Source organism: Scardinius erythrophthalmus (assembly GCF_964197995.2).
Source record: "Scardinius erythrophthalmus genome assembly, chromosome: 11".
Lineage (NCBI taxonomy): Eukaryota > Metazoa > Chordata > Actinopteri > Cypriniformes > Leuciscidae > Scardinius > Scardinius erythrophthalmus.
The window spans coordinates 33,206,404-33,350,582 of record NC_138231.1 but is presented as its reverse complement, the minus strand read 5'-3'; the positions used below and the strand labels follow the sequence as shown (position 1 = coordinate 33,350,582).

The 144,179-nt window shown below is 37.8% G+C and overlaps 6 protein-coding genes across 14 annotated transcripts; 3 read left to right on the top strand and 3 right to left on the bottom strand.

Annotated features, from left to right (window-relative positions):
• Nucleotides 1-65,454: 65,454 nt before the first annotated feature.
• On the top strand, nt 65,455-68,626 carry baalcb (BAALC binder of MAP3K1 and KLF4 b). Its single transcript, XM_081378646.1, has 3 exons — nt 65,455-65,877; nt 66,868-67,058; nt 67,667-68,626. Exons 1-3 carry the CDS (start codon nt 65,694-65,696, stop codon nt 67,832-67,834), a joined length of 543 nt encoding a protein of 180 aa, XP_081234772.1. The 5' UTR covers nt 65,455-65,693; the 3' UTR covers nt 67,835-68,626.
• Nucleotides 68,431-79,350, bottom strand: nme6 (NME/NM23 nucleoside diphosphate kinase 6). The gene is made up of 5 exons (XM_081378647.1): nt 78,880-79,350; nt 76,895-76,994; nt 76,427-76,466; nt 71,134-71,294; nt 68,431-69,155 (listed from the first exon to the last, which is right to left on the bottom strand). The coding sequence occupies exons 1-5, from the start codon at nt 78,955-78,957 to the stop codon at nt 69,007-69,009; spliced, it is 528 nt and encodes a 175-aa protein (XP_081234773.1). The 5' UTR covers nt 78,958-79,350; the 3' UTR covers nt 68,431-69,006.
• A 5,872-nt stretch (nt 79,351-85,222) lies between these two features.
• Nucleotides 85,223-100,574, top strand: eif2b4 (eukaryotic translation initiation factor 2B, subunit 4 delta). 5 transcript variants are annotated; one of them, XM_081379272.1, is made up of 14 exons: nt 85,223-85,256; nt 90,041-90,121; nt 90,610-90,647; nt 90,900-91,059; nt 92,130-92,327; nt 93,292-93,374; nt 93,997-94,088; nt 94,253-94,367; nt 94,446-94,522; nt 94,645-94,747; nt 95,810-95,937; nt 96,017-96,194; nt 99,539-99,719; nt 99,821-100,574. In XM_081379272.1, exons 2-14 carry the CDS (start codon nt 90,073-90,075, stop codon nt 100,018-100,020), a joined length of 1,602 nt encoding a protein of 533 aa, XP_081235398.1. In that variant the 5' UTR covers nt 85,223-85,256; nt 90,041-90,072; the 3' UTR covers nt 100,021-100,574. The 5 variants fall into 5 exon arrangements, with proteins under 5 accessions (XP_081235398.1, XP_081235399.1, XP_081235397.1 ...); XM_081379273.1 differs by having other exon boundaries at nt 92,127-92,327; nt 93,295-93,374; XM_081379271.1 differs by having other exon boundaries at nt 85,231-85,256; nt 92,127-92,327.
• Nucleotides 100,575-100,583: 9 nt separating this feature from the next.
• atraid (all-trans retinoic acid-induced differentiation factor) lies at nt 100,584-103,207 on the bottom strand. The gene is made up of 7 exons (XM_081379274.1): nt 103,057-103,207; nt 102,749-102,876; nt 102,521-102,589; nt 102,355-102,426; nt 101,787-101,908; nt 101,608-101,708; nt 100,584-101,525 (listed from the first exon to the last, which is right to left on the bottom strand). The coding sequence occupies exons 1-7, from the start codon at nt 103,180-103,182 to the stop codon at nt 101,421-101,423; spliced, it is 723 nt and encodes a 240-aa protein (XP_081235400.1). The 5' UTR covers nt 103,183-103,207; the 3' UTR covers nt 100,584-101,420.
• Nucleotides 103,208-104,334: 1,127 nt separating this feature from the next.
• snx17 (sorting nexin 17) lies at nt 104,335-135,394 on the top strand. 2 transcript variants are annotated; one of them, XM_081377921.1, is made up of 15 exons: nt 104,335-105,109; nt 111,743-111,817; nt 112,975-113,092; nt 115,752-115,816; nt 118,700-118,810; nt 121,552-121,642; nt 124,862-124,949; nt 128,089-128,158; nt 128,391-128,483; nt 128,661-128,864; nt 130,410-130,538; nt 130,680-130,757; nt 131,209-131,283; nt 131,381-131,422; nt 133,183-135,394. In XM_081377921.1, exons 1-15 carry the CDS (start codon nt 105,050-105,052, stop codon nt 133,300-133,302), a joined length of 1,419 nt encoding a protein of 472 aa, XP_081234047.1. In that variant the 5' UTR covers nt 104,335-105,049; the 3' UTR covers nt 133,303-135,394. The 2 variants fall into 2 exon arrangements, with proteins under 2 accessions (XP_081234047.1, XP_081234046.1); XM_081377920.1 differs by having other exon boundaries at nt 104,339-105,109; nt 131,206-131,283.
• A 462-nt stretch (nt 135,395-135,856) lies between these two features.
• On the bottom strand, nt 135,857-143,409 carry znf513a (zinc finger protein 513a). 4 transcript variants are annotated; one of them, XR_014031027.1, is made up of 6 exons: nt 143,190-143,407; nt 142,766-142,879; nt 139,771-139,905; nt 137,735-138,418; nt 136,732-137,651; nt 135,857-136,552 (listed from the first exon to the last, which is right to left on the bottom strand). XR_014031027.1 is itself a non-coding variant. In XM_081377919.1 (5 exons), exons 2-5 carry the CDS (start codon nt 142,803-142,805, stop codon nt 136,873-136,875), a joined length of 1,638 nt encoding a protein of 545 aa, XP_081234045.1. In that variant the 5' UTR covers nt 142,806-142,879; nt 143,190-143,409; the 3' UTR covers nt 135,857-136,872. The 4 variants fall into 4 exon arrangements, 1 of the variants encoding a protein (XP_081234045.1); XR_014031028.1 differs by having other exon boundaries at nt 135,858-136,552; nt 136,713-137,651; XR_014031029.1 differs by having other exon boundaries at nt 135,867-136,552; nt 136,761-137,651.
• Nucleotides 143,410-144,179: the final 770 nt, after the last annotated feature.

Sequence of the window (144,179 nt, the reverse complement as noted above, 5' to 3'; positions counted from 1 at the left end):
CTTCTGTTTGGCCAAAAACACTTTCATGGTCAAAAAATTAAAATGTTGACTACAAACACAAAGGTTTTTCAGATTATCCATCTCAGCGTTATCTCCATATTTGCCATTCTTTGCAGCATTATGCCACTACCTACAACGCTAAACTGAATCCTTCCCTGGAAACCGAAAGTAACTCACTCCTGCTAAACGTTTACTCTTTGAATTCTTGTGCCAGGGAACAATACAAGTTGACAGTTGACTAAAAGTTTGCTAAGAAGTATTTGCTAGTAAAGCAAGGCGATATTTGACTCTAGTAAGCATATCCATAGCAGACTGGTGGGAGTGGCCTTGGCCAACAACATGTCCAGTGCATTATGGGTATTGAAGTTTTTCTACCTTTTGGCAAAAGGCCAAGGTTGACAACAGCCTTTTTTGTATGTTCCCTTTCAAGGGAACTTGCACTGTCTTGAGAATGGTGCTGTGGGAATGATCTGCATGACCAGAAAACTATAAAGTATGCCCAAACAAAGCAACGCTAAGATCTGTGTCTTCAGTAAGCATGTATATATACAATGGCGAGCAAGCAGGAATTTAAGTTGTGTGTGTTCCTCCCTGCCCATGCTACATTATGTGGGTAAACACATGACTTATGTGTTGTTTGTTTGGGAGCGGAGCACACACAGTCAGCAGCTCTTGCGAGAGCTGACTGAGAGAGCATTGTGATTTGCTTCCATTACGGACCCGTTCTGGTCCCGCTACTTCCAAGGCACAGCAGCGATTCAGATTGTGGGGATTGCAAATGGATCTAGCAGAGGGGTTAGAGATGGGCCTGGCCTTTTCTCTGCCCTCACCTGCTGGATCCAGTGCCTTGTCTCAAGGTTTTGAAGTTTCCTGGTTAGGGTTAAAGTTAGGGTTTCCTTGTCATGACGTCAATCACGCAGAGCGTTCCCACAGCGTCATTCTTGCAGTGTCTCATTCCCTTTTCAGGGAACCAAGGTTACTGTCGTAACCGAGAAATTTTCTCCAGTCAGGTAGCACCAATTTCAAATTTGGTTTGCTTTTCTACTGTATACAGCCATGTTTTATTGAAAGTTTATCTTTTTACAAGTAGACATGTAACCCTTTTTTGATGCTACGGGTCAATTTTAACTTAACAAGAGCTTGGGTTTCCAAGCAGTTGAATAGTGAATTCGGCAGAGTTTTTTTTTTTTTTGTTACCAAAAATAACTATGATAACTATTACAGTTTTTTACAATCACTTTGCTACTATTTTCAGAACCTTGATGTCATTTTTCAAAACTCTAGACACAAAACTCAAAACGGTTATCACTTGTAACACAGGCTGTCTAATGTTCAAAACATTGCATTGTGCATTCACATCTTTAAAGAAATCTTGCACTTGCACAATAATTGGTTTTACAATGAAATACCATTGAAACATAACTATAGATCACCCACACACAAGCAACCGATAGTTTCACTGTGTCATTGTTCGTACAATCATTAAATATTGTAGAACAAAATAGGTGATACAGGTTTCATTATGGAACTACATGTACAGTAAATACATCTCTGTAAAAGCACTGCAGTAATAGAGAGAATACTACAGACACAGTGGAATCATTGAACAAAGTTTGTAATATATTGATGCAAAACACTACAGTACAATCACAACATAGGTTTATTTGAATCAAAGCAAAAATAATTCGCTATGAAATAGAAAAGACAGTACTGTAAAACATCAAATGCAGTGTTCCTCAACTTGCTTGCTTGTACTGTAAGAAACAAAACAGGAGTGATTAATATTATAGGAGTGACCCTTCGAAATATTATAATAGTTAAAAGACATGGCTACAAGTGAGACTGTGTACAGCTGAAATACAGCGCTGGTTGTTCTCTCGAACGATAACGACGTAATCCAAAGACGTGAGCTTTGTAACGTTACCCAAGTATTAAAATTGTATGAAATGATAATCCCGAAAAAAAGCACAAACACTGCAGAGATGGCAAGTTCAGCAGCTAACATTTGCTGAGGTGAAGTGACGGCTAGTAACAGCAGACAAACGGCTAGCACTGACAGCGGCAATCCATCTGTCACTCAAGTGGCTTGGCCACACCCTTAAATTTAAATATTAATCAACTAAACGGACGAGTTATAAAATAATTCACCCCCCTCACAGTTGTTATGAAGGGCAAAATTAGCTGTATAGACCAAATCCACATACAGACACCAGGCTTTAAACACGTTTTTTTCTGCTGTAAAGTTGGTCATTTTAACATGGGGGAGATACAGATTTGACTCACTTCTGACAACAGCCTCAAGCGGCCAGTCAACGAATTACAGTTTAACTCACTTCCGTGTTGGTTTCAAGGGAGAGACGGGGAGGTTGCCGCTTGGTTAGATCATTGTAAGGAAATGAATAGACACTCATTTGAAATGTAATGTGTGAATTGCCTTTTGAAATAGTAGTACTTTGATGTTAAGTTGTGTCATATTGAACAGGTGATTTTTGTTGAATGAACAAATGATCTAAGTTTTATGTGTATTGTAAGCAATTGAGAAAAGGGTTAGAGTTTTGAAAAATGACATTTTGATCATTGGTTGTGAGTTTTGTGTCTAGAGTTGTGAAAAATGTCAAACATCAAGGTTCTGAAAATAGTAACAAAGTTATTGTAAAAAACTGTAATAAGTGCACAGTGCCTCCACCAGGAATAATTAAGCAAAACAGTTAAGCCTTCTCACACACAAATTTGGATAATCAATACTGCAATACCACTTTTGTGTGTTTAAATCTTTTTATTTGGTATTTTAACAGACGATCATTTGTAATTACACTTTTTTTAAATGCAAACAAATAAAACAAATATTAATGAAAAAAAAAAAAACCTCAACCTTAAAGTGCTATCAAGTGGTAAAAGCAAGTAATGAAGGCATGATAAACATATTGATCACAAGCTTGCAGAAAATAAATAAAAGGGGACCAAACGTTTTCAAATAACAAAATCTTGTATTTTAGGGTGTACCTAATTTTTTCTAAATATAGTGTACCAGTCGACTCTGTCAGCCATATTGGAAGAAAGAAGTTGGAACTTCTTTCTTCCAAAATAAAAGAATACGTTTTTTGGCAGAGATAACCCATTTGAAACAAAATGTTGTTGTACCAATGTCTCAAAAATTCTTCAGAAACTCCAAATATAATTCATATAGGATCTAGTCCAAATGTCCAAATTTATCTGAAAAAAGAATATGAATAGAAAATTTTGTTCCAAAAACTTTGTAATTTTGGACACTTAACATAGCAATGAGACAGGCTGGCATCTAAAAATTGGCATGTGTCACATAATGGAGACACTTCTATAACACAACAAAATATTTTATTCAATTTACACTTGGAATAATGAAGCCTATGAAGCACTTTAGACTGAATGAGACAATGTCTTGCATTAATGGAACACCTGTGGACAAGTTCAAGACTGCGTTCCCATATTTCAGTAGGAATTTCCACCACAAGCTCCTCTTCCCAGACAGATTTAATTTTCTCCATAGAAGGAATTTTTACCTGTTCTAAAGCCTTGTATAAGGAGATGGTACTACCATCTCTATGACGTCTTTCCAAAAATGCATCCAGATAGGAGTAGCAGCAACATAATTAGAAACGTAAGACTTCACAAAGTCTCTGATTGAAGGTACCTCAAGAAATTATTAGAAGAGATATCATATTTCTCACACAGATGCTGAAAGGAAGCAAATTTTCCATTCACATATAAATCCCCTATATTTCGTAACCCTAAATTTTTCTAAATCTCAAATGCACTGTCTAACATTGAAGAGCAAAAGGAGGGGTTAGCTGAGATAGAGAGCAAAAATGACATTTGAGTGAATTTAAAATGTGTTTTAACTGTTTCCAAATACAAATAGAGTTCTGAATAACAGGGTTGTGATTATAAAGTGAGCGAGCTATACCTGTGGGTGATAACAGTATTGCGTTAATGGAATATGAGAGACATTCCTCCTGTTTCTACACTAGCCAACTCTCCCCTATCATAGTCAAATCTATCCATAAAGTCAGAGCCCTCAGGTTCGTAGCCTAATAGTAATAAAAAAAATTAGGTAAGGCGAGCCCACCATGTATTTTAGGTTTACATATACAGTAGGTGCTGTTTAGAAACCCTATGTGCTTTATAATCCCAAACAAAAGGACAGTATAGAATCCAATTTTTTGAAAAAGGATTTGGGCAGGAACACTTGAATGTGGTACAGAAATTGTGGGAGAAATATCATCTTAATTGCATTTACCCTGCCCAGAAGAGAAATATAAAGCGTTCTCCAGAAATTAAACATTGATTTAAGTTTAAACAACAGGGGTAGAAAATTAAACTTAACTAAATTGGAAAACTTTTTTGTCACCTCAATTCCTAGGTATGTGAATTGTTCTGAAGCAAACTTAAAAGGCAAGCGATGAAGCCAAGAAGTATCTTTGACAGTGACTGGCATCAACACACTCTTTTTAATTTTATATCCTGCAAATGTACCATAGGAATTTATCAAATTAAGGATATTTGGAATGCTGCTATTGGGCTCAGAAATAAATAAAATTATATCATGTGCATATAATGATAATTTATTATCAGTATTTCTGGTTTTATAGCCTTTAATACCATGCAGCATGGGCTCTATAAGAGCATGGGCTCTATAGGCTCTATACGAGCAACTCTGTCTTGTACCTCTATGTAAATCAAAACGAGAGGAAATTGTTGAATTGATGAGAATTGCACACGGACTAGAATACAACCATTTAATCCATGAAATGAAATTTTCTCCAACATTAAACTTCTTCAATACCGCAAACAGGTAAGGCCACTCAATTTGATCGAATGCCTTCTCTGCATCCAATAAACAGTCTTTGAATGAAAGTAGAAAGAATTATTCACATCATGGATGTGAAAGGCGGCGCACAGCATCAAATTAAAACTGTGACTGAATCTCCAGCCTTCAATGGGCACATGTGTCACAAGCTGGGGTCAAAACCTCCATCTTGTTTTGAAGATGATTGCAGACAAGATATAAAGCTTCTTTATGTCCTGCAGCTATTTTGGTATTTGAGACCATTATCTAACAGCTTACGTCCATCTGCCTGGTTTTGTTACAAGGCCGTATTGATAGGAAAGTGAGATATGCTGAAAAATGTTCCTGTGTATATTGAACAAAGGATTAGAGAGACACACTGCTGTGGGATACACAGCTAACCATGACTAAAACCAATTTCATTAACATTCCGATGCATCATTTATAGTATCTATTTTACACAAACATCAATACAAAGTCATCGCCCACACACCTCAGGTTAGAGACTCTCCAGCTGGCTTTATTGCTACTCGGATGAAATGTGCATATGCAATGCAGACCTCCCAGGCACATATAATTCACAAATTGAGAAATTAAATTGATGAATGACCAGAACGCAACTTCTAGAGAATGACCATACTGACACTAAAAAAACCATTTGTAACAATGGAGTTCATGCTAGATGCACTAAAATTGATGAAAGCTATAATACCATGCATTCCATGTGGTTTAATTATTCAGTGCAAAAATGTATTCAAGTTGATAAAAAAGTAATTATTTAACAGAAATGGAGAGCGAATATAAATAATAGAATAAAAAAGGGTCTGTGCTGGTGACAGAATATAACCAAATGAGAGCAAAGCCGCGCCTTGAGCAAAGTAAATGGAGAAATGCACGTTTTGTATTAGTTTGCACGCTTGCGCAATGTTGACTGAATGAAAATAAGAAAAGAAAAACAGATTCAATTTAATTATAAATAAGATAACCTTGCGCCTGCAACTGTCCTTCATATTAGTTTCATATCTCATATTTGCAGCCGTGACTTACTCTGCTGTTTCAATTGTGAACTTGCAATCAATCATAACTTTGCAATTATTTTATTCAACACTGTTTAGAATTTATTTATTTCAGTATACTGAAATTAGCATCTACATACAGTACAATCAGATTGGTTTATGAGAAGGATGCATAAATTGCTTTACTTTGGATTGAGAATAAATGTACACATGATATGAGCAAAACTGATTGTTTTTGAATATTTTACATACTCTACAAACATCTATTTTTGAATATCCACACTTTAAATTTTGTGTCACAGTAAATTCCAACGTATAAATGTGTTCTGTGTTCTGATCTTAAATCAGCCTAATCTGGTTTAATCTGGTTTAAGCAGTCTGTGATGACCAGGGTGATCGGTTAAAACCAGCAAACCATCTTATGGTTTAATCTGTTTTTCACTCACATTTACATTCACTTAACATGCCTTAATTTTGACTGCATGACTAATTATCGTTTAATCTAATCTCCATCAGGTTTTCGAATATACTTTGAGGATCCTCAGAAGCATTTATTAACCTTGACACTTATCTGTGCTCTGTGCACCCATAGTCCTTTTAGTGCCATGCAGGGTCAATAAACTGTAAGATCCGCTTTGAAGAGATTTATTAAGGGCTTTCTAAAGGTGGTCATGTTATCATCGGAAATAAGAAAGAACTTCATAAATGACCCACCATGCAAGGTCACCAATCTATTGCAATAGAGAACTGTGGTGAATGCAATAAAGTGGTTTAGAAGCGAGCTTCTTTCATGGCAGTGCAGTTTCTCCTTAGTTTTGAACTATATTCAATGGTGGAGCAAAAATAGTTAAAGTGCAATATTCTGTCGATCATGTAAGTTATTTAAAATTAACTTCTTGTTTATTGACCTGTTGTATAACACCACACTCACGTTCGTTCTGTTGGTCTGAATATGTTTTATGTGATATTAAGACTTAACATGGCCTTGGTCTGACTGTTTGGTTTCCATCCAAGTTTTATTTACTTAAGTTAATGAAACATTCATTCCTCAAGAGATCCAAATATAAAGTGTGACTGAAGACACGCATGCCGCAGAATTTTAACTGGCACCTAAGTCTATATTATTGACATTAAAAAGCTTGTCTTGGATTGATATTTAAAAAATGACCACTCAGTCTCTACTCAGATCAAGCTATTTATTGCAAATGGTGGTCACTAAGACTTTTGGTGGAATTGGTTGTCAGCGGAGGAAGGAATCATCCGCTAAAAGAGTAAAGGTGAGATTGAGTGGTTGTAAATCATCTCATAAATCTTTTTTAAAAGAAAATAAGATGAGCTGCAAGGGCTGTTTATCAGGCCAAGGTCACATGACACAGCTTTAAGGTGCTGTTCCCAATTTATGGCTACTCAATGTCAGTATCACTGCAATGTCTTTAACTGGTCTTGTGTATAAAAGTAAACAGGAACGGTCAGCAATACGTGCGTTTTAAAACTCTCGTCTGTCGGTTGCCTCGCATAATTAATTGTCTTTTCTGGCGGGGCACATGATTAGAAGCACTCCAATGGAAGCAGTTTCTTGTCAGCTGCCTTGACTTGAGTCCGCTCGTGTGTCCTCTGTTTTGACAGGGTCCTGACATCGAAACTGCTGTGATTACAATTAGACGTAATTGAGATTTTTAAGTAGATGCAGGGTGCAGCAGTATTGATTAACATGTGTTTCATCTCAAGGCACATCACAGCAGTCCGCGAGACAGATGGTGGCGTGGATTGAATCCACACTGTGCAGTGAAGGATGTTTGAAACATTTCCCTGCTGAGGACACTTTGGCAAAGGTGAAATGTGAGCTGTCAGATGCGCAGATGACAGGAGGAAATGGAGTTCATGTAGGTACATTCAGAGAAAGTAATCTTTACATTTTTGTTCTTTTCCTCTCTGCTACTTAACATACTTTTTCAGATAAACATTTGTAAGATATTTATTTTCATTTGTGTCTAGAATTTCATTTTGCAAAGTATTTCATGGTGAATTTCTTAGTGATTATTGTCATGGCACATAGAAGGAATATATATAAGCTTTTTTCTTTTTTCGCGATGAGCAATCTTCACACCAGTCACACAGTTATAAATCAATTTCAAGTTCTATAAAAGGCTTTGGATGTGCTGGAGTTTGTTAACTCAAAGCATTTAAACATTCTCGGCACGACTCTCACAAGTACTGTAGTGGCCAAAATTGATGTCCAGCCTAAGACAGCTGTATCTTCGCTGGTTATTAAAATATTATTAAAAATTTGTTAAAGATTTTGTAAGCATATTTCATAGATGTGCTTGGAGTCAATTGTTTTATTTGCAATAAAAACGCAATGAAAAATGACAAATTGTGCCCATAATTTTTGGCCAGGCTGTCATACAAAGAAATTATGAACACATGCAAAAACAAGACACAACCAACAACATATTAATAATAATCAGTATGTATAATACTGTAATAAAGTAGTCAAAAGTCAATGTAGGCCTATGATTTTTCCTGTCAGCTATTTGTTTTTCTATGCATTTTTTTTTTTTTTGCTAAAGCTGTAGTTTGCCATTTTTGGCAAATTATTTTATCAGATAAATACCTTAACCAAGTTTAGTGTTTTGTTTTTCTTTCAGATTTAAAATATTTAAAAATTACAAATATTTTCCTCATATTTTGATTGTTTAATCAAACTTGTAAGTCAAACAAATATCCCCTCCGTACATCACTTTTGACCACTACTATTTTATTAGATGGTGAGTTAGAATGAAGTAAGCCAATCATATGAATTCCTACAAATTAGCCACCAGTTCGCTGAAGCATATTACAAATTGCCATGAGATTGTGTTGTAATATGACATTTTGTCTTTAAAGGTGCCATCCTTCAAAAAAAATAAATTCATACACCACATTCCATACCAGACGGGGGCAGTATACCTGGTCTACTCTAGAGTATGAATATGACATCTTCAAGCTACTCCCCTTCACCTTTACCAGTGAATATGTTCATATTCGTTTTGTTCATATTACATTTTTATTGTTAGTTTAAATTACATTAATTTGACAGACAGCATTCGCTGATGTTGACCAAGCTAGCGCCAACGTAACTTAACAGAGCTGCCGAGTGCCAACTCTCACGCATTCACCGTAAAACACACACAATTGACACTTTTCACATGCTCTCACATCACACATCAATTTTCTCACGCACAGAAAAATCGCGAAGCAAAGAGGACACGGATACCGACAGAATAGACAGAGCAGGTTAGTTATGATATTAAAAAAATCTCAGCTCTCAGATTCTGTCAATTTTATTACTGAATTCAAACAATAAATACCGTTTTGGCGCTTGTAATTGTTACACGACAGATCCCTAGCGCATGCACGTGAACCGATCTCAACTCTACTAACGTTAGCTAATAGTAAAAAAAACACGAACTCTGTTGAAAGATACAGTAGGCTACAACTTACCAAAATGTATTCCTCATACATAATATTGACCAATCAGTGTTTTTTATCAGCGTGAAGAGGTCAATAGCAGCTGGAGAACAATTATGTCAGATTTACCTCAGGAAAGCCATTTAATAAACATAATATAGGTCACGTAGTTGGCAAGAAAAAAGAGCTATAGAGATTGTGCTATGTGAACTATTACAATACTATATTTATGTGCGTTATATCGAAAAGCCTTATAACTTCCCGAAAAAACTACACAAACATATAAAACAAACTTCTAACGAAACACTAACAGCATCTTACTTACCAATCCAAAAGAAATGTTGCAAGTTCGGAGTCGAACCTCATTTCTTTCATGTCCATTAGTTGTCTCCAGCGATGGAAAGCAGTGCCAATGTTTACTCTTGTTCTGTTCCTTTTTTTTTTAATCAGATTTTATTTGAATGTAGTAGTGGGCAGTAGGCTACTTTCCACACGATTGACATCAGGTTCAAGTACGCCCACAAGCCGTGCGAGTTATTCGTGTATTGCATGTTTGACTGACTGGTGGTTATGTTGCCCGCATACCGCCTCCCATGGCCGAAACTGGTATTACGACACCTGTCGGGCCGTGGCTAGTAATGCTAATGCTAATTAAGGTTGATATCTCTGCAGCACTATAACTTGACATTTTTTTAATGACATCATCGCCCTTATTTCTTCTCATTCTTTTGATGCGTGTAGGTCATTTTTTGGATATTTTTACCTCAATTTTTACATATGGCACCTTTAACTGGGACATACACTGTTTATGTTATGCAACAAGCATTTTTATATTTTATAGATTTTCTTTTAAAATACACACACAAAAAAATTGAATTAACCATTCAAACATGCACAAAACCACTAATGTGAATTGAGGGTGATAAAATTCAGAAATATCCCATTTGAACTGGAAATAAATGTAATATAGGCAATTTTTTGGCTTTCTTTCCTGTAACCCCTTACAAAAATGTTTCCTGGTTACCACAGATATTTAAAAAAATCCAGAAAGATTCTGAATGCGTCCGACATGGTTTGAATTGAAGGGTTTTATGGTAGGCTTAATAACAATAATTGCAGTAGTTTGCCAGAAACTATATGGTTACTATAGTAAAACAGAGCCTATAGAAATAAAACCCCTATATTGGCCTTCTAAATCAAATCTGCATTATCCATTAGGTAATGTGTGGCTAGCTCTAGCAGAAACACTGATGACCTTTTTATCAAGTGAAAGTCATTTGTGACAGTGTGCAATTAGCACAACGATGAACTTGATTAGTGTTTCTGCTAGACAATCAATGATAAGAAGAAAGACGACATCTGTTCTGGGACAGGTTTTATATTGCATACACGCCCACTCTTTGGCGTCCAGAGTAATGTATGACCCAGATCATTTTCCAGGCCAGTAATGTCATCATTGTAAAGCAGTTAAACTTTTCCTCCTCTGACCATCTGCTGGAGTTTGTGTTCCCTTTCGAGAACGTTCACTTCGTATTGCATAGCTATACGCAGAGGGAAAACTCCTTTTCTCGAGAATATTGAAGCCATTATTTTAAACGCAGTGCAGCTGCACAGCGAGCACAGAGCAGAGCTTGCTCATTGGCTGTGCTGTGGCAACTGCGCAAACCTATGGCGAGGCACCTGAGACGCACGAACCAATCGGGGCGCGTCAGAGCCCCCCAGAATGGGTGTGGCTTATGCCTATATAAGCGGACCATTTCGCCATAGAATCAGATTTAATCTCCTTCAGCGAACACCTTCTTCGCTGACCTTCAAGCTTTCCGGCGAAAGAAGCCTCATATCCTTTCTGCTTACTTCTGTGTGTTCGCTGCTGCGATACTCTAGAAGCTAAAAGAGACATTTCTAACACGGCGTTGATTCAAATGCCGCGCTCCGCCTGTACTTCATGCACCCTATGCCTGGGATTCTCCCACACTGAAACTGCACTCAACAAGGGAGGCTGCCCGTACTGCGAGAGCATGCCTATATCCATCCTGCGCTCGTGGCTAGCTCTCCTTTCGGACTGCTCCCCCACCCCTCGCGCTCCCCTGCTTCCTGCCCTGGAGCCACGATGGAAGAAGCGACGGGGCCAAAGGATGCCAGAACGAGCCGACTTGAGCGAGCCCACGCCAGCCCAGTCCCCGCGTGCCTCACTCTCTCCTCGTGAGACCCCCTCACCGGTGCGGTTTTCACAGACAGATCTTTGCCCCTCATCTCAAGGGGCAGGACTCGTCTCGTTCGGCGCATCGGAGGAAGAGGGCTCTGACAGGCCACTTAGAGTGTTTCAGAGGGTTCTGGGCCTTATGGCCTCTGCATCATCAGTACTCCAACTAGGCCTACTGCACATGCATCCCCTACAGCGCTGGTTGAAACGCAGAGTGCCGGCTCATGTGTGGCGCTCCGGCCACTTACAGTACGTATCAAGGTGGACCACGGCTGTATCAAAGCCCTGGCCCCTTGAAAGCACACTGACTGGTAACAGTCCGGTGTAAACATGAGGGTGGTCTTGAGAAGGAAAGTGGTTTCAACACTGTGCAAGAGCAGGCCAATATTCGGCCTCTGCTCGAGCCAGGAGAAACGCCTACATATCAACTGCCTCGAAATGAGAGCGGTTAATTTAGCCCTGAAAACCTTCCTCCCAGAACTGGCGGGACACCACGTCCTGGTCCGCACGGACAACATGTCTGTGGTGTCCTATATAAATCGCCAGGGCGACTGTAAGAGCCATAAGTCATTTCTTTATGTAGATGTGGAATAAATAATTGTGTGTATCAAGCAATCAGTAAATAATTAAGAGTAAATAATTTTATATGTGTAATATAATATTTCGTATTGACGATGATGTCATTTCCGGCAATGACGGTTAGTTTTTCTTGTGATGCAATGTTGGAGCGATACAGTTTTTTGACCGTGTAACATTTTCCAGTTAATTTTGTTATTAAACTTTGCTGAAAGGAAGTTGCTGGACTACGGTATGTTATTCGAGTTCAAATCACGCTCACCCAAAGATGAAGAAGCAACAAAGATGGAAATTTAGACGGATTGCTATCACAGGGAAAGTAAAAAAACTCGCTCGGTGGATATGGAAAGTGAAACTGAAGGTGCGCGGACGGCGCACATTTGAATCCATGACAAGGACGTTAAAAAGGGCTCGTCTGTGAATGAACACTTTAACGTTTCATGATCGTGGATTATGAATAGTGGTCCATTGGTGCTTAAATGCTACAGTGGATCTAAACAGCGTCACAGAGAAAAGCGTTGTCACTCAGCGAAGTTCCATTATTTGAGGTAACGGTCTTTAAACAGCTGAGCTATTAAATTTACTAATGCATGTTTGAAGAAGCTGAAATGCACACGTTTCATACAGAAAGGTATTTGACGTGCTTTTAATCGTGTGTAAGCAGTTTGTGCATTAGTGGAATTAAGATGGCTGAAGGAGAAGAGGATAACGTTGCAGTTTTTGAACACAAGAGGGTGCCTAAACCAACTGAAAGAGCATTAGAGGAGCAACTACACAGACGCATTGGACAGAGAAGAGCGAAATTATCAGCTCTTACCAGTAAAATCAACACCATTGAAAAGTTGATGATTGATGAGGGTAATCTGCAGAATGTACAAGATTTGATGCAATTTGACTTTGTACAATTGCTAACCGAGTTTAAGGATTTAAATGTACAAGTTCAAGATATTTTGCCTCAAGATGAAAGGATTGCAGATCAACAAAATTGGTTTCAGCCTAAAATGGATTCCATGAGACTTTTTGAAAATAAAACAAAAAACTGGATTGCTGTTGTTGGTGATAAAAAAGGCCAAGATGACAATGTTGATATGGAGGATGATGTTTCTCCTCATGACAGTGCCTCACAAGTATCTGTGTACAAGAGTAAATCTAAAAAGCAGTGTGATTCAGATATAGAAAGTCGATCTGTTTCCTCCTCCGTATCATCTGCATATACACGTGAAGAATCAAAACGTGCAGCCCTGCTAGCAAGGGCAGCTTCCCTAAAGAAAAAACAACAACATGAAATCGAAAAAATGCAGCTCTTAGCCAAAATGGAGGAACTTGAAATAGAAACAGCGCTTGCAGAAAGCAATGTTAAATTAAAGGTACTGAAAGAACATGAAATCTCAGAAGATGGCAGCCACAGCATGCAATCTAAGTCAAGAAGGGGAATCCACCAGACGCCAAAAGAACTGAAAACAGAGCAGACTGATGATTCACCAGGTCATTTATCTGAGAAGAAAAGTAAAATGAAGGCCATTCCAAGTCCAGTGTTTCTTGCACCACTACAATTAGACACATCAAGAGTCACAGACTACGGTAGTAATCGTCAAGCAGACGACAGCATTATTCAAATTATGCAGAAGCAAAATGAATTAACAGAATTGCTTGTGAAACAGCAGACACAAATTCAGCTTCCAAGTAAAGACATCCAAGTGTTTACTGGTGATCCACTGACGTTCAAATCCTTCATCAGGTCCTTTGAGCATACCATAGAACATAAGACAGACAATGAAAAAGACAAGCTATATTATCTCAAACAATACACCGTTGGAGAGCCACAAGAGATAGTTAGAAGCTGTGAATATATGTCATCAAGCAAAGGTTTTAAAGAAGCAAAACGATTGCTACAAAGGCATTATGGAGACGAGCTAATCATAGCAAGTGCTTATATTGATAAAGCTTTAAAGTGGCCTCAGATTAAGCCTGATGATGGAAAAGCCTTGAGTGCATATGCTCTGTTCCTGATTGGTTGTCGGAATACATTGGAAGATGGAGAGTTCATGGAGGAAATGGACAATCCTACTAATATGAGAGTTATACTTTCAAAGCTACCATACAAGACGAAAGAAAGGTGGCGATCAGAGGCTTACGACATCAGAGAGCGACAAGGAGTAAGAGCAAGATTTACTCATTTGGTTGACTACATAGATCGTCAAGCTAAAGTGGTCATGGACCCTCTCTTTGGTGACATAATAGACCATCGCAATGTTGTGGCAGCAAAAGTGAATCAGAAAGAGAAATATCCTACTAAAAAAGGAATAACAAGGAGTAGCTTTGCTACCAACATTTGCTTGGAGGAAAGAAAACCTCAATATGTGTCAAGGAATCAGGTCAGTCCACCCAAAATGCTCAATGCCTTTGAGAAACCATGTATGTATTGCACAAAAGATCATGCTCTTGAGTCATGTAGTGAAATAAAGGAGCAGCCACATATGGTGCGTGTGGAATTTCTGAAGTCTAAAGGCTTATGCTTTGGATGCTTAACCCAAGGCCATATTAGTAAAACTTGCAAAAAGAGAATGGAATGTAAAGAATGTTCCCAAAAACATCCAGACATTCTACACATTAAGGAGAACCAAAAAGGAACAAAAGATGTTGAAATACCAGACAGGAAGATCTCATGTGCCCAAGTCTCGCTTAACCACCAATCAAGTGATTACACAGAATCTGGAGGAGATAACTGTGCTGTCAATTGTGCCAGTAAAGGTTAAGTCAAACAGGAGTGACAGATATGTAGAAACTTATGCTTTCTTGGATGCAGGAAGTACAGCTACATTTTGTACTGAGGAATTGCAAAGGAAACTGAACCTGAAAGGGAAGCCAAAGCAGATTCTACTGAGCACTATGTGTCAAGATAAGCCAGGAGAGCAGAAATTGGTAAACAGTTTCATCCTTACAGACTTGGAAGTGTGTGCATTGAAAGACACAAAGTACTTTGAGTTACCTACAGTAAAGTCTTCACACACAGCAGTATCCCTGTTCAAAATGAGAACATTCCTAAACAAGAAGACATCAGAAAATGGCCATACTTAAGCAAAGTAAGCATACCTAATATCGATGCAAATGTAGATCTTCTAATTGGAGCCAACAATTCAAAGGCAATGGAACCGTGGAACATCATATACAGTCAACAAGATGGACCGTATGCTGTAAAAACTGCACTGGGATGGGTAGTGAACGGACCCATCAAAAAAGAAAGCAACACTTCAGAAAAGTCCAAACTGCCATCATTCAGTTAATCGGCTCTCAGTGGTGGAAATAGAGCAATTGTTGATTCAGCAGTACAATTCTGATTTTTCAGAGCACCACTATGAAGAGAAAGAGGAAATGTCCTTAGAGGACAAACAGTTCATGCAAGCGGTCAGGAAAAGACTACGTTTGAGAATGGACATTACTGTGTGAAACTACCATTGAAAAATGAAGCAGTCAAGATGCCAAACAATCGAAGTGTGGCTGAACTGCGTGCAGCTAACTTGAAGAGAAAGCTTCAAAGGAACTCAAGTTTGCTTGAAGACTACAGTAGCTTTATGAGGAGCATAATAGAGAAAGGATACGCAGTTAAAGTTCCCACAGAACAGCTTGGTCGCAGTGACTGCAGAATGTGGTATATACCACACCACGGGGTGTACCACCCAAAGAAAAACAAAATTCGAGTGGTTTTTGATTGTACTACTTCGTTTCAAGGCATGTCTCTGAACAGTCAATTGCTTCAAGGTCCAAACCAAACAAACACGCTTATTGGTGTCCTTACCAGATTTAGAGAAGAACCAATAGCCATGATGGCAGATGTGGAATCGATGTTCTATCAGGTGAGGGTTCCTGAGGAGGACGCAGATCTGCTTCGCTTTCTTTGGTGGCCAGAGGGCAATCTAGACGCACCTATAGAAGAATTTAGGATGATGGTGCATTTATTCGGAGCCACTTTGTCACCTAGCTGTGCCTCTTATGCATTGAAAAGGACAGCAGAGGACAGAAAGGATGTAGCATCTCCAAAGGCTGTTGAAACAGTTTTGCACAATTTTTATGTGGACGACTGCTTGAAATCTGTATCTACAGAACAAGAAGCAATTGACTTAGCAAAGGATGTTAGAAATTTGTGTGCTGAAGGAGGTTTCTGCTTAGCAAAGTGGGTAAGCAATAGTAGGAAAGTATTATTGTCCATCCCAGAAGAACAAAGGGCCAGTGGAGTAAAGGATCTGTGTGAGGGACCACGCCGTCAAGGAAGGAGGATCATAGAAATATGTTCCAAAAATATATTTTACTGAATTAAAAAAAAATCATATACAAAAGTTTCAAAAAGGAAACAAAGTCCAAATCATCAAAACAAATGTTTAAGCCTATAAAGAGATCAACATAACAAACTAAACTCAAACAACTGAGTGCGTGTAAAGACAAACTGAAATGATCTACCAGTTAAACAATCAGGGACACATTTATACAAATGGACTAGTCCACATTAACACATAAGGGAAGACAAAAACAACAACTTCACTAATCCAACAACAAAATCAATACCAAGGTCAGTTAAATAATTACACTATAATTAAGTGCATAATTTTAACACAAATAATAAATCTAAGGAAAGAACAAGCAATTAGAAAAGAAAATACAAACACAAACATTTGAGAACCCCCCCATAGTTAATCTGCTGGTTGGTAGCGGCAAGCGGAACAAAAATAGCGGTTGAGGCGGCAGGCCGGTCCTTAATTCACGCGGACCACAACCGGAACTAGCCGAACCATCCGAAGCTCCAATCATCCACTCCTCAGCAACACAACGGTAACTTAAACTCAAAGAAAGTAATATTAATAGATGCGTGTACTGCACAACACCAACTAAATTGTGTGCACTTCAATCAGTCAGTGATGTACTACAACGCAAATAAATATCTTAATGAGAAATAAACCGTGTTTGAGTCTTATTGCTAAATAAATATACAAACAGAAACTATTGAGAGAATTAAACAAAATACTAAAGAATGTGCAGGATAAATTACATGAACATATGAATAAGTGTTTGTGTGCTTGCACAACATTACCGCTCACTGATGTGTGGCTGCATCGGGGCCATCACAATCTGGACTTGGATCAGGATTCTCTGCCCATCGAGAGAGCACTTGGCATGCAGTGGTGTACAGAAAAAGACACCTTCACATACGACATCAAGGTACAGGAGAAGCCGTTGAGTAGAAGAGGTATCCTATCTATGATCCTCTTGGGTTTCTGGTGCCACTCATCCTACCAGTCAAGCTCCTTCTAAGGGATATGTGCAAACAAGGATATGGATGGGATAAACAGATTGAGGGCAAGCGTGCTGATCAGTGGTTCAGATGGTTGGAAGATCTAAATTACCTCTCAGATTTCCAGATCAAAAGGTGTGTAAAACCAGAGAAGTTTGGTAATACATCAGAAGCGCAGCTGCATCATTTCTCTGATGCCAGCGAGAATGCTTACGGCACAGCAACTTATCTGGTACTTACCAATGAACAAAATCAAAAACATTGTTCGTTGTTGATGGGTAAGTCAAGAGTTAGCCCACTCAAGCAAATCACAATCCCTAGACTTGAATTGACAGCAGCAACCATAGCCATCAAGGTAGACAAAATACTAAGACAAGAGCTTCAAATCCCACTACAGCAATCTGTTTTCTGGACAGACAGCACTACAGTGCTCAGTTACATTGACAATGAGAGTGCACGCTTCAAAACATTCGTAGCAAACAGGATCTCACTGATAAGAGATGCTACTACTCCGTTACAGTGGAGGTATGTCAGGACAATGCAAAACCCTGCAGATCAAGCTACCAGAGGTCTTAAAGTGAAGGACTTTATACAAGAGGAAACGTGGGTTAAAGGGCCCAACTTTTTGTTGAAACCAGAAGAAGAATGGCCACAAAGACCGGATCAAATGAGTCAAGGTGCACAACAAGACCCTGAAATCAAAGGTGAATTTAAGGTCAACGTTCTCAACATTAGAGAAAACAATGATATTCTGAGTAAGTTAACTCATTACTACTCAAGCTGGTTTAGTCTGAAAAAGGCAGTGGCATGGATGTTAAGACTCAAGGAAACACTGTTACAATTATGTAAAGCAAGAAGACAGTTTCAAGAATCCATTGCACAATCAGAGAAAGATCCAGAAAAACAATCATCCCTTTTACAGGAGCAGATGCAACAATACAGATCAACAATGGAGAAAAAGTCACTGAGACTGAAGGACTTGAATCAAGCTGAAATTCAGCTCATTCAATACAGTCAAAAACAACAATTTCAGAATGAAATTGAGGCCTTGAGAAAAAATATTCCTGTTAAGAGGAAAAGTCAGCTGTACAAGCTTGATCCTGAGCTTCAAGATGGGATACTATAAGAGTGGGTGGTAGACTCAACAGAGCAGCCATGCCAGAGGAATCTAAACATCCTGCAATCCTCTCAAAAGGTTCCAGGGTTTCAACTCTCATTTTAAATGACATTCACCAAAGATGTGGTCACTGTGGTAGAAACTACATGTTATCCACTCTCCGACAAAAATTCTGGATCCCACAAGCCAACTCAGCAATTCGGAAGCTTATACATAAATGCTCAGTTTGTCGCAGATTCAATGGAAGAATTGGAGAGCAAAAAATGGCGAGTTTGCCAGAAGACCACTTGATACCTGATAAACCCCCTTTCACGAACGTGGGCGTGGATTACTTTGGACCCTTCGAGGTAAAACGGGGCCAGAGTGCTGTAAAAAGGTACGGAGTGTTGTTCACTTGCCTAACAATCAGAGCAGTACACATTGAGATAGCTGATAGTTTGGACACTGATTCATGCATAAACGCTTTAAGGCGTTTTATAAGTAGAAGAGGACAAGTGTCAGTTATGCGCTCAGACAATGGCACAAATTTTGTCGCCACAGAAAGAGAGTTGCGAGAAGCACTGAGCAACCTGAACCATAACAAAATCGAAAATGCACTGTTACAAAAAGGGATCGAATGGATATTCAACAGTCCAACTGCTTCTCATCAAGGTGGTGTTTGGGAGCGGCAAATCTGTACCGTAAGAAAGATTCTCAACGCTCTCTTAAAGGAACAGACTATCAATGATGACAGTCTACATACAATCATGTGTAAAGTGGAAAGCATCATCAACAACAGACCAATAACTAGTACATCAGAAGATCCAAATGACCTTGAGGCTCTGACGCCTAACCATTTATTGTTGTTGAAAACTCAACCAAGCTTACCACCAGGTGTCTTTAACAAGGAGGACCAATATGTGAGAAAGCGTTGGAGGCAAGTCCAGTATCTAGCAGACTTGTTCTGGATAAGATGGACTCGTGAGTACCTGCCCATTCTGCAGGAACGCAGCAAATGGTCAAGATTTAAAAGGAACTTTGAACCTGGTGATGTGGTGTTAGTTGTGGACAGTTCCTCACCTCGCAATTCATGGATAATGGGAAGAGTAATTCAAACTTTACCAGACTCCAGTGGAACGGTACGTCGTGTAAAGTTAAAGACCAAGACAAATACACTGGAGAGACCTGTAAATAAATTGTGCTTAATTCAAGAGGCAATTTAAGATTGCAGATCAACAGAACTATCAAGAGTAAGATAATCAAAGAAAAGGTGAAGAACTAAGCTATTTCTTATGCATAAATGTTCAAGTATAATGGCTCTTTAGTATTAGAATGTTTATAGTATCAGTATTTTATATCAGGGAGAGCAAATGCTCAGTCCTCATAGCCCCCCTCTGAAGATCCAAAGCTTGGTTCCCAGACCTGGCAAAGCTGCTGAAGGCAGCTCCCTCGCCCATACCGCTGAGGAAGGACCTTCTCTCACAGGCGAACGGGACAATCTGGCACAAACTCGGTTACTAATGTAACCTCGGTTCCCTGAGAGTAGGGAATGAGTATTGTGTAGCCTGCCGTGCTGTCACTTCAGTCGATTTAACCTGATTCTATGGCGAAATGGTCCGCTTATATAGACATAAGCCATGCCCATTCTGGCGGGCTCTGACACACCCTGGGCGCGAAGCGACCCGACTGGTTTGCGCGTCTCAGCCACCTCGCTATAGGTTTGTGCAGTTGCCGCAGCACAGCACAGCTGCACTGCGTTTTGAAATATGTAGAGAAAATGAGTTTTCCTACTGCATATAGCTAAGCAATACTCGTTCCCTACTCTCAGGGAACCGAGGTTATGTTAGTAACCGAGATTTTGGCTACTGTGACTGGATTGCTTTATTGTTCCATCCATATTCTCAACTGGCTTTTCACTTGATTCACACCAGATCTAATTGAAATTATAGAGAGCTAAGCAGCTGTAACCTTGCCAAAGGCAAAATACTTATTAACCTAAGAAGCTGTTTCTTTAGATCGGTCTAATACAATCCGAGGAAGAATGAGGCTTTTATTTTCATGCACTTAAAAGTTAAATAGAAGGAAGATTTCAAGCATTTGTTTTTCTCCATAAAGAATTTTTATATATATTTGGGTCAGTGGCAATCATTTTTGCCCATCTATTAAGTTTAAAAAATATGTTAAATATGAAATTATGTACCACGTGTCGTGTACTATGTACTATGACTTTAATACAGCTCTTTTATGAACATATTTTTCACAGTATTTATTTTCAAATTCATGTGGAGCAACCAACATGCAGAAATCATAAAACAGGAAATGACAACATATAGGACTCCTGGAGATCCCATGACCATGACTCCACAAAAACTTGATATTTTATAATAATTAATAATCCGTTACATTTATATAGCGCTTCACATATAGAAGGGGGTAAAAAAAAGTGCATGACATTTTTGAATATGCAATACACTACCATTTAAAAGTGTGTGGTTTCTTTAGAAAATGATAATGACATATTGTTGTAATAGTAAACCGTAAACAGTAATTGATCTCCAAAGGGATTTTCAACCATTCTTTTATATTGCTTCATAGTCTAAACTTGTCAAAATGAAGAGGAGAAGAGGCATGGAAATGTGCAGTTTTGTATTTGCTAGCGTGAATAGTGAACGTGTCTGATTTCATCCCTTGACATTGTGTTTACACTTGAGAACAAATATGTAGCTCACAATGAACTGAGTAAGTGATACTGTTGATTTATTTGCGATATGAATAATATTATTGTGACAACAGCGTAATATCCAGTCCATAGTGATTTGCTCTTTTCTCTATCAATATTGGAGCATGACATGAAAAATGCCTGCATTTATTTCCATAATGACAAAGATTTGATGCTGGCAAAGTAAAGCAAAGCACATCTATCATGGAAGTTCTGCATTCTTACAAACAATCTTATCAGCAGCTGCCAACCACATAGCAGGGATAATGTGTGAAATGTGATTAGATGGAGCTGCTAGTGACTACCTGACACTGATAATAATAGAGAACCTTTGAATATGATTTACATGTTATTGAATAATACCATCAAGCTCATCGTTTTCTCTTCTTTCCCAGGAAATGTAGCACATACTGTATTAAGGTATTTACTCATTTATTTAACTTTATGTACTGAGTTTCAGACATCTTTAAGTCATGATGTTTGCTTTGACATATTTTAAGACATTAGCCCCTAAATTTGTAATGTGTGAGCAGGGATGGGGAGAGGTGAGAATCCAAATGCAAGCACAGGTTATTAAAAAATAAATAAATAAATAAATAAATAAATAAATAAATAAAGAAGAAGAAAGATAACCTAGTCCTGGAACAGGAATATAATCCAAACAGAGAAACCAGGAGTTCAACAACTTGGAACACAAAAACAGGAACAACGACCAAAAAACACAACTGAAACACAGGGATATAAATACACTGGAAATACAAGGGCTAACCAGGCACAGGTGAAGGATATTTGTAACTATGGTAACAAATGAGGGTAACTACTAACTAGGGAGACAAACAATGAAACAACAGAAACAGGAACTAAACAGGAAACACAGGAACAATGAATTTGAAATCACTTCAAAATAAAAGTCCAGAAACACAAGAGAGTAATTGTGACACCACTCCCTCTTATGGTACATGGATGGATGGAAATTGTATGAGATATAACATCTGAAATATAATATGTAATGACTTAAACACTGAATCGACCAGTAACTATTGGCAGTTATTCATTGATTATGAGAGTTATCACTGCATTCACCTCTGTAAAGAAACATAGGAACAAAGTGTTCATATATTGAACACAACAAAAACATCTGCTGAGTGGGTTTGGAATGACCCTTCAACATGGCTTCCATGATTGTTCTCTCTTCTGTCCCCTTAGCTGTCATTATTTGTGCCATCTGAAACACTGTAAATTGAAAACGCCTGCTTAGCTCTGCTCATTCCATGCCATATGGTTAATGTGTTCAAGACAGATCACGCTTCTGTAAAGCCAGGCAAAATGTTAAATGTTTGGCTCACCAAGCAATCACATCTCTTATTCTAAAATTGATTCATATTTTCATAGGTCAAAGAAATTGCACCTTAAAATTATCCCATTACAGATCTCTTTCATTATGAGATTGCCTCTGGCACATTCACTGAAATAAGCCATTATGCACAGAAAGCAGGGAGTCCGTTTTTCATCAGAACTTCCATTGATTCTCCACCACCCTAATTTTAAAAGTTCATTGTGTTAATTAGTCTGTAAACCCAGCAAAGAATGAGTGCTAAATTATTTTACACAGTTGATGGCTCAATGTAACTTTTATTATCTAATAAATTAAATGTGTATTTGGACTGTGCAAAGCTTAGTCAACACCTGTAGATGGCTTGTCTTGATGTGTCTGAATCCATTTCTAATTAAGTGGACTTCTAATGCTGATTGGAAAGGAACCTATAGTATGACACAGATACAGTACATTGATTGATTGTTTTTTTCCATCTTATTTGATATGCAATTTACTGGCTAATAGTTCACTGGCATTAACTGTGCTTATTAACACAAAGTACTTTTTAAAATCTAAAATATACACGACAAAGTAACATGACAAACAAACATGGGCTTAAATACAGGACTATAGGGATCCCCTGACAAAAACAACCAATGAGAACATGACACATGAAACAGGGAAAGCACAATATATGCAAGGGGGTAATCCAACACCCGGAAAGCGTACCTTCCCTGGGGGCCGCCATTGGTTAGCAAGCCATCACCTGCTGTTAGCATTCCATTGACTCCCATTCATTTTGGCGTCACTTTGACAGCTAATAACTTTACATCTGAGGTGTTTAAAGACTCTATTTATCCATTGTTTATTTCTAAAGAAACACAACAATGTATAAAATATTCCATTACCTTGTATCTTACGTTATGGCCCCGTAGAAGCAGTTTTTGTAAAAATAGGCTAACGATTGCTTCATATTCACGTGACTCTACCGTAATTACCGTATAGACAGGAGGAGAAGCTCGCAGGCAATCGGGGGGACGTGGAGGCATAAAGTCTGATAAAGTCAAGGGAGAAGCCCATAGGGAGTCATAAAGTTTCTCCTGCTCCTAGCTCATGGATTGCTCCTACTTACGCTCTCCGTCTCTGCAAGATTCGGAAGGGAATGATTCAGATTTCTCTTGGCACAGCTACTAGAAGACTTACAACTGTCAGACAGGTTGCTCACGTCACATCTACGTCGTCAAGCTCAGTTTGAGGCTGCGTAGTACGCTCAGCTATCAGGAAGTGAGTGCTTCTAATTGACTTCACTTGTCTCCGTTGAAGTCTATGGGGACGCTGTGTCCATTGCTTATACTGTCTATGAATATATGAGGACAAGGAGGTCACATGACAAGAAACCAGGAAACATGACCATGACTAAACTTCAAAATAAAAGACATGAACACAAACAAGACCCAAAACCAACCTTGACACTTGCACCACAGTTAAAGTCATGTCTGAATTTTCCTTTACTTTCTTTTAAATGCAAGTGCTTGACTCTGATGAGCAATTTATGAAATTTAACTCTGAAATGTCATCTGAAAACAAGTTTTCTCTGTCATTAGTTGGAAATTAGAGGCCAGAAAGCTAATATTGAACTCTTTCTGTTTGAGATTGTGCATGCACATTGTAATCATTGTATTTAGAGCATTGCAAGGTCAAGCTGCTGTATATTAAGGAGTTGTACATAGCAACCTTATAACTCCAGCAGGAATCTGAGATCCTCCATAGAGATCTTGTTAGCTGTCCCTCGCTCTAGATTAAAGACTAAAGGTGACTGTGCTTCCATTTGGATCTAAGATCGGTGGACTCTGTTGACATTTTTAAAAAGCAGCTAAAACTCACTTGTTTAAACTGCTTTTGTCTAAATTGTGACCTTTTTTATTGATTGTTTTTTAATGTCTGTTATTCTTATTTGTGATTTCTCTTTTGTATTTTGGATGAACAGAACCTTGTGACACTTGCTCTGGAAAGGTGCTATAGTGTTTTTGCTAAATAATGCAAGCTGAGATTTTAAATGTTTTTAAGTTGAAAAATATCAATTAATGTAAGTGTTGCCACACAAATAATCTTTAGAGTAACATTTTTTTTCTACAAATATAAATTCAATTAATTTTATTGTTTTTTAATTTTTGCATTTTAAAGAATCAGAATTCGTTCTGAAGCCACAATAAATGGACTGAGAATCTGTTTCATATTGATCTTAATCAAATTTGAAACAAACTAACAACAACAAAAAAGGTGTACATTCTACACAAACAACATCCAGCAAAATGTTTGTATTTCTGCCCTGGCTAGAATGCTGAGGTTTAATTTGAGTCATCATTGCATGAGCTGAGGAAAACAGGAATAAATAAACATATTCAAGGTGACAACCAGTTGTCATCTCACTGAGTGCAGGGAGCGTGCATGGAATGAATTGTTGAGGGGAACAAATGAGATTGGTGGTGGAGAAAAAGCAGAGCCTGTGATTGGATGACAGATAAGGATGGTTCAGTGGTTTCCTGTCTGGCTTTTGGACTATGATGGATGGTAAAACCAGGTGTCACCTGGGATTGCCTTTTCCTTACCTCCACTCACACCCTTCTGCAAATTTGCTCTGTCTCGCTCTCTTAATCTCACACAAACAACCTCCCCAACCCCCCACCTCACTATCCGTCTCTTCTTTCTCACAATCTCTTTTCCAACTTGTTTGTACTGCAATACAAGGAAAAGCAAAAAAAAATAAAAATAAAAAAATATCGCACCAAATAAGAGAAAAGATATGGAGTCTGTCCAACAATTCCCTGATATGAATGTATTTCTATTCAAAGCATGAATCCTATTCTCCTGTGCTATAAAAACAAGTCGTTAGAAATACGGTGATGCTGACATTCACATGTGGCCATGTTAACATGACAAAAATAATATGCACTAATTGTATTAGTTCATCGCTCTGTTTATATGTATAAGCAATGATGGGCATAGATGTATTTTTTCTTTACCAGTTATTCTAGGAACTATCGTATTTTCTTAGAAGAAAATCACACACAACGAGTCTACTGTATCACTTGCAGGAACTTAAACTTTGTTAGCATCTTGAGCCAGCAAGCGCTATCAAAACAAAACATTCTCCCCCTAGTCCGGTACTCCTCCTGTCATGACGCAATCCTCCACACATTACCGTATTATTGCACATCAGACCACTTTTAGCTCTCTTTCTAGAGTTTAGGAGTAATAGTATCTACTTTTTTTGTAGCTAAGTATCAATAAATTATCTTTTTAGACTGGTGGATAGTTTTTTTATTATTGTTATTTTTTTTATACATATTTTAACAGTAAAAAAAAGTATTACTAAATGAAAAACTAAATAAAAATATTAACTCTTTCCCCGCCATTGACAGAATTTTCCATAATTTATGAGAAAACCTTTCCCCGCCATTGATGGAATTTTCCGGCTTTCCATGTTTTCACTGTTATACAGTAGGGGGTGCTATGACACATCTTCTGAAAGAGTATTGCATTTCCTGATCAAAACACAGGCGAGGAAGAAGCAGAAAAAAGCAATGGCTGCATCCAAAATGGCATAGGTCCTTACTAAATAGTAGGCGAAAAACAGTATGTGACAAAAGAAGTATGTCCGAATTCACAGTACTAAAAAAGTAGGCAAAAAGTACCTGGGTGACATCTGGCGAGATTCTAAAGTGTGCTGGACACTTTACTATCCTTTGAGGCCACAGGAGAGGATTTGTGAATGACAGTGAAGCAATGCAACTGACACTGGTAGGTCACATGATAATGACAACATGCTGAATGTAGTACGTCCAGATTACATTCAAACTATCTAGAATGTACTTTTTTAGCGGCCGTGAAGTAATACCTTATTCAGAATTAGTACCTACACAAGAGAGTATGCCATTTCGGACATAGCCCATAGCATATGTAAGCAGATACACATGTAAAATAACGTGATCATCAACATTAAGGGCCCTATTTTAACGATCCAAGCGCACAGTCTAAAGCGCAAGGCGTAAGTTCACTTAGTCCAAACCCACTTTTTTCTAGTTTAACAACCGAAAAAATGGCCGGCACGCCCAGCGCATTGTCTAAAAGGGTTGTCCCTATTCTTTATGAGTAATGGGTGTGTTTTGGGCATAACGTGAAATAAACCAACCAGATTCTCATCTCCCATTCCCTTTAAAAGCCAGTTGCGCTCACGCCATGGCGGTTTACTATTTACATGGCGGAATTTGCAAGCGGAAAAACTGAACGCTTCTCCAGAGCGCAAACGGATCTGCTCGTTGCGCAAGGTTAAAGTGCACCATCTACCGGACAAGACCGATTCCACCATATCTTTATGTAAACAATATTAATCTTTTACATTTTAATCCTTTTATTTTTAATATTTGGCATGTTTTTGTGCTGCTGCGCGTCCCTGTGTGTTTAATAAGCAGAGTGGACGCGCATTGTGGACCCGCCTATAGGCGCATATTAATAACGCACTCTTAATATTATGAGTGCATATAATAGTGCATAATGAGTACATAATATTATTAAAATATTATGGCGCAGTCTATTTCAGTTGCCTCAAAATAGCAACGCGCCAACAATGCGCCTGAACACACCTCATTTTCAGACCAGCACGCCCATGGGCGCACTAATGGGTGCAAATGCATTTGCTATTTAAACAACGTGGCGCAGGACGTGAAAATGATAACTGCGTCAGGCTGAAACTAGCAAAAAACACTTGCGCCGTGCTTGGCGCTGCATTGCGCCGAGTGTATGATAGGACCCTATACAGCATTAAATCAAAACGGCATAATGTTACCGAATGAAATATCAACCCAGGACGAGCTACAGGACTGTGCAAGCTTTGGGGGTGTTGATGGGCTCGATCTACTTAACCTATGTTTTGATCATCGTTCTGAATCCAGACGTAGTCTTTGACAAAAACATGATTTTCTCAGCTTTTTGCTCAAAAATTTTGCTCAAACAAAGCATCTCACTGATACTAAAATAACACGGGGCCAAGACACAATAAGAGGGCCTAACTACTCTAGCCCATCATCAATGCTATAAAGTAATGCAGTTTAATTGGTTTGGTTAAAAACATATGCACACAGATGTGAATTATTTAGATGCTAAATATAACATTGCATTGAAAACAAAGTCATTGGCACAAATTTGTTATTCCATTGGCAACAGTATTAGTCCACATGCTGCCACCACATTCCATTTCAAAATGGATAAATATTTCAGCATGATTTTAGGGTTCCATGACTGATATGGCTTTGAGAAAAGCCCATTGTTTGCCTTATTGTTTTCCAGGTCTGTGGTTGAATGGAATAATAATTGTTTGCCTAAGCCTCTGATTGCTGGGACAGCAGATATGTCTTTCTAATGATTCAATATGATGTGATTGAGCTTTATTTTCCTGGAAATTCTTGGTGGACTAATGCTGATCTACGCTGTGATGAAAAATGAATATTGTCAGATTGATAATGACATCAATGCTTTTGGTTCTTAGTTAATGTAATCGCAATTTGTTTAATAGCTGGTTAGAGTAATTATTGTTTTCATTTATCAAGCATATCCAAGAATGGAAATAAATCCTATCTTAATTTTCTACAGGCCACTAACTATTAAAATTTCACACGTGAGCTGTCTGCGACTGCAACCTTTATATATCAAAGACCTCATTAGAATGATATCTCAAAGCATTCTGAGGGAAAACAGGTCAAAAAATGTTTGTGAATATGTTACAATCATCATGAATAGAATCCCTCCTCATTGCTGTTCCTTTCAGAATATTTCCTTTTTATCTTCTGATAACCTTTCTTGTTCTTCTGGTGTGCCTTTAACCCTCAGAAATGATGGCATTAGAAGAGAGATTTTGTTTGGTGTCTCTCTCAGATCATTTGTCTCGTATGTCAGCTTCAGTTGGAGTGTGTGGAGAGAGTGATATTCAGCCCAAACACGAGGCACTGGGCTTGTCACACTTGGTTAGGGCTGGCTGATGTGTTAAATGCCAGGTGATGTGCGCAGACTGGCAGCTTCTCACACTCCCTCAACAGTGATGACACTCTGACATCTGTTACGCTCAAAGTCATCTCACTTCTTTCATCTCACTCTCCCTCTCATCTCCACCTCTCCTCTTCTCTTTTTCTACTACATTTGGCATTCAAATCCAGAAAATAGTCAATTGCACAATGGCATATTGCACAAAATTACTTGATTGAATTTAATAATTTTTTTTATTATTGTTATAGTGACAGACACTGAAATTGCTAGAAATGAAAGAAAAAAACAAAAAAACAAAAACAAATTTGGGGGTCCCCAAATAGCTGTGAAAATGATAATGATAAAAATCAGTTTGCTTTAAGCAAGACAAGCAATTGCATATTATATATTACATATGTAATAATTGCAATCTTTATATTGTGCAATTGTGACTTTATTTCTTACAATGTGACTTTATATAAAAGGATAGGCAGGTTGCAGCTGAACCCATGTGCAGTTGATTAGCATAAATCTGAAAGCAATACAAAATAAAGAAACTTGACTAGAAACATTAACATAAACTTGAAATGAACTATTCACTATTCCCTACATCACTCCGCTAATATAGGTCCAGTTAAAGGATTGAATGAAAACGGGTGATTTAATTCATTTGACAAGCGACACTCACAGTGCATTATGGGTATTCTCTAGCCGTTGAGCGTACATTGGTTGTACACTCCTTATTGCGGTGCATTATGGGATTGAATGAGCGCACTATTACGTCCAATGTGGTTTCGGACACCACTATAAATGGCTGTTCCCTCAAACAGTGCTCTATTTAAGGGTATTGGGGGTGATATCGGACACAGCCCATGACTATGAAAACAACAAAATAATGAAAACATTAACGTGAACCAAAATCAAAACTTGACATTATATATCAGAATTGCTACTTAATTTCTCATAATTGTGACTTCATGTCACACAGTTGCGACTTTGTCACAATGTGACTATTTTTGTATTATATGCCTAATTTTTTACTTTTGTAATTAATAAAATTTGATACTTTTAATTTTGTTTTATCTAAACATTAATTTGAAGAAGGTCATCTGAAATCTGACTTGATTTAAATTAATCCATTTATTCTTTACTTGTGCTACTTATTGGTAGACCCCTCATAAGACCTGAGTCAATTCAAGCATTGATACCAGGTATAGTTTTTGTTTGTTTTGTGATTACTTCAGTTGAATTCTGTCGTAGTATAGTTTTGAATGGTAGTTTATCTGTGACTAGAGTCTGTACACAACTGTGATGGGGCCAGATGCTCCTTTAGCAAGCATCATTTGCCTCAGAAGCAGAGAGAGCTGAAGATAGGGAGGTAATTGCCATCTGGTGCAAATCATTCAACAGAATCATTTTTAAGACAGCAGCATACGCTTTTACCACTGCAACTGTTTATGTGTCCAGTTGCGTGTTTGCTGTTTTACATGGAAGAAGTTTAGTCACTGCTTTCATTCAGTCAGATTTCAGTCATTGGTCATTATACACTTCCTGTTTATTTGCTTTGAATGTGAATTGACTCTTTGGGACTCGAATAATTTAGGGAAAACTACAGGAATTAGTCAGGGAGAGTTTCCAGATTGATTTGGCTTATGGAGCTGTCCGGAAACCATTTTGTCTCAGTTTGTAATCCATTTAGACTCAGCATTCAGCTGTTCTGTTGCATTGTGCTGTCTCTAACTTTTAATGTGATTCAAACTTTTGTTATATGAAGGGCTGAATGAGATATGACTCATAACGCATTGGGAATTATGAATGATGACATTTGCATGACTTTGACAAAGGATTCTTAGCATATTACCCACTATAGCTGTGCCATTATAAAATACATTTAGTTATTAGATTTCAGAACATGTACCATCACATATCGAGCATATCTTTAACATAATTCTGTATTTAGTGTTGCTTTTAGGAATAATCCCTTTTGATTTGTCATTCATTTGATGATATTATATTCTACGGCTAGCAATTAATCTAGCAAAGAACATGTTATTTGATGTTTCAATGTGTCATTAACACATTCATTGTGCAGTTCAAACACACGGTTACATGACAAAGACAGAATCTTAAAGGAAGATTAGCATCATGTACTCACCCTCATGACGTTACAAAGCTGTATGACTGTGTTTCTTCTGTAAAACACAAAAGGTCATCTTCGGAGCACAAATTAAGATATTTCTGATGAAATCTGAGGCCGCATCCACACTACTGCGTTTTAGTTTAGAAACGGAGAATTAAAACGAATACGATCTCCGTCCACACCAGCGTTTTAGCTGCGTATTAGAATTAATAATATAAAATGTAATATAAAAATATATGAAATAATCTCTGTCCACATTAAAACGACTGAAAACGCGGATCACGTGACCATTCACCAACACTGGGCATGCGCGTGCCGGTGTAAACCTAGAGACTTTCAAACATAGACTGTAAAAAAATGCTTTCAAACATCAAAATGTCTTTTATTAATATGTATTTGTGTCAAAATGACATATAAACATCTTTTCCTATTCTATTTTGCCTGGAAACACTTCCAACACACTTGCGTGTCCGTGTCGCATGAAAAATAGGCGTTGGTTCTATTTCTAGCATGCACGCGTTTACCGCTCGAGCCGAGGCAGATTTTGTTACTGTAGAAACTGTTCCAGCGGGTGAAGTTTACTGTACTGAATATTACCTGTGTATACTCCATGACTGATGACACCCAATCATAGAGCCGAGCGTGAGCCTCTGCGTCATCGTTTCTAAAGTCCTCCGTTTTGACCTGTCTTCACTAAAACGCCCTCTCCGGAGATTCAAAACGCAAAACGGGGTCGGCAGCGTTTCTAAACTTCTCCGTTTTAGGTCTTCGTTTTTGCTGTTTTAGTCTGGACGGGAGGTGCAAACGTAGCAAAAGGTCTCCGTTTCTAAATGAAAACGCAGTAGTGTGGATGGGGCCTGAGACCTGGATCACTCCTCCATAGGTTTCTATGGGATCGAAACTTGCAAACCAAGAAAGTTAGTAAAGACATTGTGAAACTAGTCCAAGTGGCTCAACCATCAAGCCACGAGAATACTTTTTGTGTGCAAAAAACAACAAAAATAACGACTTCATTCAACTATTAATTTTTGTCTGTGTGGGCCTGAATGAATTCACGTAGCTTCTGTGTTGTATATCAATAGTGAGCCTACGTGGTGATGTACAACCCAGGCGCGCTGCGCTGTTACACTACGTGAACTCACTCAGGCCCACACAGACAAAAATGAATAGTTGAATAAAGTCGTTATTTTTGTTGTTTTTTTGTGCGCAAAAAGTATTCTCTTCGCTTGATAAACTTGTGGTTGAGCCACTGTAGTCACTTGGACTATATTAACAATGTCTTTAATAATTTTTCTGGGCCGGCACAGCAAGTTTCGATCCCATAGAAGCCTATGAAGCAGTGAGCCAGCTCTCAGATTTCATCAGAAATATCTGAATTTGTGTTCTGGAGATGAACGAAAGCCTTACGGGGTGGGAACAACCAACATAAGGGTGAGTGATTACTGACATAATTTTCTTTTTTGGGTGAACTATCCCTGGACTGTTAAAAGGATTTTTTATTAGGAATATAGGACTGACCTGAGGGAAGATGCTACATCTACTGTAAATGCAGGTACACTCGCTTACTTGCTCTCTAAAAATACTACTCTATAAGCTTCAATGAACAATATCAATGAGAACAAACCACTGATCTATCCACCTTATTTTCGAACGCGGAAGTAAACATGGGTCCAATATCCGGTTTTTGTGCGGCACTTCCGTTTCCTCGCTTCCCTGGGCTAAATAACATATCGATCGCGAAGGATTATGCAGAGTTGATAGAAAAATGTTACACATGCCGTAGCAGATGAATACTACAAAGAACTAAAGCCCCGCCTCACTCAGTTAGGGTACCGGACCTGGTTGAAAACACTCATGCATCTAGCTGGCAGAGTGACAAAACTTCACCGGCGCCTTCAGCCCCGCCCTAAACATAGTCGAGCCAACGCTGGACTAATATGGAGGTATTTTGTCATGTCAAATGTATTAATAATGCCATAAGAATGCAACCAAAGCATAGGATGGATAGCAATAAGTAGATGGCTATAAATAGTTGTAAATCATACAAAATAAATGCCATGATCATGCCATTATGCCATGATCACTAGATTTTATACAGGGGTTACTATAATGATTTTGTTTCTCCTTGGAGTTTTTATCATGGTTTTTATTGAGACTTCATAGCCCAGCCACTTTTCTGGTATCGGGTGGTCTTCTATAGGTGCTCACGAAATGAAAAGAACAAACATACGGTCGTTTCGATGGTTTCTTCAAATGTAAAGCTTTTAACCACAGGCGAAGGGATTCCTCAGGCCGGCGACACACTGCGTGTCCGTTTTTATTTCGGCTCCCATGTTAACAGGTTAGAACGTGCACACTGCCTGCGTGACATGCGCGTCTCACAGGCGCGGAAAACGCGTGCATGCTATAAATAGAATCGACGCCTATTTTTCACGCGACACGCAAGCGTTTTGGAAGCGTTTCCAGACAAAATAGAATAGGAAAAGATCTTTGTATTTAATTTTACATGAATACATATTAATAAATTACATTTTGATGTTTGAAATTTTAGGTTTTGACAAATGCTGATATAAATGCAATGAAAAAAAATCGATTTTCTAATATTGCACCTGTCAATACAGAACGAAATATTCTGTAGCCTGTTTTGCCGTCAATACTGCCGACGTTGTCTTTGCTGCTATATATATGTTTAACATTAAAGGCCTTCCACAACTCTCTCCCCATTATGTCGAATATAATCACCAATGAATGAGGATCATATGTCACCTAGCAGTGCCGCGTCAGACACGTTTCTGGTGTGCAAAGACATGTAAAACGCCACGCAACAGAAACGCCACGCAGCCAGTGTGTCTCTGGTCGTAGGGCGCCTGATTAAAATGTCAATGATTTCGATGATTAAAACACTCCTGCTCCAAGTAAACCTTTCTTTTGTATCAGTTTATGACAACCTCTAACTGCACAAACAATCCCGGTCTTCCCCGAAGCCATGACGATGAGTTAGTTGTTAGGAACACTTGTTTAATTAACCGATATGGTGAAAAGTGATCAGCGCGCCAGTTACCGGAAGTGCCTGACCGGAAGTCTCGCACAAAATACCGTCAACTGGCTGCGTCCGTATTTCCGTTAAAAATAAGGTGAATATAATGTCATTATATAGATCAGTGGAACATACATATGTTTACGTTGCTAAGAGTGGTTGCTAGCCGTGTTGTGTACATAGAACCTTAGGGTGAAGTGGTCATAGCCGTGTTTTATCGTGAATAAAACACAGCTATTGACCAATCAGAATCAAGGACCGGAACTAACCGTTTTATAAAAATCAAATAGAGCCTAAGCAAAAAAGTTATTCTTGATGCATTGCCAACTTCTACTGAAAGTTTACCTTGATGTTAATGGATCTAGTGCATTTCTTTGTAAACAATGCCTTAACATTGGATTTTTAAAAAGCTTAACTCTTCCGAATCAAAAAGTGCTAGGCCAGTGCTGGATCAATGATCAGAGGAGGTGTTCACAAATTTGTCTTAGCTGACAGAAAGTCAATAGTTGTACACAGAGGAGACTGACAAGACACACGGTGGCCCCAGGCCGACCCTACTGCCAGTCGCTGGGTCAGTATGCTGCAGGCCGCGCACTGTCAGGAGCTACATGAGTAATGGGCTGTGAGGGGCTTTGGTGGGACTGTTTAATTAACCGTAAATTATTGCTGTAGCAACTCCAGCGACCAGCTCGGGAGGTCTCGGCCTGGTCCAAATAAATGAGGTGGCAGGAGCTGTCATAATGGAGGGCTTGTAAATCTAACACTTGGGTGACATGTCCATTCTGGTTACTTTGGGGTCTGATGGGACTAAATTAGGACATATAGGGGAAGATGCTCCCTTTAGAGCAAGGTGTAATTACTTGTAAGTCTGCTGACAGACAAAGCAGAATCCCAATAAAACAGATTCCTCTGAAAGGTAAAATTTATACAGACTTTAAATATTTACATATTTAATTGCCCATATTTTAATTGAAGATATGTTATAATATCAACACTATGAATTTACTTAATAGGTTTTAATTAATAGTGAATAGCCTATGTCTGAAATGTACATCTATCTCATGGAATTATTGAATAATAACCCCATGAATTATATTAAGTATAAAATGAATGTTCAGTTCATTATATTCAGGTGTCTCTCTTTTTTTTATTTACTATATCTCTAAAACTAGTTGTTTTCCAGCTGTTGAAGGATAAATACATTGACAGCCAATCAGAATCCACCCGACTTCAAAGAACTCAAGCATTTAAAGTGGTAGATGATGTAACTGCAATGCATGTTCATAAAGAGAACATTATCATGCTTTGGTGTGGATGGTAGTATAGTTATTGTTATAGTTATCTTTATAGTTATCATACTTGATGTGAACGGCCCTTAACTGTCTTCAAGTTTAGCAACTTTATCCAACATTCATTTCATTCTATTGTCTTTTATTTTGACATTCTGTTCTGGTGTCTTTTGTTCCTGTTTCCCAGCTCTGTTTAGTTTCAGTTTCTTTGGTTACTGATTATGTCCATGTTGGTTTCTATAGTTACACATTGCTGTCACCTGTGTCTCGTTTAGTTCCCTTGTTTGCTTTGTATTGACCCCAGTTTAGTTCAGTCCCTTGTCGGTTATTGTTAGTACTTTGTGCTGTTTATGATAGATATATTACTCCTGTGATCTCCTTCTTGGTTGGATTATTAATAAAGAGTTTTTGATTTTGGATACTCCTGCGTCTAGTTTGTGTGTGTTGACAACACACTGACAGAAACAAACTGATACACTCTCATATGCAGTGTTGGAAAGTCAGATTCATTGGTTAGTTTGAATGGTTTATGTAAATGAATCAATTCTAGGAACAATTCACTGATTTGATTCCATCCATGAGTGATTCCCTGCATAGAAGTGTATGTACTGCATTTTAGATGTTTTTTACAGAAAAATATTTGGTTACCTGCTGTTTTGATTTAAACAAATTAGTACGTGTTGTGTTCTAGTATTGTTGTTGTTGTTGCATTTGTATTCAATGCTGTAAGTGATTAATTATTGATTAATTATACATTTTTATATTCTAAAAGATAATGACCCCTTATGTAACTTTGCAGCTTCAAATGCAGCTTCAAAGGGCTCTACACGATCCCAGCCAAGGAATAAGGGTCTTATCTAGCGAAACGTGAAGCTATCACAGAGCTAGTGCAAGATGAGCATTTGTGGTTAAAAAGTATATATATATATTTTTTTTTTGAAAATTACTGATCGTTTAGTTAGACAAGACCCTTATTCCTCAGCTGGGATTTTGTAGAGCCCTTTGAAGCTAGTCTGGCTATCACCAGATCAAGCTCAATCTTTTAAGATTGAACATTGGTCTGGGGAGTCTGCTATGTATTTTCTACTGCACAAGAGGCGTGATCAACGGGCAGAGTTCAAATGTCTCTGTACGCAATTGGATAGTCCTTCAACCAATCAGACCAAAGATCCGGGTGACGTACTTTGCAGAGCGAGGCGAAAACTCCAGGCAGGAAATGTGTAACCAAACGTGTTGATCAGCGGTTTGCAGAAGCAGCAATGGAATTTAGGAGGAGGTGAAAAAAATTATCCAACTACAAATGATTGAACCGTCCAATAGCCCCTGGTCCAGCCCGATCGTCATGGTCCCTAAGCCTGGCGGTATTTTTGTAACGATTTCAGGAAGCTAAACAAAGTCTCACAGTTCGACAGCTACCTCATGCCCAGAGTGGATGAGCTCATCGAGAGGCTAGGAAGGGCCCGTTACATCTCCACACTGGATCTCACCAAGGGCTATTGGCAAGTACTACTGAGCCCCTAGGACAAGCAGAAAACAGCCTTCAGTACGCCCTCAGGCCACTGGCAAAACGGCTCCTTCCTTTTGACCTGCATGGGGCTCCAGCTACCTTGCAACGGCTCATGGTAATTGTCCTGCGGCCCCACCTATCTTGATGTCGTGGTCCACTCTGAGAGGTGGGAGGACCATTTAACCAGGTTACAGGAAGTGCTGTCTGCGTTACGTCGGGCTGGACTAACCGCTAATCCCCGCAAGTGCCACCTGGGACTCGATGAAGCACACTACCTGGGCTACCACATAGGTTGATGCCTTATCCTTCCCCAAAAGGAGAAAGTGGCAGCTATACGGGACTGTCCCCGGCCAACCACAAAAAACATGGTACGGACTTTCCTGGGCTTAGCAGGCTACTATCGATGTTTCATCCTGTCCTTCACCTCATTGGCTTGTGCCCTTACAGACCAGACCAAGAAGGGCAAACCAGACAAAATACAGTGTAGCCCTGCAGCCAAAGAGGCGTTCCGACGCCTGAAGACTGCCCTCTCTTCGTCCCTGGTTCTACACACCCCTGACTTTTCCTGGCCCTTCACCCTGCAGACAGATCTCTCAGACACCGGCCTTGGAGCAGTCCTGTCACAAACCATCAGGGGGGAAGAACATCCGTTGACATACATTAGTAGGAAGCTCACCCCACCAGAAACCTGGTATGCCGCGATTGAGAAGGAAGCCCTCCCCATGAAGTGGGCAATCCTGGAGCAGCGCTGCTACCTTTTAGGGAGATCCTTCACGCTGGCCCCTTCAGTGGATGACCAAGGCAAAGGACACCAATGGCAGAGTCACCAGGTGGTTCCTAGCCCTTCAGGTTTTCCATTTTGTGGTGAAACATCTGGCTGGGGTCTCCAATGCAGATGGTTTGTCCCGGATGTACTCTGGCTGGTCGGGTCTGGTAAGGGTCATTCCCATCCCCTGCCCCGATAACAGTTCTCACTTCTATCAACAGGACCCGCAAAGGAAAAAAACAAAAGGGGGAGGGGGTGTGACGAGTTGCCAGCAGTCGCCCCTGGCAACACACACAAACCAGCTGGAGAGCAATCACCAAGCCCAGCTGATGGCATTCGGTCAATCATCTAGACAAGGATATAAATTCCGGTGGAGACAGAAGAAGTAGAGATTCTTCTCTCAACTGAAACTAATGCTTGTGATTTTGTTGTTTTGCCAGAGAGGGATTAACAGAAGGATGGTGTTACGGACTCTTCAACTCCACACACACTGAACACTGCCTGCTCAGCGGACTTTCACCATTACTCGCCCAGACCATGAAGGCTCTTTCACTGGAAACACTAAAAGAAGCACTGTTTCACGGAGACCCGGACTTGAGATTACATTTAAGCATCCACTGGTCTACTTTCCTTGCATTTGCTCACTTGTAAATAAATAGACCCTCCGGGTTGAACTCACTTCCTCGTGCGCGTTCTCCTTTTTTCCCTCAGGAACCCACTACTAGTGATGTAGTACTCGAGTCCGGTCTCGAGACCGATTTCTGCTTTCTCGGACTCGACTCGGACTCGTTCTTATAAAGACTCGGTCTTGACTCGGACTCGACCCTTCAAAGACTCGGTCTTGACTCGGACTCGACCCTTCAAAGACTCGGTCTTGACTCGGACTCGGCATAGGCGGTCTCGTCCCATCACTAGAAAATTTTAATTGACTGTTCGCAAAAGACCCGCCCCCCTTAGTTACTGTCGCCATGTCCGACAAGCTACGCCGTTCTCACGCCACACCATGTTCTCACGCAGTGAAAAATACATTGCGGAGCAGAGAGGAGACTGACAACACGCTGACAGACAGGACAGACGAGGTTACTTTTTGGTTACTTTTGATATTAAACATATTAAACAAAGTCTCACCTTTCAAATTTGGTCATTTTTTTAAAGAAATTTAAACAATAAATACCGTTTTGTTGCTCTTTAATGTGCCGTGAGAGATCGCTGTAGAGCATCAGTTAAAGCTGCTCGTGAACCGATCATCTCTTCCTTCTAGTTAATTTATAGCCTCAAATAAACATGAACAAACATAAGAAGCAATGTTGTTTTAACCACGGAAAGGCGTCAGTAAACTCCGTGTTTCAAGTTCAAATCCTCCCATGTTAATCTACTAACTCTCCTGACTGCTTTGTCGGACAAAATGGCGGATGGCGAAGTATGATTGGTCAGATCACCTGTCAATCAAGCTCCCTGCGAAGGGTCAAATTGCTCTGCATGTCCTAACTATGATTTAAAAAAGTCAGGGTGGGCTTAACATGTTGATGACAGAGCAGCACTGTTGAAGCAGTTTAGAAAAATAGGCAGAAGATGATGCATGTGGTAGGGATTTTTTTAATGATAGTAAAAGCATAGTCCATATTAAGACGTTAAGACTGCTCCTCTAAACAATTCCCAATCTAGCTTAGTCTGTAGGCCTAACTGTTGATTATTAACTGGGGTGATATTAAATCATGAATATGAAAACTGACATGTTTTTATGGTCTTGGTCTCGACTCCTAAAGACTCGGTCTCGACTCGGACTTGCTTCCTCAAAGACTCGGTCTTGACTCGGACTCGACTGAATTTGAAAACCAGCGGACTCGGTCTCGACTCGGACTCGACCCTTCAAAGACTCGGTCTTGACTCGGACTCGACTGAATTTGAAAACCAACGGACTCGGTCTCGACTCGGACTCGACCCTTCAAAGACTCGGTCTTGACTCGGACTCGGCATAGGCGGTCTCGTCCCCATCACTATATATATATATATATATATATAATATATATATATACATATATGTAGGGTACAACAGGGCTAAAGGTGCCGCGGGGGAAAAGGCTTCTTTGGTTTTATTTTCCTCTAAACCACTAGATGGCACAAAAACTTGCTGCAGTACTTTCCAAAACTTCCGCTTTTCAAGATGCACGTAGAAAATTGGCTGATCCTTGATGTGATTGCGGACAGCAGCTCAAAGTTGATTTAGCTAAATTTGATGTAATATTTGATGGTTTTTTAAAATGTTGTCGATTTAAGTAACAAATGAGAATATATACCTTAAGTGTGGAGTAAAAGGCCCCTATTGCCACCTCGTACATTTATAGTTTTAAACCAAATGAGCCACTTTTATGATTTATTTTTACACAAAATGTGTTGCTCCATCAATGTTCAATACAAACATTTTTCTTTCAGCAATCATGCACTTTGGGAGGAGTGAAAAGTATTTTCTTTCATTATATATATAATAAAGAAGATATTACATTGCATGAGTTGGCAAAACGCTGGAGATTTATTCACTACTTATGTGCATTGTGGCATAATGACCGCAGCTGACTTGCCAAATTGTTCTCAGCAACATTTCTTACTATGGAATGGATGGCACCAAATAAACAATGGATTCTTATTTGACAGTTTAGAATCAAAGACATTCCCTTAAAATTCACTGATAGTACAGTTTTCATTCCTCTAATGGAGACTCTGGGTTGTTGGACTTACTCATGTGATTTTTCTTTAATGCCTAAAAGTCCTCAAATTTGTGTCATCAACCATCTCCGTTCACATATCCGTGACTGTCATTTTTATTTCAGTAAAGGATACTAGTTAATGACTGTATTTCAAAGGCTCACAGAGAGTAATAGTCAAGGAAGGTTCACTTTGAGTCATAGTGAGACCTGGATAATTAATTAAATAAAATTATGTGAATAGTGGGGACATGCCCTTTGTAAGTGCACATTAACAAGGTTCTCCAATGAGGCAGATGTGAAAGTGCAGTCTTTGTATCAGAGCTGGAACACTACTCTTCAGTTCTGTAGCCTATCCCACACCTCATTAGATATCAGCTTGAGCAATTTATTATGCCAGGCAAGGCAAAAATGTGTCAAAAGAAGAAAAATGAATACAGTACAGCACAGGCAATCTTGCAACTCATTTATCTATTGTTAAAGAGAGCCTGAATAGAGCTGATATGTCTGCGTTCACATACATACACATATATCATACAAATACATGACAAGAAGCTCCCGTCCATACATTAGTTTTGCAGGAACACAGCTGCTGCATGGAATGAACAATTTAGCTTAGGTTATTAAATATAAAAGGGTCATTATTTGTGCATTTCATAGTGCTGAGAGTCGATAATATTCTCTATTAGCAATACTTCAACAATACACTCTATTAACGCACCTCAATTAAAATGTTAATGCATCCTGTTATCACTGTTATCATATACGTATATAAAATTAATTCAGTTACTTAAAGGGTTAGTTCACCCAAAAATGTGCAACACAGACGCGCTGCGCAAAAACACTACGTGAACTCACTCGAGGCCCACAGAGAAGGAAATGAATAGTGGAATAAAGTCGTCATTTATTTTATTTTTTTGCGCACAAAAAGTATTCTCCTCGCTTTATAAACTTAACATTGAGCCACTGTAGTCACTTGGACTACTTTGATGATGTCTTTAATAACTTTTCTGGACATGGACAGTATACCGTCCATACATTTTCAATGGAGGGACAGAGAGCTCTCGGACTAAATCTAAAATATCTTAAACTGTGTTCCGAAGATGAACGGAGGACTTATGGGCTTGGAACGACATGAGGGTGAGTCATTAATGACATCATTTTCATTTTTGGGTGGCACTAACCCTTTAACTGTAAGAAACAGTTTATGATACCATTTTATTTTCCGATTTGTATTGCTGATTTGAAATATGTTATTGAAATAACATTCAAATAATAATAAGAGTCTGGCAAGTATTTTGAGATTTTTGGTGTTTCTCAATTCAGTTATATAGGATCTTTTTTCATTTGCGACTTTGTTTCTCAATAATTCTGCCAATATATTTCCCCAGTGTGACTTTAAATATTTGAATTGCTAAATTGTACTGTATGTCTCACAATTAACAATCTCATTGAGTGACGCTATTTCTTATTTTAAACTTTATATCACAGTTGTCTTTTATAATTATTAGCCTGGGGTGGAAATAGGCTTCCATAAATGTCATCAGGTAAATTTAAAAATACTCATTGCAAAAAGATACTCTGTTACTAACGTAACCTCGGTTTCCTGAGATAACGGGAACGAGTACTGCCTATGTGATGACGTACGACACAGAAGCGCTGCGCTGGTACACTACATGAATTCACTCAGGCCCACACAGAAGAAAATGAATAGTTGAATAAAGTTGTTATTTTTGGGGGGTTTTGCGCACAAAAAGTATTCTTGTCGCTTGATAAACTTATGGTTGAGCCACTGTAGTCACTTGGACTATTTTAACGATGTCTTTACTAAATTTTCTGGGCCGTCAAGTTTCGATCCCATAGAAGCCCTATGGAGGAGTGATCCAGCTCTCAGATTTAATCAAAAATATCTTAATTTGTGTTCCAAAGATGAACGAAAGTCTTACGGGGTTGGAACAACTTGTGCAATACATATGTCACAACTAGTGTTGTATAAAGTGCATGAAGAAAAAGGTTCAGAGCTCAAATAGGGTTTAATAGTATCCACAGGTAAATCAACGAAGAAGAAGCAACACAGAATAACATTGACAATACCGGACACTGAACTGAAACCGAACATACAGGTGATAATGATGGTGATAGATGAGACCACAGCTGAACATAATTAGTGTCTGTGACAACAAATGAATGCTTAAGACAGAAGATGACGAAACACAAATGTGATTGTGACAACATAAAATAACCAATGCAATACAATGTTAACAGATTCATATTTATTTTCCATAAGTGTCGCCACATGCATTTTTTTCCATTGAGCCTGGGTTGGATTTACCTGACGATGTATATGGAAGCCTGTTTCCCCCTTTAAAGAGTATATTTATTGGGGAAACTAATGATATAACTAATAAATTACTAATTTGGTGGAAAAGTTGATACAGAAATCTCATTTTACCTCAAAATATCCCGTCCTTGCAAATGAATATGCTTGAGTTGTCAAAGGTCAAGAGAAACCATCCCTCACAAATTGAAGATTGCCAATCCCGTCCTCATAAATATATCATTTTTCCCCCCAGATGGCTATGAAAGAAAGCTTGCATAAATCGATATGCACTGTAAATCCAGTGTAGCAAAATGTTTAGCATTTGCCGTGAAGCAGTAAAATGTATTTAAATGTGTCCATGCATGAAATACTTGAAGGCCAATGTACTGTAAAACTTGAGAGAAAAAAATAGATACATTTCCACACAGCTTCATGTAGTTCTTCAAGTGTCTTATGAAAAAAAAAATCTTTTTAATTGTTAATCATGCATTTGAAAAAGAATGCTTTATAGGCCACACTTTTCCCATTATTATTGCCTGTATAAGCCTGAAATCCTATTACTGGCACAGCACATATTTCTGAGGCTCAGTGTTTGGAATCTGGTCCTGCCATACTTACCATATATCTCAAGGGCAGAATCTGAAACAGCTCGTGCCCAGCAGATAAAGTGGAGAAAAAATGGTCTACTGGCTTTTGATCAAGAGCACTAGTGGAATCTGAGGAGTTTGGGTCAGCTTTAAAATACTCTTCTGTTGACACAGAGGAATTAGTTGTTATTTTGTCCAGTTTTAAACCCATTTTGAGGGTCAGAGCTCTGATTTTGAAGCATTTAGCAGCTATGGCTTTGAATTGGAGGTCCCTTCTTCTCAGTGGGGATTATGTCACTACAAAGCTTTAACTAAACACTGAATGCTGAACTGAACACTGAAATTAATTTATTACCATTAACCCAAATTCACTATTAAGCCTCTGCAACGCCAAAGGGGTTGTCAAATAGAAATTAAATTGTATCTATTATTTGGAATAATAGTTTTGGTATTTCAGTATGTTTTCGATTGACATGCGTTATACTAAATTATGTTTCATTAACAAAGTTCGGAAAGACATAGTGTATCCAATTAACTCGCCATCAGAAACTATCACGTCTAATCCTATCAGCCTGAGAGGAAGCCTATTATATATACACAGTTGACTCACCTACATTCCTCAACAGTTTTCAGCATTTGGCCCACCTATTTGTTACAATGTCTGAGATTGAATTGTTCAATCTGATGACAAATCCCCCGTTGCCCAGGATCCTTCACCACATCTCACCAATCTTTTTCTACTCTGTCTTTTTTTTAAAGCCCAAGCACATCTCTTGTCTATGCAAATTAGTTTTATTATAGATTGCACACAGTTCACAAAACTCAGCACTTTTTGTCTGGCACAATTTGTTGTGCTATTACTGCTTGTGGAAAGCAGGTAGTAAACATAATTCTTTTTTTTTTCTTTTTTTTTATTGATCATGGCAGCGGTAATTCATTGACTGATGATGAATTGATGGAGAAGAGCATTTAACCCAATCTCTTGCATTTAACATCTCGGATTCAAATTCAATTTAAAGGGGAACAAGGCAACTCTAGCCATTCCTTTGCTGATTTTCACTTTTGTTGTTGCGTGTTTTCTCAACGAGCTCCCCCTACAGCTGTGGGCTGTATATTTCACAACACTGTAGTAAAAAAATCTCGCTTGCGGCACCCTCCTCCCCCTTTCTACCGCTGCTCATGTGCATTTGTTATTATGGGAGCCGGCCAACTTTATCATGTGGAGCTATGTCTACCGAGGTGGGTAATACATCATACACAGTATCATATGGCGTGTGTGTTTATGTTGAATTGCCGTAAAGCAGTTTGTGTTTCTCGCTCGTTCTCCCTTCTCACCAGGGGGGCAATATTTCAGAAAACACTGAAGCTTCCCCGGGCGCCGCCATTGATTAGCAGACCCCCACCTGCTGTTAGCATTCCATTGACTCCCATTCATTTTAGCGTCACTTTGACAGCAAATAACTTTACATCTGAGGCGTTTAAAGGCTCCATTTGTTCATTATTTATTTCTAAAGAAACACAAAAATGTATAAAAGGCTCCATTACCTTGTATCTTACATTATGGCCCCGTAGAAGCAGTTTTTGTAAAAAAGAGGCTAACGTTTGCGTCATAACCACGCGACTCTCTGTCGCACTGTAGAGAAATTACCGTATGGACAGGAGGAGAAGCTCGCGGGCAATCGGGGGGACGTGGAGGCAAAATGACAAAATAATTAATCAGAATACTTAGCAAAAGTTTCTCCTGCTCCTAGCTCATGGACACCTCCTACTCACACTCTCCGTCTCTGCAAGTCTCGGAAGGGAATGATTCAGATTTCTCTTGGCACAGCTACTAGAAGACAGACGGGTTGCTCACGTCACATCTACATCGTCAAGCTCAGTTTGAGTCTGCGCAGTACGGTCAGCCATCAGGAAGTGAGTGCTTCTAATTGACTTCACTTTTCTCCGTTGAATCCAATGGGGTTGCTGTGTCCATTTCTTTTACTGTCTATGCTTTTCACAAGACTTCCTATTTCCAACTTACCAGGACGTTAGTCCCCATGTTGCAAGGTTAGTTTTCCGCCGGGAAACGCTGGGGAAAGTCACCATTCTCACCAGAACAGATTATTTAACCATCCATATGATTTCTAAACGGATTTATTAAGTTGAAATAGTTGCCAAGTTCCCCTTTAAACATTCAATAGAAATAAACAAAAAGATTTTGAACTGTGAAACAAAGAAACATTATAATAAAATTAATCTGCACTAATTATAGGCCTCTGATTAAAGCACATTTGTGACAATGATCAAGTGACTTGTACAGATAAGGTGTTCTTGCTTCCATTAAACTCTATGCTCTTTGGATTTTCTTAAATGATGCTTAAGAACATGATCATCAGATTTTTACACAAATTTGTGGAGGTCATGCAGATGGAGTGCCACGGTCATTAAAGCAAAAGAGGGACAAATCGAAGACATTCTGAAAATTTAGGACAATGCAAAGGTAATTTTTTTTCTTTTGCTGGGATAGGCTTCTGTATCCCTACAACACACAATGGACACTACAGTTTGGAAAATGGATGGAGTGCCATAGAGACCAATACCTTTTTCTGTTTCAGTCACAATCCAACTCACCTCAGCAGCGCTGTCAGGGTATAAATAAATAACTAAAGAATCAGACAGATCTGTGTGGCATGACTTTGTCAGGCTCCTAGCCAGCTTCTGGATCAGGGTTATGCATGGTTGTTTCCATGATGAAGGTGGTCATGGACCTATTCACCAGCTGTTGCCAATTGCAGAGCCTGTAGCAGCTGTCTGGAGGGAGAGGAGAGGAAGGACATGAAAGGACTAACCTTGCTTCGGGCTCTTTGTATGCTCATTCTAAACTTCTTAAGAAGCCTCATGCAGAGTCTCCCCAAAAGAACACATAAAGACAGTAGATTGAGCTTATCTATGTATTTACTGAAAATACACAAGAAAACACCAAATCGAAATAAAATGGTGCTGTTAATATAATAATAAAAAAAAGATTATTTAGGATTTTTTAGAAAAATAGTTAGGTCTGTAATCATTTTGTTTCTGCCTATCCAGAAATATATTTACTTGCATATAGTTGCCGCCTCTGGTTTTGCCATCTGTCATCTTTAATTTCCGTCTCATGTTTCAATATGTAAAATAGTCAGTTGGCGAATCGAATGTACATGCGAAATCAGAGTGCACTGTATGTAAAAAAATACACCCAATATAGTGCACTATTTAGGAAATAGGACACAGCATATGAATGAGAGAAAGTTCACCGTGCAATATGGCAGAATATCAGTGGCGGCTGCTGGTCTTTCAAAGAGGGGAAGCTCATTTTCGGTCTACATCATAAAAATTGTCCATTTATTTATACGTAAATTCTGCCCTACGTTCCTTTTCAAGAAAATGCTCTGTGTCCCTGTTGTACCAACTAGGCGTCTTTTCCAGTGACTTGACCGGTGTCCTCTCAATGGACAGCAGAGCTAGGCTGCTTGGCTTTGGCCCATTGTGTTACGGGTGTAGGACTTAAGACGCTTTAAATAGGAGAAGCTCCTTTCTACACCTGCAAATGTAGCTCCAATTGTTGCCACTAATGAGAACAGTTTGTAAAGCTGAGGCATTAATGAATGAACAAATGAACAAATAATCTAAAAAAAAGATATTAAGCTCGACAGGAAATGTGGGAATTAGGTTAAACTGAAACAAGGAATGTGGTGTATAGTTATGTGAAATGTATGATGAAAATTGGCTAGCAATTTTGCCAAGCAAATACCAAGAAATAATTTGCAGCAGTTTGTCTTTCGACTACACTTGCAAAATCCGCGATGAGACTGAGCTTGAATAGCTTCAGCGTCAGTGACTTTTTATAGCACAAAATCACTGTCAATCAAAAGGAGATGCAGTCTTTCGACAGACCCTCCAGTCATCACGCAGAAGCCCGGAGTCCAGGCCAGCCCACTCCTCCATTCACCCCCAGAGACGCTGAGCGTCCGTGGGCGGGACATAATCGCAGCGTTTATCTAATGACTGTCTAGTTTTGAAGCACTGAAAAAAACTGTTCAAAGCAGCCCCATTCAATGGACACTAGGCTTCAACAGGGAAATGCACTGTGACGCTACGGGAATGTATGAGAAGGAAATCGAGTCAGCCGACCTGCTATATGTGTTCTGAACGAACTCGTCTTCGAGATGAACGTGTTCTAACGCATTTTTACAAAGCTGAGCTTCCCTTGCAGTCTTAAAGAAATCCCCAATGCAGAATATGTACCGCCTTCTAAATAAAAAAGTCAGTCACCATTTGCTAAAGTCATTGCACATTTTTTGAGATTTCAGGATTCCCCAAATTTAGGACTTCGTCTTGGATGCCTGAAATAGCTGCCTGGAGGCATTGCAAAAATGGCCTCCGAGTGAACATACTAATTAATTTCTACGTTACATAAATTAGAGAACATCTCTTTGAATCAGACATAATTTTGCATGAATCTGAGTTGCTGTTTTGAATTAGAAGTCCATGTTCGAATCAACTACTGGCCTGCTCCTGAGCATCACACAGCTCAGTGTGACTTATTTTGTTTTCCTTCTGAATGGAGGTTCATTGCATGTGTTACACAGGGGACATGTTGAAAGGCACCCGTCCAAACTATCACCCCGCATTACTCTCGCCATCGATTGCATTGATCCGCAGGACTGTTAAAATAGGTAGAGTGTTGTCATTTATCAGTCATGGTCTAACTCAACCTGATTAACCTCTGTAAGTGTATGTTAAGATGAATTACACTCCACAGCACAGCAGTCCACAGCCACCATCAATGCACAGCCTTCTAGATACAAGAGTTAAGCGGCAGTCAACACATCTCTCCAGATTTCTCATGCATGTCAGCCATTTACAAGAGTCAGCTGTATGCAGAATTATAGCCAGTGTCTAAAAGCTACATTTTTTGGCTGCTTTGTTTATATATATATTTATATATATCTCTGCTGCTGTCTACTTGCTATATTAATTAATTGTACTGTATATGTGGATCCAACAGAGAGGATTTAAGGATTTAATTTGATACTGTCAGCTTTAAAACCTTTTTCTTCTGGGTTCCTGGTCTTCACACTGACCTCCCGGAGAAGCAGAAAATGAGCTTGCTTTAGGTGATTAATGGCTAGAGGAAAAGCCTTCGTTTTGATCTCTGGATCAGTGTGAGGAAAACTTTGTGTTGCTTTGATTTACTCTTGATCAAGCTCAATATTTTGTGATGCATATCATATTGCTGGTTTCAAGATTTCACACTGTACATTAGTGGGTTAGCATTCATTTTTGCATATTTATGAGGTCAATATTATTGATTCGGCAAATACTTCTTGTGACGGACACACAATCTGTTTTAATAACTGCTTGGACATCTGTAAACATGGCAGAACATGAGTCTACTCTGGCTGAAATGTTCAAAAAAACCAATATAGTCTCTTTTCATTGCATTAACATGCTTGCAGTGTCGTACAAATTCTGTGCCTGACTAGAAATGATAGAAAACCATTGGACAATATGTGAAAGTTTCTATGGCTACTGCTCAAACGAAAGGCTGCATCCTAGTGAGGCTGTGTCCTTCCTAGTCCAGTCCTTTGGAGGCTTAAATCCTCCTCAGCATTAAACTCTAGAATGAGACGGTATAGGAAATGTGCATTGCTACACCATAAATGTTTCCGCCCTGCGGTCACCACACGAAAATACTATTTAAACTTAATTTTGGAAAAATACTTTACAAATCTTTATAGTAACCGGCTTTCTATTAATACAGTACAGTAAATGACAACCGTATGTGGTATCCCAGTGGCTTACATTTATTGCCATTTTAGTATTAAGGTATTAATTTACAGCAAAACAAAAGATAATAACTATAATCTATGCTTTCATGTCTGAAAACATTATTTTTGTCTTACATTTCATAATAAACTCAGACGAGCTCAATACCGACTCATTTTCGGTCAGTATTATTTTCTTGAATTTGAAAATGTGCAAAGGATTGTGGGTGATTTAAGGCTGCGAAGGATACATCCGATGCCTCCCTCAAAACAGGCCGAATGAAGGACACGAAACGAATGATCCTTCAAACTGAGATGGCCTTCAGCAACGTTTGATGACGTGGCAGCCGAGATTTGCAGCCTTCTGAGTGTATAAAGACCATGAATATGTAATGTGGAAAGCAATGACAAATCTCATGATTTGTTGACTGTTAAAAACTCACTGTAAGATTCCACTTACCCTTCCCCCTTTTTTTAAATTATTATCTTTTTCATAGTGATCTATTTTTATGACCTTATCTCAGGGTTTAAATAACCCAGGGTGAAAAGCTTGTGGCCTGGATGGCTTTTGCCTTTTTATTTAGACCTTTACAGCACTGCACTGGTCATTATTGTGGCCATTTTACAACCACTCGTGCATGAATTGTGATTTCTCATCACAGTAGATTTTATTCAGCTCAAGCCATTAAAACTGAATGTTGACTCAGAAGGCCTGAGCCCTTCGGTTAATGACCATCCTATTGGATTATTTCTGACTAGTACCATAATGATTTTTTGTAACTAGATTTTTAATAAACAAATTAAGTCTGGATATAGGGTATGCTAGACTTCTCAGCATGACTCATGGCAGCAGGGTAACTCATCCTGAGGTATAATTACACTTGCTGAGCCTTAGTGAGCTTTGATTTGATAACCATTACTTCAACAGCAGGACGCAGACCCATGACGCATGGCTGTGTTTTTTCCAGAGGCTCATCAACGAAAAATCGATTATTTTAACCACATACTGGTCGGTTAAAAGTGCAGTTAGTAACAAATCTGTTTTTCGGTTGGTGTTTTAAGTTTTTGCTAAATCTCTTAGTTTTTTATGTGTGAATTATGAAAGTCTATGGAATGTCATAGAAAAGATAAAACGTGGAGGATCAAATTATAGCGAGAGAGACAGAGATGATGGAACAGCTAGTAACAAGCACATAAATTAATAACAGACTTTTTCTTTTCACTTAGAATGTGGATTGCAGGCGTTTGCTATTAGTGTGTCTGAAATGTTCATTCAATTAACTTGAGGCATAATTTATAACTTCAAAAGTAATTTCAAGTAAGAATCTAAAAGAGACTGCTCAAATGTTAATGTCTGTGCGAGAGAGCAAAATGTGATGAGACTACTAATATTGTACAAGTGTATCAGCAATATCACAGGCTCATTTCATGTAAACTTATTGTGCAGGTATTCTAATGGCCTCTTTTTATAAAAAGATACAGAACAAATATTGTTCATCTATGGGCGTTTTTCTTCCAAACAATGGAAACCTCAGAAACGTGGTTGTCTCACTCATTTCCACACGATTTTTGTTTAGAATTATAAGTATGCTTACTTTTTTTGGTCAGTCCAACAGGTAGCCATGATTTATGTGCACTCTGGATCTGTGCTTTTTAGGCGCTAGAACTCAGTGCTGCTCCCTGTCCATTGGCAGACTCTTCGAGCTCCATTAATCTAAAGCCATTTAGATGGAAGCATTCCACTGCCTGATAACGGATAGTGGTTTGGACGGATTTCCTCACTGGACTATAAACACCAAGTGCAGTGTGCGTCAGCAGAAAAAGGTTTTGTGATAATGTAACCAGTAAGATATTTTATCACTATAAAGTCCCAAGATGCATTTCGGAGGTCCAGTCTTACAGTTCTTCAGTTACGTTTGTTGTCTTTAGCTTTTACATTTATGTTCTATCCGACATATTTTTGCTACATTTTCTTTCTTTCTCCTCTGGCCAACGAACGTAGTGTTTATGATCATGATTAAGGCAGTATTACAGGTCAGAAGTCAGATTGGTTCAGAACATTCAGAATAGTTATCCAGTTATCCATACATTAGCATGTTACCATAAACTATTAGCACCGCATTAGCATTAGCTCATACTTGAAATTATGTGCTAGTTGCCAGGCATGTCTAATTACTGAAATTTAAAATGTGTTACAGTGATAATTGGCTGCTTTGTGTAGTTAAGTATTTCAACTTAATTAACTGTGGAATTAAAACTCACCCTTTTGCATAACAGCATTACGAATGAAAGATCACAATGATCATGTTCATTTAATTAATACTTTAATTCAGACACAGACACACAAAAGTGAAATGCTTACACACAAACTATGGTTACACACATAGCAACCTCATAAATAAATATGTATATATATATATATGTATGTGTGTGTGTAGTATAGCTAGATAACTTTCCAAAACTAGCTTTGGATGATTTATCTTTGACCCATTTACTTTCCACACATGGAAGCAGAATAAGAGTATTGAGTTCAGTGGAAGCGCTACGCCTGGCACTTTAGAGGCTCTAAATCTACAGATGATAAATAATGTCCATTTAGAATCTGCCTTTAAAAACACATAAATCAGTCTGAACAATCTTGCCACCAGACACATCTATTCACATACGGCACATTGATGCCTCAATTTCTATTTTACAGTCCTTATGACCTTAATCAGGTTAGATGCCATATTGAATTTAACTTGGATGAAAATGAGGCTGTGAGCGACAGACATTCTTTACACACACTGTATAAACATTGTGGATCATGTCATTTTCACAACACAACTTTCAAAACAAATTTTTAAACAGTTTTTGCCTACTGAAAGTTTTTCGGAAATGTTTATTCAGCTGAACAATTGGTGTGTTGTTAAACAACAGTACCATCCATTGAACTGTAAATTCATCCCTCATGTAATTTCATTCCTGTTAAAAATGAAACATGGCGCTACCCCGACTAAGGTCTATGACTTAATGAGAGGGTGAGGGTGGGTTTCCATTGCTTCAGGGCTGTCCTGTGCCTGCACTGCTCTGCCTTTCATGCTGGCTGCTGGAGTTCACAAGACAGACTGTCTTTTCAAGATTTATCCACCAGATCGACCAGAGGTGGACAAATCTTTGTTCTGAGTCTTGGCTTTTCTCAAGGTTTCTGAATTCCTTAACAATTTCACCTCAAGCTTGTTAACTTTACAACCAGCCACTTTATAAAGTTATGTTAAAACATGCACTTTGTTACCAATTCATACTCAATATGTGAGTAAAGACAGGTTCTTGATTATCAACTTGTGCTTACTGTTGCTAATTAACACTTGAAAAAAATTGTGGAAAATGTGTGTAGGCTTGTTTGTTCCTTTTTATTAAAAAAATAAATACAGACTTTTTCATGAGCATGAATCTAATGTTTTATAGGTAATATTTTGTCATACTTACACTACTAATTGAGTTCTATGTTCAACTAGCCTGGGAAAACCCAGACAACTTCTGGCAAATTTAGATTTGCTCTGCAAGTAGTCTGGCAAAGAGCTCATTCAAGCCCATTTCTAATCCGTCGAAATCGCGGCACCAATCAGAAACGTTGGGGCGGCCTTTACACAATGACGATCGCTCTGATTGGTTTTAGGTCTATCCAATTGCGCCAAGAGGCATTTGAGCGACGTCCGTTGGTGAAGCGCACCAACTTTTAAATGCATTATTATATTCAAATTACACATGAGGACAGTATCCATGAAAGACCCACTGGCAGATGAACGTGCTACTACATTTCTCTCCGAAACGGTAGGAAATTAAATTAGATTTAATAGAGGATTTTAACTGTGACAAGATGATTGACAGGGCAGTTTACGTGACAGGATGCACGCGACAGATCCGTCCGATAAAGATGATGAAGTAGTATGTCCCCAAGTTTGCCTACTTTTTTGCTACACATTCAAAAGTAAATACATTTTCTTCACAAACCCTAACGCTCAAAATAATTAATTGGTTTGAGTAGGACAAACTTAAATTGAACTAATTAGTTCAGTCAAATACATTTTTATGAGTATTTAGCACTTTCTTTTTCTTTCAAGTTCACAGAACTGATATATTTTAAGTAAACTAAACTGTTTCATTGTTTTGAGTTTTATGAAATGATTTATTTTAATTTAAACAAACTTAAGTTTAACTGAAACGGCTGGGATGTCGATTTCCCAGCATGCTTTGCTGATGGCACTTGAATGGGAGAATAAATGCTAAAATTAAGTGTAATATAATGTTTTTTTTGTGCAAGATTAATGTTAAGTGGGAGATTTAGTAGTGATTAATGTTTTATTATGCTAATTTAGAAGAATTTCTGTTAATGTTGGTTTTAGGGTAGTTACCATCATGGTGACAAGTGGTGCATGCGGCTTCATTTGAGAGCAAATAAAATCTTTATATTGTACTCATACAGCAAGTGCTGTATAACATACTATTGTTAGCATGATAACTTAATAGTAGCATACTAGCTTGTTTAAACTATAAGTTAATACTAATGAAAGTGTTCACATTGAGATTGCATGAAGGTTTTAAGTTAAATGTATGAAATAGTGTACTCTGATTTTAATTGTTCTTAACTTGAAATTTTTAAGTACAAACTTAAAATCTTAAGTTCTGCTTACTTAAAACTTTGAATTTCAATATTTCAATACAATCGATTGCCTTAAATTTTTTGAGTTCTGCTAACTTATTCGGGTTTACAGTGATACTTTTATGGCATAGTGTAACTTAGGCGAATTGGGACACAGCATATGGCTTTACACAATGACGATCACTCTGATTGGTTTTAGGTCTATCCAATTGCGCCCAGAGGCATTTGAGCGACGTCCCTTTGGAAATGAGTTATTAATGAAGTTTTGCCAGACCATAACTCAGTTACTACTGAGAATGGTCTGGTTTTAACCAGGCTAATGTTCAACAAGTCACAAACATCTTTTTACCCCCTTGAAACTAATGTCACTTCTACTTTTGGTGTTCAGTCGCATTCATTACCATCTCTATTTGTCTGAATCTAAATATTCAGCCCATTTAGATGACAAATTAGATTTATGTTTCTTTCCCTCTATTTAGTTGCCACGGTACATTTGCTGGAAGCATTTGCAAACAAAGTGTAAATATGTTTTGCATGAACTTGTCACATTTCAGTCACAGCAATCATATTTGGAAATATGCTATACACTATATATATTTACATATATATATATATATATATATATATATATATATATATATATATATATATATATATATATATATACCCATGCATATTTACTATTTGCGCTTGGAACATGACACACATATCTTAGGCTGTTTATACTTGCTGTCAAGGCACTAGCCTTACATATTACCTCATTTGCATTCCTCTTTTCACACCTCTCATTTTCTCTGTCCATTTAACAAATTTTGGCGCTGGCAGTCATTAGGGGACCATAACACATTATTTTCAAAGAAGCAGTGAACATAAAGACAAATCCGTCCTCAAGAGCACTCTTGAAACGCTTCAGCATAGGGTATAGCAGTTTAAATGTTGTTTATATAACTAACATTTAGAAAACTGATTACTTTAATCACTGTGAGCCCATAAGTGAGCAGAGATGCTCTTTCACTCAACCTTGCATAAATGAAGGTCGTTTGTACATGTGGCCTTGCTGTAATCAAGGCCAAAGTTCTGCAAGATGGTTTCAGAAGCCATGACTGCATAATATCCATGACATTAATATTACATATTTATTGAACCTTAATCATTTGCGGTTGGTGTTCATAAGCAGCACAAACAAGACAGAACCTTGCATCATGCTGAGCTTAATAAATAAACTATATTTATCCCATTAGATGTATTAGAGGAAAATATTTGATACATTTTGCAAATAATGGCACCTTTTTATGCAAATGAGAGTGTGTGGGAGAGAAATGTCAAAAGTCAGATTCTCATTAACAGCATATTAAACTGAGCTTACGTTGTGATTGTAAATCTGAGGTTGATTAAATTTGTGAAAATCTATAACTAGAGATTATGTTACGTTATTAATTTCTGCCTGAAAAGTGAAGAGCTATTATACATTCTGGTCAAAATGTCTGAAACGACTATAGTGAAAAAAAATCTTATTTAATGCTTTTTTAATTATAAATTGCATTATCAGTATAATAATTTGAATAAAATGTTCTGAGTCTATTTGGAAAATTAACATGAATTTGAGAATGTCGTAGTATTTGGTTTTTCCCTATTTTGCCTTTATGACAAGATCACTCAAACTTAATTAACTGCATGTAGAGTCGCATGATCATTGTCACAAATGTGTTCTCTTTTTTATTATGGAAATTGTACAGGATCTAAAATGCTTTTCCTAATTTAATTTCATTCCTAGTATATCTCACAAGTACATGGGTAAAATGCCTTTGAAACAATTCTCATCAATTTCACAAATGATTACAAAAAAAATGGCAAGTAACACACTGAATTAAATGTGAAATTTTGAAACAGAAACACTGCCATAGTATTTTCCTGTAAAACATACTCCAATGATCTTTTTTGTTTACTTTACAAAATGTATTATATGAACGTAGAATGAACTACAAAATGTATGATCTGGACAGCAAGAGAATTGCATTGCTCATTAAAGCAAGAAGATATTTTATATAGTCGTCGTCGTCGTCGTCGTAATGAAATTAATGTTCTATATAAGACTGTTTATGCATTATGCAGTAAGTAGAACTGATTAAACTGAGGGGTCAAACACTGTTCACTGTCTACAAAATGTGTTACTGTTGCCACCAAGTGGCATGCATTTGAAAAAGAGCTAACTTCATTTGATATAGTTATTCTGTGCGAACGTACAAACTTATTTTTCAGTCAGCTTTCTTGAGGGCTGTGTGAATCATAATGAATTATTATTACATGTTTCCCTAGAAGTCTTGATTCTAATTGGTTAATCAGTTTCTCTCTACAAAAACATATTTGTTTGTACCCCAATTAGCATTTATTTATTTAACAGCCATTTAATTATGAATGATAATATGCACTAAATGAACAGTCTCCGTAGTATAAAAATGTTTCCATCTAGGCATATCCTCTACCTTCAAAAATGTGTTCTAGCATTATAATAATAATAATAATACATTATCTGTTCTGTCTCTTCCTCTGAGGAAGCTCTTTGTGCTAATCAGATCTGATGCCTTTTGACATGAAATCTCCCTAATCCCAATCCCAAATGTTCCTGTTTCCTTTATTTTATTTTCCCTAGAGAAACTGAAAACATCTTGTCCAGACCTGCTGTCGTAAGTCTCAACAAATCTCCTCCAGAAGTAGAAATTCCCACAAGGCCTGCAAAGCTTCAGCTGGAAAGTAATTACCGTTTTGGAAGGTTCTTCCCAAGGACATGCACAATGTCAGCTAAACTAGAAACATTTGTACCTCAAGCGGTGAGAATACAAACAACAAGAATTTAAGGCTGCAAAGAAAACTAGGAGAGAATATAGAAGGTATATAGGCTATTCCACATTTTCATTTAGTAAAAACCGCCTTAAAGACTCATTGTTTTAAATATTGCTTTGCAATGGCAGTGGTGCTGCTGAATTGGAGGGCATCCAATCATCTTTGTCTCACTGAGTTACTTTCAGGCTGTGTATTGGCAGCGCTGCACTGCAGGATGTCTAAATTGACTGTTGCGCTCTGTTTTATACCTCGTCATCATTGGCTGACTAAGAGTGACGTTTCCTGGAAATCAACTTTGTGAGCTGAGCTCTCGCACATTCAGTTATTTATGCGCGATGTTGGAATAAATACAATGCTGACAAAGTATGGACTACTTGCATAAGCACACCATCCGTTCTCTTGAACATAGACAAAGGAAAAATTGATAAAGAAGCAGGACATAGTGTTTTGTATTGTTTTTCGTGCTATCCTGCCACGTCCAGTATTGTTTTATGACTAGAATCATTTTCAGATTCGAATGTTTTCCAATGCCAACATCTGCATTTCTATTTGGAGAGACAAATCAAGGTTAAAATCATTTGAGCAGGATATTTTTGTGCATCATTTCCAAATCAAATGATGCAAAAAGTGTGCAAATATTGACAAAATTTTTATATTTATGTATGTATTTGGGATACATAAAATGCTAGCTATGAAATTAGCCTTAACGAGGTGGTCATTTTTAAGCAAATAAAAAAGTAAAAAATGTCATTTCCGCCACTGTCATTTCCATCACAATGAGTGACACTATATGATGACACACTTCTCCTGTATATTCTGTCATTTGTAGATAAATGAAACAAGTGAGAGTGTGAAAAGTGTGTTTTAAGAGATTTTATTTCAAGTGATTTTGTCACCATAGGCTTTAGATTTATTATCTTCCTATATCTATAGGCGCAGAGAACTGTAGATTCCAACTGATCCATAAATCAGCACCGACTTGAACTAAACTTGTAGTAAACTCTCAGGCTGAGATGATAAAGGGCAAATGGAAGACGAGTTCCACCAATGTCCTCAAGAGCATTAAATCATCTCTGTCTGTCAGATCTCACTGATGACCCTGCATATCAAGTTTAGTGAGGATCATTCACCCGTCAGCCATGGCCGACTCATCAGAGAATGGACTTGCCTTTCTTTACTGGATCATCACACTCGTTCTCTTTTCTTTCATTTTCAGTCTCTCCCTCTATCACTATCTGTCCCTATTCACAGTTTTTATTGTACGCAAAACGTCATCCATGGATGCAAATCCAATAACGTACAACATTTTCTAAAGTTTGCAGCCAAAACAGGATGAAAAAAAAGCTTGTGCTAAAGCTATTGTGGAGGAGGAGGTTAGTTAACTGGAGTGCTGCTGTCGTCAGCTTGCCTGTCTGTTCTAGTTTGGTCAAGCATTTATCAGCAAAATAGTCACCATGTTGGCAAAACACCTGAAGAGCTCAGTGAAACAAACAATACTCTCTCTCTTATTGCAAATACTTTTGCTTGACTTTTGTCCTTTGAAAAATGTGGATTTAAAAGAATAGTTTATCTAAAAATGCAAATACTGTCATCATTTACTTAATCTCATCAAAATATATGATTTTCGTTCTTCTGTTGAAAAAAACATTATATATATAGGGTTTTTTTTAAGAAGAAGAATGTTTCAGGTCCATGAAAGTCATTGGGGTCCAAATTAGTTGAGCTCTTTATATATAAGTTGATCAATGATTTGATTTGATCTGAAAGTGAATATTTCACTTAAGATGTATAGATTACCTTTACTGAATTGTTATGTCCATTTTTTTTAACCTTGACATTTTTGGACCCCATTGACATTCATTTTATGGATGAAAATACTTTTCTTCAATATATATGAATAAAAAATTTTTTTTTCCCACAGATGAAAGAACCACATGATTACATAATGTTCTGGTAAAAGTTAAAGAAACCACTAACATCATGTCCAAACTCTTTAAGAAAGTTTGAGAGCTAAACTTTAGCACCCAAGCAATTTAGCAATTTTAGCACCCAAGACAATGCAATGCTTTGTTTTGTTTTTACTTGCATAGTTTCATTAAGTGCACATTTTTATCACCAGAGGATACACATAATTATAGCGTGAAAAACCTTTGGGTAAAATAGAGCTCCAACACCACTAAAACATAATAATGAAATTGAAATAATAAACATGTATCAATTTCACTTTGGCTCTCGGGACTACAACTTTTTCCACGACCTTGTAATTAAAATTACAGGAACAGTTTTGCAGCTTATCCCAAAACCTGCCTTTCTAAATTCAGGTAGGCTACAACATCGGGTTGAATAGGATCCCCTGCAGGAAAAAAAAAATATCGAAGAACATTTTAAATAGTCTAAAGAACATGATGAATGAGTTGTCATTCAGGATGCTGTGCTGTCCATTAAGGACTCAAATGTGTTAGCTGCTACTCTTCTCCATTTATCCAGCATGATGTGAATGCCCTGCAGCAGACTAGGCATGCATTTTACTCTTTTTAATTCACACATGCTAGATTCAATGTAATGCAATACATTCAGTGCACCTGACATGCTTTAGAAAGACTGATTTCAGGCTGTAGGACATTATACTGTCATTTATTCTAGGTTAATTTATCATACAAAGGAAAAAAATTATCTGCTCATCACACTGGATGAACACATTTGTCACTGCTGATTCCAGGTTTCATCTCCCAGTACTACAGTCTAATTCTATACAACAAAATAGGCCCAAAAACATACTGAAAGAATGTGCTTTATTATATTCTTTACCGAACAACTCTTACATGCTATAGACACATCATGCTATTGCAGACTGTGCATCTAAGCATTATGTGCTTCTCGTACCATGTCGCTAAAGCACAAAGAGAGCTAAACCAATACTGTCATTGACAAGGACCTCATGCCATGACAGACCTGCACGCACATTTATTCAGTGAACTACTGTGCATCGCTTTCATGAAATGAAAGGCTTTGTCTGGCCTTTTGTTTATAAGTTTTGTTTTCTCAAATGAAGCTAATGGAAACAGACTTTCCTTTCATCGTTGCCTAACAAGCTAATGATAATGCTCAATCTGGAACACTCCTGGACTCTGAACCGTTCACTATCTCGGCTGTTACAGAGTGAAGCGGCAAAAAGCAGAGAATCCAAAAGCAAAAAAACGTTATGCCTGTCGAACAAAAAATCTGAATGTTCCAGAAATATCAGGAAGGGCCAGCTGGCTAGTTGACATCCACAGGCTGCTTCCTTCTGTCAACATGTGAGCTCTTATTATGCTAATATGCTTGAGCTCTTTAAGTTAAACATTACTTTTTATGCCAAGTCCTTTTATTCTGCTCAAATCCTTAGTCAGCGCAGGGGTCAGCATTTTTAAATAAGCTGCCACATTTCATTTACTGTAGTAAAATGAAACAGACGAAAGGTCCATCAACAAGAGGCCATCAAGGTTTAATGAATTCCATTGATTCGTCTTCCCTAGTTAAAGACTCTGACTGGAATATAACCACATACTGAAGCTTCAGAGGACTGTTGATTTGCATGTGCTGAAAGGTTCAAAGCACATATATTCATTTGTCATGTTGTGCCCAAATGAATAGTGAAATGTTAGGGAGGCAATTCTGGCCGATATCGATAAGCCAATAATTATTGATATCCGACAAATCAACTGATGAATAGATTTAAACATTCTATGCTAAATAAAATAAAAATAATACACTTAAAAAAAATTTATCAATAAAATAAATTATTTAAATGCTACATTTAAACATTTATTTAAACATTTAAAAGTTAATTTAGCATCAAAACACTGATTAATATTAATGTACATTATTAGTGTTTTAAAATATTGACTTTAGATGATGGTCAAAATAATCTAAAATGAAATAAGCGAAAATGAGTGTTCACAATTAAATATTCAATATCTACCAATACTAATACATAAAAAAAAAAAAAAATCAGTCAAGGACCGATATTGTACATAGCTAATGATTGTTCACATCTAATCCTGTTTAGTTTGGTTCCTCCTCATATCCTATATGTATGTGTGTGTGTGTGTGTGTGTGTGCCGACTGCATCAGGTCTGGCTGTGATGGATGAGGTGGATTTAACTCCCAGCGTTGTGTGGACTGAGCTTGGCTCGACTGAGCGAAAAATTGTGGGATCAGAAGAGTGGAGTATATTCTGCCAGGAGACGTTAGTCTTGATGGGAATCTTAGTTGACACGGGGACCTTGACGAAGCAAAATATAGAGTGGGCAACTAAAGTTACTCTCACTGCATATAAAGTGGACTACTGTTATTGTGAGAACAGTAACAGTTCTGGCCAGATGAAAAAAAAAAGAGAGAGCTTGTTTAAAAATGCCATGGTTTTCTCTTTAGTTTAGCTAGAAGTTTCCTTTTATTCATTTCAAAGTCAACTGCACCACTGCACTGAGTACAATGAAAGTGCTTTGAAAAGAGGGGGCTGCATTTGGAGGGATAACAACAAGCATAAAACAAGTCAGAAAAAAATACAATACAAGAAGTCTGTGGTAGTAGATATGAGCTTGAGTAATGATTTTCTGCTATTAAAGACCCCATTACACCAAAATGAGAGTTTAGTGGCTTGTATGTGTGTTAGCATTGAGCTCATCTATTGCATATGCTAGTGCACTTCTAAACTAAAAAAAAAAAAAAAGTAGATATGGAGAGTTAAAATTCAGTCTTTTTCTTCTGGGTAATCAATCCTAAAATATTGATGACTTACTGCACTACACAGAGTTTTGTCCAATCAAATGCTTTCTAGAATTAGAATACCCCTCCCCCCACATCAACTAACAAGTATAGCAAATCGTGTTCATGGCTTGTGACATGAGTCAGTACGTTTTTGTTTTTTAAGAATTCATACTTTTAATCAAGGAGCATTAAATTGGTCAAGAATCAGTAGACATTGCTACCAAAAATATGTCTATTTCTAATTCTGTTCTCTTAAATTTTCTATTCAAAGAATCTTGAAAACAATGCATCACAATTGTAACAAAAATAAGAAGCACCACTGTTTTCAACATAATATATAAGAAATGTTACTTGAGCAAAAAAGAAAAGAAAAAAAAACTATAGAGAACTTTATATTTGGATCTTATAACAATGTCTGCACTGCCCCCATCTGGTGAAAAAAGCCTAATATAACCAGGACTCGTATAACTGCTATGCTCACTTAGCCTTTTACTGGCTGTGTGGTGAATTTTAAAACCCAATTAAATTGCTTCACATAAGCATTTTATGGCATCTTTTAGTGTTGCAGGTTACAGTGATTAATAAATGGTTTACCACATTTTGCCCTTTACTATTCACAGATGTCTAGGTCAGTGTTCAAGCACATTCAATTATTATTATTATTAATTTTTTTTTTTCAGAACAGAACAAACTCATAAAAGAGCTGAGATATGCATGTAATGTACTTTCAGGCAGATGTTTGATGACTATAACACTGTAGCTAACTTTTATCCTTTAGTTTTCTACTTTACAATCATTTTGAAAGTTTCATAAATGGGATATCATTTTTATAAATTATTTTTATATAGGTTACAAAGTGCTTTCAAACATAGATATTCTTACATAGCCATACATAGTCTCACTTCATGTAGATATATGGGCAACCAGAAATGACTGATAGTTTGTAATGGTTGTTGCTATTATAATTAAACTGGACACATATCAGCTTTTTTGTCTTTGTTTTCTCTTTGGCTACTGAAAACACTGTGAATTGCCAAATTTCTAATGCAGCATTAAACTATTCTGTCTTATTTTCTTCCCCTCATTTTTGTCAAGTGCGGGCGAAGGACGATGAAGGAGCTGGGAGAAATGGATCTTGATATCAGCCATTTTATTATTAGTCTCATAAAAGGAGGCGAAAGAAAAAAGGTCCATTGGAGGAGGGACAGGAGGAAGAGTCTATGGAGGATTGGGAAAAAGAGTCCTTGGGGGAACAGGAGAAAGAGCCCATGGGGGAGTCGGCAGAGGGAGGGACCACAGAGCAACCCAGATAAGAACCTGGAGGAAGACCCACAGCGGAAATGGAGGGAAGAGCCAGGGAGCAACCCACATCTGAGCCATGGGGCAGAAAGTCCACGGTGGAACCAATGGAGGGAGGAGCCTCTGGTGTGTGTCTGGGTGGGGACTTCCAACAGAGGTGGAGCCGTGAGAGCCGGAGATCTGGGCTGAGCCGAGGGGCCGAAGACACAGGGTGACACGCAGGTCTGGAGGGCCAAGGCAGAGCTGTCGGCTCATGGGACCGAGGCAGAGACGGGGGCTCGGAAGACCGTGGTGGAGCTGAGCGGCCGAGGACAATGGTGGAGCCAGAGGGAAATTGGAACCCGATTGCACCAATGGGGTGGAGGGCTGAGGCGTAGCCAGAGACCAGGAACGGATGAGGGAGGAGCCAGAGGGATGAGGGAGCCCGGCGTAGCCAGTGGGATGACTGTCCACGGTGGAAACAAGGGACCATGGAGCCAAGGTGGATCCAATGGATCAAAAGGCTGAAGTCCCAGACAGCAACAGTGTCGGCCAAGATCCGGCCGTGTGGAATCCATGTATACCAGATGTGGGCCGGATCTGGGCCGACATTATGTTGCTGTCTGGGGTGGAGTCATGTGTTCGGAGGCCTGAGGTGGAGCCAGGGGGTCCTTACACCAACGTGGGGCTAAAGACCGGGAAGCCAGTTGCCAGATTTCTACTGCAGCATTCAATTATCATTTTCTCTCCCTGTTTTTTTTCACATGTAGGCGAAGGAAGATGGAGCAGGGAGAGGTAGATCTTAATATCAGTCGTTTTAACAAACGAGTGACATGAAACATAGGAAACAAGGAAAAGCAAACTAAAAGTCCATGGATACAAACATACCTTACAATTTTGTTCCAATATTGTCATGGAACACAAGAATGCAGACACCGGTAACTTCTGAAAAGAGTTTATTGAATAACACACATGAAGTTAGCAGGCGACTCTCTGGATAGCAGATTGTTATGGTGATACTGGCATGTGAGTGACAGGTCTTATCTGTTGCAGGATGAGATGAGAAATGACAGGAAGTCAGGACTGAAGGAAAAAGTCAGGCAGACGACGATACACAGAAAATGAAGGATGGGACAGTTCGATGCACGGGAAGGTAACCCAAAGGTAAGTAGTCAGGTGGAAGTTCAGTGTTGAACGACGAGACAAGACAACTGTGATGAGGAGCATGACTGATTATGTAGGGAGATAATGAGCCAGTGCATGGGTGATGAGTGATTATCTGTGGCAGGTGTGATGATGACTGGCTGAGTGCAGGTGGGGACCAGAAAGGATGCTGTGCAAGTGTAATTCTGGTGACTGGGCTGGTGAATTATGATTGTGACACCTATATGACTCCTTTGTTTTATCGAGCACAAAAGAAGATATTCTAAACCAAACAGTTTTGGTTACCATTGACTCTTATTGTCTGAATAAAACAAAAAACAAAAAAAAAACAGAAGAAAGAAAGTCATACAGACTGAGGAACATGAGGAACATGAGACAGTTTTTCATTTTGGGTGAACTATCATGCTAATGTGCTGGTTTAATCCAATAAACTAAATGAATAATTCCTATTATTATTTAATTATAGATGTATATAATTGAATATTTCAAATATTTAATGGCCAAAAATGTTGATATTTTCATGATGGGTATTGTCATATTTTTATCACTTTATTTAAATAGGTGAAAGCAAAAGAGATAGGGCATGCATTAGTGCAAGTAGCCTTAATGTACTTTTTTCATTACTTTTCTTTACAAACTAAATAGCGAAGCAATGAACAAATGGTTATGAATAGCTGAAACCTCCAGTGTTGCACATTACAGTCATACCAATTATTCATCTAAATAACATTAGGAATGCATTTGCCATTATCAAAAAGGCAGATCCTTTATAAATAGAATCAAATGCTGATTCACCAATAGTGCAATTTCCTGTAAATGTCATTAATTCATGTGGAATGGACCTCATGCTGCACAGTATAGCAGCAAATAACAAACAGCTGCTTACAAAGGAGAGCAGGAAACCCATGGCGCAAATGTGCAATTTTCTTCTCGATTTTAGAAGTGTAAACTGTAGAAGTGCTCGACTATTTTGTCTTCAATATACATACCTGTCTTCAGTCTGAAAAGAGGAAGGAATATCACAAGTGTAACATTAAAGCTGCACGGGTCAACAGGGGTGGATTTTTAAGTGGTATGAAAAATGGTCAAAATCACTTTGTACCACACATAGACTACCTCGTTAATCTTAGCCAAAAGATAGGAGGATCAGCATCATTCACATCGAGAGAGAGAGAGAGAGAGAGAGAGAGAGAGAGAGAGATGGGGGAGTGTCATCATCATTCAGTGTTTGGGGTTTTTTCCCCTCGCGGTAGAGCTCCTCTACGAATTTAGGAAATTATGTTTTGAAAAGAGTAATAAATACTGTGAACGGACACCGGAGAAAACTATTCGACTCTTGACTCTGATTCCTCTGTCGACCTAAGGTAATATCAAAAATCTTTGTCGCGTGAAAGACCACAAGCAAGGCATTCAGCACATTTGAAGGACTGATTACACCGCATACTATGAAAATGCATGTTTCTGCACATTATTATGTTCTCCGTATGAGAGGAGCGCGTCGTCACCACAGTAAATACGACACAATGATGTAGGCTACTCGTATAATAAATTATCAATCGATTAATGATTGCATGACAGTGGAAACGAACTGTACATCGCTTAAATTAAATTAGGAATCTATTCTGAATAGTTTATTGGTTTCTTTATTTTTTGGACCAGAGGGAATGTTAAACTCGTCTTTGTTTACATCATGTGCGTAGGCTATTGCGAGGGCTGAACTACTCAATTAGGATACGGGTTAATACATCTTATTTCCTATTCAAAAATCACTCATTAAGGTTATAGCCTATGACGTGTTATGCGTAATTTCTGAAGCTGATTATATAAATACAAGAAAAAGGAAAAAGATTACCATTTATTTTAAGGTGTCATTGTTACAGAGTAATTAAGTGCTGAGTTGGCTAATATTAACTAACAACATGTAGACTAATTGGCCCACTACAGGGTTAGGGTGGGATTAGGGTTTGGTTGAGGGTTAGTTACATGCAATTATGCATAATTTACTGTTATTATGTAGCCTACATGTAACATATGTAACAAAGACACTGTAAACTATTCCTTAATTCTATTACTTTAACTTTGAAATGTTACTTTAAAGGATTAGGATCACAACAAATAGGCTATTCGTTTTTCTTCCACAGAATTAGTCCCAGATCTCCATGTTTGCGTGACCTGACACCTGACCAGCGCAAGACTACTGATTTTTGCAACAAAATGATGGTGAAATGGGTTCTTGATGCTAAATGATGTAACATTTATGGCTTGAAAGAAGATGCCAATGACTTGTGCAATGAACACCATTTTTCCATTTGCCATTCGGGAGGTATTCTAATGGACCTAGAATCCAAGGCTGTGTAGGTGTGGATTTGTCTTTCACATAATGGGTTGTGGAGGCTCCAGGACAGATGTGTTGGAGCCAAGATATATGGAGAGCTGGACCAAAGAGACAGAGTCCACTTGGCTGGCAAGCACAGACACAGACATCCCCCTGTCATCCATCCAGAGCATCCCCTCAGAAAACTCTTCAGAGGCGGGCTTCCCATCAGAGAAAACTGCCAACCTTGGTGAGAATGGACTGAGATCAGACTTCGCGGCGTTTTAAAAAGGTTTTGAAAATACACAAATCTGCATTAGGCCTATGTCTTCATATTTAAGTTAAATATCTCTTTTCACCTTAGACACCGTTTAACGCGTCAAACCCTTCATATGATATTTCCTTCCCAAAAGGACAGGAAAGTGTTGCGAGTCAGCTGATGGTGTGCAGTTCATTTATGTAGGCCTCTTGTTGCCATGGCAATGGTTGAATCCCTTCAGTACTTTAGTACAACAGTATATGAGCACGTATGAACACAATAAGCACTCCATATCTCTTTGTGCAGAATTGTTACACTTGGGGCAGCTACAGTAATTCAATTATAATATTAAAATAAACTGATGGCAGATTATTAAAATAGACAACATGGCATTGACTACGACCATTGACTATGACTAGAGTAATTAATCTAGGTCTTCTTTTGTTTCAAGATTTTTAGCCCTGTAAGCAAGACGTCAGTATATATATAGTTTATATATATATATAAACTTATTTGAAAGAAAAAAATCTTATTTTATGTCTTAACTATTGTTTTTGGTCAAATTAATGCATTCTTGCGGAATAAAAGTATTCATTTACTTTCTTTACAAAATAAAATAAAAAATCACTTACCAAACTATTGAATGGTAGTGAATCACTCTTTCCACAAAAATATTATTCAGCTTCAGCAACAGTTTCAATATTGATAATAATAGTAAATGTTTCTTGAGCATTAAATCATCATATTAGAATGATTTCTGAAGGATCATGTGATCCTTGTGAAGACTGGAGTAATGATGCTGAAAATTCAGGAATAAATTACATTTTAAAATATATATACTTTTAAAAAAAAACTGTTTTAAGGATGGATGGATAGATAGATCCATCTGATTGTGAAATATTTATGATATGATGATCACCACTACAGTGATTTTGTTAACAACAGAATTAACAACTTCCATATTTGTATCTGTTTCATTAGATCTCTTTGATGACGGTCTGCCTGCTCCGGGTCAGGCATATCTGAAAGTGTGTTCTGCCATGTCTGAGGTGGGACTGAGTGACATGAAAACTGACACCACCCCTGTAATACTCTCTTCTCAAGAGCAGGAAGTGCTGTCTTCTTCTGCGACCACAGTGCAGAAGAGAAGTGTGTTGCGAACTGAGGAAATTGTAAGTATTTCTATCCAAAGTAATGGTTTAGTGCAATCTTCTGCACCTAGCATGTGTGAACAAGACACTGTAATATAAATCAGTGTTTCCAACTTTTTCAGTTTTATGTACCCTTTCATTTACACCACACCTGAAATGATTGTTCATTTGATTTAAGCAGCCTTTATTACAGCGTTTCACTTTTAAACTACAAACACTTTATTAGCACATTCAAAATAGACTTGTAGCTTCCTTTCACATTAATGAGACATTTAAGCTTGTTTGGCTTTGACAGTTCAGGGGGACATTTTAGAGAAACCATCTCTGAAATAAAATATGTTTAAATGACATTGCGTTTATATCTGAGAAATGACTGGTTCTTTATTGGCTTCTATGATTCTATAGCTCCATCAATTGAACCTTTCCTTGGCACAAAAGGTTCTTTAAAGTCGAAATATTCTTCACACCTAGAAAAAGGTGGTTCTTTTAAGGACTGTTCACTGAAAGGTTCTTTGGGGAGAGTGTAGGTTTCAGGAATTGTGTAAGCAACTGAGGGAAAACTGTAGTAAAATGTTAAAAAGATTTGGTAACTGTCATGTCTGATAATCTTTCTATGTCATCTTCATTAGACAAAATGGCAGGACAACAGGATGTCCACCAAGCAAGTGACCATCACTGTGACTCAAAGTATACGGCAAGTGGACAAGAGCGGGAAGATCAAGGAGACATCGCAAACCACCTATGAGGTCATGAAACCGGTGGATTGTCTGATGTCAGTTGACTCAGTGCCTCAATGAAGTGGATACGCAAGACCTCGTGAAGATTGTATCTTGGATTTCTTGAAAGCTTTGGTGAAGATGTCATGGACCAAAGAAGTAAAAAGCAGGGATGACCTAAATGAACAAGTTCATCTGGGCTTAATCAGTGATTACCAATTTTCATTCAAGGGTCATTTGATTGTTTGTTTCATCATAATTCAGTTACATTCTTCTTTAATAATGTTTATTTTTATGTACATTTTTCCTCTGTAATGTCATAATGTTGTCTTTTTTTCATTTTCTAATGCCAACAAAAAGAATATTAGTAAAAGCATTTGCTGTACATTCACTGAAAGCACAGGATAGATCAGGAAGGGTAACCAAGGGGTGGACACTTGACTCGGCTTACTGAATGATTTTGTGAAAAGTGTAACAAATATATATTTACATTGTTTAAAACATAAATACAACAAAAGTGTATATATAAGTAGTTTTTTTTTTGTGAGGTTGTTGCATTGCTTCAATGTTGATTTTAGATTTGAAAATCAGGGCTTTTTTGTATATCCCGTACACTTACTACCACACAATTGTTGCCTTCAAACAGTTATGCTTTTCTTTTTTTTCTTCTTTTTTTTACAAGAGCAAACATTTGTTCAAAACCTAATTACAGTTTCTGTAGCAAGCTAGCACTATACTGTAAAAAGGGTAGTGTGCAAGAATAAGAACATCTGTTCCATTGTTCCAATACTGTCTGATGCATCGCTGCTTTACTGACTGGAAGATGCTGTTTATTGAGTCATTAAATATTTATTGCGGTACTTTGAAAACCTTTCTCTTGGTCCAGTCTCAGAATTAATTGGTAACACTTTACAATACAAAGGCTCTATATATTAACATTAATGCATTAGGTAATATGAACTTACAATGAATACAATACTATTACAGCATTTATTATTATAGGTTAATGTTAATTTCTAAATATACTAATATATTTTTAACATTTCAAGTTGTAAATAATAACATTAGGTGCCCTTTTAACATAGTTTATTATTAAGTATTCAAATCTATTTGTTTTTATTTAATCATATCAGAGTTGAAGGTAGTCACAAAAGAGTAACATCAAAATACATAATAAAATGCAGCAGAAGGGAAACATTAGGTGAAAGTCATATTCATGTAGCACTGCAGAAGTATCATCAGCCTAGAGATCATCACGTGTTCTGGAGAGTATGAATTTGTCTCTCCTCATTATATTCAGTAAGTCCCACCCTAAAACGTGGTTCCTCCATAACCATCCATTCATCTGCATTGAATTCTGGAAAGAAAAATGAAATCTCTCTCTTGGCTGATTCAATAGAATCTGAAAGAAAGAATATAAGGCAATGATGGATTATTAGTATTTAGAACTGTTAAGAAATGAGACTTTATTATATAAAACTGGAGATATAATTTAGGACAGGGACATTGCACAGTAATCCTGCTTTTAGTTGATCTAGTCTAGGGGTGCTCAATCGTGTTCCTGGAGTTCTACCTACCTGCTGAGTTCAGATCAAACCCTGATCCGACACACCTGTCTGTAATTAAAGGAGAACTCCGGTCAATTTTAACACTGAGCTCATTTTTGTGTAAATTTGGAGTGCTGTCAATACAGAGAACAACGGCAAAAATCGGTGTTGCCTACACCGTGTTATCCTCTTTTTAAAATTTGCACCCTGTTGACTTCAATGGGGCAAGTTTTAAACCAGCATTTAGCCTCTTAAAGGGGGGGTGAAATGCTCATTTTCACCCAATCTCCTGTTAATCTTGAGTACCTATAGAGTAGTATTGCATCCTTCATATCTCCGAAAAGTCTTTAGGTTTATTAAATTTATAAAAGAAAGATAGGCTGTACCGAGTCTTTCTGGAAAAAAAACGTGTGGGCGGAGCTAAAGCTGTGCTAACGCGCCGATAGCTAACAACACACAGAGACATTTGTTCAACAGTTTTACTCACCGTCCAGTTCCAACGCACGACCGCGAACCTTTATCATTGCGACTGCTCGATCCTTAAGCATTAGACGATCTGCAAATCCCTCGATCTGGGCTTTGTTTATAAAACAATCATCGTCGAAATGCAGGGAACAAACAGTCTTACACAACTCCGTTTATGCTCAGGAAAACAAACTCCATCCACGGGTTCCTTAACGCCGGGTTCTTTGGGAATCTGTGCAGGGTTGTCTTGCCCTGGCAACCAAAAACACACTTCTTTGGCTACATTGACTTCCAAAAGCCAAGCAGGGCGCTTTGATGGCGAACTGCTTTCACTCTCTTGCTCTGGTCTACGAGTGCGCGCGCGCCCGCGATCTTACCGGAGAAGTGCCCTTAGAACCCATATAAGGAAATTCCGCCCTATCTTACGTAAGACAGAGCCATACTCGAAAAAAACTTTCCGAAACTTGTGACAAACTGGAAGGAGTATTTTTGGAACAAAAATACTCCTTTAAACGTACAACTTAACTTTTGAAACTTTGTCCATGTTTAGCATGGGAATCCAACTCTTTAACAGTGTAAAAAACTCAGTATGCATGAAACAGCAATTCACCCCCCCTTTAACATCCTTGATGTGTCATTACAAGTGCATCAGCCATGTGAGTGATTCCTTCAGAGTGATCACAGGTGAATCTGACTGCAGTAGATGTGAAAGATATGAATAAAAATGATGTTATGTCAGCCAGCGCACATACCTGTATTTTCTTCCTGTTTTCGGTCGAAGTCCATAGTAATCGATTGTCGAGTTCACGCGCGTGATCATAGGTAACTAAACCTATGCGTGTGAACTCGACAATCGATTACTATGGACTTCGACCGAAAACAGGATGTAAATACAGTGTACAATACAATATGTGCGCTGGCTGAAATAACATCATTTTTATTAATATCTTTCACATCTACTGCAGTCAGATTCAACCGTGATCACTCTGAAGGAATCACTCACATTAGCTGTGCACTTGTAATGACACATCAAGGATGTTAAGAGGCTAAAAGCAGGTTTAAAACTTGCCCCATTGAAGTCAACAGGGTGCAAATTTTAAAAAGAGGATAACATGGTGTAGGCAACACCGATTTTTGTCGTTGTTCTCTGTATTGACAGCACTTCAAATTTACAAAAAAATGATCTCAATGTTAAAATTGAGTTCTCCTTTAAAGTGTTCCCAAAGATCTTAGTAAGCTGGTTCAGTTGTGTTTGCTCAGCATTGGAGCTGAACTTTGCAGGAAGGTAGATCTCCAGGAACAGGACTGGGCACCCCTGATCTGTTCAGTCTTGAAAATCTTCATCAAAACAGGTCCATGTTACTCTACCTGAACCATGAGTGGTGTTTCTGGTGTCAGTCAGCCCGTACTGGCCTCGAAGGGTGTCTGGTGAAGTGAAACGAGCTCTAAACACTTTTGTAGGACCCATCATCCCCCTCCAGTGAGTGATAGCGTCTTCCCTGGCTAGGACGTACGCTCTCATTGGGCCACTATTGTGGGAATAAGAGTGAATAGAAGGATTACACAGAGAGTTGTGATAACCTTGTCTTTGCCTAGATGGATAAATAGAATTGAATTCAAACAGAAAAGTGTGATAATTTCTTCTATGACGTCAATAGTACATACAGGCCTAGTCAATAAAGAGTAGTACTGACTTAGTGGCACTGTCGGCACACAAATGGAACAAAAAAAAATTAGGAGTAATCAGTGGCTTATTTTTAAATTACTCTGACGTAGACTAAAATATGTCTGCGGCACTAATGTTTTATCTTCCACAGACAAAGATGTACAGAGGACAGGGTGCCATGGTAACATCGGTCTCGTCTCACAGTCCAAACTAGATTAACAACGAGCATTGATGTCCTTCTCCACAGATCATATATCTGCATTAATTTTTCCCTTCAAAAGAAAGAGGGGTAGTACAGAATACAGCATCAGTAGTATGGGGTTGGTAAGAATTTTTTTTGAAAGAATGTTTTGGAGAGAATATCTGTAATATTGTGATATATTATTACAATTTAAAATAACTGTACTCCATTTTAATATATTTTAAAAATGTAATATATTTCTGTGATGGCAAAGCTGAAATTTCAGCATCATTCTGAAGGGGGTGGATTCTGGAATCCAATGTTGCTTCAATGTATATCTAATGAGTGATTATAATCAAGGTATTAATCTAAATATCACATGAGTTGAATGACTTCTCTAGGCTTGTGAGATTTTACTCTGTTATAGAAGTTACCAGTGTGATTACTGAAATGTTCTTTTCATGTATTCTCTAATGTCTGTATTTGATATCTGAATGCAGTAACAGTGCTTGCTCATTTATTCCGGCTTCCCGAAATGAAATATGGAAAGATGTTTTGTTTGAGAAAGGTCTTCAACCTGTGTTAAAACATATATCTGTTCTTCTAGCTCACTATGACGACTATAGGTCACAAGGGTCATTGGAACCAATAGTTTAAGTGACAATTTCTTAGCTAAAGTCTTTACTGCGTTAGACTAAAGTGTCCTCTCCTTAAGAGAAAGAACATTTTATCTTGATGTTTTGAGACGACTCTCCTGTTTATAGTTAGAGCTTGGCCAAATCCAACCTTGGAAAAGCTATGTGTAGGTGTGTGTGTTAGTCTTCTTGTTTACAGGTTAGGGAACAACTCCATTATTGGAGATTGACTGAGTTGTTGTTCTGGACATGATGGTGCCCAGCAACCCAAATCTGCAACCTGGAAGGTCACGACGTGCCTAACTTCAGGGTCTGAGTGTCAGCTGCATAATCGATGGAGATATGCTTCAGTCTATGTGTATATGTGTGGAAAATTACTATGTTTATCTATTTCTTAGCCAATGAGAATCTTTCAACCTGAAGCAAGGACGTAGCTTAAACCTTGGTGAAGGGTATAACTGCTGTGATCTTTGTAACTGTAAGCGGGGTGGCCTACAAACTCCATGCGAGTCTTGAAGCTGACTTCTGCTGATGAAACTGCAAACTATCTTCAGTAAAACTTTAATTTATTATAATTCTGACTCCTGTCTTAATTAATAATTTCTGGTTCTAGGTCTTTGACTGTAAATTCCCTAACAATTACTCCAGTCTTCAGTGTCACATAATCCTTTAGAAATCATTCTAATATGCTGATTTGCTGCTCAAGAAATGTTTATTATTATTATCAATATTGAAATATAAGTTTTGCTGCTTAAATTTGTTAGGAGTTCAAACAAACAGTATTTATTTGAATTTGAAATTCAAGTATTTTCTTACATTATAAATGTGTTTAGTGTCATTTGTCACTTGAAGGTCAGGAAGAACAAAAAGCTATATAAAGATCTATTTCTTTCCATTCTTTCTAGTGATTTAAATGTCAATGTCTTTGATGAAAAATGGCTGTGAACCTGTAGGATAATCCACTCAAAGGCTGATTTGATGAAATTGATTTCTGAAGGTTCGAGACTTGTGGAGCTAGTTGGTTAATAGATTAACCTTTGACCTCCATAAATCATGTTCAGTCAAATAACATACAATTCGAAGAATTTCTACATCAGTTGTTCCTCTTCCCAGTATTGTAAACAGGTTTAACCATGAACTTATTTACGAAATAGCTTAAATGTTAACAATTTATACACATAAAGTCTTGGTTACTGATGTATCCCTTGTTCCCTGATGGAGGGAACGACGACGTTATGTTGCCATTATGTCGAAGACAAATGAGGTCTAACTTGGGAGCCCCAATCACCTCTGAGTTGTAGAAAAACGACTAACGGAATTGGTGAGTGGAATTTGCATTATATACAGGTATAAGATGGCGGCACGCATCCACTCTACAGATGAGGGTCTCGGCCATTCAGCGGGGTGGTTCAGGGTTGTGGCAGGAGGGACATAACGTCTCCGTTCCCTCCATCAGGGAACGAGGGTTACATCAGACCAGGACGTTTACCCTTAACCAAGTTAACCAAGACGTTAACCAAGACGTTCCCTATCTGTCAGTCATGTTTAACGTTATGTCGAAGATTGACAAATGGGGTCCCTATGGAAAGTGCCACAGCCACTGAACTGTTACGAGTGTTGGAGACGCAAATGCTGGCAAGTTGTAGCATGCCCTTTTGGCAACTGCTCTCATTTAACTTACCCAGCGGCCCATGTAAGCCCAAAGAATAATAAACCTCCATGCCAATGAGATGGAGATGGTAGTAGCTGCTGTTCCTTTAGTATGTTTACTCCATGGGAAGGGTGCTTTGGTTCTTTATTCCCATTTTTGTTTTCAGCCATGACCAGTGTTGTTAAAGCTGGGGAAGCGTACCTAGTCCAATGGAGAGAGATGATATGGAGGTCACATCCCATAGGGTCCTCCCTTTGTGGAAATACACATATGGACTGCCCTGAGGGGCAGTGCTACATATGGAAAGATCACTGTGGTAGGTCCTGCCTAGAAAGGGATGGAACTAGTAGAGGAAACCATACCGTTGACAGACAGGAAAACTATACCGTGGAAGAATACACATATGGGATTACCAAGATGGAATCACAAAATATAAGGGCATCGAACCCAGTACAAGGGCTGACCAACTGCCATGCAACTCAAGTACTGGCCCTGGCGTCGGACGCCTCCGCTACGTATGACTGCCGAAGAATACTCGGAGGAAACTCAATCAGGGTTCGCTGAGTGGGGAACCTGACCCTTTCTTAGAGGGGAATAGCACTGCAAGCGAGACAGCCTTCGTGCACATTACCTGTTTGTACCCAACACAAAGGAAGAAACCAGCTGCACCCGGAGATTGTAGAATCTCGCGATTAGGCCTAATGGTATTAGGCGTCGCCCAGCCCACATCTCTGCAGATGTCTGCCAAAGAGGCATTGCACACCAACGCCCAGGAGGAGGCAACACTCAGAGTAGAGTGAGCCCTCACTCCGAGGGGGTGTTTTGGGACTGGTACGCGTCCAGACCTCTGGACTTCTGGACAGGAACCAGAGGTCTGCTTTGGGACTGGTACGCCAAGGCGATGGCATCCACTGTCCAGTGGGCCAACCTCTGTTTGGAGACATCCTTTCCCTTCTGCTGACCTCCAAAGCAGACAAAGAGCTGTTCAGAGCTTCTGAAGCTCTGCATGCGGTGGCGATAGTGGCAACATACATTTTCAAGGTGGAGGGGGACAGCCTCTGCTCCAACCGTTCTTTGAGTGCTTTGGCCAGATGGACTTGCAGGATGGCCATCGCATGCAGGACGGAGGCGGCCTGTCCAGCGGCACTGTAAGCCTTAGCAGCCAGGGCTGCCATCGTCTTACAGGCCTTGGAAGTGAGACGCGGATGGTTAATGCCAGGTGGACCGCACAAGTGCACCGCAATTGCACGCTCCACCTGGAGAATCTCCATGTAACCCTTGGTGGCCCCATTATCGAGGGTAGTGAGAGTGAGGAGGCTGCGAAGCAGCTTCGGGCAGTAAAAGGTGCCTTCCATGACTTCTGAACCTCTGGCACTGGGGCGGAACGCAACTATGAACTGCGCACCGCACCCAGGAACCGATCATCCGATCAAGGTGGAGGGTTCCACTCGAGTCAGATGCCTGCGGTGGCCCGGGCAAGCATGGCCATCAACTCTGAATCCAATTCAGCGCGAGCGACCACCCCAGAGGGGGGAAGCTCAGCTTCATCTTCCTCTCCAGAGGACAATAACCCACTCTCCGAAGCAGCTTTAAACATCTGATTTTCACCTGGAGCGCCCAATGAAACGATGGGTTTCCCCACGAGAAGGACCCACACCATCATCCGCCAGCTTGACAGTACACGGCATGCTGGAGGAGTGGGAGGGCCGTGGGGACTGGCCCGGCGGAAGTGCCCCCACTGTAATCCTCAGGTCTCCCAGAGTGTTTACCAGATTTGTGACTCACAGCTTTTAATTAAAACTATGTAGACTAAGCTTTATTTTACAAACTATATAGACATATTAAAAAAACATTAACTTATAAAAATGATTAAAAAAACATCTAAATGACTCAAATTAAAGTGAAAACAGAAAATACAAAAATAAAAAACAATTCAAAATAGAAAAAACTATAGCCTAATAGTATCTCAATGTTAATTCTGAGAAGTAGTTTTTTTAAAGAACAAAAAAAATCCTTCTAATTGACGTACTGTGTTGATCAACAGATACAGAAATATTTTTGACTGAAGTCATTTGTAATTGCCACAGAGGAACAACTGCCAAACACTAAGCCCAAATACTAAATGCTGGATCCATGTATTATATAAAACAAGAAATACAACTACAATACAATACACATTTTATTTCTTTAGCACATTTAAAACAACTGTCGTTGACCAAAGTGCTTTCCAGCATAATAAATACAATATAAGCAATTATATACATCCACACAAACAATATTAAATCATGTTCACTCTAGTCACATGTAAAAGTAAATCTAAAATAAAGATTTGTTTTTCTATTACTTAATGATCATTTGCCATCATTTGTGGTCTTTATTACTATACCTTACAGTTTTAAATTAATTAATCAATATATACAAATATGTCCACAAACCTGTAAATAATTGTATTATTGAGTTATTATTAATAAATAAGTTGCATTGTAGGCACTTTTATGGTTAGTGAGAAAGTGATAATAAACTTTTACCTTGACATGAATTCAACCAGTCTTTGATAGAAAAATCGTCCTGTAAAATAAAAACAGGGATGATAAAGAAAACTGCTGACTGTTTTGATATATCTTTTTATCAGTTTATCCACTGGGACTGAACCAACAAGGTTGATGTGACTTATGCAGCAGATTTTGCTGCAATCTGTTAACATGGTCTGGGCAAGCTTTTCCACGGATAATACAGACATCTGAATGCGAGGCAGCTGATTTTCTTTGGATGCAGGATATGATAAACTAGAGACTGAGTAACATGTTTTCTCTCCACATGTTGTCTCAACATTATATCTCCAGGTTGTGTGAAGCCTTTACTATGACTCACCCTGTTTAAAATCACACATCACATAGACACCCAACCACACATGTATTTAACCATTCAATCTGTTACAAACACAGAGCATTTTCATTCATGCAGTGCATTTCATAGAAATAAAGATCTTTTTCTACCTGCATGTTCAGAATAAAACTTTTCTGAATCTTTTGTCCTCCACATCAGATCTTTCTTTCTGATTACAATGAAGTTTTCGAGAATCTTCTGATGAAGAGCCTGAAATTAAAAGAAATAATATATAAAAATGTTGCTGTGCAATGGCCATCTGCATCTCTATAAACCAAAACTCATTGTTGGCGGTTAAAAAAAAAAAAGTTGCAGTTTTGCTGTAGGCTTTTCATTTCATCTTTTCCCTCAACAACAAGATGACAAAGGATCTCAGCAAAAAAAATAGGGTTGATTTAGAGTTGTAATCTCCCAAAAGAACAAGGGTAAAGGCTGAGTGATAAAAGTATATCTCAGACTAATAAAAACACAAACATTTAATTTAGAATCCGCTGGTGTAAATTAAAGCAGTCTGGGCTTCAGCTTTCAAACCATGTTGCATCAGGAAATTGTTGCTAATTAACGGCACCTTTATTTCTTTGAAGCGACAGACAGAGGAAATTAAATCAGGAGAGACTTGCTTGTTTCAATAGTAAAGACAAATTATTATGTAGCCTTAAGCCTCTACATGCTATCCATCTTTCTTCATTAAAAATTAAAAAAAGTAACATTCCGCAGGATGTGGAGACCAGGGCTAGTTATCACACTTGTTGTTCGGGATATATACCGTATATATAAAATAGTTATTAATAAATTATTACCTAATTATTAAAGTACCACCTAAAATGTATAGATTTAAAAATATTATATAATATTTAATAAGTTAACAAAACATTTGCATGACCACAGTTCATGGCATGCAGGTAAACATAAAATATTTAATATTTTTTATTGTTTCATTTTAATTGTTTTTATTTTCATTTTAAATATTTGTATTTATTTATTTAAATTTGTATTATTTAATTCATTATTAGCTTTTTGTCAACTCATGAACCCCAGTTTGGGAAACACTATGTTAGAACAGCCCAATTAAAGGCTTTTCAAGAAATTTAAAACAGTGAAACAACATGAAACAGATGGTAACAGAACTATCAAACAACCCTTTAGTCAATATAAAGGGTTGTTATTTTGGGAATGTTTACCCAAAAATAAAAAATGAATGGCATTCATTCTTTTGTGGAACGTAAAAGATATTTTGTTAGTGCTTTTGTTCATAGGTCACCAGAAGTCAATGGTCACCAAAACTGTTTGGATACAAACATTCTTCAAAATATATTTTTTCTTTCCCAGAAGAAAGAAAGTCATGTTTGGAACTGCATTAGGATAATTAATGACGCCATTTTCATTACCACAAACTCAGCAAAAAAAGAAACGTCCTCTTACATTCAACTGCTTTTTTTCCAACAAATTGCTTAACATGTGTACATTTTTGTACCATTGTAACATCTGAAGCATAACCAGAACACATTTCACAGACATTTAATGAACAGAAATGGAACAATGAGTCCCTGAACAAAGTTTAAATCTAAAATGTAGCAGTCAGTATTTGGTGTGGCGCTAGCTGCTTTAAGTACTACAGTGAATCCTCACGGACTGCAGCAGATTTACCAGTTCTTACTCTCCGATGTTATCCAACTCTCCTACCAAGGCAGTGAAGGCACTTGGCACTGCAAAAAAGATCAGTTGTCCTTCCTGTCTCCCTATCTTAGACGTCTTACATTATGGACATTGCAGTTTATTTTTCCTGGTGTTTTTCAGAGTCAGTAGAAAGTTATTGTGACTTTAATTGTCTACCATCTATAAACTAGTGTCTTAATAACTGTTCCACAGATGCATGTAGGCCCACAAACAATGGTTCATTCAACAAGCATGAAAAAACATGTTTAAATCTTTTCCAATAAAAATCTGTCAAGCTTATTTGAATTTTACAAAACTATCTTTAGGTATCCTGAAAAGGGACGTTTAGGTTATTGCCAATGCCATTTAATTTTTCTTTAATTATTTATATAATCGGACAGGTGTTCATTAAACAGCTGCAATGTCATCATTATCTCACCTCCAGAATGAGTGGATGGGCCACAGCATCTGGTTTGACGACCGCGAGGGTGAGCTGCAGTGCCTTCACACACCGCATGCTTGCGATGGCTTCAATTTCCTGATTTCACATCTACTAAAAGTCATTAATGGGCTTATATCTTCCCCGTGTTTGGTCTCCGGATCGATCTATGGTGTATAGTTACACGCTAACCAGCAGATCTAAACATACATGAGTGCTCGTGAACACTTCACTGCGCAGTTCAGACCAATAATGTGTGGTACAACAAGATAAATGAACTGATACAATGAACACGATCCACCAAAAAAACGTTCGATATATCAGTTGGTGGTAAATTTGTTTTCAAAGTAAACACAATTCGAAAAACACAGCTCGATTTAAAAACTATACGAGCTCCGTGCTGTGGGTTGTATGGGCGCCGCCATCTTACCCGGTAGTAAACATAGGAAGTTACAGAGCGCGCAGCTGCTCAGGAAAATTCCAACTGTCTGATATTCAAATGCGTTGTTGTCAATAAATCTACAGAGAAAAAACTAACATCAATACAATATCTAATATTCGATTTTTAACAAAACAAACAAGACCTCGAATTTGTTATGCTTGTTTAAAGACATCTTAAGATCAATGTGCTGTTCCATGCCTTTTTTTTGTTTCCGTCATATAAAATATTATTAGATTTGCAGCCAGCTTACAGGTGTAGAAAAGACTTTAAGATGGCAGCATCATTGTTTTATTTGTACATGCACCGATATTGGCAGCTATTAGCAAAATCTGTTGACTTATTATAGCAATCTTTGTTGCATTAGGCTATTTGCCAATGGTGGCAGTTAAAAAATTGGAAAAAGCACTTCTTGTGTTTTTTTGCCTGAAGTTTGCATGCTTGTAACTAGTATTATTCACTAGGTCTTAATATCCTTTTAGATTTTGGTTCTTAACAAACTTTTCTTTTGGAATCCATATTTTAAGGCCCCATATGGTTCAAATCCAAGAAATATTGGGATCTCAAAAAGCTCTAAGAATAAATTGTTAAATTATACACATTTTCAGTGGTTAAAAATCAAATATGGTTTACTTTATAGCTGATTCTTTTTTCGAGGACGAGATGAAGTATTATTTCCTTTACACTGATGTGGCTACACCACATACAGTATATATTACTTTTTGTTGTGACATGTCACAGCTCCAGGCTGCAGTAAATAGACCTTAATTTAGAATCCTTGATTTAAACACACTTATTATCCTTTGTTCTTTTGTTAGTCGGTGTAATTACACCAGTTTTGACCTATTTACCCCAACTTTACCATGACCACCACCATGGCTCACACATGTTCATTCAGTTTTGAATGAGTTTGCTGACACCAGTTGGACCAACACATATCCCATTTTGACACCCTGTCTGTTTCATGTAGGTCTTTTAAGGAGTGACAGGATGGGGTCAGAGGTGCATTTCCTGCAATATGACCATTTGGTCTGCTGTTGAATAATATCTAGCCCCCAATTACTGAAATTGTAGCCTACTTTTGATTGGAAAAATGCATGTGAAAAAGTTCAAAAGCTGTAGAGTTATATATATATATATATATATATATATATATATATATATATATATATATATATATATATATATATATATATATATATATATATATTATATTACTTCACAGCAGAGACAGAAATGCTTCTCACGGGAAAGTGAGAAAAGTAAATTTGAAATTACCCATATAGATAAATATCCTATGTTTTTCATATGTATTTATCTTTATCCAAAGAGTCATTTTGAGCATCTTTGTGGGCCAGGGAATAAGCTGGTTACCTCTCAATTGCTAGCACCTGTTTTGGCATCTACTAAAATGTGAGTGTCCTTTGACCTTTTCTATTCCCATGCTTCACAGAGCAGCACCAGACTCTCACAGACAGCTGTGTCAACCTCAGCGGGAGCAACTGTCATACCTAAGGAAGGACAACACTTTTAAAGCTGAAGAATTATGGTGTGCCTTGACCAACTCCACTTTTAAATGTGCATTGATGTCATTCACATTAGACAAGATGGCCTACCCTGGAATCACATTTATCATAAAACAATGTATTTCTGTCACAATTTACCTACATTCATTCCCAAAATGACTTTCTTTCTTATGTGGAAGAAGATATTTATTTAAATGATTATGAAATGAAGCGTTTTGTCCATTAGCAATAAAAAAGTCAGTGTGATTCAAAACAACATTTGACCCCGCATTGACTTTCATATAGAAAAACAAAAAACAGACATTATGCAAAATAGAACATAAGGAACTTAACTATGTACTAACATTTAAATTAATAATTTGGTACAATGTATTTATTGTATAATTAATGTTCTTACATTATACGTATATAAAAAAAAAAACATTGCACCTAACAATTCATTTTTTTATTTAAGTACATAGTAGTTAAAGACATCTCATATAAAGTGGGACCATTTAGTGCCCTATAAAATCTATTTTATTTTAGTTTTTTCACCTCAAATTCCACGTTTTCCTTTTTAATTGTTCTGGATTCTATTTTAATGGTTTAATTAAATTTCAATAATCAAAAAGGATGTCTAATAAATTGAATTCATAAAACTTCAACAATTACTAATTTATTACAATTTTACCAATAACAGTACCCTAAGAAACCTTTTTTTTTTTTTGTCAGTTTACATTTTTTTAGATTCTGTGTTAAAAAAATATTATCAAAAATGGTGGTAATCAAATTAATGCATAACATTTTAACAATTTAAATAATCTTTTGAAATCAAATTAAAATGAAATTTGAATGATTGCTTTCATATTTTAGCACAGTACTGCACAACAGAGGTTTAAATTAAAGGTTTAAACTAAACCATATAGATATTCCTTAAAAATATTAATATTATTATTGCTTCACGAGGTACATTCTGTACAATAGTAATCTATTTCTATCAAAAAATTGAGTTAAACCAAGTGACATGGGACCGAGCATGAGTTCAAAACCCAGCCTTGATCTGCCAAAAAAGCTCTTGTGTCTGAGTAAGAGAAGGGAATTTTTTGTCAACAGACTCATTTGGGGGAAAACGTGGATGTTCATAACTGTGGTTAGATGTTTAATAAGCTTCAATATCATAACCTCTATGCTATTTAATTTGAGGAGAAATGTAACCCAAAAAGATTATGGCAATCTGCTTCAAGTCCTGTCCTGTGCATTTGTGTCCTGAGAATCAGCTGTTTAAACTGGACTGCCTGAAAACTTATATGTCAGCCCCCGGAAAAAGAGAGAGCTAAATGACCTCTTAGAATAAACTTGGATGCTGCTGCTCTAGTGACAGAGAGGAACAAAGTTATTAGCACTGTGGGGCCCAGCTTGACCGCCAGTGTTAAAAATAAACCGAGCGGTCAGATTTGGAGCTTACGTTCCACTCGAACACTGAGCATTCTCCCTCTCTTGTTCTCTTTTTTCCCCGTTGACCCGAGTGAACACTTGCTTTGTATTGTTTCCGTAGTGCATTACCTTACAATTGTTTCACAGCCTTCATGGGATTAGCTACTGAAAATGACAACCAATCAGTTTCAATATTTCTTGCATGAAATCTAACGCATGAAACAGCAAAACGTTCAGGATAAGGGGGAATTACTGCAGATTCATAGCTTTAGAAGCAAAAATATCTTCACTGACAGGTGTACAATGACCTGACGGCATATGTTGTAATCCTCAGTAATGATGTAGATGGAAATGTCTAATTTGTTACTGTCATGTGCAGCCACAGGAAACAGTAATTGTTGAGCATGCATGGTGCTATTCCTGCAAGAGCAATGCTGCTGGCTATTTGTGGTGGTTTAATGCTGTTAAAAGGGTGCAGAGTGTTGGGTTTCAGAGTAAGCCTCGTCTCTGGCCTGAGGTCTCTGTGAATAGGGCTGGGTCTCCTGTTGCCTGGGCTTCTTTTAGAACACAGGTGCTGACTTCAGGGGTACTGGCGTGCTTGTTGCAGGGGAAAATGTACCAGACCTCTCCCATTTCCTCCACAGAACTAGGTCGGGGTTCGTGATGTGGACGGATCAGTCTTGAAATCGTGTGGTCATCAAGGCACTGTTAGTTATTTCAGCTACAAAATCTACGCCACTCATAACTTATAAGTAGATATGGATATTCATATGTCTATTGTAGGAGTATGGCTAATATTAGTTTAAACAATATGACGTGATTAGTAATTAGTAAGATTTTAATTTTGAATTCTCTAAGTGAAATATATATATATATATAAACTTATTTATCAAGAATGCATTAAATTGATCAAAAGGCATACAAATAAAATAAAATTTGTTTAAAAAAAGTAATAAATAAATGTAAGAAATGCTAATTAATTCTGTTTATTGAACTTTCTATTCATATATTTTCTCTATATATTCACTCTTATTTTAAACTCTGTGTTATATGTTGCAAAAATATTTATATTGTAAATAAATGCTGTTCTTTTAAACTTTTGTTAATCAAAGAATCCCGGTATCATTGTTTTCACACAAAAAAAAATATTAAGCAGCACAGCTGTTTTCAACATTGATAATAATAATAAATGTTGCTTGATCACAAAATCAGCATATTAAAATGATTTCTGAAGGATCATGTGACACTGAAGACTGAAAATGCTGAAAATTCAGCTTTGCCAACACATGAATGCATTTTAAATTGTAATAATATTTCACAATTACTATATTACATGAATATATAAATTAACATTTAATTAATAAACTATTTAAATCATCATCTTGCTAGATAACATGATCATTAGAAATACAGAATTCATGTTTTTAATTGAATTTTTCACCTAAATTGTTATTTGTACAAATAAAAAAGTTTGAATTATCATTTTTTTAGCAGGTTTAAAACTGTTCCCAGTGTAAAGGCTATATTTTATTAAGTTAGAATACCTTGAGTGCCCTTTAGACATAATTTATGTGTAAAATACTACAAAATAATGTTGATTGTCGACATTACTGTCGATGCTCAAAAAAACAGTTCGCACTTTATCAGAATAAACAGAAGCATATTGATCACAAATCGTTCAAGCCTTGAGCCTAAAGCCCGCTAGCTTACCAAATCCCAGACAGTAGTAACACTAGCTTGTTTCTGTGACTACTAACCCACTACTGTACAGAAGTCACTCGCCCACAGTTGTTTCCCGGTTTCCTCTCTCTCTCTCTCTCTCTCTCTCTCTCTCTCTCTCTCTCTCTCTCTCTCTCTCTCTCTCTCTCTCTCTCTCTCTCTCTCTCTCTCTCTCTCTCTCTCTCTCTCTCTCTCTCTCTCTCTCTCTCTCTCAGTCTCTCTCTCTCTCTCCCTCCCTCCCTAAAGGAGCCATTGAGATTGGGTGCAAAAAGAGGAGCAGTGGGTGTAGGGTGTCTCGAGGCGAGTGTGAACAGCTGAGAGGTGCGATTTCACAGGCTCGCTCTCCGCTGACACGGCCCTGATTGGGTTGGACAGAAGGCATAGGAGAGGCCCTGGCTCCTAAAGGACACCAACAGGTGGGGGCCCGCAGGGGCAGAGGGGGGAGTTTAAGGGAGGCTGAGCACTTGAAAAGGCCGCGAGCATGTGGCCATGTCTGGGCAGAATCCACCGGTCATGCAAAGAGGACGATACACTGTAGCACTCAGCAGAAGACAAAAGATGGGAACAGAAAGGTGTGGGGAGAGTTTTTATTTATTGGTAGATTGGGTTGGTTTTGGAATTGGAATAGGTTCACATGACGTCAATTACAACCTCTCGTACTTTTGTTATGTATTCATTTATTTAGCAAAAAAAGTCATTTTTCATTCTTTAATTGGCGAAGCAGTCTAGATTAAATATCTCCAAATTATTTCAGATTAAATGAGGGCAGCCAAACTCCATGTCTGGGATGAACAACCTGCGATTTATAAGAATTAAAAGGATATCTTCTTTGAAATGTTTCATTTCTTTCTTAGCAGAAATGAATGAAGCTATATGTGTATATAGCTCCAATTTGATTTGGACTGAGATTCTGGGTGACATCTCTCTCTGTTTTACGAGGCAGCAAATGGAAGATTTTACACCTCTTCCACTGGAAATGGTGCTGTTAAAGGAAATGGAGGTATGAGCGTGTCACTGGGTTTTCACCTGAGGTGTCGTAGCACGTCTTTGATCCACTGTAAATCAAGCTACTATATCAAGAAGGAGTAAAAAAAAGGGCAGTTTGTGCATATTGGACTTGCTACATGGCAGAATGAGAAACCTTCTGGTCTCTTTAAATGTGAGAAAGATGTTCGAGTGCTAGATGTGCTAGTCCTCTTCTGCTTGGCTGCTTTCCTCCTTGAACAGATACGTGTCAACACAAAGAATAATTATGGAAAGGACAGGATAACTACATACAGGTAAATTCAGTTTTTCTGTAATATTACTCATTCAACAAAGTTTATCATTTTTTGTTTGTTCGCTTTAGTGAAGGGCTAAAACATTGCTTTTTTGGATCGTTCTGGCCAATGTTGTTGAAGTTATCTAACATTTTTATAGTTATGAAGCAGAATAAAAATGATAATGAATTGTAAACAAACAAACAAACAAACAAACAGTAATGTTATCTCTTCTCTCTGTATGACCTGTGCATTTTTCCTGACAGCTTTGTCTATTCTGTGAGGGAAACTGAAATTTGCCCCTTGTGAAGACATGCTTCCTTATATGCCCATATGAATACTCAAGTTATGGAATGTAAGGAAGTGTGTGGTTTCAGGGGGAATCCATCACCACGGAATAGAGCATGCAAATAAAACACAGTGTGATGGATGAAAACCTTAAATCGAACAATTTAAAGTTTGACACACATTTGTGTATTCTGAGATGAATACTTCAGTTCAGCTGCATGCACATACATTCTTAAAAATAAAGGTTCTTTATTGGCATCTGTGGTTCCATGGAACCTTTTTGTTGCACAAAACTGTCTTTATAGTGGTAAAGGGTTCTTTAGATTAAAATGTTCTTCACACAAAGAAAAAAAATGTTATTTTCAGGTCACTGAAAGGTTCTTTAGGGAACCAAAATTAGTTATTATATGACATTATTGTGAAAAGCCCCTTTTGGGACCTTTATTTATAAGACTGTAGAGTGGATGAGGTGGTAAAGCTGTTGTTTCTGTGATTTGGCTGGCCGTAGGCCTCCACACCCTGATCATCTCTCACTGACCCATAGATACTGCAGATCAGGGCAGATTGACAGAGTACAGCTGTCCCTTACTTTACTAATCCATGAGAGCTATACAAACCTTATGGGGTTTCCTAAAGAAGACGCTATGCTGAATTATTTCCGCAGCTATCTGCACATTAAATAAAAAAAAAAAACAACAGTAATTAACAATGCTAAACTCATGTTGGTAGTAATGTTCATCCATTGAATTGCACAAAAAAATAAAAAAAATCTTATTGAAGAAACAATTTGTAATGAGGCAATCTGTTGCCAATTTTTTAGAAGGCCTATTATTTATTTATTCTCTCCTTTGTCTTCACAACAGGTAAGCACCGAGAAAGATTTTCTGAACTGAAGAATGTCAACATAAGCTCTGTTAGTCTGCCTGGCCGTTCTCTCTTCCTGAAGCACGCCTTGCTGTGGCTGGTCAAATGGAACCAAGTCAGGTGTTTCTGCGAGGTTTGGTCCCCTTCAACCAGCTACTGCGTCGTGAATACAGCCAACATAGACCAAAGATTACTAGAGAGTTATTCACTAAAGTGTGCTTTTTTGTGACTTAAAATGTACTACTAACCCTTAAAAGGATAGTTCACGCAAAAATGAAAATCCTGTCAGTAATTACTCACTCTTATGTTGTCCCAACTCCGTAAGACTTTCGTTCATCTTCGGAACACAAATTAAGATATTTTTGATTAAATCTGAGAGCTGGCTCACTCCTCCATAGGCTTCTATGTTATTGAAACTTGGCGGCCCAGAAAGTTAGTAAAGACAATGTTTAAAATAGTCCAAGTGACTACAGACTACTCAACCATAAGTTTATCAAGCGACGAGAATACTTTTTGTGCGAAAAAACAAACAAAAATTTATATTCAACTATTCATTTTCTTCTATGTGGGCCTCTGAGTTCACGTAGCGTAACAGCGTAGCGCTTCTGTGTTGTACGTCACACGCATCACACACATGACCAGCGTCGGCCAATAGTGAGCCTACGTTCTGACGTACAACCCAGAACTCACCAGAGGCCCACATAAAATAAAATGAATAGTTGAATAAAGTCGTTATTTTTGTTTAGGTTTTTTGCGCACAAAAATTATTCTCATCGCTTGATAAAATTAAGGTTGAGCCACTGTAGTCACTTGGACTATTTTAAACATTGTGTTTACTAACTTTCTGGGCCGGCAAGTTTCAATAACATAGAAGCCTATGGAGGAGTGAGACAGCTCTCAGATTTAAGCAAAAATATCTTAATCTGTGTTCCGAAGATGAACGAAAGTCTTACGGGGTTGGAACGACATCAGGGTGAGTAATTACTGACAGAATTTTCAATTTTTTTTTTGAAAATTCAATAAACTATTTTACTGTTGCGATGTTGTGTTAATTTTCTCCTTTCTTAATTATAATAGAAATTATTTTTAATTTAATAATAATCATTCAGTACCTGATTATCATTCATTGATCATGTGAAAAAGCATTGTATTGGATGTGCACTTCAAATCTTTAAAAAACTGTACTTGCAGATAATATAATATTAATGAAATAAAAGACAATTTAAGTGTACTTTCTTAAGCACACTTTTTTTTAAAGTGCACTTTGTAATAATGTCAAATTAAACGTTTTTCTTTAAAGTACATTTTAAATCATTGTGTTTTAATAATCTGATACATTGTCATGCTTTCAGTTAGATTAGAAAATGTGTTACTTTTCTATGGGGATTGAGTTTCTGCTTATTCTTTATCCTGTGGGTGCTAAATGATAGCAGGCAGCTCTGGCATCACGAACACTTCACAGGTATTACCAAGTTACCAGATTTACTATTAGGTGGTTGTGATATGAGCAATATCACACGAGCAGGGGTGCCATATCAAGTAATCAGTCCCAGTCGTGCTGATAGTGCCATATCGCACGACTTGACTGCCAATGTGGTATTGTTTTTATCGATGGAACAAGTAAAACAAATACTAGTAAAAACTAGGTGACTGCAACAAGTAGCCTAGCCTAGCCTATATATATATATATATATATATATATATATATATATATATATATTTTTTTTTTTTTTTTTTTTTTACACAGCTCACTACTTTATTCGTACTTGTCAATTTCAGCATTCAACCATCAATTATTTTTGAATAAATATTATTTATGAATAAATATATGAAAACTATCTTCAGTGGTAGGCTACCGTCTCTGTGGCGACAATATTTCACCGGAATATAGTTAGATAGGCTATACTATAGAGTCCTAAATATTAGTAGGCCTATACATTAGGATATTACAAATTATGTATAATATAACCCTTGAATAAAAAACACAAACTAAATGAGACCGTCATTTCAAAACATTTGTGTCTAGCTGATTTGTCACTTTTTTAGCATTAGCCTATGTTTACATTCCTTTGACCACCAGAGGGCTCTGGAGTGCTTCGAAACGAAAGAGCAACTGTCACCGGATGAATCAATGCACCGCAAATGATCCCAATTCCTTTTCAAAATCAGTTTACTAGCAAGAAGTCGCGAAGAAATTAAACTGCGGAATCGGGTAGGAGACAGGTTGACAGCATCAATTATGCTACAGGTAAAATTTACAAATGTAAACGTATAAATACGCGCTGTTTCTGAATACAAAGCTAGTAAGTTAGCTCTGATGACTTTAAACACGACGGTAAAGTGACATTCGTTTTAGACATTTGGTTTTATACCCATTAAACTCTGCGTATTTCATGTTTTGAGCCCGAACCAACTCAGATATACATAAACAAATTCCCGTTGCATAGCAAGGCTTAAATACAATGTAGCCTATATAAATTAGACCTATAATCAGTTAAACTATTTAACTATACATTATCAAACTAATAGTAAAATGTTCACAAAAATATCCCTTTTATAGAAAAAGGCTCTGTTTTTTGGAATTAGCATTTTTTAACTTTTATAATAGCCTAATTTTAGAACTTAAACTTAAGGCCTTGTGCAATACTGTTAATCCATTAAACTACAACACCGTTTGGCCAAAAGGTATCAAACCAACTGTAAATTACTCAGATTATTATTCCCCATGTTGCACACGGTTAATTTTTTCAGATTATTAATCTGGTATTTTTTTATATACAATTCTAAACCCATTTAAATAGGTCAAACAGTGTTGTTGTAGTTTAATGGATTTAAATGAGTTTAGTATTATATTAAAAAATATCAGGTTATTCATTAATTTAAATGCAATTTGTTTAATAATGTTGTTTAATGGATTTAAAGGGGTTCAGTAGGCTAATGTAGGCCCTATAGGCCTATTAAAAAAAGACCAGATAAAAAATAAACAAGCCTTGTGCAACATGGGGAATAATAATCAGAGTTGCAGTTGGTTTGCCTCACTCTTTTTCATTAGCATAGTTTGTTTTGAAGTCGATGAACTTCACGTTTAGTCGTTTTTAGTAATGTTTTATTCACTGAAATATAGTTGTTTGTGATTGTTTTTCATTAAATAAGAATGTTTATTTAAGTTACTATGAAATCTTCACAAGTTATTGATAATTTAAAATCTTTACAAATTTTACAATAATTGAAACAAACTCGCTTAAGGTGCACTATTTAATTAGCAAACAACAATATTTTAAAGCTTAAACCGTTACTAAAAATGACAAAACTTGTAAAAAAAAAAAAAAAATACGTTATTACTATTTAACGTAATGACGTAAGTACGTGGGGTACGTCAGGATGGCGCTGCGCTCAGGTCACAGTTTCCCCTTGTGGCCTGGGATCGAATCCCACTTCTGACAACAACTTTTTGTTCTTTTCAACATGATGAGAACATGTTGCTGTACGCGAATATGCTGCGTCTATTTAATTAAAGAAACGTAAGGACGTTTTTCAGCTTGGGCATTTGGGTACGTTGTCACTGTAAATAAATTGTTGTACATAAAAGTTCAGCTCACTCGTTTCAATCGCTAGAGGGCGACGTAATTCCTCACGACTGCTTTTCACATCAGATTACCAGCGAGAAGTCACGAAGAAGTGAAACATGGCGGAATCGGGTGGGAGACAGATTGACAGCATCAACCATGCTGCAGGTGAAATATACAGATATTTCAACTTTTTACACGTGCTGTTACTGAATTAAACACGTACATAAGCAGTCGTTTAAAGTATTAAGAGAGAGGTTGTGTTACCGCGTGTTACGCCGTTGATCACCACTCTGCCATGTCACAGCAGACTTTACAAATGCACAGTGGAAATTACATCATGCAGTGTTTGACATTTTGAACATGTATTAAAATCTAACTATATATACAGGATCACGATGTTCCCTATTGTTTGCATGTGTAACGTGATGATTTGTAATATGAACTGAATCTTTATGCAACATTCCTTAGTTTGGTAATGATCGAGTGTGAACCAGTAACGTTATGATGAAATAACACTGCAAAGTCAGTGTCGATGTTTCATTAATTCAACCTTATACTCTAAACAAAAATATATATTCTACTAATATCGTTTGTGCAAATATAGAGCAATTTTAACTTTGCATACGTTTTAAATCATTTTATATGTGGCATAGATGGAGATGGCAAGGTGCAAGAAATTGTACGATCGAAGGTAGGTCTTTACTTTTTTTTATTTTTTTTTATTAACTAGATATCACAAACACAATGGCTTTGTCTCAAAACCTAGGTTACATGGACAGCGTTTTGGGCTTCTTAGCCACATTCTCTGCAGAGAATCAGTATGCTAAGATGCCCAAAATGCAGACTAGGTTTTAGAAACAAAAGCCAATTTTAAGCCAAATCAGTTTCCAGAGACAGCGGATAAAGACGTGCAAACTGTGATTCCCCTTTTTTTTATCTATAGATTGAAGGTAAGGAATTGACCAAAGAAGAAAAGCAGCGTCTTAGGAAAGAGAAGAAGCAGCATAAAAAGAATAAAAAAGATGACAAGGTTCCTACAGAGAAGGAAAAGGAGAAAGAGAAAGCTCCATCAAAACCTGTCACTCAGAGCCCAACACATAAAGGTACTTCAGTCCACTGTGCTGTTGCTTAACTATTCTCCTGCAACCTAAAGTTTATTAAAACTAATTTAATTTTAATCCAATTTTTGATTTAAAATAGGATAATTTGAGGAGAATTATTTGTTTATGTAAGGGTGTTTTTCTCTCTTATTGAGACCAGATTAATATTTAGTTTCTGAGTTGGCTATTTTGAAGGAAGTAGGGACTTAAAGGGTTAGTTCACCTAAAATAAAAATTCTGTCATTAATTACTCACCCTCATGTCGTTACGTAAGACTTGCGTGCATCCTTGGAACACAATTGAAGGTCTTTTTGATGAAATCTGAGAGCCTTCTGTGCCTCCATAGACAGTCTATGCAACTGCCACTTTGAAAAAGTTCATAAAGAGATTGTAAAAGTAATCCATATGAATTGAGTGGTTTTGTGAGGTTCATTGAGGTTCGATGAGAACCAATGAGGTTCATTCTTGTGTTATGCAGCACGTTTGAGCTTCCACATGAACCAATGAGATTCATTCTTGTGTTACGCAGCACGTTTGAGCTTCAACAAGAGCCAATGAGGTTTATTCTTGTGTTATGCAGCACGTTTGAGCTTCAACAAGAACCAATGAGGTTCATTCTCGTGCGTCAAGCAGGTTCGGTTGAGCTTCTGTTCGTGTTCGCTGATCAATGCTTGTATTTGAATAAAAGCTTAAATTCAATCTGTTCATCATATAAAGCGATCAAGTTTCTTCAGAAAATTGAGTAAACCGCTCAATTCATATGGATTAGTTTTACAATCTCTTTATGAACTTTTTAAAGTGTCAAAGTAGTAGTTGCGTAGCTGTCACTGGAGGGACAGAAATCTCCTTAGACTTCATTAAAAAAAATCTTCATTTGTATTCTGAAGATGAACAAGTCTTACGTGTTTGGAACGACATGAAGGTGAGTAATTAATGACATAATTTTCATTTTTGGTTGAATTAACCATTTAAAAACAGACCTAGATAGGCTTAAATAGTCTTTTAATAGCCTTTTTAGTCTATAGTCTATGTTTGGGGTGCTTTTTATTTGATGGGCCCTTTGATCTCAGCAGCGGCTCCTGTGCCTGTAAGTGCATCTGCATCTGAATCTCTTGCGGCTGCAGAGAAGCCTGTAAAGACCAAAGCAGAGCTGCGAGCAGAGCGCCGGGCACGGCAAGACTCAGAACGGACATCAAAACAGGGCAAGAAGGAAGGGGGGCAGCAATCCACCTCCAGTAAGCCTAAAGCTTCCCCCAGTGAGCTTCAGCCAGGTAATTCAATGCATCGGAAAAGGATATTCCAGGATGGGAAGTTTGGGAATTCTCACAGTGGCTGATGAATGCCTATTTTTATCAGCCATTCCAATAATGCTGCTGTTTTTTCCCTTATTTCAAATATATATAAAAAAAAAATGTAGTGTCTATTTACACCAAGTGTTAGCAAAGGCCATTTGCACTAACTCCGCCCACCATTGTCGCTGAGCCAGACAAAATTACAAAAGAAACTCGATTTTTGTTAAGTTCGAATAAACCTTTACGCATATCAGCTTGAAGAAGCGTTTATTTTAAAATGTTCGAAAAGTGGAAATAAAGTGTCTACACTGGAAAAAAATGATTAGTTGAATTTAATTAATTTTTTTTATCGTAAGTGGTTGCACACAATTGATTTCAACTTAATGCATTTGTTTAAATGTAGCTAAAATCAATTGTGTGCAACCACTTACGATACATTTTTTTATTAAATTCAACGAATAATGTTTTTTTTTCAGTGTAACAGGTATTTAATATTGGGAATAAAGTGTTTAGCCTAACTGTTCATTTGGTGTAAATAGCACCTGTTGCTATTTGCACTTAGTACAAATGCATACATGCTTATGCTTACACAATGGATTGTGAAATATTATAATTTTAAAATGTTCTGTTTTAATTTACTTTTAAATGTAACTTATTCATGTGATGGCAAAGCTTTTGGTTGAGTTTTTAGCAGCCATTACTCCAGTCTTTAATGTCACATTTCAATGCATATTTTACTTACATTCAAATTGAGTTTGACGACTTTGCAAAACATTGATCAAACAAACTGATTCAACTAGCAGCATTTCTTGTCAGAATGTTAATGCGAGATATTTTACGAGTCACAATGACTCACAGATTCACTCATAGAAGTGGCTGCATTTGACTGGTGCTTATGTAGAGACTGAGCAGTTTTACAATTCTTTTCTCTGTTTCTTGTTAGTAGTAAAAAGGTTACCAGAGCACGTTCAGGTGGACGACCCCGCTGCATTGAAGAAGTTGGCCAAAAAGCTTGAGAGACAGCAGGTGAGACAAATCAATGCCGTCCTGCTTTGCCTCTTTTCTGATTACCACCCGTTGACGGAGGATGGATTCATCCAGGTGTTTTCTGAGATCTCTTTTGCAGCGTTTTTAACCCAGGTCCTTCCCATGTCTTACAGAAGTCAGGGCAAGGATGCGGTTTAAATATAACTGGAGTCAAGGTCTGGCTCCACACTTTTGTGTGCAGTGAATTGTTAAATTATTTCTTTGTTTAATGTATTTTTAATTCTTGGTGAAAGTTAACTCAAATTTGATTTTATTGTACGTTGGAGATTGGTGATTTCATTGTGATGATCTTCATTTCATTGTGTTCATGTGATGAGCTAGATGTGTTATGTGGCTGAACTTTCGAGTGAGTTTTTTTTTCTTTTTTCTTGATTCATAATTTATTATTTGTTAGGTGTAGATCTATAACACTAGCGTAAAGCTTGGGAAGTCCTCTGTGGAGCCCTTCTTCAGTAGTGCACGTCATGTATGTCTTCATGCACAGTGTTCTGTTGCAGTCTCAGCTCTTGACCCGAGGAGGGAGGATGTGACCTCCACAACATCTGTCCCTGAGGGAACAAAATATTCACATTAAAAGCTGTTGTTTGCTCTGTTCTCTTAGGTTCCTTTGAGGTCCGATTATGGCTACAAGGTCAGCCTGTTCTCCCACCTACACCAATACAGCCGAAAAAACCCTCCAACTCAGCAAATCAGGTAATGTAACAAAAATGTGTCTTCTATTTAGAATATTAACTTAAAAGGGTCATATAAGGAGAAATCTCCCTTTTTTATCCTTTGGACATATTAGAAATGAAGTATGTATAACCTAAATGAATTAGTTGGTTGACTTGTATTGTTTGATATGGTTTATTTTGCAGCATCCCTGCCACAGTTATTCACCCATCCATTGTTCGGTTGGGTCTCCAGTACTCTCAGGGCATAATAGCAGGATCCAATGCTCGATCTGTGGCCCTACTACATGCCTTTAAACAGGTAATTCATAATCAAACCTATAAAATTGCTCAGAAGTTCTTAATTTTTGGATTTAATTAACCAGCAATCATTTTATAGGTTATTCAAGACTATAGCACACCTCCAAATGAGGAGTTGTCAAGGGACCTTGTGAACAAGCTTTCACCCTATATCAGGTTTACTTTCTTCCTTGTGAAGATTTATATAGCACATGCTCAGATGTATATTATTTCATTTGAACTCTGATCTTACATGGAAATGGTTATTTGACAGACACTGCCAATCCTTACCCCTACAGTTTTCTCAGCCAGTGTCGGCCCCTTTCGGCCAGCATGGGCAATGCCATCAAGTACATCAAGAAGGAAATTTCAAATATACCCAGTCAATGCAAAGAAGAGGAGGTAAGAGTTTTCAGAATCACTAGTTAGAGACATTTATATGCAGTAGGGGTGTCCCGACTAAGGATTTTCATAGTGGAATCAGAATCAAGTCTTGCCTATAGTCGACTAATAGTCTATTCGTGTGAGGGGGCGGGGCTTTAACATTTTAAAGCTGCGATGTACAGAACATCACACAAAGATATAGAAGAAAATGTATAAAAACATTTCCAGTCTTTCACTTTGTCTGTGTCCGTTTGAGTCTTTTCAAATTGTGTGCGTGGATAAAATACATTCTAAAACGTTTAACGTGAAAAACGTATAAAGGAAAAATGTAGCATTTTCCTCCCATAGAAAACCGTTAAAGAAAACGCTTTACGTGACTTTCTATAGGAATATAGTTCATATTCTGGGTTCTTATCTGCACATAGTATCGTTTCTTAATAAGGTGTGTAGCCTACTGTGTAGTGCACATACATTAAGCACGTAAAAGTGCCATTTAAGCGTTTTAAAAGCTTTTTTCACGTTAAGTGTTTAGAATGTCCTGAGGAAATCCAACTTGTTAACGTTGGCCAGCAAAAGTGCGATCATGGTTTTCCTGATGCTAAATCCAGCCTTTCTGATGCAGCCTTTCAGAACATCTTCAGATTTTCTTATTCCAGACATTTTTAAAGTTTTAAATCCCTGCCGACAAGACGCTCCTCTGTCGGTCATGGATCGAAAGTGAAACTTAAATCTGTCACGGGGTGTTTGGATTTATTCACGCTGCACGCACGTTGAAAATATTTATTAAAAACTTCTTTCTTTGCACATTTTTATTGACAGCCTTATCATAATAGGCTATATATTAATGTATTGACAGAAAACCGGTAGTTCTATGTGAAATCTTACATTGAGCACCCTCACATAGCCAAAATAACATGATCCTCGTTTAATAACACCGCTGCGAAGATTCGACCGCGAGATTGGTAGTCGAATCAGGCTCCTTCTGTCAAAGCATCGAATCTTCGACTATTCGGGCTCACCCGTAATATGCAGTATTCTTCCTGATCCTGTGATTGTCTAAAAGCAACGTTTTCTCAACAGGCGAAAGGGAAACTCCAGGAATGTATTGATAGTTACGTAAATGAGAAGATCATTTTGGCTTCTGAAGCCATTTCTAAGTATGCTATTGAGAAGATAAGTAATGGAGACGTCATTCTTGTTTATGGCTGGTAAGATCTTTCACTGAATTGCTATAATCCTGTAATAATTTGGATTAATGCATTTAATGCCTCTTTTGTCTTTTTCCAGCTCTTCTCTTGTCAATCACATTCTGTGCGACGCTTTTGAAAAGCAGAGGAAGTTCAGAGTCATAGTCGTTGATAGTCGACCCAGGCTGGAGGGCCGAGAGGCGCTCAGGCGTCTTGTGAAGAAAGGCATCCGATGTACTTATGTGCTCATATCTGCCTTGTCCTACATTCTGCCTGAAGTGAGTCATTCTTTTCAGTAAAGCTTGTTGCTTGCTGTGATTTTTGCAAGCACATTTTATTTTTAGCTCATTGCGAGGTAATGTGCTTTATTTCCAAAGTGCTTGTACCCTCAAAGGAGTGATTATGTGTGTGACATCAGCAGTAGCTAAAAATATTAATAAGCCTAATTATGGATTGGTACTTTTGTTCTTAAAGACACAGTATCAACTGCAGTGGTGCTAGTAAAGCAAAAGGTTGACAAAGATAACTACTCAGTTTTATAGAGTTTAGAACAGCATATGGACTTTATTTACATAAGTATACTTTTGATAATGACACTCTTAGATTGCTGTTATGGTTTTATTTCAAATAATTATATGGCACTGTGAGGTTTTGAATATTTAGATTGTTACGTGATATATTGTGTTAAACTAAATATTCAGGGCGCGTGAAAAACACTAGGGCCAGTTGAGGGAACTGTCACTTGCCCGATGGGGCCAGTGCTGCATCTTCACGGAAGTTGATCATTTTTAAGCCTCGTCAATTTAAATATAAAAATCCTTAGCGTTGAGCCTTGCATGTATTAAAGGGGTGTAATGATACCCTAATTTCACGATTCAATACATATCACGATACTGAACTCACGATACGATATTATTGCGATACTCCAAGACATATGATAAAATGTTAAGAAAAAATGTACGGTTGATTAAATGCTAAATTTGCTATAACATTGTGGGTGTAAATGAATAGGCTTGGACAATGGTGACACCAGAATAAATATATTCATGATTCTGATCCTGAAAATACAGAATTATTTTAGACTAATATGCTTGAACTCGGTCACTGGCTAGATATATTTAAAGTAATGTAGGCCACTTTTTACTGGTAACATAAGACTATGACATAAGCATTATCAGGACACACTAATATTCCCCCATTATTATACATTATATTCAACATAATATATTGTAGTTAAAGGAGAACTCCGGTCAATTTTAACATTGAGCTAATTTTTTTGTACATTTGGAGTGCTGTCAGTACAGAGAACAACGACAAAAATCGGTGTTGCCTACACTGTGTTATCCTCTTTTTAAAATTTGCACCCTGTTGACTTCAATGGGGCAAGTTTTAAACCTGCTTTTAGCCTCTTAACATCCTTGATGTGTCATTACAAGTGCACAGGTCATGTGAGTGATTCCTTCAGAGTTAACACGGGTGAATCTGACTGCAGTAGATGTGAACGATATTAATAAAAGTTGTTAATTCAGCCAGCGCACATACCTGTATTTACATCCTGTTTTCGGTCGAAGTCCACAGTAGTCGATTGTCGAGTTCATGCGCGTGATCATAGGTAACTAAACCTATGCGCGTGAACTCGACAATCGACTACTGTGGACTTCGACCGAAAACAGGAAGAAAATACAGGTATGTGCGCTGGCTGAATTAACATGATTTTTATTCATATCTTTCACATCTACTGCAGTCAGATTCACTGTGTTCACTCCGAAGGAATCACTCACATTAGCTGTGCACTTGTAATGACACATCAAGGATGTTAAGAGGCTAAAAGCTGGTTTAAAACTTGCCCCATTGAAGTCAACAGGGTGCAAATTTTAAAAAGAGGAGAACACGGTGTAGGCAACACCGATTTTCGTCGTCGTTCTCTGTACTGACAGCATTCCAAATTTACAAAAAAATGAGCTCAATATTAAAATTGACCGGAGTTCTCCTTTAATGTAGTACTGACTCTGAAAACTTCAATTTCTCACAGGGTAATTTTTATTTTGGGTGAACTATCCACGATACATATTGTTGCATTTTTGTATTGCGATATATTGTGACACGATATATTGTTACACCCCTAATGTATTACCGTTGAAAATTATTTGAAGATTTTTTTAAATGTTTTTGAAAGAAGTCTCTTATGCTCACCAAGGCTGCATTTATTTGATCAAATATACAGTAAAAACAGTAATATTGTCAAAATATTATTACAATTTAAATAACTGTTTTTGATTTTAATTTATTTAAAATGTAATTTATTGCCGTGTTGGTAAGGCAGAATTTTCAGCATCATTACTCCAGTCTTCAGCCACATGATCCTTCAGAAATCATTCTAATATGATGATTTGGTGCTCAAGAAAAAAAATTTCTTGCTCCATCCACCTATTTTTATGTGTATTTTGGGATATTGCATTAAAAAAACGCTGGATGGAAACGCCAAGATGCGCATACATTTTTTTTTTTTTTTTTTATCTGATAAGAAAACATGCACATGATTGGATAACTGGACTAACCAGCAGACAATTGTCTGTGCGCTCAGGGACACAAGTCATCTATAGCCGCTTTCTGACCAAGTAGTTCTAGGAACTTAGTTTTAGGAACTGTCCACTTATAAACAGTTCTAAGAACTACTCTCCCCCAAACTCGGTTTTGCTGTTTGCGTTTGCACTGGCCAAGTGGCCATAGGAACTGGTAGGAGGGGTAAGGGAGTGACAAGCACGGTGACTTTTATTTTGACGGCGCGACGGACCTTTATTTTGACGGCGCTGAGAACGCCAGAGCAAACAATGCTCGCATTCTCTGTGTTTATTAGATAGCGATCTGTCTAATAGTACTGTTTAATATCTTATTAGATAGAACTGTTATAGAAAGTAAACAGTATATGAAAAAAGGTTATTAGCCTACATAATCATGTTTGGCTTGGTCCACTCAAAGTTGCGTTGGTTTTTCTCTTCAGCATTTAAGGTTTAGAGACCCATCTATCGCTGGTGTTCCGCGTGCGTTCGGTCAATCAGCGTACACTAACGTCACGGATAGTTCCTATAGTGCTGGTTTAGACCCTACTCTGAAGTAGGACCTAAATTAGTTCCTACAAATGGAGTTCCTAGAACTAAAATTGTTCCTAGTTCCTGCGGTGCGAACACGCCGACATCCGGGTACTATAGCCAATAGTTCTAGGAACTGTGAAAAGGTTCCTCCGGTCGGAAAGCGGCTTATGTTGTTGGAAAAAAGAGCCATGATGGCTTCTCCAATTTCAGCAATTTCAATTTTTTTTTACAGATATTTTCCAGGAAGTGATGATTTTGTTCTCTTGAACACGAGATGGAAATGCTGTTTAATTCGCGGATGTTTAATGCCATATTCCAATTTTAATATTAAATGGAAACATAGCTAATATTGAATATGGTTGAAATATTTTTGTGAGACACTTTTTTCACAATTCTTGTTCACAAGAAATCTTACAGACCACTAAATTTTAAATAGTGTACTTGAACTACAGTTAACTTGCCTTTATGTTGTCATTCTAAACATTGTTTCCATGAATGCTGAATCAGTACTTGCACTCTCTTATTTCCAGGTATCCAAGGTATTTCTTGGTGCCCATGGACTTCTTGCCAATGGCTATGTGATGTCACGTGTGGGAACTTCCCAGATTGCTCTGGTAGCAAAGGCCTACAATGTACCAGTGCTGGTCTGCTGTGAGACCTACAAGTTCTGTGAACGAGTGCAGACGGACTCTTTTGTATCCAATGAATTAGGTAACACTAGCATGTGTAGCATGATTGGTAAATTTACTATCATCATTTTTGTTATTAACATTATTTACACAAAAAAAGTAAACCCTAATGGATTTTTACAGATGATCCCGATGACCTGATTGTGACCAGAAATGGGAAGACCCATCTAGAGAATTGGCAGACTGTTAAATCACTGGGGCTTCTGAACTTGGTGTATGACGTGACGCCACCAGATTTTGTGGACCTTGTGATTACTGACTTGGGCATGATCCCCTGCACCTCCGTGCCTGTGGTACTGCGAGTCAAGAACGTGGATCAGTGAAGAGCAGACGAACACGGTTCGGCTTCCCTTTTGCATCTGCACATAAGAGTGTGTGCACACAGGGCTTCTAGCATGAAGTAAACATATCTATGAAATGGAACAAGCTTTTCAAATAAAGCTACAGTTTATGTTCTCACTGCCGTGATCCTTTCAAATGTGTAATTCTGAATTGTATAACTGGTCCAAAATGACACAGTCCATTTCAATCCACCTAAAGGAAAATTCTCAAATCACTTCTAGTTGTTGTACACAAGATCAAGAATATCAGATTGGCTTGTTCTTGTGTCAGAACCACAACATTTAAAGAAAGTGTCGGTAAAGCATGTTTGCTTTCAGTTTTGGCTTTTCATGATGGTCAGTGCATAGACATAAACATTAAAAAGAAATGTATATCATCCTTTTTGGATTGTTGCTGTTGCTGAATTCCTTTCATAGATGTGAATAAGGGAAAAGGAACATGGTGCAAATGTAAGACCGTGCAAAAGCTGATAAGGGGTTTTGTTTGTATTACCAAAACCTTGAAAAGGCTACAGAAAATAAATAATTTAGATAAACTGTTGTTTGTCGATTCTTTTGTGACAAGTCTTTAATTTTTGGTACTGGTTTACCGAGGTACATGCTGAATTCTTCAACAGAATACTACATTGAAAGAAATGAGATTTGCATATTGTAACATGTACTGTCAGTATTATACTAATAGTGTGTACCTTTTTAATCTCATATTAGCAGATGAAACAGATTCCCTTTACTCTGCCAAAAAGGGAAAACATACAGTTTTAGAGGTTAAATGGTTATCGGTTAGTGTCTAACATGTGACATCTGTGAACAGCAGTATGTGGCAGTAACAATATAATTCTTTTTCACAAATCACAAATTATAACAATCCAATGACATCCATTTCCCCCCTCCCTTGTAAAATGAAAGCACTTTAAATATCTTTGAAATCAAGATAATTTTGTTTTAAAGCAACACAAAATATTTGTCCTTAAAATATGTCAGTGCTTCGCTTCTGTCAGACATGTGGCTGCCCTCCAAAGACAATCAGCAAGGTCAGTCTATGGTCAGTTTTCCCTTTACAGACCAGTCTTTTCAAGGCTGTGAAAATGTCAATATTCACCTAAAGAATTTATAAAATGTACAAAAGTTAAGGACTTTGAGGGTCAAAAGAAAGTGAAAGTTTAAAACATAAAAAATTGTGCATTGTTATTTAAAAAAAAAAAAAAAAAAAAAGCGATGCAAATCTGCTTTAAAAAACAAGAAACTAAAATGTTCATGTGATGGTTAAGCTTCCAGTGTATGAAACTGTTCTCATCTCTTCTCTTGCATCATTTTCAATAAGCTTGATGCATTTTGTGTCATGTGCACCTTTGTCACTCCAGCAAGAGAAGTCTCTTTAAAATTCAAGTGGTCTCGACCTTTCGTCTTTGAGTGAACCAGAGTAACGATGAAGCCACAACTGTCGATCCGGTGAGTATCCCAAGCACCTTACCTATGGGAAACTCTCCCTGCAATTGAGAAAAAATAATGAACATGCGCAATAAAGGAGTGATGGCCAACCTGTTAAGGCTGATTTGTCAGGGGTCTCACCTGTCTCATGCACTTGTATCCGTGGAAATTACGGAGACAACCACACTCAAAGAACCCTGGACCATATGGGCTGCAGAATGAGTTTTCAGGGCAATTCCAGGCTGAAGAGACAAACAACATTCAAGAAATGCCTTGAAAGATATTTGAAAGATTGAGATCCCAGTTTACTGATAACTTACGCATCAGTGCTGTCTGATTGCAAACATTTTTCTGTCCTTCGCAGATTCTGGCATTGTTTTTCACTTCAACCGTCTCCCATGATGAATTGCCCCCCGGACACTCCAGTTTTGAGGGTAGTAATCTAAGTAAAGATTTGTCAAGTCACCTTGTTAGCTTAAATAAGGGATTTTCAATCTTGTAGATGCCATGGACCCCCAAATATCATCGTCCTTGTATGAGGGACCCCCATCCTAAAATGTACATGTTTTCATGTATAAAGACCCAATTTATACTGTGAAATTTTAATATAAATATGTGTAAAATATTATTTGGAAAATATTTAGATTTATTTATTTATTTAAACATTTTATTATGTATTTATTTTTAAGAATTATCATTTATTTTAATCCATCTATTTTTCTTCTTTCATTATTTACTTTATTTATTATATATTTGTTACACTTTTCTTTCTAGATTTGTCCACTGACCCCAAGCAATTTTGGCCCCCTGGGAGTCCCCAGACCTCAGTTTGAAAACCCATGGATTTAATGTTATGAACTTGATATACTGTGCTCATGCATAACTTACAATTGTGTAAGATGGCTGAAACCCTGAAATACGAAATCGCTCAGATTGGTGATCGGGTTGTTGGAGAGATCTCTGTGTAAATACAGTTCAATATTGTTTAGATATTGCATTTAATGCTGAACAAGACACATTCACAGATATTAATAAAACCTGATCTGGTACGTACATTATGACTGCTGTGAATGAATTATACAGGTGCTCTACATGACTGATAGAGCAGTTTGACAGGTCCAACCTAAAACAGGATAAAGATAATCGTACATAGTTAGATTTACAAATAGGATATATATATATATATATATATATATATTATATATATATATATATATATACACACACACACACATATATTCACAATTTAAAAAAAATGTGGAATACTAGAAAGTTTTCTTACCCTATAATAGTGTCTATATTGCTGGCATTATTCTCAAAACAGCAGTGTCCTTTAATCTGGCCTTTTTTTAGGCAGAAATCCCAAACAGGACTGTCTTGTCGTACAGTCCCTTCGCACATTTGACATAACTATCGAAAATAAAGGTGAAAGCATTCAAAATATTATAGGACAACATGCGTGCATAAAATGTGTTTACAATGAGTTTTAATTTACAGCATGATGACAACAATGTAACATGTAGCATAGCATGTTTCATTAATCCTTTAGCTGTACAACTGTGTTGCAATCATTATAGTCGATCGTCTCACCTGTACATCAATATCCTGACTGTCGACATATGCACTGAATAAAACAAATAAAACAGTATATAAATACACAGTAGATACCGCATATGTTGTAATGCTAGCTTTCATTTTCGCCAAAAACAAAATCATGTGACACGATGATCACGTGACGTTCAAGGGCCGAGACCCCATTCATGACATCAAGGCGGCGCAAATATTTTGCATTTCTCATTGTAAAATTTTGATAGAGACGAAACGCTTACAAAACACTGGAGTTTTTACATAATTCACTTTGTTGGACTGATATAGATCCTTGTCACCATACCTCCAATATTAGTTCAGCCAATCTACATTTATTCAGTCTGGATATTGAAAGGCACACTCCACGAATACGGATGACTTTATAAACAGTACAGGCATACACCCCCTGTTATTATTATTTTTAATTTATGCTTAGTTAACTATTATCTAACATAGAAATAACCTAGTACAAAATGTAAGTATTTTTAAATAGGCTACAAGAAATGTCTGTATCCCCCTTAAATGGGTATTTTGGACTGTCCCAACTCAGAGGTAAGATTCTATAAAATTGTGATAACATAATGGACCGGATAGACTTATATGGCAGAAAGACAAATCTCATTCGCTTGTCTCAATTTTAGACAAAATGGTATAGTGTTGAGTGCCTTTGTCAAGCTTAACCATTCAACACTGTTATCAAAGTTACTGTTAGAAAAGATGATCAAATAAACATTTTTCTTTAATTTAGGCTATGGGAATTATAGGCTATTAATTACAAAACAACATGGTTTTAACTACTATGCTGCCCTGTGGAGTTACAGGCTAATTTAGGCTAATAAATAAATGTAATAATTTAATTTTGTTATGCAATGTTTGCTGCAACACTGCAAAAATCACACAGACATTGTGGTTTTATACTAGATATAAACCCAATTGAGAAGCTTAATTTTTTTTACTTCAAAAATTACTTCAGAATTCAGACCATATTTTCGTGGAATTGTATGAGAAAAACAAGATGTTTTTTAACCAACTATCATTAAGCCAATATTTAAATATCCGTTTATTCCGTTTAACTGCGCGCTATTGCTTGTTGTAGCCTAAGTTATCACAGAGCCATTTAAGCCTATATAAATGTTAAACTTAATATTGAATGTAAACGATTTCAACCAGAATTAAGTATACGTTTACATCGTTATGGAGAAATTGTTTTCTACAAACTACGCTTGCAACATGTTCATGCCAAAGGACCTCGAATGAACGTTTTTACGCAATAACACCCCCGGCTAAAGAAGAATGGTTTGATCCAGACTGTTGCAATGCTTCGGGAGCGAGCAGATACATATTGAATACATTATAGCAGACAGACAGAGTTGCCTGGAAGAAGGTTTCGCTACAATGTAGACTTATGTGTGTTCTTCCTAACGCCCTAACAAGTACGAGCACTGTGTCGGCATCTCGAAATGCATCCTGCGACAAACAATTTCTTCATTTGTTTCCTCTCCATACTCGTTCGTATGTAGCCTACCAATGTAGGCTGTAGAAGACAACCGCGGAGCACCTTTACGTGGAGTAATCTGGAAAGTTAATTGGATTGTGGGCCTCGCGACGACACTTCGGTGTTTTGCAGACTCGCTTCCCACATTCTTTTACAGTGCGTGAGGAAGTGAGAGGACAGATTTGGCGATAAATTGCCGACAATGAACGTGGAATTACCTCCAGTTGCAACATGGCTGCTGCTTAGATGTTTATTGAAAAAGTTCAGCCCTGAACATTAAGAAAGTTTTTTTTAAATAATCCACTTCGCGAAAAAGAACTTTTCTGGCGTAATTCGACCCAGGATTGGACTGGATTGATCAGAGCTAGTGTAACGTTAGCTCGCCGTCATTCAAGTTGGTCCCTGCATGACAGCAAACCAACACCGAGAGCTTTCAGTGAACCTTCTCGCTCTTAACAGCATTTTCAGCTTCGTCAGAGACGCGTAATCTTACAGTAGAAAATGCATTTCTCCATCCCCGAGACGGAGGTCCGATCCGATGAAAACGGATCTACATATGTGGTAAGTGTAGGCTACTGGAGGTCTAATAAGCGATGCGCCAAGCTTTTACATTTGGAGACACCGACGAATAGTGTTGCTTTGAATCTGTGTTTTGAACGAATCTTTTAAGCGAACGAATCTTCTGCTGACTGACTTGAACGTTCATTCAGATGTCAAATGAGTCATTGTCGTGTTAACAACAATTTTTTAAATGTAATTTAACAGGCTATGGAAGTAAAATGTGCTTGTTTAGGTTTTTGTGATTATTTTTCCATTTGACAAAATACGGAGGAAATGTATATGCTGCTTAAACAGTAAAACTCTTTCTGAAATCTCTTTCGCAATTTTTTAAATAAAAAATAACGACCTCTTTAAGTTGTAAAAGACTCGGTGTTTATAAACGAATCGGTTGAGTAAGCGATTCAATTACTAAAAACATTTGCCACCAAATCCTTGCATAATAATAATAATGATAACCTGCAAAAAAAAAAAAAGTACCGCCGAATGAAACTTTGTAGTGAACAGACGGATTAATACAACTCTTCAAAATCTACATTACTCAAAACTTATTAGTAGATATGAATATTCATGTAGCCTATGTTGTGTAGAAAACATAGGCTAAAGGAGACTTAAAAACGTGTCTGTGAAACCATATGACTTAATGAATAATAAAAAGGGCACAAAGACCAGGAATTATTGCATTGAAGGTGCAATCAGTTTGGGAAGCTTTGTCACTTTCTGTATTTCTATTTGAATGGTCATTTAGAGTTGTTGTGTCAGTTAAATTTCACAATGTCTCAGTTCTTCTGGCTTCTCTCCCTAAGCCATATGCAGTGCAAGATTGCCATTTATTTCAGCACAAGTTATATTCAGTAAGTGTTATAACTGGCTCACTGCTCTGAAGACATGACACTTCATTTATCTTTACTATAGCCTATCCATAACAGACAGCTTGGGCTCCTGAGGTTACATCTGTATTATACTGAACTGTGGATTGATTACAAAGCGTATTCTGTTCAAGGACAGACACTGCAGTCCAATCTTCTCGTAGATGTCTGCAGATGTGCAGACTGTGGCGTTGACTCTCTTTAGCCACCAAATTATTTTAATAAAGGCTGAGATATAGAGCTTTACTGTGCACATGGATGCTCTCTGTGCACCTAAAACACCTCCGGTAGATCCACAATGGTTTAAATGCACTGACGTGAAGATGAATGAATCATTCCTAACAGACTGATTGCGAAAGTTGTTTGTGTCCTTCTGTGACAGTGATTCAGAGAGAGTTTCTCTGTCATAGAGACACAGACGGTCAGAAGAGTCTTTCAAGGCCACTGAGAGTTAAATTAGCCAGATTCACACTCACCTTTTAATGCTCTTATGTTTCTTTCACTTTCTTGATGACTAGATATTAGCCTTGTTGTGTTGCACAATTTTAAGTGTCTTATAGATTTAGACTGATTCACCCTGCTCAGTGATATTTTATATATTTATACACTATAGTTTTTATAAATAATTTAAATTAGCTTTCATTTATATATTTTCATTTTAATTTTAGTTTAAATTTTACTTATTTTATGTATGTTTGCCATTTTATATTTCTAAATGTTTATTTATCAGTTAGTGATTTTAGTACTTTTCATTTTTCATTTAAAATATTGATATTTTATTTTATTTCAGCTTTATTTTATTGAACAAATGTTTTAATAGTTTTCATTTTAGTAAACGATAACAACACCGCCCCTGCTCAGATTTTCTCAAGTCAACTCAAACTGATTTAAAACTTGAGAACGAGTGCTTTCATGAATGGAGGTGGTTTTCTTCAGACATCTAAAGTGTAATGTTGTCTTGATCTGTATTAGGCAGGAAGTTGTGTAGTATACTTTGGAGCTGTTTATGTCACAGAATATGCATACTTTGCAGAAGAGCCACAAAAATGAGTGGGCTGCGTTTTAAATGGCACGCTTCCTGTTCAAACAAAAGGGTAAAAAAGTATGATGGTTTGTACTTCCTGAAGACTTAAATACTCCATCTTCCTTATTTTGATTTGGAGACATGTAAGGGCATTGCAGTTTCATCATAGTCAGGTCCCAAAATAGATAAATAGCCCTGGATAAGATGCAGTAGGCATTTTTGAGGAAAAGTACTTCAAGTGTTGTTTCTATATGATTTTTAGGTGCTGAATCCATTTCTGCCGTATAACAAGTTGTAAACATCACTGTTTTGGCATAAACAATAAAAACAAAATGGCTGCCAAAAAAAAAAAGTTTTAATGCATTTGTTGCAGTTTAAACATTAAACATTAGAACTAAAACTATGCATTCTCAGAATATTTAAACATGTAAACAATGAAAAAACAACATTAACATGAAAGGGATAGTTTTTAATGGCTGCTGGAATTATGCCAAGGTACACTGGGAAGCATATATCAGTGGAAATATGCAATTATGCCCAGCCCGAAGGGGGGGACTTGGAATACACATGACCCCAGGGGGCTGCATATTGAGAATCACTGGGGTGTCCAGCTGCAGGTGGAATATTTCAAACCCAGGGGTGGCAAGGTAGCTTGCCGAGGGAAAGACACATGCTCAGAGAGGCTTACAGTGGACTACACACGTGGGGGTTGCCCAGAGGCCGTGTTAGGTGTCGCCCAGCCTGCAGATCTACATATGTCTGTTGGCGAGGCGCCATGCGCTAGAGCCCAAGAGGATGCCACACTCCGGGTGGAGCAGGCCGTCACATCAAGGGGGCATGGTCGACCTTGCTGCTGGTAAGCCAAAGCAATGGTGTCCACTATCCAGTGAGACAACCTTTGCTTGGAGAGAGCCTTTCCCTTCAGCTTCCCACCATGACAGACAAAGAGCTGGTCTGAAGTCCTGAAACAATGCATCCTGTCTATGTAAGTATGGAGGGTGCGTACTGGACAGAGCTGTGCCAAGGCTGGGTCTGCGTCCTCCAAGGGCAGCGCTTGCAGGTTCACCACCTGGTCTCGAAAGGGTGTGGTGGGAACCTTGGGCACATATCCAGGCCGGGGTCTCAGGATCACGTAAGAGTTAGCCGGTCCAAATTCCAGGCACGCTTCGTCACCCGAAAATGCCTGCAGGTCCCCTACCCTCTTGATGGAGGCCAATGCAACCAGGAGCACTGTTTTCATTGACAGGAACTTAAGCTCCACTGATTGCAGAGGCTCAAAGGGAGCACTCTGCAGGGCAGTTAAAACCACAGAGAGGTCCAAAGAGGGAACGAGAGGAGGGCGAGGAGGATTCAGTCTCCTCGCTCCTCTCAGGAAACTGATGATCAGGTCGTGCTTTCCAATGCACTTACCATCAACTGCATCATGATGTGTGGCAATGGCAGCACCATACACTTTCAGGGTGGAGGGAGACAACCTTCGCTCCAACCCTTCTTGCAAGAAGGAAAGCACGACACTGATCGGGCCTTTCGTGGGTTCTTTAAGTTTAGAAGAACACCAGTTGACAAAGAGGTTCCACTTCAACGCATAGGCATGTCTCGTGGACGATGCTCTAGTCTAGCGGAAGTGATGGTAGCCACCACCGCTGGTGGTAGGGTACTCAAACCTGCCTCGTCCCATCCAGGAACCACACATGGAGGTTTCAAAGATCGGGACGAGGGTGCCATAGGGTGCCCCGTCCCTGAGAAAGCAGGTTCTTTCTCAGAGGAATTGGCCAGGGAGGTGCTGTCGCGAAGAGTACTAGTTCTTGGAACCAGGTGCGGTTGAGCCAATACGGGGCAACCAAAATTACCTGCTCCTCGTCCTCCCTGATCTTGCGCAAAGTCTACGTAAGAAGGCTCACTGGGGGAAAACGCATACTTGCAGAGGCCCCGCGGCCAGCTGTGCGCCAGTGCATCCGTGCCGAGCGTGCCCTCGGTCAGGGAATAAAACAGGTCACAGTGGCAAGAGTCGTGGGAGGCAAACAGATCTACCTGTGCGTCCCCGAACTGATCCCAAATCAGATGAACCGACTGGGGATGGAGTCCCCATTCTCCAGCGAGAGGCCGAAACCGAGACATATCAGCTGCACGGTTCAGGTCTCCCGGGATATAAATGGCTCGAAGCGACCTCAGATGCTTCTGACTCAATATGAGGAGGTGGCAGGCGAGTTGCGACATACGGCGGGAGCGCAGACCACCTTGTCGGTTGATGTACGCTACTGTGGCGGTATTGTCTGATCGGACTAATACGTGCTGACCCCTGAGCAACGCACAGAAGCAGTGCAGGGTGAGACGTACAGCCAGCAACTCGAGGCAATTGACATGCCAAAGGCGCTGGGGTCTTGTCCAGGAGCCTGCGGCAGCATGTCCATTGCACATGGCGCCCTAGCCCATTATGGAGGCATCTGTTGATACAACAACATGCCAGGAAACTCGTTCTATGGGCACTCCAGCCCATAGAAAACTGAGGTTCGTCCACGGGGTGAAGGTCTGAAGGCAGTCACTGGGACTCGGAGCGTGCCTTGTTGCCATGCCCACCTCGGGACTTGATCGCGAAGCCAAAGCTGAAGCGGTCTCATATGAAGCAAGACGAGCGACGTTACTGCGGCTGCGGATGCCATATGCCCCAGGAGCCTCTGAAATAGTTTCAGTGGAAACGCACTCTTGCCCTCGAACTGACGAAGGCAAATTAGCAGTGACTGCGCGCGCACGCACATGGCGACCGAGTCGATTTCCATACCGAGAAAAGAGATCCTCTGCACGGAGCAGAGTTTGCTCTTCTCCCAGTTGACTCGAAGGCCCAGACAAGCTAGGTGCCGCAGCACTAGGTCCCTGTGTTCGCAAACCTTGTCTCGAGAGTGAGCTAGGATCAGCCAGTCGTCGAGAGGAACAAGGGCTGCCTCGACAACCTTTGTGAAGACGCGAAGAGACAGGGCTAGCCCGAAAGGGGGAACCGCGCACTGGTATGCCTGCCCCTCGAATTATATATATATATATATATATATACTGGTATGCCTCATTTGCATATGTAAACATGACATTTCAGAAAACTTGTAATACAAAAAATGTCTGTCTCTATGTAAGTGAAAAACTGGAAAGGTTTTATGGTGATATCTATAACTTAAAATTTTTACCCTATCCACCTGTAGTGTTTTGGCTTTGAATAATGCACCTATTGTTTCAATGACAATTACAAGAAAATGGGACCCTTATTTCAATGTTATACGATGGATCCTTATTCAGGAGACATTGAACTTTCTAAAAATGTGGTATAACAACTTTTCCTCAAAAATGCCTACAGGGTTACACAATCTTGAAGATTCGGACCTGACTATCATGCCTCTATCAGACTTGTTCCAGCTTTGATATCTTCAATGACTTGCATCTATGAGTTGTGTAGCAGAGCTTTGCTGTCAATAATTGGGTCATACCACAATCCACAAGAATGGCTCAAGAACTGTTTTTGCTGTATTCACTCTACCTAAAACTTAGAAACATCTTTGAAACAACACTCTTCATATTGTTTTCCCATTCTGAAGTCAAAGTCTTTCTTTTGAATGTACCCGTACCACATATTTTGGTTTGTGTCTAGTTGATACATTGCATGCTTTATTTTTTACTCCATAAAGAACAATGGACCATTATCTCAACACCTAAAGATGTGCGAAATGACAAGTAGTCAAAGCAACAACAAATCAGGAAGTCAGACAATAGTGCAAAAGTCCCTCAATTTTATAAACACAGCCGTTTCAGATAAGACAAAAAAAAAGAAAAAGCGAGCTTACATTCCTTCGACAATAAATGGTGTTGAGAAGTCCATGCATATTAAAATATGATTATTGTTCCTTCCTGATTGTATCTTTCGGAGTGGATGCAATAACAGCAAATGCTGTAAAGCTTTTGGGGAGAAGAAGAAATCGGAACTGAATGGCATTGGTTTCCAGGCTCAATAATCGCTTTAGATACTACTTGTTTTTGTTTTTTGTAGAAAGGCTAAAATAATACTAAGGCACCACCATTAAACAAGCTGGTTTGATATAAAATGTTCTTATTTACTAAGCGACTACATCATTTAAAGTTTTTTTATTCAATTTATTTAATAATTTGATATTTCAGAGTGAATATAGTAATTGTTTAAATTAATGATTTAAAAAAAATGCACATGGTTAAAAAGCAAGAAATTACTTCTGTTCAGCAAAGATGTTTTAAATTGATCAAAAGTGACGGTAAAGGTAAAAATGTAAAACAGAAATTTCCATTTTAAATAAATGCTGTTCTTTTGAACTTTCTATTCATCAAAGAATCCTGGAAAACAATTAATCACAATATTCACAGAAATATTAAGCAGTACAACTTATTTCAACATTAATAATAAAAAGAAATGTTTCTTGATTTCTGAATGATTTCTGAAGGATCATGTGACACTGTTGACTGGAGTAATGATGTTGAAAATTCTGCTTTGCCATCACAGGAATAAATTATATTTTTTAATAGAAAACTGTTATTTTAACTTGTAATAATATTTTACAATATTGCATTTTTTTACTGTATTTTTAATCAAATAAAATGAAGATTTCTTTCAAAAACATAAAAAAAATCTTACTGACTCTTTCAGAGCCTTAAAGATTATTCATGAATATGGATTGAGCGTTTATTTTTTATAATGTGTATATAAAGACTAACTAACGGTTTTTCCTTCTTCAGGCCTACAATATCCATGTGAATGGTGTCTTGCATTGTCGAGTACGTTATAGTCAACTCCTGGGCCTCCATGAACAGGTAAACACACAAATCAAGAAAACACAATATTTAAACGACTAGTTACGAATCACTGGCTGTAAAATCATCCAATTAATAAGTCAGTGCTGTGAATGCTGTCTGAGATTGTGAAATATATTTTGAAAATGTACTGCTTCACTGAAATTGAGGAAATGAAACATAATGAGAAATTACAGTAGACATAGTACCTACTGTATTATAGCATATTGGTTTAATTGAAATATATTCTTGTGTTCATTGGGATTTAATGTGATTAGTCACTTTGGCGCCTGGATGGACAGCCAGTGAAATGATTTGTAGCTTTAAATCTAAACTTCAAAGACCTTTTTTTTGGACGTGACCGAGTTCTCCGTTAGCCAAAAAAAACTACAGTAATTTGCTTCATAATATTTACCGAGGTTGTGTGAGAAAAACACAGGCATGTTTGTTTTGGACTGGATTGAAATCACAAAGTACACTTGTGAAACACAAATTTACTTCTCATCCAAATAGTGAAGTGGTTAAGCTGTGAGCATATTCACCAGTACTGAAAAGGTCAGACATATTCCAAATATTTGGAAGTGAGGCATCATTCTCAGAAAAAGATCTGCCTATTACCTTTCTTACACCTACCAATTTCACAAACTCTGTGTTTTCTTCATGAATGAAAGAGAACTTGCAGTGATCTCAGCATTAAGAGCATGTTGTGTTGTTTCAAAGCCGCTGTTGCTAGGTAACAGGGCGTTGAGGGCCTAGTCAGATCATACGTGGTCATATGATGCAATCCGCAGAGGCTGTCATGGTGTGAGGCTTGAAGTTAACCCTTAAAATGGACCTCTAATATTATCTAATCTAAAATTAAAAGCTATATTTCAAATAGTGAACACTGTTTTAGTTTTAGTTTATGATAGCAACATTGATTGATAGATATTTTTTTCTTTCTTCTTGTGCCATTGAATAAAATGCCAATGACACAGATGGAACAACAGCAGGCATCATTTTAGTAGATGCTGTGAAGTGTAAACAGATTTATTAGCGTGGTGCCTGAGAGACCCACAGTACGCCTGGTCGAGTCTCAGCGGCCAAGGGCAGTCAGTGGTCAGTTTAATTTGTCCTGTCAGAATAACCAAATGTTCTGTTTTCAGATTTAAAATGAACTTCTCCCTCTGTTCTTTCAGATAAAAAAAGAATATGGAAATAATGTGGTGCCGGCTTTTCCACCAAAGAAGATCTTCACTCTCACACCGGCTGAGGTCGATCAGAGGAGAGAACAGCTAGAGAAGTACATGCAAGCTGGTAAGAAAAACATCCTTTTACCTGAAAAGTTCACAAACAAAATTATCTTTGTGACTTGTGGTCCATTTGTTTTATCTTTGAGCTCATCTAAATGCTAGTGTACTCCTAAAATTTATTAAATTAATTTAACAGATTTACACTACTGTTCACTAGTTTAGGGTTAGTGAGATTTTTTTTTTTATCTTCTGCTCACCAAGGCTGCATTTATTTGATCAAAAATACAATTAAAACGGTAATATTTTTTTAAATGGCAAATGTTAAAGGGATGGTTCGGAGTAATTTCAACCTAGGTTCCTTTGCACCATGACCTCGAGTCGAACACCCCCCCAGAAGTTTTTTTTCCCCTTGGTCGAACATTATTCAAGTTAGAGCTTTTTTAGAGATATCAGCCGAATGGCTTAGTGCAGACGCGAATGGATCCAAGGTTGTATCTCGTAAATTACCCCACTAATAATGCCCGGAATGGTACCAAACTTCTACAGTAGTACAAATAGGTTCTGTACTCATAAAACGAGGCATTGGAAAGTTTGTAAGTACATCAGGAGTTTAAATAAATAACACTTGTCTGATGGCTTATGCTACAGCTAACCCGGACGTCGAGGTCACTTCCGTGATTTGGGAAATTCGGCTAATATCTCTAAATAAGCTCTAACTTGAATAATGTTCGACCAAGGGAAAAAAAAAGCTTCGGGGGGGTGTTTGGCTCGAGGTCATAGTGCAAAGGACCCTAGGTTGAAATTACTCCGAACCATCCCTTTAAAAAACAGTTTTTTTGTGGAAAACGTTTTACATTTTAAGGATTCGTTGATAAGTAAAAAGTTCAAAAGAAAAGTTCAAACTGCATTTATTAAATCTTTTGAAACATTATAAATTTCTTTTACAGTCACTTTTGATCATTTTAATGTGTCCTTGTTGAATAAAAGTATTAAAACCTTTTTAACAGTAGTTTAGGCATTTAAAATCGACAGCAAAAATGTTGATGACTCATCCTGCACTGCACAGATTTTTGTCCAATCGAATGCTCGATATAATGCAACTGCAAGTTGCAAGCCATGACTCATGGCTGTGATTTAAGCCTGTTGGCTATAAAAAAAAAAAACACACCCAAACTTCCTGTTTCAACTGGAAATGTGTCAACACAGTATAGAAAACTGGTTTGTCAGCCTTAATCCTTCATATGGGGTTTTATGACATTTCTGCTCTTCCCGAAGAGGATGGAGCTTGTTAATGTTCTACATTGTCATTCCTGAAAACATCAGGTACACTACATGAAAGAGAGCTACCGATATTGTACAGCGTTAAGAATTTTGCCATGCATGTCATTTAACAGGTTATGGGTGAGGTTTTCTGAACACAAAAGGAAATCAGCAGTGCTGGCAGCACCAAGAGCCGTTAGCTCTAATCCATTCCAGCACTGGCACTATCCATCGAACAAGCTAAGCCTTGTTGAGCTTATTTGCTCACAGTCTGGAGCTGCTCTTGGCTGGGGCTCCCCTCAGTTACATCACTGAGAAACATGGTTATGGAAAATTAACCGACACAAACACACAAGCTGTTCAGAGTGAATATTTCGTTAGTTTGTGCAAATGTTTTGCGGTCGTTTGCTCCTGTGCTATATTGGAAGTAAAAGTAAACAGTATAGTTTATGTTGGTCAGTTTGCCTCCAGCATCTTTTTTTCCCACAAAACTAAGGTTATTATCAGTCAGGGAGCCATGGTGGTATTTTCAAAGAAAAAGTCTGCATTATATTTCAGATTAGTTTGAGTTAACGTGATTTTGGATTAATTAATTTTACATTATAGTTCAATTGAGACGAAACACAAGATTAAGAAAGTTGGTTTAAAATATTACCTCAAGGAGGTACACAAAAATATTCTGACAATCTTTCTACAAATGTTTCCATATGAAATTTGTACCTTGAACTTTTTAAAGGACAGACCAACCACTTATCTAATACTTTGATTAAAACACTGGCCTTGTGCTCAAGTGGCACTGATGTGTTCGATTTGTTTAAGTGAATTGGTTGGGAGGTTTGATTTGATGAGCTTGTTAAAACAAATTGATGATTTGGGTCATTGTTGAAGCCCTTGCACTGCTTTTTATGGGGCTTTTTTATAGTGAGATAAAGTACCGTTCAAAAGTTTGTGGTTGATAAATTGTTTAAAGATTTTAAAATAATTCTCTTATGCTCACCGAGGCTGAATTTTCAGCATCATTACTCCAGTCTTCAGTGTCACATGATCCTTCAGAAATCAGTATTATGCAAGCTGGTGCTCAAGAAACATTTAATATTATTATCGATGTTGAAAACAATTGCTGCTTATTGTGCTTAATTATTTTGTGGAAACTGAGATCCTCATGATTCTTTGATTAATAGAAAGTTCAAAAGAACAGCAATTATAAATACAATGAAATAGATATCTATAATAGATATCTAAATTAACAATGTAAAAGCCTTTACTGTCACTTTTGAGCAATTTAATGCATCCTTGCTGAATTAACGGAGTAGTATAAATGTTAAGCTTATACATTTTGTATTTTATACATTTATAGCATGCTATTCTGATATGAGAGTATAATAGTAAAAGTAGTTTCAGTTTATTTAACTACATTTTTATATTAGCTTTAAACGTTTAATGATGAGCTTTTCTCCCTGCAGTGCGTCAGGACCACATTCTGGGATCCAGCGAGGTGTTCAACAGCTTTTTGAGAAAAGCTCAACAGGTAGATTTTCTATATTATTTTTGTTTATTGATTATAATTTGAAAATGTATTATGATACTTGTAAGTATAATAGTTTAACTGCTGTTATTAGAAATATTGTAAACATACATATGAAAACTTATTGTAAGTTTACAGATCCAGAATAAAATTATTATTGGTCATTGTCGCATGATTATCCACTTAAACATTTCAGAGGGGTTCCTTCAAAATATAACTAAATTATGTTTCCCTTTTCATGTTCAAACATGTTCAGGCCATTTTGCTATCAGCTTCTTTATTTGACTTTAGCTTAATTAACATTTGCATTATTTCTGATATGTCTTCAAAGTTTATGGTGTCTAAAAACAGAAGTGACATAGTTGCCTGTCATAAACCTTAAACCCAAATCGTAAAATTAATCCATATGAATTGAGGGGTTTAGTCCAAATTTTATGAAGAGACTGGATTGCTTTAAATGATAAACAGATGGAAATCAGTATTTTATTTACATATAAACATTGATCAGCGAACATGAAATGAAGAGAACGCGCGCAAACTAAGCTCATTGGTTCTTGCTGAAGCTCAAACATACTGCGTAACACGAGAATGAACCTCAATTCATATGAATTTGTTTTATGACCTCTTTATGATCTTTTTGAAGTGTCAAAGTGGTAGTTGCGTTGCTGCCAATGGAGGGACAGAAAGCTCTCAGATTTGATAAAAAAAAATCTTAGTTTGTGTTTCGAAGATGAACAGAAGTGTTATGTGTTTGGAATGACATGAGGGTGAGTAAATAATGAAAGAATTTATTTTTGGGTGAACTATCTCTCTGATAATTTCCGCTACCACTCCCATTAATGCTAAGAATTCAAAACTTTTAGAAAAAAAGCCTAGTCATCCAGTATATTGGTGGGTCTGATATATCGTATTTCCTCCTTAAGATATCATCATGTGTCCTGAATGTAGAACCGGTTGATTTTCCTCTCTGTTCACTTCCTTACATTCAAGTACCATTCTGTACTACATTTGTTGCCTGAATCACATAGGTTGCTTTCATTCTTTGGGAATTTCATCCCCCAGCCCACATATATTTTTGGTAACTTTGCAGTCAGATCCCGTTCGTCCCCCAGCTGTCCATCAGAGCGCAGTCTGCAGAAACAGAATAAGAGATTAGAATTGGCCTTGCGGTTTCATTTTTTCAAATCTCTGTAAAGATCAGCTGCTGGTCTGAGACTCTCTGCCACAGTGGGAGATGAAACATGCAGGAAGAGGGGTTAAAAAAAAGATGAATTTGCAAACAGTGAAGGATAGAACAGTAAAAAAACAGTGTTTTTTTTATACATAAAAACTGTGCTGTAGTCAGCACTGTAGTGTTTTGACCCTTGTGGCTTTGTGTTTAATTCAAATATCGTATTACCAAATCACCAGTCCTATCTAAGCTCTTGTATCTTGTGATAAGCCTGAATCTATACAGTAAATCACACCGAAATAAAAGCATTACATTTAATCTAAAATGAAAACACTCCCATGACATGTAAGTTGGAATACACAGGAAATGAAACTGCTCTGTGTGAAAGGGTGTGATAAATATTACCAGTACTGCATGTTCATCAAAACACTCTGAGATCAGCTGAACAGGAAACATCAGAAGTTGAATTAGAGTTCAGCGCAAGGTATTTCCCCAAAACCTTTAAAGGGGTTCTTTACCACTTTCAATAAAAGTTGGCTGCCTATACAATAGAAATGCAAATGCTTCTTGGTAAACTTTCAGTCATAATGTTGTCGACTTGTATTGTTCCCGGGTGCAAGAATTCAAAGAGTAAACATTTAGCAGAAATTAATTGCTTTCGGTTTCCAGTGAAGGATCCAGCGCATTGTAGGCTAAAGGCTGCAAAGAATCATAAATATGGAGAGAACGACCTTTGAAAATGTTTGTAGTCAACATTTCAAACTGGATGACCATGAACACAGTGTGTTAGGCCAAACAGAGGGGAAAAACTGAAAGAAACTGCCGTTCTGTCAGTTCCACTGTAGTGCCGAATTCTGTGAATCACTGAATTCTGTGACCCTAGTAGGCTTAAATACAGTGCAAACAGTCGGGTACAGGTAAGAAAGCTGTTGCCATGGAGTTCCATTTTTACCAATATGGTGTTTAAAGAGTAGACATAGTTCAGTACAATTTTCAGTGATAAACCTACCCTACCCAGGTAAAATGGAGGACGAGTAAACATTGTCCATTTACATATACTACCGATACAATACAAAGCGGATTGAAAATTGACGAAGTTAAATTTTAAAGATTACCTATTATGTCCTTTTACGAAGTCTTGATTTTGTTTTGGGCGCTTCTAGAATGTTTTTTATGCTTGAATGTTCAAAAACCACCTATTTTTGACATATTTTACATTGTTGCAGCACCTCTCTTCCCAATCTGACAGTTCATGTCTCTTTGAAGCCCCTCCTTTCGAAAAGCGCAATGTGCTCTGATTGGTCGACTGGATCAGTGTTTTGTGATTGGTCAACCGATTCGAGTATGTTTTGGAAATGCCCTTACCATAACCGCGTTAGGTCTGGGGTAAAAACAGCGTCCCTTGGACATGGGCGACAACACACTACTAATGCAACTCAACCAGGCCTTGTCCCCATTTTATTTTTATTTTTTTTGCATGCCTTGGGCGAGAATATTATGACGTACATTCACAAGACTGCAATCGAGGTGTCTCAGGGAGTTCAGAAACAGTTCTTACTTATATAGAGAATAACTACTTTTGGAGTGGACTTTGTGCTTTTTAACTTTGCAGACCATTTTAATGTTCAAACAGCAACATTACACAATAAAGAAAGTTGAGAATGTAAAAAACATAAAGACTATTTAAAGAGCATCACTGTTTCACTCTTCGACAGGAGACCCAGCAGATCCCCACTGAGGAGGTGCAGCTAGAAATCTACCTGTCCAATGGCCAGAAGGTCAAAGTCAACATCCTCACATCTGACCAGACCGAAGATGTTCTGGAGGTGAGAATGTTGTTTTGTAACGGTTTCCAAAGCACACATCTGCTTCATATTTTCAAAGCACTGGATTTCGTCCTTCGCATATAAGCTTAATAAAGCCTGAACCTCGTTGACGGTCGATCGCTCATATTTTTTTAAACAAAATTGTTGATTCCAATAGTAAATGACTCCTCTTACTGCATGCACTGCAACAGACTTTTAAAAATGGTGGTTGAAATAAAATGCGACGTGGAGTCAACCAATCAAAATGTCACGTGAACTCAACCAATCAGCATGTTCAGCGCCCAAGTCCCACCCCGAAAGTTCCTTGACTTTGAAAAAGTACCACCTCGCGAGCAGGGACTTTCTAAGGGGGAAATTTATACCTGAAACTTCATTTAGACCCTGGTGTCTGCGGTCGAAACACACCGAGTACCTCCCCAAAGTCCCTAGTTCCTGGGGAAACGCGGCTTAACATAAATATCCTGTACACTCATGTTCATTCATGTCTTGTTACACTAATAAACTCATATGGTCACATACATAAAAACAGAACATAGACTCTTTTCTGATTTAACAAGTAAAGGATTTATATTTGTTAGGACTTTCAAAGTGAACAATTAAATTTGTTTATCGCTCAACAATAGGTATAGTCTTATGATACAAACCAAACTAACAATGTTCAATAATCTTCAGTTTCCTGTATATTTTCATCTAAATGAAATAGCTGGCAGCTATTATTATGAATTTCTTTGTAAAAAATTTGTAACCTTTTTAATGATTTTTTTTTTTATATGTGTGAAAAATGTGATAATAAAAATATTTGAAATAATTTCAAAATACATAATAAATAATTATTTCAAACAATGTGTAAATGATACATTTAAAAAAGAATACAAATACAACATTTTAAATTTGGGGCAAAAGTTGTTTTATTATTCACTTATTGCAGATTTGCGTTATCAGAAAAGAGCACCAAAATCTGCCTCGGTCTGTCCATTGTCTTTATACACATGTCTGTTCAAAAATATGGGGTTGGTAAGAAATTAATACTTTTATTAAGCAAGGATGCATTAAGTGAATCAAAAGTGATAGTAAAGACATTTATGTATTGTTACAGAAGATTTCTGTTTCAAATAAATTTCAGCAAGAAATGTTTGAGCACCAAATCATCATATTAGATTTCTGAAAACAGCTATTTTAATTTGTAACAATTTTTCACAATGTTACTATTTTTTTTTTTTTTTACTGTAATTTGAATCAAATAAATGCAGCCTTGGTGAGCATAAGAGACTTTTACCTTAATACATTTGGCAGACACATCCAAAGCAAGTGACTCATTACATTCAAGGTACACATTTTTTGATCAGTTCAGCATTCCCTGGGAATTGTAGCCACGACCTTGGCATTGCTAGCACTATACTGTACTGTTTAAGCTACAGAAATGTTTCTTTCAAAACATTAAGAAAAAAAATCTTGCTGACCCTAAACTTTTGGTAGCATATGTATACACATATAGTCCACTGTAAGTGTAATCAACACAGACTAAACCCAGTAATTATGTTTATTATTTCTTTGGAAATCATTAACTAGAAGGCAAATATTTATGTGATTAATCATGATTAATCACAATTTAAATGAATTGACGGTTCTTCTAAAGTCTTTGTTGTTCCTTTTAAATGCAATTGAATATAAATAATATTGTGCTGTACAAGTCTTAGTCTGTACAGTAAAAGAACATCTTGTGTTTTTTCACTGGTTCTTCACTTAAGGCCCGTTCACACCAAGCACGATAACTATAAAGATAACGACAAAGATAACTATATATGCGTCCACACCAACGAACGATAACGGTCTTTTTATTCTAAGCACGCGCGCGCGCGCGCCCCATTTTAAATGCGCGAGACCTTTAAATTAGAATGGATTCTGATTGACTGTCAGTGTTTTATCGTTTGACAGCTGAAAAAAAATCGTTCTGAAAGTGATCCCAACGATATCGTTCCTCATATCTTTATCGTTATAGTTGTGGTGTGAACTCTGTTATTCTTTAATATGGAGAACGATTTTTAGAATTATATCTTTATCGTTATCTTTATAGTTATCGTCCTTGGTGTGAACGGGCCTTTAGACCTGCTCTCCAATCAGTGTAACACGTATTACAGCTTAAGCCTTAACGGCTTTACGAAGCTCTTTGTGGATCATAGCTTTCCCACGTGCACCACACAGAGCCATGGCAGATCCAAGCTCTCATTAAAATGCCCCCTGCACCCATATGCAGCACGCACTGCTCTCCGCTGTGCTATTCAACCACAGTGATGGCCCAAAGTGCACTTTAGCACCTGATGGAAGTGAGAAAGTCAAGTGTTGTGCATAAAACACAGCCTAAATGTAGTGAAGAGTAACTTGATCATGGGATCTCCTTGAGTGTAATGTTTAACACTTGAGCGCACAACACTCCTGTAAAAGAAAACACTTCGGAAAGTTTTGACATGAGAAAATCTTAAATGTTTAAAAAATGCCATATAATTTAATATGGAATTATAAAATAGAATATGAATCCTACAGTAGTAAAAAACAAAACACTTTGGTAACACAGCAAGGGCATTCACTTGTCTATTCTAAATTCACATACACACATCATTTATCAAAATTGTGTGTTTTGTCTATGAATACATATTGCATGTCTTGTGAATAGGTTTAGTCTCTTCTCTTGTGGGTAATAATAAGTGCTGTCTAGATTAATGATGCTTTAATATCCTCATCAGGCTGTGGCCTCAAAGCTTGACCTTCCTGATGAGCTGGTGGGATATTTCAGCCTCTTCCTGGTTCAGGAGAGGGGGGATGGGGGCTGCACATGTGAGTATACTATTTGACCTATTTAATTCAGAGCTTTTGTACAGAAATTTGCCATCACAAGATTTGGCCTGCTGGCTTCAGCTGGAAAGTGCTTTGGCTGTTATTAAATGGTATCTGAAAGTCAACATACTTCCTCTGGACTGGATCTAAATGCAGTCCTTGCAGCTCAAAAGAGGGTCTGTGTTCTGTTGAGATGGCCGCCCACTCTTTTCAAAAGTAAACTGAGGTCAAGTAGATGAAACTTCGGTCAAGCTGTTGTTGGCATGGCACGTTACGCAGCTCTGCTGTAGGCCTGTAATGCATGTTAGGCAAACATTGTTATTTTTATTTCTTGTACTTTTTTTTTTATGTGTAACCCGTCTTGTATTGTTTTAGCTCCAAATATCAATATGCCAATAACACATTATATATAATATATATAATATAAATACTTTTTTATATATATATACACACATCACATTGTTGTTTTAGGAACCCAATTATTATATATTATTACATCTCTCGGTTTCACAGACAAGGCTTAAAATAGTCCTAGACTAAAATGCATGTTTAAGCCGTTTTAAATGAAAGCAACTTGCACTAACATATCTTAAAATATGTCATTGCCACTGTTTTGTCTCAAGATGCACACCAGTACTGTTTTTATCTAAGGCATTTTGATAAAAGCTACTTAAATGTCCTAATTGAACTAAGGCCTAATCCTGGCTTAATCTAAGCCCTGTCTGTGAAACCAGGCCTATAAAATATTATATTAGTATTATTATTATTATTATTAGTGTTGTTGTTGTTACCTCTAATTAAAAAAAATAATACTATTGTAATAATACAGTTGTACTGTATAGCACTATTGTCTTCGTGTCTATTTGTGAAAACGGTGACGTCATGCGCATGCATATTGCGTGTTTAATCTATAGGCGTAGTGTTTTTTTACAAAGTGACTGGCCTGGCATGCAAAAATACAGCATTTTTAACATCGTTTTGACAACATACCCCAAACGTACACAAGTCTTTGTTTAATTTGCAACAGGTTTATATATGCTTCTTGTTACAAGTCTGGTATAAATGCAGAAAACGTATGTCCACAAAAATGTTGGAAATCATGCAAATGTGAAAACTAAATGAGCTTGGTGAAAATAAAATTATCCTGAAGTTCCCACAGGAACCCGCAAATGAGAACCCCTGTTCTAAGCAATAAGACGTTGATTTTCACCTTGCCCATAATCAAACAGACAAAGAAAGTCCCATAGGGGCCAATAAGCAACTACCCAGAACACCTCAGCAACTGCATAGCAACGTACTGAAATCACTCAGGACTAAGAAACTGCATAGTAACACCCTAGCATCGTGATGATGAGCCTTGCACAGATAAGCTAATGTAAAGAAATATTTAAAGAAATGTTACCTGCTAACCAGTAATCATTATTTTCTTTGTAAGCGTTCAAACATGATGCCTTTATCAGCTTTGTGGTAAAACAACACATTGCATACTCTGAGAGGGGAAAAAATACTGCATATAGTTGCCTAGAGGTTGAAAGACAACATGAAACATTGCTTCAATAGAATTTTCCTCGTTAGTCTGTTATAAACAATGTTTGTTGAGACTTTATTGGCAGGAGTAAATGCAACAGCAGCAGTATTCAAATTGGTTGTCACTGTATTGATTGATTGTGTATGGCCTGAAGTGCAGAGAAATATTACTTGCTCCATCTGAAATTAAACCAATTATACACTCACTGCGAGGAATTGTGTTTGCTCAAGATCATGTTTAATAATATTCTGGCTTTAAGCGCCTTTTCGAATGACCAAGAGTGTATCTATCATTTTTCCATGAACACCCCCCCCCCCCCAGAGACTAAATAAATTAATTTCCCGAGTCCAGAATCTTTAATTTCTTGTGCAATACGTACCAGTTCAGTGCGCAATTTGTAAAGAACAGGCTATTCTTTCCTCGATTGTTCCCTTTCCAGTTCTGCCGTCATAGTGTTACAGAACTGAAAATCGTTCAAAGGATGAATCCCTTGGAGGGCAGTAGAGTTATTGGAAATGGAACTGTTATTTTTCTTTAGACTTCACAGACTCGGTCCAGTTCGGGCATCTCTTCTCTGATTTAATGCAGATGTCTGGCAGCCGCTCTCCTTGTCTGCATGTAACATTGTCGTTTTGTTTGTGGAACTTTCCATGTCTATGTTTTTATATGAGCTGTCATTGTTGAACTACTTTTAGCAGAGGATCCTCACGCATCCCTGAGGAATGACATGTTATGTGCCTCCCACTCGGTTGCCAGATCCTCACCTGAAATTATCTTAATTCTGCCAGATAGGATGGAAAACAGTCCCCATAAGAATCCTTCCCAAAAATTATTTTGGCATCCTGCCCATTCTTGGCAGAAATATGCATTGAGAAAAATAAAGGCCTGCAAACAGAACCTGATTTTCTGTTGACTGATGGTGGAGCCAAGAAAAAAGAAATAAGTGCCAAAGAATGTCTGTGCTAAAAACAAAAAAACATCCTACTTTATTATTATTATTATAAATACTGGAAATAATCCTGAATATAATTCTAAATAAATACTGTAGTAGTAGTAATAATAATATTATAATGACAGTTTATAACAATAATAATGTTATTCAAATATTTATTTTACAACATTTGAGATCTTTACAGCGACACTATATGCAATAATCATACAAAGCAATTAGAAGCGTGGTGATGTAGTGCATATGTATTTATTAAGATATTCCCATCACATAATACCGTTCTTGTCTTAACATGCTGTCTAATGTCAGACCACTGAAAGGGTAAGCCAAAGAGTAGAATGAACTGTTGTGATGGCATGCACTATGCTATAGATCTAACTGTCGTCTCTTCTTCTTTTCACACTCCTGTTTTTAATGTTTCTAAAAGCTCAGTTCCCATTTCAGTTCAATCCCTGGCTTCCATTTCTCTCTCTTTCCCAACTCTAGAGAAAACGTCTTTTTCTAACAGCTGCAGTATTTATTCCCTCCCTCCCTTCCTCTGTTCCTCCTCTCTTGCACAAAGTGATAAACATGTTATTGTGCCCTCTACGGCTTTAGCCAGATGGATTCTCCCCCATCTCACTTTGTTTGTTGTCATTGTTATTACTCTCCAAATGTCCTTGAGTCTGAAGGCACTCAAACATTTCATCTGGTCTCTCATTCCCTCCATCCAAACCTCTCCGACCTCCCACCGGTGTCCCAGACGTGAGAAAACTGCAAGAATTTGAGCTGCCCTACGTGTCCATCACCAGCCTGCATAGTCCCGACTACCGTATTGTCCTCCGTAAAAGGTACATAACTCATTTTGGAAGAGATTTTTGAGCATTATGTCCAATAGCAGAGTATGCATAACAAGAATATTTATGTAGCTCAGGGATGAAGTGATTTGATGTTCTTAAAGTACTTTAAGTACAGCCTGTTTAAAGGGATAGTTCACCCACAAATTATTTACTCACCCTAAACCTGTATGACTTTGTAACTATGTTATTTTGAAGAACATGTGAGTGTTTTAAGCTTCAAAAAGGATGTAAAAGCACCATAAACATGTCATTTCAAGTCTACGGAAGCCATACGATGGCCGTACTTTGAAGAACCAACCATTCGGATCAGTTTGATGAACTGAATCATCTGATTTATTTCAATTAATAATGACTTAAATTGTATTTTCCTCATGCAAAGTTATCAGATATGTTGTAATGTCCCAGAAGTCACATGGACCATGTTCTAGATACTTTTATGGTGTGTTTTTTGCCATTTTTGAGCTTACAGTGCTTGTTCGGTTTTATTAAATGGATAATAATAATAATAATGTCCAAGATATTTCTAAAAAAATAAATCACCTTTTATGTTCTACAGAATAAAGTCATACAGGTTTGGTATAACATGAGGTTGAGTAAATGATGACAGAACATCATGCACGTTTCCTAAAGTATAACTTTAAGTCCTCTCAAAGGCTATTCAACACATGGATATTTGCTTTAGGAAGAGGTACCCCACAAGGACTCCATCTTCACCCTGTTTTATATCCTAGAGAGGCACTTTTCTGCCTTCCTGTTGTAGAGGTGTGTATTATAGTTACCACAGCCAACTGCTCGTGTGGTTCTGTGCAGCAGTCGTTTTCGTATTTCCCACTTTAGACTTTCTGGACTTGAGGACAGCTTGATTTAGACATCTCTTTTGTAACTCAAATGTCTTTTATAATAACTCTGAACTACTGCACTTCACACAATCTCTGAAGTAGTTTAAAGCAATTCAAACTTCATTATTTATTCACAGGAAAGTGCCAATCTGCTCACAGCTTATAAATTTTGATGTTGCTAGTGGTTTATGAACAGCAGTATATTCATCAAATGCCCTTTGGAGTGCACGGTTTATGTAATGCCATAATTTGAGAGAATCAAGGGAGATTATTTATGTAAAACCACAAGCATGGGCATAGAAAACACCATGTGTTTCACCATGTGCAGTGGGAAGCAGGTGTGAAGGTGTTATGTGAACATTTTAGCATATTAGCACAGCTTAGCAGGGATTATTTTGCTAAAATGGTTCCACTTTCACCTCTTATATATCCTAACCTCTGAATCTCACACCTTTTCATCATGTATGGTTGAAAAAATGTGCATTTCTTATCAGTCCCCTCAGGAGAACCACAGGCCTCTTGACCTACTTTATAGTAGCTTACAGACAGCCTTCAGCCTGTCTATGGGATATAGATCTGGCTGCTCTGATTGGCTGCTAACAGTGACTGGAAAGGCATATAAAACAGTGCAGATATATTTTAAATAGAGCAAATAAATGTAGCCTTTGTGAGCATAGGAGACATAGGAGTACATTTTTGAAAAGTTCCCATGCCTTCTTTTCTCCTTGCTGTCTGTCATGTATAGTTTAACCCTAGAATGCATGAACCAAAAGTCCTGCACGAATGCATAAAGGGGGTCAAAGTGACCCATACTGGAATTAATGTACTATAAATGAAATAATTGAATTAATTGATGATACATAAATAATATATCAAACATGTTTATTTTTCCAGTTTCCTTGAAAATATACATTATAAAGATGTAAAGTAGATGCAGTTGTACTTTTTCTTTATTTTCTTATTTAGATCTACTATAGAATATATTCAAGTCTGAACCTTCACTCCCCACATTTCTCACAGACCATGTGAAAATGATCTTTTCAGACAGAGACAGAACATTTCACATAAGATTTGCACCTTTCTAAGCATAACGTTTGCACCTTTCCTTTGTTTCTTGTAGCTTTTCTCTACTGCATCTAAATTTGCATACTGTCTGAGTAGGTTCCATTTGAGAACTTCATGACTGTTAAAAAAATGATGCATGTGTATAGTATGAATAAAGTATTATCAAGCATGAATGTGTGTAGAATGAATGCAGTCTGAATATACTACATCCGCTGCCATGTGAGCTATTGAGTGAGTGTTGTCATTTCCCTGCCATTTGCAACTCCTCTCCAATTTTCCATGGATATAGTGTCCATTGAATGTGAAACTCATAATCTTGGCAGAACTAGCAGGTTAATCCATAAAATTTCAAGAAAATCAATATTATTATTATTATTATTGACTTGAAATGTATCCAAAAAAACGTGAGTCCAAATTCCATAGGAAATGAATACTGGTCGGTTAGACCCCCTTTATGCATTCTTGACCAAGAATCTGATCGGTCACATTCATGACCAAGAAATATGAAAATGACATTGATAAGGGTCAGAAGCATGTTTATTTTTTTTTTAGAGAGAATATAGATATAAATGTTCTCATTGATAAAATATTTTAAAAAATCACAGCATGTCCCTTTATGCATTCTAGGGTTAAGAAATGTTCAAAATCATCAACTGCTAAACGCTTTTAAATGAGATTTAACGGATATCCAGTCTTGGCTGCTATGGGAACAATATGTACTGTTATGCAAGATTGTATCTCTGTGCTCTTACAAACTCTGCTAAAAACATATTTCTGCCCACAGCGTGAAGAAAATAGTTTTTGACATATGGACGTTCAGGATGGCCATTGAGCTGAAGACTGCTTGTTTGCCAGATTATCTTTTACTTCTAGGCAAATGGAGAAATACACTGCAGCAGCATTTGTTCAATAGCAAATAAGATACTATTTCCATATAGATTTAGGCAGATGCTTTGTTACAAGACAGAACTCTTCTTTTGTCTATGTTTAACTTAATTAAATATTTAATTGAATGTTTTGTAGACAATTGGTATGCTTTTTTTCTTGTCAGATCCTCAGGCATGTGTACATAAAGGGTGTGGTTATGCAGTAAAATGCAGTGCACATGATTTTAGTGCTTAATGGTTTTAGATGATACATCAGACAACGGATGTGATCAAAAGGTAAATTATAGTATGTCCCTGAAATAACTTTCAAATCATTATTGTTTCCTGTCCTATTCTCAGCTACTGGGACACAGCGTACGACAGTGATGTCATGGACGACCGTGTGGGACTCAACTTGTTATATGCTCAGGTAACAGTCACATATTTTAAAAGGTTGTCAAAAAGTTGTCAATGTGCATAATGGTTCTGGAAAATAACGTTGCTTGTGTTCTAAATTGGTCCTTTCTTTTTTGTTATTGACACTTTGTGGGATTCATAAAAGGCTTAATTATAGTCTCTGCCAGTGTTGTTGCTTTCGTTAACGAAAATCGAAAAGTTAGTCAGTGTGAGAAACTGCTTTTTCCCCCTCTTCTTCCTCTCAGACGGTGTCTGACATAGAGCGGGGATGGATCCTTGTGAACAAAGAGCAGCACAGACAGCTGAAATCCCTACAGGAAAAGGGCTCAAAGAAGGAGGTACGGCTGAGCCCCACCCCACCACACACGTTATTTGATCTCCCTAGTGTCTATGAGCAAGAAATGGACTGCTTCTATAAAAGCTGAAGTCCATTCTCAGACCTGACTGTATAATGGTGAAGCTTTGTTAATCTAATCATCTGTGTTTGTTAATTTACCAACTGTTTTCTCCCACAGTTCATCAGATTGGCTCAGACACTAAAGTACTACGGCTATATCAAGTTTGATCCCTGCATCACAGATTTTCCAGAGAAGGGCTGTCATGTTATAGTCGGTGCCGGCAACAATGAACTCAACTTTCACGTCAAACTGCCCAGCGAACAGATGAAAGAGGGAAGCTTCAAAGTCACGCGCATGAGATGCTGGCGGGTCACTTCATCTGTAAGTTTGATAGATAAGGGCTTTTACAATACAAAGTCTTAAGATGTAGTCGCATTGGCAAACTTGTCCATTGTCCATTGTGTAGCAATGTATGAAGCACAGCTCACACATAAGCCACTTTCAAACCAAGCAGCTTTTTTGTTGGTCAATCCAGCGCATTGGCTTGTCCAAATTGAGCACAAGCAAAATATGTGTGGAGAACTTTTTCGCCTTCATGCAGATTCCAGTTCAAATGATTGGATTGTGTAGAGTAAATATAACCGCACATTTATGCCGGATTCACACTACACAAAATCAGGCACAATCCGTTTGACGTAGGGTGTCGTGGTGATTCGTAAATGACGATGCCCATCTGGACGCAAGAATCGATTGTTTTATCTTGTATAGTGTGTCATAGTGGACGCCAATCGACAACGTGATGTTGTAATATGTTGTATGATGTAAATAGTATGTTGTTGTCAACATTAGACATTTCAAAAGTCTTTCAGAGGCTGAATTTGCAGAAAAGCTTGTAATTTAGCAGTTCCACCAGAGTCCTTTCCTAAAGTATATGAGTAGTTAAGAGAGGTTCTTGACCTTGTGACGTCAAGTAATGTCATGTTTTTTAAGGAAGAACTGCATTTTTAGAACTAATTAGACACTGTTTTAAATTAAACAGGCAAGCAGTATTTAATTTTATTTAGCCTGGTTTATTGAAATCTTTATAAAAAGAAACATGGTTTAGGAAAATAAAGGCAAAAATCTAACTTTAAAACCCCTTATTTTTCCAAATGATCTGTACTACTTTTTACAGTTAAGATGTAGGAACATTCCTTTTGCATCTCCAGACAACTCTTCTCCAAATTCTTTCTATGACTGTCCCTTCAGGCATGTCTGGTTGGTCTATTTCTGAAAATGGGAAGTTAAAACAACCAAAAAGCCACTTACAGAAGGAAAAGAGACTGTGCTCTGTCATCTACCAGACACTCATCCATCTATCCATTCGTATTTATTTCATGGGACTCCTGCCCTGCATTTACACTAAATGTATCCCTTTATGGTTTTCTGCAGCCGTATTAGTATACAAGAATTAGGAAACAAAATAAAGATGATCTAAATCTTCATTCTAAAATAGATGAATGCACGTTCTGGTGTTTCATTAGCGAGAGGAAGTTGTCTTCTTCAGTGGTCTTGGCTTGGTATTTGCCTTAGAATAGCAGAGTTGTGTTACTAATGAGCTCAGAATGGCCGCCCTCTGACGCAGAGGATGCTGGGACTGCACAGCCGTGTCTTTCTAATGGGACTGAGAGAGTTTCCTGTGTCTGTGTAAAGTTGTTTGTTTTGTGTCATCTGAGACAATTCTAATGAGACACTTTTGTGTTTTGTGCTCGTGATGCAATGTAATTATGAGGACGATGACATTTAGAGCAGAGCTAATGATGACTAATTGAGCTTTGAAGGTAATTGCTATGTAGAGGAGTTTAGAAATGGCCGCTGTAATTGCCTCGACACAAATAACAATAATTACGATGATCGTATTTGTGATGACCCGGCTTGACTCTACAGCAGGTGCCTGTGGCGAACGGTACCGCGAACCCAAGCAGCTCCAGTAAATGTGATGTGAAACTAGAGCTGGCCTTTGAGTACTTGATGAGTAAAGACCGTCTGCAGTGGGTCACCATCACCAGTCCACAGGTCAGTCGCAGAATGTGTTGAAATGTGATACTATAATGTCTAAATAAATAAAAAATCAAATGAATCATCATTTTAAACGCTACAGGTGATTACTGAGATTAGACCGCTGGACTAAGGGACTTTTTGTTTTTTTTGCCCCAGGCCATCATGATGAGTATCTGTCTGCAGTCTATGGTGGATGAGCTAATGGTGAAGAAATCTGGCGGAAGCATTAAAAAGGTCACTAGATCTATGTTTGTCTTCTTGTAAAGACCTGTCAAATATCTTTGGGAATATCTTTCAGTAGGTTGATGTGACTGTGTTTGTTTTATTTGAGTTTGTCATAATGAATTTTGACAATGATAAACCCTTTCAGGATAATAGGCTTAATTGTGTGGTATATTTGAAACTGGATTTTCAATTAAATGAATGGGAATGTCAAAAGCAAGCGCTGCAACAACTGAAAAAAGCCCTTGAAAGTTGTTTCAGTGCAAAAACAACTCTTTTTTTTTTTTTTTTTTCACTTCAATGAAATACTATGAATTTTTTTTATTCTGGAATAATGTGTTTCGATGAATTCTGCACAATAAGACCAGGAATGTGTTTTATGAAAATAAATGTGGTCATGTTTATTTGAAGAGCATTCTCTCTCTTTTTCTCTAAGTTTGTGATTGTGATGTGTTTCCAGCAGATGCAGAAGAAGCGACTGAACGGCACGTTCCAGCGGTCTGACAGTCAGCAAGCTGTGAAGTCTCCTCCGTTACTGGTGGGCATGGAGGTTTTTGCTAATGCAGAACATCTCTACTTTTGATATGGAAGATGTACCATTTGTTAATATGCGATTTTGCATGAATGTTTTTCAGGATTCCCCTGATCCCAGCCGTGAACAAGTAGTCAAACTCTCTGTGAGTTGTCTGTTTTATTTCCTTATAATCAGTTTGCAATGTAAATATCTTCTATACTGTTTCATACCAGTGTTATTTTGGTAACACTTTACAATAAGGTTTCATTTGTTAACATTAAAGGGTTAGTTCACCCAAAAATGAAAATTGTGTCATTAATGACTCACCCTCATGTCGTTCCAAGCCCGTAACGGCCCATTCACACCGGACGCCGAAGCGGCGCGGAACGGAGGCCGCTTCCTTTCGGCGCCCATGTTAACCTATGGTGTCGTTCACACCAGACGCGGTGCGCTGCGGCGCGTCGCGGCCGGCCCGCGCCGTGAAGCGCCAGTTTCGGCGTCTGGTCTATTTTTTTCGCGAGCCGCGAGTGATCCGCGTCCATTCCGGCAGGAAGTCACACCAAGAAACACGAGACATCCGGTCAATTGTCAAAATATTAGCAATTTTCAAATTAAAATACCGCGAGTATTAACAAAAAGTATTAATACAAGAAGTGTACAAACTTCTTGGTTACAGAAACATGGTGTATTCATTTTATGAGGTTATTTACTTACCCATGATGTAAAAAAATAGCTCTGAATAAACAACAACTGAGCAGAAGCGCTTGTAGACCGCCGCGGAGAATACGCCTCTAGTGTGAACAGGCAGGCGCCGGACCGCACGTGATTTTCCGTTCCGCGTCGCTTCGGCGTCCTGTGTGAACCAGGGGTTAGACCTCCGTTCATCTTCGGAACACAGTTAAAGATATTTTAGATTTTGTTCGAGAGCTTTCTGTTCCTCCAATAAAAGTCAATGGACGGCATACTGTTCACGTCCAGAAAGGCAAAACAGACAATAGGCAATATCATCAAAGTAGTCCATGTGACATCAGTGGCTCAATCTTAAATTTATCAAGCGACGAGAATACTTTTTGTGCGCAAAAAGTAAACAAAAATAATTGTTTTTGTTTACTTTTTGCGCACAAAAAGTATTCTCGTCGCTTGATAAACTAACAAACTAACATGAACTAACTATGAGCAATTTGTATAGTATTTATTAATCTTTGTTAACGTTAATAAAGGCATTAATGTTAGTTAAAAATACAGCTGTTCATTGTTTGTTCATGTTACTTCACAGTGCATTAATTAATGTTAACAAATGCAACTTTTGATTTGCCATACACTCTCAGAAAAAAGGTACAAAAGCTGTCACTGGGACAGTACCCTTCAAAAGGGTTCTAATATGTACCATTTAGGTACTAATATGTACACGTTTGGTACCAATATGTACCTTTGAGGGACTTAAATGCACTCTTTAGGTACAAAGGTGTATCTTTTGTAAAGGTACCGCCACAGTGACAGCTTTTGTACCTTTTTTTCTGAGAGTGTAGCATTATGACCAGTGTGAAGCCACATATTAAGGTCTGGGTAGATTCGATGGTAAACAAACAGTCAGTTCTTGGAAAAATTTGTTGGATGGAGGAGAAATTTGTAGGAATAAAGATCTGAGTGACTTTGATAAGGGCCAAATTGGTATGGCAAGGCAACTGGGTCAGAGTATCTCTAAAATGGCAAGGCTTGTGGGATGTTCCCCAAGTAGTTGCTAAGGCACAGTTTCAAATTTTTAGTTTAGTCTCAAGTTCTTCACATAATATTTGTATTTTGTTTTATTTCAGTGTAATTTAAATGAACAAAAAATAAATATTTGTAATAGTTTTAGCGAACAAAAACAGTTTTTTACACTTATCTCCCTGTTGTTTTTTTTTTTTTTTTTTTTTTTCACAGACCAAGCTGTCTTCTGTCTCCCTGAGAGGACTTAGTTCTTCCAACTCAGCCAGTGACATCAGCGGCAATGATTTCCATGGAAACTACGCTTTTGAAGGAATAGGGGACGATGACCTGTGATGAAGTCGTCCTCATAGACTGGACTGAAGGAGTCTGATTCATTTAGCGGTTTCTCTGCGTTGAGTGTAGTTTAATAGATGCCCAGTTCTGCAATATTGTAACCCCTTTCTGAAAGAATTAGATTAAGGGTCTCACAAATGGCCTATGAAGCCTCTCATTAGTTTTATGAGAGGCCTCAGATTCAGTGCTCGCTCAATTAAAGTCAAAGAAATTGGATAATTTCAGATTTGAGGCATAATTGGAGATTTCAAAGGTTACATAGGCACCTCGGGGGAGGTTACTGCATTCAGGAAAGATGTTAATTTAGGCTGTGATGGAAGTTTCTCCTGCAGACGGCTTCATTGAATCATACTTCTTTACTAGAGACACAAAACTGTGCTTTTCCTCTCATATGTCATCTTGCAGACACAAATTCCTGTCATCTCATTTTCTCTTGCTCCTGACTTTAGTTGCCTACTAGAGCAAGATCCATACCAGCAAATTGTGTTGATATGTTCCTTTTAAAATCTATTAAGATTATTATTTAATAGAGAAGTGGTCTTCTTCGTATCGTGCAGTGTGTCAATGTTGCTCAACCTATTGTGTGGTAGCAACACTATGACCTGTAGCTTGGTAGATCTCTGCAGATTCCTTTTTTTTTTTCTCAGGAGAGGTAATCTTGCAGCTAACTCGACCTGATGCCTACTGCATATTCATTGCATATTCTAGATGAAATTGTGGCCTGTTTGTTCTCTGCCTTGCGCTGATTCAACCGCCTTACAGTTCAACTTCTCAAAATGAAAATAAAATGTAGCACCGGACACAAGTTCTCTCATTCTGGCCTCAGCTGTGTCCTGAATCTCGCTTTGTTTTGGTGTGTTCAGCAGGCCCACTTGCACTAGCTGAACCCATGCCATGCCAAGGTTTTTTTTTTTTTTTTTTTTTTTGCACAGTATTAAGAAAGGTAGATGGCTTGGGTATTTATTGAGATATTGACTGTGGGAAAACATCCTGGAACATTTGCAAGAGGTTTGCAGGTCTGTCAGTTGATTTTTTTGTGTGCTTTTTGTCTGTGTTCTGTTATTCAAACCAATATATTAAAAAAAGGTTTGTCATAAATGCCAAAATTATAGTTCACTAAAGCATTTTGCACAGAAAAGTAAAATTATGGTAATGTCACTTTTATAAATGTACATGCAATTAAAAAAGTATTCTGAATATTTACTAATACCTGTATTATCTTTAGTATATTACAAAAAAGAACAGTTGATCAAATATAATCCAGGCTGTGTAAAAAAACTAACATTTATCAGTGTTTACAAAATTGTAGAAAATTGTCAAAAAAGAAGTTTACAAATGTCACATTTAAATTTCAATGATTGTCTTTGTACACTTTATTTTGAAGAATATTATTCCAGACTTTCATTTTTCATTTATATATACATATACATAAAATCCATTTTGTATTGTACTAAATACATCGTGGCAATCATCTCAGAGGACTGATCACATGGTGCTTGGGAAATGGCTGTATTTCACATTTATTCTGGGGTTTTGACTGTCTGCATTGATAGTCATACTAAATGAAATGCTCATATCTTTCATCCCAGATGATTCCCCCATGTGCAGAATGTTTAATGCGAAGATTGTTTAAATCAGTGGTTCCCAACCCTGTCCTGAAGGCCCCCCAACACTACACATTTTCTTTGTCTCCCTAATCAAACACACCTGATTCAACTCATCAGCTCAATTAACCCATGTGATAATGAGCTGATGAGTTGCATCAGGTGTGTTTGAGTAGGGAGACAAAGAAAACGTGCAGTGTTGGGGGGCCTTCAGGACAGGGTTGGGAACCACTGGTTTAAATGTTCTCATACTTTGTGCTGTATGGCTGACTATTTTTTTAACTGATGACTGTAATTTGTGATTGCCATGTTCAGTATGTTCACCAGCATAATCATAATCTAGGATGAAAAGAGTAAACTGTCTGTACTCTTAAATCTTGTACATCTCTCATAAAGCTTATGAGCATGATTTTTTTTAAATCACTTCATTTTAGAATGGAATTTAGAGCCTTCTGGGTTTCAATAAACTTAGGTGCCAAACAACGCTACTCTGTGTATGCGCTTCGTTTTCTGAGGTATTTCAGCATATGAGATTATCATATAGCCTATGTGGCTTGCCTGTAGTAACCACATTGACTCCTATGATTAGCTAGTGCGTAAAATCCCACACAGGAAACCTACCGCAAAAGATCCTGGCATAAATCATTAGCATGATATTTAGCTTTTTTACTTATGATTTGAATGTCAAATTTCCTTTCAATGTAAGCTTTGGCCTCAAAACTGGCTCTAGCACTTCAAACTCATTCGCTGCCCGGGGCTCTGTCATCATTAGCGTGTTTACCAGTGCTGTTCACAGCAGAGCGCGGGGAAGATTACAGCTCTCATTATGAAAGTGTGAGGATTACATACCCACTGCCTGTCTAGGCATCTTAATCACATCCTGCTGGCTACTAGTAACTTCGGTTCAGTTCTGTGATTGAAGATGAAAAGTGAATTAAGACAAAGTTATTAAGCAAGTTTCAACACAAATGTTTTATTTGAGGATATTTAAGGCATTAATGAAACCACTGCATAATAACAAGAAAACACTCAAGCACCACACACCTACAAGATTTCAATGTTCGGTCATTTCTTGGCAACCTTAAGGTTTAACTGCATAATAGGGTTTACGTTTACTGTCGTCCTTCGGTATAGCTAACAATGCCATGGGTGGCAGATACATGCCAAACATTCCTCAGAGATAAAAAATTAAATCACATACAAAAATAAAAGCTCTATGTTCAGCATGACACTAAAATCCACTACGCAACATTTTGCTTCAAGTAAACTCGGACAAATGGCATTTCTCACAGTCAATAAAATACACACAACAATAAAAGGCAACACAATCCCCCAGAATTATTGAGAGCAAAAACAAGATGATTAAAGATCACTATGCTCATCTGTGAAGGCATTTTCACCAGTATGGTTGAGAAGATGGAAAAATGATCAATTACATAAAACCTCGAAACAGTCAACCAAGGTTAACTTAAGTGCATGCAACATGGTGCCAGGCTTAAAGAAGAACTTCGTATGGCAGTGGTGCAGTAGTGTGTTTGGCACTAATAAATGAACCACAGTCAGGCTCAGAACGCTCTTAGAGAGCTTTGGGTAACAAACGTTTTGCCTCGTTCAAAGGCATTCATCAGGAATGTCCAATCCTGCTCCTGGAGGACCACCTTCCTGCAGAGTTTAGTGTCAGCCGGCTCCAAACCAGCCAGGAAGTTTCAAATAATCCTAAAGAACTTGATTAGCTGGTTCAGTAAATGTTTATATAGAGTCTGCAGGAAGGTTGGCCTTCCAGGAGCAGGATTGGACAACCCCTACATTAGGACATTCAGGTAACTGTCTTTGAATTTGACTTCATGTAGCAGCTTGTGATCAATTCCCAAAAATAATTCTGGGCACAAAAGAAAAGGAGGACAACTAACAACGCTTATGCCATTACAGTAAAATCTCATATGGACGACTGTCTTGCCATTTTAGTCTACACCTCTTCCTCGTCCTCCACCTCTTCCTCATTTCCAGGCATCTGCGCTTTAACCCAGCCATCTGTAGTCAGGCTGTGCTTCTTCTGATGTCGTTTGTAATTGTCCCAGTGGCCAGTGGTGTACCCACACTCTTGGCACTTATGGGGCTTCTCGCCCGTGTGGCGCAACATGTGCCGCTTCAGGTTCATACTCTGATTGCAGCTGTAGTTGCAGATTGCACACTGAAAGGGTTTGGCGCCTGAATGCACCCGTTGGTGCCTCTTGAGATTCGCCAGGTTGCCGCAGGCATAGTCACACAGGTGGCACTTGTAGGGTTTCTCACCGGTGTGCACTCGATGGTGCCGCTTGAGGTTGTCGAAGTGGGCGGAGGCGTAGTCGCACTGCGGGCACTTGTATGGCTTCTCTCCGCTGTGGGTCTTCATGTGGCGGGCCAGGTGGTTTGGGTAGTGGGTGAGGAAGGGGCAGGCAGCACAGGTGTAGACCTTGTCCCCTCGCTCAGCGGGGCATCCAGTTGTGTCCTTAGTCAGCATCTCCAGGGTGCACTTGGCGCAGATCTGGGCCGAGGACCCGTCCTCATCATCCAAGGCCATGCCGCACAGGCGACAAGTGAAGGGGAAGAACGCGGGGGGTAGGGCGGCAGGTTCAGAAGGAGCCTGTCCTGACTGCAACACCCCTGTCGACGACGGCTGTGCAAGCCTGAGGCCATCAAAGGTCTGCAAGTAGTTCCCATCCCTTCCCACGTGGGGACGTGAGACAGACTGCACAGCACCTGCAACTGAAGGATGTTGAATTACAACTCACTGTAAAACTCTGTTCAATGTTCTTTCAAGGGGACACACACAGCAGGACCTTACTTACCTTCAGTGGGGGCAGGAGCCGCTTCCTTTTCCTTCTGACCCACAGTAGTGTGATTTAAACAGTTGCCACTGACCGGCTGAGTGGCAGTCTGACCCGGGCTTACAGCTAAATGCATGCGCTGGTGCCTCTTCAGGTTCCCTAAGGAACTGCATGCAAACGTGCAGTGGTTGCATTTGTAGGGCTTTTCTCCGGTGTGTATGCGCAAGTGCCTTTGCAAGTTCACTAGTTGTGCCGATGCATAGGAGCACAGCGGACACCCGTATGGTTTTTCGCCATTGTGTGTCTTCATGTGCCTCTTAACGTGGTTAGTGTAGCGTGAAGTGAAACCACAGAGCGTGCATGAGTGGAGCTTCAGGGAGCTATCCTCGCCACCAGCGCCCTCATTCCCTCCCCCTCTAGACTCTAAGCCCAAACAGAGCTTCCTGTCCACAACGCCATCCGCATTCCCTTTGCAGCAGCGCATGCAGTAGGGCCCCACCAAGTCCATGCCGGGTCCCAGGGGGTCTTCCAGGAGCTGACCACAGCCCCTGCAAGAGAGGTAAGAGGGAAAGGCAGACTCAGAAACCCTCTCTTCACGCTCGCTTTCGGTTGCGCGGAGGTCGTCAGCGTCACTCTCCATACTGAGGCGGCTGAAGGGGGAGCTCTCCTCGTCTCCCAGGGGGAAGCCAGGCAGACTGATGTCAGCTGTACAGGACCACAGCAGGACACTGCATTACATTATGCAGCTGTATAGATATGTGTTCTGCAATCTGAGACAGTGTGCAAGCATTCAAATACAACAGAAATTTCAAAAGATAAAGACACTATTTCAGTATCTGTAGCAAGTAAGTTGACAGTAACACTAGTATCTTAGTATTACGAGTTGCTGACTGAGGACAAATACACACAAAATGGTTTAGGAAAACCTCTCATGCCAAATGAGAATCTATAATTGTATTAAAAGTACAAAAATTACAAGGAGAGCACAAAACATCAACAGCTGAAAGATATTTTTTTACGCATTTGTACTTACCCACTAAGCCAAAGGACAAATGTTACTTAAATTCTGATAGCAACAAATAAAAGGTGGTACTCCAACAAAACCCAAGGCTACAGTGTTTCTGCTCAGTCTTTCTGTGAAACGAAGTTTTCCTTCTGCAAGCGGTGTCCTCATGCACATGCAATGTGTAGAAATGTGTGAGTCTGAAGTCTGAACGGGCCTTTATATCGCCCGTTTCAGAAACCCCAGGTGGATGATTACCCAGCCTAATGATAATGATGATGACTATAATGGTCCTGCTGATGATGATGATGATGATGAGGGGGAGATGATGATGATGATGATGATGATGATGATGATGATGACAACTATGATAAAGACCCTGAGAGGAGATGATGATGATGATGATGATGATGACTAAATGCCTTATTATAATGTGTCCTTGATGGTGATGACTGTCTTGATGACCCTTATATAATAGTGTATTTTTTTCCTGATTTGCCATTTTGAAATAGTATGTTCTGTCAGAATGCCAAAACCAGTAAAATTTTCCAGGGAGGTAGGCTCTCTTCTCTCATCTGTATATGAAAGATCACACTGCTTGCTGACAGACAAAATGCAGCATGTTTGCATAATAGCGTTAACATTACAGGTCAGTCTTTGCAGTTAATATCCATATTGAGAACATATGGCTCTTCATGAATGCCAGCAATACATCATCAAAAGCATATGTTTTAAATCCTCAAGATTTGTCAGTAACCATCATAGAATAGTCATAGCCAAGTAATACATTTTATAGAGACTGCTTTCACAATTTTAAAAAATGGTTTTCAAAACTTTTTTATTACAGTTGGAACCCTGTAATATGAGCTAGTTTCCAAAATCTGAATTAAATTTGGTCTTTGTAATACATTTTTTTTATTTATTATATCTTTGCATGAAACTAGTTGTACCAAGGGAACTGGCACAATTATCCTGTGGCAGTGGCACAGATTTGGATTTGGATGACAAGAACACATCCCTACCAAAGTCGGGCTCGAAAAGTCAAGTAACTCACCTGAGAACTTTTCAAGGCCTATGATCTTGTTGTCATTGTCAGGATCTGAGAACTCGAGTTCTTGTCCCAGGAGAAAGTCGCTCTCAAAGGTAAGGCTTGCTGGACGTACGGTGCCTAAACCATCTTCAGAATCCACTGAAAGCAAAGGCTCATGGTTAAATACAGCAGCAATGGCATTCATTAGAAGAAGATCATGCAACTTGACCTATGCATATTTTATGAGCCATTTCTGTCCTTACCTTTGTGGTAATGCCTGTTGATGTTAATGTGTATATTATTAATCTATTTACTTACCTATTTTTTTCAAGGTTTAATTTTTTATTAATATGTGACCCTGGACCACAAAACCAGTCACATGGGTCAATTTTCTGAAATTGCAATTTTTACATCATATGAAAGCTGAATAAATAAGCTTTCCATTGATGGATATCATTGTTAGGATAGGAGAATATTTGGCCGAGATACAACTATTTGAAAATCTGGAATCTGAGAGTGCAAAAAAAAAATCTAAACATTGAGAAAATCGTTCATTTATGTTCAAAAGTTGTCCATTTATGTTCGTGATTGTGCTGCATTCACTCACAAAAATAAATGTTTTATATACAGTGCTATGCATAAGTTTAGACACCCATGCTAAAGTTGACTAAAAAGAGGAATAAAAAATCATCTTTTGGAAATTGAACTTAATGCCTTAATTAAAAAAATTAGGAAAAATCCAACCTTTAAGGACACCAATTTTCTTTGTGAATGAATTATGTATCGTAAATAAATAAATGTTCTTCCTTAAAATACAGGGTGCATAAGTCTGGACACCCCTATGTTAAATTCCCATAGAGGCAGGCAGATTTTTATTTTTAAAGGCCAGTTACTTCATGGATCCAGGATACTATGCATCCTGATAAAGTTCCCTTGGCCTTTGGAATTAAAATAGCCCCACATCATCACATAGAGATTGGCATGGTTTTATTTCAGTTAGCCTAATAGCTGGTTTGATTTGCATTGAGAGATGATCTTATGGAAAGTACTCCATGCCAATCTCTAGGTAATGGTGAAGGCTATGTGATGATGTGGGGCTATTTTAATTCCAAAGGCCAAGGGAACTTTATCAGGATGCATAGTATCCTGGATCCATGAAGTAACTGGCCTTTAAAAATAAAAATCTGCCTGCCTCTATGGGAATTTAACAAAGGGGGTGTCCAGACTTATGCACCCTGTATTTTAAGGAAGAACATTTATTTATTTATGAAACATTATTCATTCACAAAGAAAATTGGTGTCCTTAAAGGTTGGATTTTTCCTAATTTTTTTAATTAAGGCATTAAGTTCAATTTCCAAAAGATGATTTTTTATTCCTCTTTTTAGTCAACTTTAGCATGGGTGTCTAAACTTATGCATAGCACTGTATTTACGGTAGGAAATTTACTAAATGTCTTCATGGAAAGAAAGTAATCTTTACTTAATATCCTAATGATTTTTGGCAATTGCCACAAATATACCCGTGCTACTTGTGACTGGTTTTGTGATCCAGGGTCACATATATATTTTATTTAAAAAAATGTTTTTTCAAAGGATGTAAAATTATGTACTAAAGCCCTGTGAATCCCACTCAGCAGCTGTAAACTTCATAAGAGGAATACTGAATCTTTGTAACAATTAATCAACAAGAAATTATTTAATCAGCTATCATCACTTTCAGCCATGTGGCTTTTTTTTTTTTAAAGATGTTTTTTAAATGATACTTTTTCACACTCTGATTAGTTTATTTCATTTCTCATTTCAACAAGTCACAATGTATACATTGTGTTTAAAAGCATTCTGGGGTTAAAAAGACATTTTAAACATTTTCTGAAGAAAATTATTGACTCATTGACTAATTGAAAAACTAATTGAAAATTATTGAAATTTATTGACAATTAAATTATATTTTCATTCTATTTGCATAATTTGGACAAAATTACAGTTTGATTGGAAATACAATAACAATTTGTGTTTTTTTCATTACACATCAGGTCTCAAATTTCATTTCAACTATGTGCATAGCTCATCTTTACAAGTAGAAAAATTGCTGGTCATGAAACCACTAGATGATCTTAATTTTTAAAAATGTAATAACATTTTATAATGAACAGTCAGCTACTATACATGAAAAGTAATAGTAAAGATAAATAAAGAAGGCAATGTAAAATGTTTCCAAGACAGTTTTAATGTGACCTTCATATAACAAAAAGGGAAAATAAGCAGCCCATTATGCAGTAGTGACTTCTTACTGGCCCTGGCTTTACTGTAGATTTACTGCCATCTACTGGGCGAGATTGAAAATAATGACCACTTTTTGAGAAGAAAAGAACAATGAACAACCAATACTTTAGCAGGAGTTAATGTTTAAAGCAAGTCAAATATTATTCAATTATTTACCATGACAGTCACCATCTAAATCTAAAATGACTTCATATTAAATGAATTAAACTGTGTATACAGCTAAACTCAGCTTATCTTCATAATCTGACACAAACACAGAAATAACTCCTAGTTTTGTTAGCCACATAATACATTTCAAGACACCAGATTTACAGCATATATAATCATCAGAAGATTCTTGTCTGACACCTGAAAGCACAATTCAAAATCAAGATGATCAAAACAGATGGCAGTGCAATTATTATGTTTCTGTGAGACCTGCTGTCAATAAAAATAATTACTATTTAATTATAAGTTATTATAATTATATATAGTTTAGACCACACAGTCCAGATGTCCCTGCTATTACTGTAACAAAGAGTCAGCTTATTGATAGCTAACATTTAGGAGATTTTGGACAGATATGTCCAAGTTTAAATGGCTCAAGAGCATATGACAGTTTTAATTATAAGGCAAGACCACGTGACCAGTTTAATAATCTTTCTGTGAATTAGTAAACACTTACGAAAACAAAACGCACGTGAAAGGAATGAAGCAAACCATTTAGCTGACAATACTAGGTGAAAAAGCAGCTTACACTTGACAGGTTGTGGATTCTGCTGTTTTCTTCTTGGCATCTTCCAGTCAGCCTTTTTATTTGCAACCTCCTCTGGATTCCCTCGAAAAGAATCAACTCATTCTCCAAAGTAGCCTTCGAAAGCATTGAAATAACAGACGTTACTGTACTGACATGCACGTCAACACAACCTTTATAACAGATACATGGGCTAACGTGCTAATCTTACAGTGTCATTTAACATAAATAAGACTGGCGTTATTTATAGCACAGACAGGATATTTTAAACTCGTAGTGCGACAGAATGCATGTCTGTAGTCGTGTGTTGCACACGTACTGAATTGCATGACTCTTGCCGCCCAGCCTGTCGACATGAAGCTAGCACACAAATCTAAACACTCAACTCCAGCTATATTGTCAAGCTCAGCAGATGTCATAAATATACCTGCTCTTTCTGCCTGACACGTCAAACAACGGTTCCCGTCGAGGCAAAACAGCGGCGTCTGACGGTGCACTACTGCTCACGAGCCGCCATTCCATAACACAGCGACCACAAAGAAAGGCAATTAATGCTCTTTTTTCATAACTTAATTGATTTCCAAATTGCCATTGTATACATTTTTCTTCCGCTACCGTTGCGTATTTCCGCTTCCTCAGTGACGCGTATCCGGGTACGTTGCTCCCTCTCTATTTTTACTTTTCTCTTTTTATGGAATGTAATTTATAGCTAAAATAAAGGAAAGCCTAATGTTAGATTTAGGTTTTTTTATTATTCATTTTAGCACATTTGATTCACATGGGCGTAATAAATAATAACTGCTATATTATAACAACAACAGCAGCAACATTATATTATATTTATATTATATTATATTAGTAATACAACAACGTTCAATTTTTATATTTTATTTGTTTATTAATCGTAAACCGTAGCAAAAGTGTACATATCAAACTACGTACAGTCTTGAATACACACACGTCTTAACTTAATGTTATAACTTATTAGTATCATATTGCATTGTTATGAAATGGGCTAATATAATACCGTTATGCTCAATTGTTTGCACAATTATATTAGCTAAATTACTGAACAGACAACAGATTAAGCCTTTTAAGCTTTTTTATAAAATAAAAAAAATATTTTTTTAAGCCATTTGTTGTTTCCAGAGGCAGGGATCGCTGTTGTCTGGTACTGTTTCGTTCAAATGTGGTTCGTCATTGAATGAATAAGTGATTATACGTCATCGCACGGATTCCGATCACTGCGGTCGCAGCCAGAGCCGGATTAACGCAAAGGCAAACTAGGCACGTGCCTAGGGCCCGATTGGCGGGATGGGGCCCAGACAGAGGGACAAAAAAAAAAAAAAAAAAGTCCTATCTACAATTTATTTCAATATTTATTAGTTAACTAAAAATAGTGACGATGTTTATCTTA

Coding starts and splice junctions, on each gene's coding strand:
- baalcb (XM_081378646.1), top strand. CDS start 65,694: ATGGGTTGTGGAGGCTCCAGGACAGATGTGTTGGAGCCAAGATATATG. Junction 65,878..66,867: donor AGAGAAAACTGCCAACCTTG/GTGAGAATGGAC, acceptor CTGTTTCATTAG/ATCTCTTTGATGACGGTCTG. Junction 67,059..67,666: donor TGTTGCGAACTGAGGAAATT/GTAAGTATTTCT, acceptor CATCTTCATTAG/ACAAAATGGCAGGACAACAG.
- nme6 (XM_081378647.1), bottom strand. CDS start 78,957: ATGCGGTGTGTGAAGGCACTGCAGCTCACCCTCGCGGTCGTCAAACCA. Junction 71,295..76,426: donor CTGGTTGAATTCATGTCAAG/GTAAAAGTTTAT, acceptor TTCCCACAATAG/TGGCCCAATGAGAGCGTACG. Junction 69,156..71,133: donor AAACACCACTCATGGTTCAG/GTAGAGTAACAT, acceptor TCTTTCTTTCAG/ATTCTATTGAATCAGCCAAG.
- eif2b4 (XM_081379271.1), top strand. CDS start 90,073: ATGGCGGAATCGGGTGGGAGACAGATTGACAGCATCAACCATGCTGCA. Junction 91,060..92,126: donor TCAGAGCCCAACACATAAAG/GTACTTCAGTCC, acceptor CTTTGATCTCAG/CAGCGGCTCCTGTGCCTGTA. Junction 93,375..93,996: donor AAAAGCTTGAGAGACAGCAG/GTGAGACAAATC, acceptor CTGTTCTCTTAG/GTTCCTTTGAGGTCCGATTA.
- atraid (XM_081379274.1), bottom strand. CDS start 103,182: ATGATTTTGTTTTTGGCGAAAATGAAAGCTAGCATTACAACATATGCG. Junction 102,877..103,056: donor GTCAGGATATTGATGTACAG/GTGAGACGATCG, acceptor TATTTTCGATAG/TTATGTCAAATGTGCGAAGG. Junction 101,709..101,786: donor CAATCAGACAGCACTGATGC/GTAAGTTATCAG, acceptor TTGTCTCTTCAG/CCTGGAATTGCCCTGAAAAC.
- snx17 (XM_081377920.1), top strand. CDS start 105,050: ATGCATTTCTCCATCCCCGAGACGGAGGTCCGATCCGATGAAAACGGA. Junction 115,817..118,699: donor TTTTGAGAAAAGCTCAACAG/GTAGATTTTCTA, acceptor ACTCTTCGACAG/GAGACCCAGCAGATCCCCAC. Junction 130,539..130,679: donor TCACCATCACCAGTCCACAG/GTCAGTCGCAGA, acceptor TTTTTGCCCCAG/GCCATCATGATGAGTATCTG.
- znf513a (XM_081377919.1), bottom strand. CDS start 142,805: ATGCCAAGAAGAAAACAGCAGAATCCACAACCTGTCAAGT. Junction 138,419..139,770: donor AGGCCTTGAAAAGTTCTCAG/GTGAGTTACTTG, acceptor GGTCCTGTACAG/CTGACATCAGTCTGCCTGGC. Junction 137,652..137,734: donor GGCTCCTGCCCCCACTGAAG/GTAAGTAAGGTC, acceptor AACATCCTTCAG/TTGCAGGTGCTGTGCAGTCT.